The following is a 144,179-nucleotide window of genomic DNA, read 5'->3' on the forward strand; positions in this document are numbered from 1 at the left end:
GATGAAACAATGGAACTTAAAATGCTTTGCAAACTGAAAGACACCCCGGAATGGGGAGAGGGGAACAGGAGAGTCAAGTCACGTAGAAGGCGGTGAGTCAGAAGGACAGTGCAGAGCCAACATGTTTCTTGGGCTGTCTGCATCATTTAACTTGTCAAGATGGCTGTTGGCTTTGCCCTTGGCTTGGATCACCCTGATTAACAGGTGCCTGGCCAGCTGGAAGTTTGACTCTGACTAAGCTGACTGGACGACTGAGTTGGGAGGAGCTCCTTAACTTGGCCAGTGATGGAAGACAGCTAAGACAGCAGCCAAAAGAAAAAGCAACCTTCCCCATCCAGCCCAAGGATGACTGGATTATCTGTGAAACTCATCCGACAATCTGTCTCCAAGGGTACACATGAAACAGTCCTTCCAGGGCCTCATTGTTAGTGAAGAGGGTGCACCGACAAACAAGCTCATTCAGGGTGTGAATTATTTATGTTCATAGGATGCAAGTTTACACAGCTCCATTAACAAAAATTACATCTGGCAATCACTTCTAAACAAATGCAGTGACTGTGGTTTTAAGTAGTGAGCTAGACAATAAAATGGAGCAGCTTCCTCAAGCCTGCTAAGTAATTCTCTCCTTGACCTCAGCAGCTGGAAGCTCGATAAATGGTTAAGAATGTGGGCTCTGGAGACAGATAAACCTGGTTCAAATCCTAGCTCTGTCACCTTGGGCCACTTAACCTCTCTGAGTCTCAGTTTCCTCAACTCTAAAATGGGAATAATAATAGTAGCTACTTTCAAGAAAAGTTGTTAGGATTAAATGAGATGACCTTTTCAAGAAGCTAAACACAGTGCTTTTCTCAAAGAAAGCAGTCCAAAAATGATAGATAACACATTTGCTCCTATGGTCACTCCAGAATTTCATTGTAGATCTAGTCTCTTACTTGCTGGGATTTGGAGGATTCTAGACTGTTAAAGATGTGAACACCATTGAATTAAGACTATTTAGTACAAAGAGTTTATTTTCTTGGGGCCTGAGGGCATCTTGAAGGCCCATAAGAAGCTTTTTGGGAAGACATAGAGGACCCCAAATTTAAAAAGCTCTAGGCAACCTGTGAGCTCTTCAACTAGAAAGGCTCCACTTTGACCTGTTTTTTTTATACAGGAGCTGTATGTACCATTTTGTTTAATGAATCGTTTTTTACTAGTAAAAATAAGTCAACCTCTTCATTGTACAAAGAGAGAAGCTGAGGCCCAGAGAGAAGCTGAGGCCCAGAGAGAAGCTGAGTCCCAGAGAGAAGTGACTTGACCAAAAACACATTGTGAATACGTACCAGACACAGGACTGGGTTTTATATCTCCAAATGTTTGTTAAGCATAAAAAAATTAGTTTAAATTATTAACTATTAGATAATTAATATTCTCAATACAACCATTCTATCTTTAATTAGATCAATGTTACACTCCTTCCAACATGCTTCTTCTCCTTTGAGACATAGACTAAAAAGATCTATCTTACATCCAGACATACGGAGAGCCTCACTTAGGCACACATATACCTTGTACCTAGGAGCTGCTGTACAACCCAAGAACTTTCACATTCTATTATTTTGCTTTTGCTTTTATTGTCAAAATGGTTCATAGAAGAGCAAACCAAGACAAATTAAAAGAGATCAGGACAAAATAAAGAAGGAGGGAGAAAAGAGAATCCATGAAATCCCAAATTAGGTGAGTTCTGTATATATACAATGTCTAGTTCCCAGGAAAACCATTAAATTATCATCCTCACATCCTCACATGCAACCTCAGAGCTCGCAGCTATTGAGTGTTTATCTGAACCAGGTTCTGTGCTTAACATATCACACCTGTTTGTTTTTTCATCTAGATCTCTCAAGAACTCTATAAGGCAGGTATTACTATTCCCATTTTACAGATGAGGAAAGAAGAATAGAATTAAGTAAGTAGCACAAGATCACAAGGCAGGGACAGAGCCAAAATTTGAATTCAAATCAGCGTAACTCCAGAGCTCTTGCCTTTAACCATGGATTCACCTACAGCCACATGTAACTTACATGAATTGAACTAGATATATTCAAATAAACAATCAAAACAAGTAGAGAGAGAAAAACAAGTGAACAGTGTACATGATCCCACCTGTCCTTCCTCCCTCTGACCATGGACCTTAAGATGAGTGCCAGACTGAATATGTACTTTGATGGTCCATACACAGCCACACACGCACATCATCACCACCACATGCAGAGAGTGACTCTACGGTTTAAAGACATACTTTAAACATTTTACTAAGTGTGAGCCAGCTACATCATCTGAGGCTCCAAGAAGCCGTAGTGATCTGGTCCAAGGTTGGGAGAAAAATGACTGCATTCTATCAGTCTCCGACAAGAGCAAGGAAGCCCTTCAGAGGGACATTCAAGGGAAATTTTGACCACACCGTTTTTCTCCTTAGGTGTTCACTTGAGACCTCCCTTAGGAGTTGTGTATTCTGTCTCCGGACTGAAAAGGAGCCTAATGGGGAGGCAGGAAAGCCAGCTTCTGGCCCTCACTCTGCCACCACACTAGAGTGAGATATCTTCTGTCTGCCAAAAGAGGATCACTTAGGGAGCCAAATGATTAAGAAGCCCTCACTTGGTATTTGGGTTTCGTCTCCGAGGGCTGCGGGAACTGGGTTACACCAAGTTGATCTCTACGAGGGGACTGTCCAGACACTCAGGAGATTCCACATCTCACACGGAGGACATCTACCAGTACCTCCCCCATTTCCAACAACTCCATGTTGTTATAGTGCTTGAGGCAATCCTTTCCCTGGGTCTATGGGGGAATAAAAAGGGACAGCCTCTTGGCCTGGAGGCACAATTGCAGCTGGCCTGGGGCTCAGACCTAGACTTGGAAACAAGGACAGGCTGCAGCCCCTCTCCATCCCAATCAGCAACCCCTGCCCATTCCCAGCAGCTGGCCACTTGATCATTCACAATATCAATGACAGAAGAAGGTGGCAGGAGCCAAGAGAAAAAAGGAAATCCTTTCCAGCCAACTGCAATCTGAGCTGTCCAATCCAGAAGTTTATATTATTAAAAATAAAAAGGGAAATGAAAAAATTGACCAAATGTAGTTATAGGGAGGCTGAGACGGCATATTGTAGGGCCTCTTGGTTAAAGAGGCCAGTGGGTTTTGTCTTTATCACGTCAAACAACCATTCTCAATGGCTTTGTTTTCTTTAAAGGAATTGACCCATTTTATTCGAACGAATAGACCAGTTGTTTGAGTGCCAGGCAATATAGCCTTCATATTCTTCTGCAGCTTAGCAAAGTTTCTCAAATAACAGCTTTGCACGCCTGTCTGGGCTGAAGAAACATGCAACTTAATCATCTAGGGCCAAGAGCCAATGTGACTGTTGGAGGAGAGAATCAAACGTAACTGTGTGGAATGAAGGTCCACGCTCTGTGGAACTCAGTGGACAGCAATGCCCTTTGGAGCTGGACCCAACTACAGTAGTTAGACCCTCGCCCAATGAAATTTCACCTGCAAATACTGAAAGGACCTAGAAACAAACACTCCTAGACCTAACTGTACTGCTGCTTGCATTGCACTTTGTAGCACAATAGCCCCTGACTTCTGTGGTCTGCTCGTTGGAGAGGGCCCTCTCTCTCTAACTAGAGGGCTGCTCTGTAGGTCAACCTGTTTAGCTAGGGCTCAGGAAACCAAGCCCCATCCTGACTCCAAGGCTAAGATAGATAGCCATTTGCTACTAGTACCTTTATTCTCCAGTTTTAGGGAGGGATGGATAGGTGTGTGTGTGTGTGCGTGTGTGCGCATTTAATATTACTATTGTGTATATGTATGTATATCATATGCATACTTCACTGTTATATAACCCAAGAACCTTCCTCTGCTATAACTCACTTTTATTCTCAAATTGGATTGTAGGTAAGTCTTTTCTTCTCTTTCCAGGTTATAATTTACTAGGCCAGAATTTTCTCTTGTATCCCTACATTGAGAGAATGCCAACGGATCTTAAAAGAAGAATCATAGAGATCCATTTTCCAGTCCAATGCTTGGCTCCCCACCCAGAGCCCAGTACAAGACTGGCTCACAGTGGCACTCGGTAAATGTCTGGCAACTCAATCAAGAGGTCGGTCAAAAGGCTGACTGGGGTTTGCCCCACTCAAAGGCAGCTTCAGGTTCTTGGCTTTATGTCCTTGATTAGGCTAGAGCTAGAGAAGACCCCAGCCATTATCTAATAAACACATGCACACACAAAACTGTAAGCTCTACAGGACAGGTTAGCATGTCCCAGTCCCTTCAAGGGCCAGCCCCTGAGCCAAGGATACAAGCACCAGTAGTTCATTTGGGAGGTGATCCCAGAAAGCACCAGTAGGAGATTTGGAAAGTAGGATGGAAAGGAAGGCAGCCAAAACCTGATGTGTTAATGAGCAACTGAGTCATATTCCCAGTGGGGACCTCTGGGTGACAATGTAGCACATGCTTCAGAGTTGCCCCTACCAAGGAATATTTTCTACCAACTCCCATCTGTTAACTGAAGGCTTCTCCTGCAGATCTCAGTCCCTAGCACCCCCAGACTGCCCTGAGCATTGGCCAAGCATGCTGAGAAAGCCCTGTGGCAGAGTCCTGGGTGCATGCTGCAAGAAGCTGGGGAGTAAAGGAAAGTTGAGTCCCTGTGGGTAGGAGCAGGGCTATAAGAGCAGCTGACACAGCTGGAATCCCTGGTGCCTATAGCAGTGCCTGGAACATTGCTGGTGTCAAAAAAACAAGTTACATAAATGAATGCATTCATTCCATTTGTTTTACAAAACTTTTTAAAATTATTTTTTTAAAGGGGGACGCTTTCTTCAAAGGAAATATTATGAACAAAGTTCAAAATGTAGAAGAGATTAAAGAATAGTTGCCTGATCTAAGGACCAAAGCCCCGTCTCCTCCTTCCACTATCTACAGACACAGGTGAGGAACATCCAGGGTGCCTCAGAGCACAGGGTGGAAAGTCCTGGTCTAATTCATTGGCTTCATTTTACAAACAGGACTATTGAGTGCTCTGTCTCTGGTTCACCAGTGTGAACCCCAGTGGATATTAGCATGCTGTCTCAGTCTATTCTCCAAAGCTGAAAACCACGAGTTAGTGCTGAAAATCAAAGGTAGCCCGGGAGAGCTGGCCAACGAGGGTGGGCACCACCCCTGGGCTTTGGCTCAGACTGAGTAAGAACCTCCCCTGGAAGCACCTGGGAAGCCCTGGCTGAGGACTGGGACGTTCTTCCCCAAGACTGGAGGAAAGGAAGAAGCATTATTGCAAAATCATGACACCTCAACTGTCTCCAGGAACACAAGCCGTTAAGTCCGATGTCACTTGCGTCCCATTGCTCCAGAAGCAAACTTAGTAGCCGAGGGGGTTGTCAGTACCATCCGTTGTCACTCTCACAGAAGCTGCTTTTCACAGCTGCCAGAGGGACTGTCATCTTGGACACACATGTGTGGAATTGAGTCCCCTTGTCCCTGGGAAGATTTGCTGGGTAAACACATCCTGAGGGGGTGGCTGGGAACAAAAATCCTGAAGAAATTAGAAACACAAGTTTGTGCTAGAAAGCCAAGTTTGAGGTCACTAAATTAGAATGTACACTCATGGACAGGGAGAGAGAGGTGGAAAGAAAGATGTGTGTTCACCTCCAGGAGCTGGACATCTTGGGCTTCCTGTGGCAATGTTTGGATCACACACATGGTATTCACTCCCCTGGGTCTAGGTTTCTTGCTGCGAACACTGAAAACCCCAGGCCAACTACCTTCCCTCTGGTCTTGACATTATCTGGACATCAGGTGAGGCAGCCAAAGTTCACCTCCTAGTTCTATGGATGCAAGGGGAAACATATCCCTTCTTCGGTCTCTTTGGAGCACCCGGCATTCCCTCTGCTGACAAGAAAAAGAAAAGAAATAATAAAAATGGTTTGGTGTGAACCCCAGTGGATATTAGCGTGCCATCTCAGTCTATTCTCCAAAGTCGAGAACTAATGGATCATTCCACCTAGGACAACTTGCCCCCTCTCCTCATCTTACAGATGAAAATGTGAGGCCCAAAAAAGAAGTGACTTGCCTAAGATTGCAGTTATTTAATAAAAGATCTGGAACTAAAATGCCAGTTTTTTCTAATTCCTGGTCCATCACCTCTTTTTCTAAACTAATTTTAAATAAAATCTACCTTTTGTTGTTTTAGCTCTGCTTTTCTCCCCCTTTTCCTTTCTTTGTTCCTTTAAAATTTTTTTAAATTTTTTAGCTCTGTGCCTGACACATAGACTTTCATTTAATATTTGTTGAATAAAGTATTGTATGAATATATAAATGAATCTCCCTTCTGAGGGAAAGTTGGGGCTTCTTAATTTATTATATTTTATTTATATGAGATGGCATTTCACTGTGTTGTCCAGGCTGGTTTCAAACACCTAGGCTCAAAGGATTCTCCACCTCAGCCTCCCAAATAACTGGGATTACAGGTGCACACCACTGTGCCTAGCAGGACTTTTCTTTTTAATCCACTTGTCAGTCATCATAGATCTTTCAAACGGTACACACATAAGCATGTTGGATAAGCTGTGTTCTTTATAGAAAGTTGAGATTGCTAGATGCAGTTCAGGGTTCAGAATAAGAAGGGGTGATAAAAAGTGAGCAGCATTTGGTTGCAATTGAGAAGACTGTTGCAGTAACACCTCCTTGGAGCATTCTCAGATCCTTGTCCACGGCCCAAGGCAAAAAGAAGTTCAAGAGCTTGCCTAGTGGTGGGCTGAAATTACTTCCAATTCCAAAATTCTGTAATTCATCACATCAATTGACCTAAAATCAGGATATCCCTGCTGCTGGCTATAATCGTATCTATACCCTCAAAACACTCAGCCTGATAAGGTGATTTATGAAATCTTGTTATTTCTGTCCAAAACAGCCACAGTGATTTCCACCTAAGAGAGAAGCCTCTGGACATTAGAATGTCTCTGGCGCAGCCTGAGCTTGTCTCTTTCAGCTTTATCTACTTATCCTTAGCACTTAAACATTGCAAACCCAGCAATAGGTTTCATCTTTGTTTGTTTGGATTTTGCTATTTACTAACCACTCCTTTTTCCCCCAATAAAACATGCTGACTGCAAACACAATTTTTTTTCAAACAGCACAGACACTAACAATGAAGAAAATTAAAATAGCTTCTAGCTTTTTTACGAGCACCCTTCCTTTCACTTCCCTGACTCCATCACCCAATGTTTGAACCTCATCCTGGTGCTCTCAGCGCTGAGCACCACCTTTCTCTTTTTTTTTTTTTTTTTTTTGAGATGGAGTCTCGCTCTGTCATTCAGGCTGGAGTGCAGTGGCGCAATCTCAGCTCACTGCAACCTCCGCCTCCCAGGTTCAAGCGATTCTCCTGCCTCAGCCTCCACAGTAGCTGGAATTATAAGCGCCCACCACCTGGCTAATTTTTGTATATTTAGTGGAGATGGGGTTTCACCATGTTGGCCAGACTGGTCTCGAACTCCTGACCTTAGGTGATCCGCCTGCCTTGGCCTCCCAAAATGCTAGGATTACAGGCGTTAGCCACCACGCCCAGCTGCACCACCTTTCTTTAAGTACACTGGGTGAAGCCCTTTACACTGCCTCCTTTCATTCTCACAACATCCCACAATGTGATTACTGGTTCCATTTTACAGATTGGAAACTGAGTCTCAGAGAGGTTGCAACCTGCCCAAAAGCACACAGCCAGTAAAGTGACAGAAATGCGTTTCAAATCCAGTTTTCATTTCCAAAGGTCAAGTCTAAAAATAAAAATAGCTACTAAGTTTTTATACCTTTACTATGTGCCAGGCACTATGCTAAGTGCCTTATGTACATTATCTCAAATATTTACAGCAAATCAATAAAGTGGGCTTTATTCTACAATCGAGAAACCAAAGGCAAAGAAGGGTTAAGTGACTTGCCCAGCATTATACAGCTAGAAAAATGCAGCCAAGAAGCAAATTCAGAATTTCTAACTCCTAAGTCTGTGCTCTTAACCTGGAAACTATGTGATTCCCTCCACTCTGTAGTCTGAGACAGATTTATGCATAAATGGAGTCATATTCTGTACTCTATCTTGTAATTTGTTTATTTTTCTCGTCAGTAAAGGTGGTGAGTTTTCTTTTTTTTTTTTTTTTTTTGACAGAGTCTCACTGTGTTGCCCAGACGGGGCTCTCACTCTTTTGCCCAGATCTCGGCTCACTGCAGTCTCCCCGATTCTCCTTCCTCAGCCTCCCGAGTAGCTGGGATTACAGGCGCGTGCCACCACACCTGGCTAATTTTTGTATTTTTAGTAGAGACAAAGTTTCACCATGTTGGCCAGGCTGGTCTTGGAACTCCTAACTTCAAGTGATCCACCCTCCTTGGCCTTCTAAGTAGCTGGGATTACAGGCAAGAACCACCACACCTGGCCTGGTGGGTTTTCCATTCTTATCTGTAAACTTGAAATAATGTGACCCAATCCTGCTCCCTTAAACCAACAATTGGTGCTTCCTCTATCTGGTGGTCCCTCTATCTGATCACAGCCCCACACCCTGGCCACTGATCTCAGCCATCTTGCCCTCTGTGACTCCTTGACTCCTTACCTTTCACTCACCTTCAGTTTGCCGTCTCACACCAACCCCTCAAACCTGGAACTTCATAGAGGCCACTGACCCAGACCTCGGGTTTCAGACGAACCCTCATTACCCCAATTTGGCCACTTCTGACCAAGACTCTGGAAAGACACATCAACCCTTGCAGCCAGCAACCCAGTACTGTAGCCTTCAACACAGCCCTTGCCTCGCAAGCAGTTGTCCTCCTCCCCCACGTGGATTTTCTCTGACTTCATAAACAAGTCAACGACAGAAAGTCCATCAGATAAGCCCTAAAATTCCTATAGTTAAAAAATAATATCTAATGCTGTCACTTCACTTAAGTAAGGAGATGAAAGTTTATTAATAAATATGCACAGATGACACCACTCTGAGGTTGAATTATGTCCATTACTCTGCTTAATCTAGCTGTGTGACTTTGGGCAAGTTACCTCACCTCTCTGGTTATCAGCTTCTTTATCTGTCAAATAACGGGTAGAACTAGGGAATCCCAGGCCCCTGCAAACTCTGAAATCCTATTATTCTATGATTAAAAGAAATGACAAGCCTGGTAGCTATTACTCCTATCAATGTTTTTGTCCAATCATTAACCAAACTAATGAGGCTGTTTCTGTAATCCAACTGCAATGTTCACTTTCAGAGAAAAGGGGAGGATTCGGGAAAATTGGACATTCCTGGACATTGCTGGGAGCCAAACACTGAGTTGATCATACTGTGCTGTCAACAGTGAAAGAAAATCTGAGGGATCCTCACAGAAACGGGGCACACTTTGGAATGAAGGAGCACTTTTGGTGAGTCGAAAACTATTAGCTGACTGCAGTCAAGATGAAATCCACTTTGGAAATGTTTGGGTGTTTTTTTAAGTTTGGCTCAATCACTTGTTTTTCACTGTTCCTTATGTAATCTTGTGGGATGTGGCGTCAGAAAGTCATAAATCATTCATGGTGCTTTGGGGGAAAAAAAAACACTGTGCAAAGCAGATGCAACTTAAAATGAAATGAGAGAAGTTTTTGGGTGAAACCAAAAAGAAAAGCGTAACTCGCATGGTTTTAGCCAATGCTGATCACTAATTCTCATAATCTCTATATGGCTTGGTCATTTATTTCCAGTTTCTTGTGCTTCATTGTAAATGGAGAGTGAGTGAAAGATATAGCCTATCACAACTGCATTGCATTTTTCCAACAGTCTTAGAAAAGATGCTGTAGTAGCGGCATTTTTGGAAATGATTCAAACTGGCAGATTTTTATTTCCTGCTTGAAGAAATCCAGAAAGCCCCGTTTTGTTCAAAAAATCCCTTTTATGACATGCTTGTCACTGCTGTTCGTAATACCTATGGATCAATTAAACTCTCTTTGTAAAATATACGCTTCCTCAAAACCTCCATACAAAAACACAAGTAGCCCCTGGCAGACATAACCCATAAAGCTAACTCTAAAACATCAACACCTTAATAAAAGTGGTTTAGCTGAATTATTTCTGATGTGGCAGCTAGCTACAATGAGGTTTCTAATAAACAGATAAATTATGTTTTTTAAATACTCTTTCATATTCATTAACTCATTTCAGCTTTACATAAGTAACAAGGAGAGTTGGGTGTTCATTCCTTAATTCATTGCTAGAACAAACTTCATTGACTGCCAAGCACTATGTAAGAGTTCTAAAGATACGGACAAGATAATGATGCCCAGCCTGGGCAGCATAGTGAAACCTCATATCTACAAATATATATCTTTTTCATTAGCCACCCATGGTGGTTTATGCCTGTAGTCCCAGCTACTCAGGAGGCTGTGGCAAGAGAATCACTTGAGCCCGGGAGGTCGATGCTGCAGTGAGCAATGATCATGCCACTGCACTTCAGCCTGGGCAACATAGTGAGAAAAAAAAAAAAAAGATGCACCGGGCACAGTGGCTCACACCTGTAATGAGGCCAAGGCTAGTGGATCACCTGACGTCAGGAGTTCGAGACGAGCCTGGCCAAAATAGTGAAACCCCGTCTCCACTAAAAATACAAAAATTAGCCAGGCGTGGTAGCACATGCCTGTAATCCCAGCTACCTGGAGGCTGAGGCAGGAGAATCACTGGAACCCGGGAGGCGGAGGTTGGGGTGAGCTGAGATCGCACCACTGCATTCCAGCCTGGGCAACAGAGTGAGACTCCATCTCAAAAAAGGAAAAAAAAAAAAAAAAGACAGTAATGGTACTTGCCCTTATGCCACTCACAGTGTAGTGGGGGACAAACACATAAAAACCATTATGTGTTTTTATGGGAGAATGTCTCCCAAAAGTTAAGTGTTTTTTCCCACGTCAAACAGCTAGAAACTTCTGGGGCAAGAATTTTCTGCAAAGTCTAAGGTCTCCAAAGTCTAAGTTCAGAACACTCTTAACAGCACTCTACAGCATTTTATAAATGAACAAATTTTGATGAAAAAAATGAGGAAAAGAAAGCTCCCAAACTGCGGTTCTGATATTGGAGGGATAAGTCGGGTTAGTTATCTCAGGAACCAGTGAGCAGCCAGCAGAACTGAGAGAGATTTCTCAGCAGAACAAAACAGGGAAGTATTCCCATAGATCTACTTCATAATTTCTCCCCAGCAGCCTTGAAGTGATGTCCAACCTGGCACAGCATCTGGCATTAGATTGGTGCTCAAGAAACATCTACTTACTCTCTGTTCAACTGAATTTAAATTAGTTATATGACCTCTTTTGGGTACGTTACCAAATGTCAAACAGTTGCCCACTGGCCCCCTCAAAATCCTTGAAATCTCAATGATGTTGCCTTGAACCCTGAATTCTACAGCATGGGAAAGCCTTAAGCCATCCTCAAGACATTTGCATTTTTCTGGTGTTGAGAATCTTTTTGTTGGCTCACTAATTCCATTCTACCCCGTGTCCCAAGGCATAGTGCTTTCTCTATTTTCCATGAGAAATCTATTTGTGTCTGCCCTTTGCTAAGCTTTCAAGAATTCACTGAAGATCACACAGTTCTGGGGAGTGATTATATCATGTACAATGCAGTACAACTGATTCACCATCTTGCTGGTTCTACCACCCTCTCCCTCGCCCTCTCTCATATTTTCCTCTCCCTTTCTTCCCCTTCACTCAGGTACAGCTATACTTGCTGTAAGTATTTTACAGCAAGTGTGCTTGTCAAGGGGTTTTTCCACATCAGGGTGGATGTCTCCTCAGAAAGAATTCTCAAACCAACTGCTAAGACAATAAAAGTTTTCCATCTCTTATTCCACCCAAGACTGAAATCAAAGATGGAGACCACTGTTCTTTACTTTCCATTATTTCCTTTGACCACATGATGAAAGATGTCAGAGAGTCCCTGTCATAATAGAGCTCCTGAGTGCTTGCCTAACTCAATGGAAGAACTGCTTTCACCTTGATCCAATTGCCAGCTTATCTACCTGGCTTTGATTCTCTGGAACCACAGGCTTTCTTCACCACAAGTGTGGTCTGACGTGTTCTGGATCAGTGTCTATAAGCAACAGAAAAAAAAGCTATTAAACACCCATTGCAAACAAAGTAAAATTCTAGGGACTGAGAGAGAAGAATCATGGCCTCTGTTCTATAAGAACTTGTGAGCCCAGCTCTGGCACCAACTTACCATTTAATTTTAGGAAGATGACTAACTTCCAAGCCTCAGTTTCCTCATATGTAAAATGGTGATGTTGTAAACACCTACCACATAGGGTCATTGCAAAGAATAAATAAGGTAAAGACAAAACAAAAAGGCAAAACAAGTAAAGTACTTGGCTTGGTACATGGTTAATAATGATAATAAATTATATACAAATAGATCAGTGCTGATTGCTCAATGAAATGGGAAAAGATGCATAATATAAGGCAGACTTTGATAAGTTTTATAGGAGAGTTACAATTTCCTATGGGGAAATATGGGAGGGAAGGATTCATTCTAATTTAGAGGATTGAGAAAGGATACTCAGAGTAGATAAGAGTTGAGCTAGATGTGAAGAATAAATAGGATTGGGACAAAAGGTCTTGGGAAGTTTCCACAAGGTATTGAGAATCAGTGTTGAAAATCTGTATATTTTTGGTAGTGTTTCCGTCTTGAAGGATGATGATCTTGGCTCCTACCAGTTATGGTGAGAAACTAGGTTGCTATATTCAGAAACGATTTGGTTGATAGAAGTCTTGAAAGCTTTGTGGCTAAAACTCTACCTGATCCCTATGCAGTCTATGGGTGGCATAGTTTTTGTAAGGCCAGAGGTTACATTACCTGAAAGATCATCTAGACCAATACTCATTAGATGTCTCAGCTGTTGTTGTAGGTACAACATCCTTATTCAAAAGCCAACTCATTATCAGTTCATACACCTCCAATGATAGAAAGTTCATTGCCAACACTATTTTGACCACAGTCAATATACTGAAAAGAACCAGAGGGCAGGAAACCCATCAGGTTCATGGGAGATCATACGAAGAAGGACATAGTTTCGAGAAATTATCAGTTTTAAAAGGAAACTTAACTTGACTGTAAGCAAACCAACCATTCAACCTCTCCGGACCTCAGAGCATCTCTCATGTTGCTTATAGCTCTAATATCCTGAAGCCTCAAATCAAAAAGGTAGCAGAGATTAAACAACATATTGTAGAGAAAAACCAACTGAAGTCGGGCATGCATACATATTTTGTAATTTTCAACTACAAAGTAAAGAGATTATTATTACCACTATGAAAGCATTTCATTTCAATTCAACAAGCATCATGTCAGTCCCCAGGGTTACAGAGCTGAATACTCCTACTCTATTCCACCCTGGACAAACCATGCCTGGAAAGCCTTCTATCCAGGTGTGGATGCCTCAGTTTAACAGGTATAGCAGTACACTATGGTTTGGCCAGAAGCTGGAGATATAGCTGGAACATAGGATGTCATCTAAGTGAAAACTCTTATCAGAGCTATATGAGAGGAACTAAAGTTCTTTTAAACTACTGAGAGCAGAACAGGTGTCCACAGGTAAAATTACCACAGAAGTGGATTTCAGTTTTATGTAATGAAGATCATCCTAGTTATTAGAGTTACCCACTGGAAAAGCTAATGAATCCCATTGCAAGAAGTATTTCAGAACGATCTGGAGAACTAACTCTTAGAATAGTTGTAGAAGACATTTTTGCACTGGCTAGGCAATTAGTCCAGAAGATATACAGTAATATTGATCATGATTCATTCATTTATTCAGCATACACTAGTGAACACTTCCTGACTTTGGGGCTGGCATCCCTGGGTTTAAATCTCCACTGTGCTACTTCCTAGCTGTGATACCTTGAACCAGTTAGTGTCCCTGTATCTCAGTCTCCTCATCTACAAAATGGGAATAATAATCGCTCCTGCTTCAGAGAGTTATTGTGAAGATAAAAGGAGATGATTTACGTAAAGCAGTTTTGAACAGTGTCTGGCACATAATACATAGTCAATTAATATTAGACATTAGTAGCAGTAATATGTGATATGTTACTGCTGTAATATATTGCAGCCAATGGCAGGCACTGAGCTAGACACTGGATTACCATGGTTAAGAAAACAGACATCAATCCTACCTTTCTTGAGTTTAAAGTCAGCCAAGAGGTTGGAGGGTGTAAAAGACAGTAAACAAAAAGTCACAGAAACAAATAGAGTTTCAAAATGTGACAATGCTATGAAGGGAAAAAAGAGAACGCCATGATAGCATATAACAGAGAGGAAGGAGACTCATCTAGACTCGGAGGTACAGGGAAGAGTTCTTTGAGGAACTGACACTTAGGCTGAGTTGCAGTATAGACGCATCCCTGTACCAGTGATTTAGAGGAGTGCCCTCACGCTTGACTTATTTTAAGTCCACAGAGAAAGCAAGCCGTCTATCTGCAAGAGTGTGGCATCATCTGGCAATCTGATTCCCAGTTTGTGCATCAAGACTCACGCTGGCAGTGTAAATGTAGACAAGCTCTCTTTGCTTTAGCTATTAGATTCCATTTGATTTTTCTCTGAAATCTATAAACTCATCAATAAATCCATCCATCCATCCAACCATTCATTCAATGATCCACTGGCCTATGGGAGATTCAAAGATATGTAGCCCCCAATGTCAAAAAATTCTGTAAGGGAAGCTGATGTGTGTATAAATTCCTGTAAGTGAAGATACATGGGAGTGATGGAGGGAAATGCTATGGAATTTTGAAGAAGTTAGAAATTCAGCACCAATCTGGGTATGAAGGGAGAAGTTGTTGGAAAAAGTGGCATGTTGAAGTATGCTGGGGGATTCTAAGCAAAGTGAACGCAAAGGAATCAAATCTTACTCAGCATTTGTGTTCTAAAATCAATGTATAAAGCCAAAAAAAGTCATAGAGGATAGTCAAAAGTTCCCTTGAAAATCCCTTATGAGAGACTGTGTTGGAAAATGACACTGTCTCTCAAGAAATCCAATACAGTCACTGTGTCCTGTAGTCCCAAAATCAATTGTTGTTGCTTCAGCTGAATTCGTGAGCTTGCTTTAAGGGGCCAAGTTGTATGAAAACCATGAAATCTTCCACATTGGACTCACACATGTTGTGATGAGATGCTCATCCTGTGGGAAGACCATAGGAGAGGTGAGGAGGAGTAGTTGTGGCCATGTTTCCTGCATCCTGCAGGGCAGCACTCACCATTCAGCATGGAAAAGCAGACAGAGCTGTCCCTAGCAGTTTAGCCATCAATTTGCTCTGCTCTCAGCCTCCCTCAGTCTATTCATGTTATTTTTTGCCAACTAAATAGTTAACAGTGCATGCATTAAATATAAATATTATAATGTGTCCAATGCAACATGGTTAAAAACCCGAGGTCAGCAAACAGCTGGGCTATTCAGGAAACTGCTCAGTGGCCCAATATAACTGGAAGTTGGGATCCATATTGGTCTCCTAAGGCTCCCATAACAAAGCACCACAAACTCGATGACTTAATGCAACAGAAGTTTATTCTCTCATGGTTCCTTTTGGAGAGCAGAAGTCTAAAAATCAAGGGGTCAGCAGGGCCACACTTCCTGTGGAGGCTCTACAAGAGATTCCATCCTTTGCCTCTTCCAGCCTCTAGTGATTCTAATTCCTTGGCTTGCAGCTCCTCCCCTGTGTCCTTATGTCCCAACTCTGCCTCTCTTTTATTTTATAAGGACAACAGTCCTTGAGCTTAGGGCCCACCCTAAATCTAGAATCATCTCATCTCAAGATTCTTAACATCTTCAAAAACCCCATTTCCATTAAAGTCACATTCACAGGTACTGGGGTGGTGGCGGGGGGGTTAGGACTTAGACATATCTTTTGGAGATCTGCTATTCAACCCAATGCAAAGTCTAAGAAAGAGAATTTTTAAAGTAGATTGAAGCCCTGTTTTGACAGGCTTTGAATGCCAATTTTGAATGACTTTGAGGTTATAGTTCTCTTTAGAGTTGTGATGGTGGCAACTTTTACTTACATGCTATTTAAACATCTCTCTGCAGGGTCTCCTCCTCTGCCTTACTGTTCCTCTCTGACACCCTGGAGCCCTTCCCCACTACTTTATGTACTCATGAGGGATCCTGCAGGACAATAAGCTTTGATAAACTTGATAAACTCCAACATTGCTTTTTCATGTCCTAATCAAAATTCCCAACTTGTATCGTATCCTCTACATGAGTGATGATTAATCAACTAAAATAATCTTATAAGATTAAAATACTCTCATGATTAATCAAATAAAATAACCTTATTTTAAAATAATAAAATAATTAAGGCACTGGCTCGTCAACATTGTTAGAAATTGCACATGTGGCCTTTTGAGTGTGTCTATGCGAATGAGTGCTCTTGCTTGCAGAGATGCAGCTGCTGCTGGGGACACCACCTGAAGCAGGGAGGGAGAAATGCCCTAACTAGCTGCTTCTTCTTGTCCCCAAAATATCATTGGCCAAACTCAGCTAGAAGCCAGCTGACACAGGAGCCTGGGAGCTGCAGCTTGCAGAGATAAGGTCCCTGTGATACAGAACAGAGGTGGGAAGGGAAAGACACTATGGGAAAACAAGTGGGCCCTGGACCAGCAAACTAATATTTTCCCCATTTTACAGAAAGGGACATGGAGCTCAGAGAAGGTGATGTAATTGCCTAGAGTCAAGCAACTGGTGAGTATGAGTATGGACTTTGAATCCAGGTCTGTCTGAATCATAAGCCTGAGGTCTTGCCAGTCTTGCCTGGCTCTCACTACCATCATAGAAATTTCACTTGCTTTGTCTGACTGCTTGGTCAGGAGATAGACCAAGGTCCTGAGAGGCAGTTGCATGGCTCTGAAATCTGCAATAAAACTTTCCCTGGATTCAAGATCTGGGCTTTTATAAAAAAAAAATTCTGGGATACATGTGCAGAACATGCAGTTTTGTTACATAGGTATACATGTGCCATGGTGGTTTGCTGCACCTATCAACCCATCATCTAGGTTTTAAGCCCCTCATGCATTAGGTATTTGTCCTAATGCTCTCCCTCCCCTTGCTCCCCACCCCCAAACAGGCCCCAGTGTGTGATGTTCCCCTCCCTGTGTCCATGTGTTCTCATTGTTCAACTCCCACCTATGAGTGAGAACATGCGGTGTTTGGTTTTCTGTTCCTGTGTTAGTTTGTGGAGAATGATGATTTCCAGCTTCATCCATGTCCCTGCAATGGACATGAATTCATTCTTTTTTATGGCTGCATAGTATTCCATAGTGTATATGTGCCACATTTTCTTTATCCAGTCTATCATTGATAGTCATTTAGGTTGGTTCCAAGTCCTTGCTATTGTAAATAGTGCTACAATAAACATAAGTGTGCATGTGTCTTTATAGCAGAATGATTTATAATCCTTTGGGTTTATACCCGAGATCTGGGCTTTTTGAAGGGCACAGAGTTGCAATGCTCCAGCCTCCTTCAGGAAAGAACCCACTGAGTCCGCTGCTGCAAGTGCCATCAGCAGACACTCCAGCTGTCAGCTTGAGCTTGGCAGCCTCAGCTGCAGAGAGCCACCTTGCCCAGGAGAGTACTCTTCCCTGACAGCACATATCCAATCACTGATAAAGGCTCAGTCTTTTCAGCTCACTGAGGACAACTCTAATAAACATCACAGTTCAACTTCTGCCTCTGTTCAATCCTGTTTCCTCTCCCTTCCCCAAGTGCCGATCCCTAACAACAAACCCTGACTATGACAGCTTATGACAGGCCTTGTTGTTGTTACTGTGCTCGTCTCAGAGCCCCCTCAGTCTACACATACACTGGATGATGGTGGCAGCAGGAGTGAAAGCCATGGCAATGACCATCGTGGAGGTGGTTTCACCTCCTTCCATCTCTAGACAGTGTGCAGGCCTGTCCCCAGTGGAATTTTTCTGGTTAATTTAGACAGAAAAACAAATGGAGATACCATGAAATGATGAGGCACTCCATCATTTTTTTGATGATGATCCATTGCTTCATTCCCCCAGAATGAATCACCAAAATAGTATTTGATTGGAAGGTCAGTGGAAGCACAACCATCAGCTTTTTAACCCCACCTCTTTGATTTTTTATGCAGAGGGCAGAAAATGTCTTCTGAACTACTTACTGTCTTGATAGTGTCTTCATACTGGAACAGAAACACAACCTAACATTCTGTAGCCCTTCTGGGCTATTGGGGTCTTCTCTCTAGAGGTAACTAGATTGGTTTCTGCCTTTCCGTAAAATATTCCCTCTGAAGATTCCCAGGATGCTTGGAGAAGTGCTCAGACCCACTGATTTCTAATACCAGCCCCTAGAGCCACAATAAAGGCCTGAAGCTTGGTGGGGCTTCCAAAAGCCATCAAGTCCACCTCTCTTCCCTTGGGAAGAACCTCCCACCACCAACAACATACACATATTTTCTTTCTTCAAAATGAAATAAATTCCTTATTTCCTTGGCTATCCCAGCTCACCACTATCCAATCAGATGACACAAGCTACTGAAGCTCTGTAGAGCTGTGGGTGGCCTCCTTCACAATTTTCTTCCCTGCCAACTAATTCCCGACCTTAACCTTCTTAGGTGTCAGTGCAGCACCTATTATTCATGACTTCATTGACATTTCTTCCAAATCACTGAAGCTGGTGGTGACTCATCCCCTCTTGTCATCAAGGGGCATCATTGGGCTGTATACAGTACACGGCATGAAGTTCATGTTAGCTGTTCTCTGAAGCCTTGCAACAAAGGAGCTCTGAAAATTTTTAATTTGATGACCTGGAGGCAAACATGAAGATTTCCAATTTAACAGCCTGAAGAATTAAATTAAACAACCTGTGTGGGTCATGCAGGGACAAGGAGCCTGGACTTGCCCCCTTGGGGGTCAGAGTCCTCAGGTCCATGGAAAGTTGGTTTAACAAAGGTCTAAAATGTCCACAGCAGTCCAGGCCTTCCGTAGAGGGCCCCGTTTGGATTTATTCACGTACCCAAATGCAGTTTGCACGAAAAGGGTATGTCCTTGTATTTTCCATGGGATATTTTCTTTAGCTGAAAAGAACTGAACATTTATTGGGCTAAATGAGAACTGAGAATTCGTGCTCCTAGACAAAACTGGTGTCTTCACAGCACTAATTAAGTCAAACAGGATGGCGATTTCCTGGGAAATTGCATCAAAACTCCTAGCTTCATGGTCGTTTGGTGGTATAGGTCCCCTCCACCCTGATTCTTAGAGCCTGAGCCACACTGGCATTTAGATAAGAGAAGGGGGCTTTGGTAACATAATTCATGGTGGAGAAAACAATAGTGGCCTTTTCAGTAAAATCATGCACAGGACTTATACTAAGAGAAGGTTTATCCTGCAGGATAAAAGCTTGTTGGCTTGCAGATGTCCTACCTTAATGTCAGGACACAGTTATATCCTTTTATTCTCTTTTCTCCCCTCCTCTATTCCCCACTCCCATAAAATTCAAGCCCACAACCGCAGCTCCTACCCAAGAGCAAAATCTGAAATAAGTCACCAACAGCCTTAAGGGCCAAGCTCAAGGAAAAATGAAACTCTGGAGTTAAACCCAAGTCACAAATATATGACCCTGAGACCATACCTAGTGCACAGATACATCAGTTTGGTTCATATACAGTATCTTACTTTAAAATTTCAACATGCATTTCTAAATTGAGAGAGTCCACTAAAAATCCAGTTTTCCAGTTTCTCCTGAAAAATAAAAATATCCAGCCACAGCTGGATAGGATTCCTGCACAGCCAGAACCAGCTGGAGCTCAATAACCAGCATCAGCCCCTTCACAAGGGGCACACCCTCTCTAATTCGCCTTCCTTGTGCCACACAAGTTCCAGTTTTGCATAGTTCTGCTCTGGTCCCTGCAGGCATCCAGGTTTGAGTACCCTGAATTAAAGCAGGGAAAGGAGAAGAAAAAGGGAGTGTCAACTGAGAAGAGGTTTCCCTGATAGATTTGTTCAGATGCTTTGGTATAGATGGAACAGCATACGTGACTAAAAGTTGCTTAAACAACAAGGGCCCGGGCACGGTGGCTCATGTCTGTAATCCCAACACTTTGGGAGGCTGAGGTGGGCGGATCACTTGAGGTCAGGAGTTCGTGACCAGCCTGGCCAACATGGTAAAACCCCGTCTCTACTAAAAATACAAAAATTAAGCAGACATGGTGATGCATACCTGTAATCCCAGCTACTCACGAGGCTGAGGCAGGAGAATCGCTTGAACTCAGGAGACAGAGGTTACAGTGAACTGAGATCACGCCACTGCACCCCAGCTGGGGGACAGAGCAAGACTCCGTCTCAAAAACAAAACAAAACAAAACAATAAGGACTTTTATTACTTCATTTAAAAGAAGTCTACAAGTTGGCATGGTTAGATTGTGGCTCAACAATGTCAAGGCTCTGAATCGGCTTCTGTGCCACGTTTTTCGCTTTCTCCTCACAGTGGCAGGATGGCTGCCAAGCACCACATCCTCATGACATGCAAAAGAAGAAAGAGAGAGAATGGGATTTCTCCTCCTAAGTCTCTTTCTTATCCAGGAGCAAAATATTTTCAGAAGATTCCAGAAGACTTTGACTCGGATCCCATTTGCCAGAACTAAACCACATGACCATCCCTAACCCAATCACTGGTGAATGGGAATGAAATTGTCATTTCTGAGTGAGACCAAACACGGCTCATTCCCTAGATTCAGCAGAGGGGGGTCCATCTTAGCATACTGCTGCAGATACAGTTCTGTGAAAAAGAAGATGGGGAGAATGGTAAGTATGGGTGACACATACCATTTGTGAAAGGTGGCATCCTGAGATTCTGTTAGAGTGGCTCTGGGTTGGAATGCTGGGGAAGAACTGAACATGTGGCTGAGTGGAATCCGCCTCTGTGGGGTCTGTTGGTGCTATAAGTAAAAAGTAAAGGACGATTTGTCCCTTCTTCCGGACTCTATGTATGACCAGCTGACAGTAAAATCATTTTGTTATGAACTCTACCACTCCTCCCTTTCACTGTTAGGGGCCTGGCGCTTGTGTTTCAGGTACTTGCCTGGCCATCAGAGAGCAGGTTCCCATCCCTACCAAGGGCCTAGAATTTGTTCTCCAGATTTTCTTCCCCTAAGGGGTGCATAAAAAGGAGTTGCCTTTGAGAGCAGTACTGGGACTCAGGCCTGCAGTCAGAAGGGCAGCCCCTCTGGTTGAAGCTCTTTACTAAAACGACTGATGATGTGTTTTCTGGAATGGGAGCCTCAGTTCATAAATCAAGGCTTGTTGCCTGCCCCTTGTCACCTTCTCAGAGCCGTGCACTCTGAAAAACACTTAGCAAATAAAGTTTCAGCTCCCGGTCCCCTGTGTCTCCCCTTCACCCTTTGTAAACCACTCCGCTAAGCTAGAACTGAGCAAAGCTGATGACCTCAGAAGACCCGGGGACAATAAGAGAACTCTGTCCAAGCCTCTTCCCTCCCACTGCACCAGATGGGAAGGTCATGCCGGGAGCCAGCTCTGGAGAAGTCCTTCATGCCCTCTGGCTGCCGTGCACCCATGGGTGCAAGAGCACATCAGTTGGCAAATGTCAAAAACTGAGAAAATAATAATTTCAGTACTCCATGTTGGTGTCATGCTCTCCAGCCTCCTTCTAAACACTTTCAAATCTCATATCTCATTGGGTCCTTCTGATGACTCTGAGCAGCCACTAGGGCAGTGGTCACAAAAATCATTAAATCACAGTCATCATAGCCACTATTTTATGGACTCCCTACTGTGCACCAGGCATTGTGCTCAGCACTTTGCACCCATTATGTCTCTCAATGCTCTCAGCCCCATAAGGTGGTACTGTCCCTAACCCTACTTTATAAGTAAGGAATCCAAAGCTCAGAAAGAAGGTGCAGCGCTCCCAGGGCTGCTCAGTTCACAAACGACAGAGGCAGGCTTTAAGCTCAGATCTCTTTAGTTGAAAAGCCTGGGCTTTTAATAACTACTACTTTATTATCTCAGTCTAGGAAGTGATGTTTTGATGGCAGCTGGAGTGAATGCTCTTGAAATCCACTTCCTGATTCTTCCTTCTCTCCCAAGCCTTACTTCCTGTTTTCTGACCTCTTCTGGGAACAACCTGAGTTTCAAGTGCCGGATTAGGTGCTCTGTAACCTAGAAAAGCAGGTTCAGGTCTCTTCAGCTTGGTCTTGTCAGGACTCCAGGGCTGAACGAGGCCCAAGAATCAGAGGACCAAATGCCGAGGCAGTCTCAGGCAGCTCCGACAGTCCGGGATGCCAGGCCCAGCAGTCCTACAGTTGCCCTCTTGAATCAGTCGGGTCCAGAGATGAGCAGCAGCTGTTACCTAAGCTATGTCAGGGCCAGGAGCCAAGGTAAGGGTCAAGGACTAAGAGGAAGAGCACATGAGGGCTGAGCACAGGGTTTGCACTGGGCAGCTGGGATCCAGTTCAAGGGGCCTCCTGCCCCAGATGGGAACAAAGTTCCAGGAACACACTTGAGCCAACTGAGAAGAGAACTCCCACTCAGAGTAGGGCTCCAGTCCAAGGAGGGAGGCTGGGAAATAAGGAGCCAATAAACCAGACCATCTCAGGCAGTTCTGGATTCCCTGTTTTCCACGTGCAATCTGTCTGATTAATTCAGCTAATGTGTTATTGGCTGATAACAATACCTCATTTCCCCCAGGTAGCACATATAATAAGGTGAAGTAACCTATTTCACCATCTTTAATTCTTACCATGATTCCCAAAACATAGCAGGTGTTAGGGAGTCTCCATTTTACAAGTAAGCAAACTGAGGCTTGGAGAGATTAGGTGACCTGTGCAAGGTCTTCTACATGAAGTGACAGGATTGGAGTCCTAGTCTGCTTAGCTCCCTAAAAAATATTCTTTCTTTTCTATCATGTATCACGTATCACACTCAAGAACCAGAATTGTTGGGTCTTCACACACTGCGATATTGCATAGATCATGCATGTATCCATTTATCAACTAACATCTTCTCTGTGCTTGGTGCCAGGAGTGCCAGAGTGGATAAGACAGACAGCCTGTATCCAAGGAACTTACTGCTCATGCCCCCTAGACTTTTCTGATGTCCCTCAAAACCCAGCAAAGAGCCAGCTGCCTCCTTACGTCCTCACCCCGGCCCTGGGTGAGGCAGGTCGGGTCTGCTATTGCATATTCCTCATGCCACTTTCTCTGCTTGTTACAGAAACCACACTGTTGACAGAGGCAGGGCTGTGGGACCAACAGATTAGACTGTATCATTTTGAATCTAAGCTGCATCCTCTGCAATCAGTGGCCTCTGCTGTCCCAGAGGTTTCTGTTTGTTTGGGGTTGGGAGGATTTGCTCGGATTAGCGTAGAGATTGTCTGTTCACCGGGGAAAGGGGCCCAGTGACTGATGATGGACCAGCTGGAATGCAGTCAGCTCGGCTCCTCCCATGAACCACAGCTCTGGAGTGACACAGCGCTTCTGCTGGCTCCAGCAGCAACAGGCGCCTGCCTGCAAGCACAACGGTGGGAATGACATCTTTTGGTTATCACTCCATCACTGAAACTCTTTAGGAATAATTCCAGCCCCCTCTCCAGCAGCCAGGACTATAAATAAAGATTCCCTGGGGATGCTGAATCCTGCCCTTCATCCTGGCTGCCTCTGTGACTCATTCCACAAGCCAATTCTTCTTCTATCTTCTTAATTATGGGGAGGGGGGAGTGAAAGTCTGTGCATATCTACCTGCATGCTGTGTGCATTGTCTTAGTTGCAGTCCATATGCATACGCGTGCGTGTGTGTGTACATGTGTGTTTATCTGTGACTCGGTGTTTAAGCTTAAAATGTAGACAAGTGGCTGGGTGTAGTGGCTCACGCATATAATCCCAGCACTTTGGGAGGCCGAGGCGGGCGGCCTCACTTGAGCTCAGAAGGTCAAGACCAACCTGGCCAACATGGTGAGACCCTGTCTCTACTAAAAATACAAAAATTAGCTGGGCTTGGTGGCAGGCGCCTGTAATCCCACCTACTCATGAGGCTGAGGCAGAAGAATCGCATGAACCTGGGAGGCAGAGGTTGCAGTGAACTGAGATCGCACCACTGCACTCCAGCTTGAGATACAGAGCGAGACCCTGTCTCAAAAATAAATAAATAAAATTAAAATTAAAAAATTTAAAAAGTAAAGGGTAGAGAAGAGATGCATTCCTCATACATATTTCAGTGTGGCAATTGTTAGCTAAGGCTCCATAGTAAATCATATCTCCATTTATGAAGGCCCTTTTTGGGCACTACCCTATGCTAAGTAAAGTGAATAAGACACAAACTCTATCACCTTCATAGACTACAATTGCTTAAAGCAAATAAAATCCCTGAAGCGGTGGCAGCAGTTGAGAGCAGCATTTCATAAAAAGAAAACCCTCACCTATAACAGAGAAGAGTAAAGGAAACATTCATTTACTGAATTTCTTCTTCCCCACGCCAGACACTTACTAAGTGCCACATAATTCATTCCTTAAAACAGTGCAAGAGTTTCCCATCCCACTTTTCAAAGGTGATAAAACAGGCCTAGAGAAGTTAAATAACTGGCCTAAAATTACAAAGACCATGTGGACCCAAGATGAAATGTGAATTCAAGGGTTTGGGGCAGAATCTTAAAGGTCATCCCATCTAAACCTTCATCTAATGCTTGCATCTACCCTACAAAGCTCATGAAAACTGGTCATTCAGCCCCGTGGTAGGAGAAACTCAACTCTCAAGTCAAGTGGTTCCATCTTCAGACAGTGTCAAACTGCTAGCAAGCTGTCTTCTATGTTGAGGCCAAATCTGCCCCCGTTTTATTTCTACCCACCCAAGTTTTCCTATGCCCTCTGGGGCTAACAAAGCAGGTCTAATTCCTCCTCCTTATCACTGCCTTTCAAATAAGTCATCTTCCATTTCCTTACCCAGCCAGGCCATTCCACACTTGAAATTATTTCAAATCCCTAAATATTTGTTCATCACTGTATCCTTCATGCTGGTACCCACAGTGCTGCCACATCTAGGTTAGGTAAATATCAGTTGAGTGAATGAGGAGATACATGAGCTCTTTTAGGGTAGATGGTGCCATGACTTGTTTCATTAAATCTTTGGTCTTAATTAAAGATTGCCTGGTTGCCAGGAACAGTCTATTCTGGCTATACTTTAATAAAAATTCTGGCATGATGGAGGGATTCAGGTGACTCTAAAGACAGGTAAATGTAGAAGATTACAGGGTCTTATGGAATGAGGACAATATCAGAAAGTTCTCTCTGTCTCTCTCTCTCTCTCTCTCTCTCTGCCCTTTTCTCCTCTGCCCCTACCCACTCCCATGTTCTCTATATCTACCTTCATTTTATGTATCTACTACATTCTCTTCTTGGCATGCCAATTTTCTCTATTGCACATGGCTCAACATGGCAGCTGTCCCAAAGACATACCCCCTCAAAGCTTCATGTCTGTCAGCATCTAAATGACAGAGGCTCTGTGTCCCAATAGAGAGGAATTGATTGGTCAAGTGGTCACTCCTAGACCTATCAGCAGTGGCTGTCAGGCAGTGGGGAGGAATCTACTAGTACAAAATGTGGCTGCATTAGGCATCTCTTTAGCAAGGATTCAAAGGCTGTCTTAGAGAGGAGGGAAGAATCTTTGGGAAGGAGTATGAGTGAATAGAGTAGAAATGCTGACATCTCTTGTACACCTTTAAATACCAATATTATAAATAGATCTGAGAGGTCAGGATGCTCTCAGAGAAGTATACTATCCTAGGATTTCCGGACATGGGCTGTAGGGACTGGAGGCTTTCAGAACTTCTTGCACCTCTGAAATTCTGATTCAGAGCCATGAAGTCCTGGAAAGCCTGACTAGTGGCATGGGTGGCCCGAAAAGGGCTCAGGCTTCGCTTTTGCAGAAGAACATTGCACTGGACCTATTTGTGGCTCCTTAGCATCTTGTCAATGATCCTGGCCATCTCTGGAAACACAGAAGGTCCCATCCGCAAGCGCTGAACACAAAAACAGCTCATTTTCTTCCTCCCTGTGTGCATAAAGTTTGTATTGTGCAGTGCTGAGGCTTATGCAGTAGGGAGGGGATGAAGAGGAGGAACTATGGAAATGCGACTGTTTTGTAAAATAAATGAATAGACTCATAGGCTAGAAAGTCCCTTACAGATCATCTAGCCATGTGGTCATCAAAGGGTGTGCCTCAGACCTTGAGGGCTCTCCAGAAGAACCTCAAGGACCAAAAGAGGAGGTAGCAGGAAAGTGTACAGGAATCCTTCCTGAGTAGACAGGATTCCACCCACCAGCATCCTCTGGCAGCAGTGCAATCCTGCTATTCTTAGCTTTATATGTCGGGTTGTTATGTATTGTTTCACTGGTTTATAGGTGAGGAAACTGACTGCAGAGAGGTAGAGCAACTTGCCCATGATCAGATAGTACTGGTTCCCAGCTGTGCTGACTCCCAGAGCCCTCCTTCTGCTGGAATGGGTCATATTGAGACAAAAAAGAGAACAATGATTTCTGACAAGGAAAACTGTCATAAGAGCTAACCATCTGTGTCTTCTACCTGCAGCAAAGCATCAGGCATTCACTATTGACATGTTTCCATCACCCAATAGCTTGATCATACAGCTGTGCTTGGTAGTATCCAAGCTGCAGAACAGGGATGAACTTGTGGCTTCAGGGCTCAAGCTCTCTAAATTGCCAAACTTGCTCCTTGGGTGTCTGTTCATTTTGCAATTAGTTAATTGGCAAAGGGACCCTGGAACTGTTAGGGCAATTTAAACGCAATCAACAGAACTCAACTCTAACCAAAGAGAGAGAGAGGGAGAGAGAGAGAATGTTGAGAAGCTCTTCAAACTGACAATATCAAGACGCCATGGCTGGAATAAATGAAGGCCAACCAATCTTCCCAAAATTCAAGGTCCTAGGAGAGGGAGACAGATTGGATAAGCTCAGTTCACATGATCACCTCTTTACTGGCCACTGACATTCTCTTGTGCCAGTTGCTGGTTCTAGGCTTTCCAAGCCACCATGTTTACTGTTACTCTTGAGGCAAGTCTTAACTTGTCACTCAAGCAAGCTCTCTATCTCACAAGTGGCCCTTGCTCCTTCTTTTTTCCCCCCTTCCAACTTGGTTTTTGTCATGCCTCCACTTCTACGATCAAAAAAACCCACCTCTTTTCAAATTCCCAAGAAGAGTTTCCCTGTGTTCTCAATGTCTTGCAGTCTGGCACGATGATTCTTTTATTTGACTCACACATGTAATTTTTTACCATGTTCTCTCTTCTAGGAACTTCAGAGAGATTTCTTTGGGATTGAAGCAGAGGGCAAGATGCTGAAAGTGTTGAATCCAAAATTACCCCTTCTCTAACAGACTATCCAAGAATTAGACTCAAACTTAGAGTCAGTTCAGTACAAGACTTAAAGGGCAACTCTTGTTGTCCACCTTGGTTGAAGAAATTTAGCCTAGAGCAACAGTCAGTGCCAACATGTTCCCCACTGGTTCTCCTAGAAGGCCTACAGGGACTTCATATAAACAGAATTTCTGTGTCAGAGTCCCTGCAGCAGGACACAAATTAGGCCTTCCCCATGGACTTGGCTGCAAAAATATTTAAACACATAATGTCCAAAGTTACTTCGAGCTCTAAGAGTCTATGACTCTCTGATGATGCAAATGGAATTTATTTCTAAGAAGAGGGTGATGAACATCTTACTCAATGAACCATAATTCACTTTGCCAGATTCCAGAGACTTCCTGACTGGTTCTTGAGAGAACTCCCATGGTGCTGAATATCTGCCACTTGCCTGGGAGTTTATGACATCAGACAGCAGGGTCTAACCTGACTGTTGGAAGAAATTGTTATCTACACTATGAGGCAATAGGCTCATATATACCCTCAATACCAAACACATCACTTTTTAGTTGACCCAGGCCAATTGACCAGTGGATGAGGGGTTGCCAGTGGTTGAATGAGCTGACTACTTGCAACAGAGAGAAGTGGTCTGTGGCATCTTCTCCACAAGCAGCCTTTGTTATGGCCTAAAGCCAAAAATAAATTAAAAAGAAAAAAATCAAATCAATTATGGATGTAGATTAAGCTATGCTTCAGGATTGGGATGCAAAAAATAATTGATTGTCCCATGTAAGTGAGGAATATTTTCCCAATCCCTAAATGGCACGCTATTATGTTTGGGGTTGTGTTATGGCTTGAAAGTTCATATGCTGGAAATTTGAAAACTTAATTCCTCATGCAACAGTGTTGAGAGGTGGGACTTTTAAGAGGTGATTAGGTCATGTGGGCTCTGCCCTCATGCAAGGATTAATGCCATTATCCAGAAAGTGGGTTTGTTATTATGGAAGCAGGTTCCTGATAATTGGATGAGTTTGTCCCCTTTCCCCTCTCTTGTGTATGTTCTCTTGCCCTTTCCACTTCCACCATGGGATAATACAACAAGGAGGGCCTCACCAGATTCAGGCCCCTTGATCTTGGACTTCCCAGCCTCCAAAACCGTAAAAAATAAATCGTTGTTCTTTATAAATTACCCAGTCTGTGATATTCTGTTATAGCAGTGCAAAACAGACTAAGACAGGTTGTTTCTCCAAAAATGGGAGTGGTTTTTCACCAATCTATCCACACTGGTTCTTCTTTGAAAAAAATGTATCAACTATGTAATCTGTAACCATAAAACACAAAGGAGTTAGCCAAATGAACTAGAAATGTTCAGATCTACCACCCTGCAATGCAAAACACTATTTGAGATGGACTTGCCATCTTGAATAGAGAAAGGCTTCCCATATGTATAACTGAAAAGGCAGATACTTTGGCACATAATCAACTGTATCCTCCGCTCAGTTACACAACTCACTGTTGTGAGTGACAGGCTGGAATCTTGAAATTAATTTCCTTTGGCTGGTTCTTAGTAGCTCAGCACACCTGGGAATGTTTGGCTCTTCCACCTGAAGTGTTTGTAAGAGGGAAAAGAAAGTTGGAAGCAGAAATGGTACATTTCAGCTGCCCTCTCATCAGAAGATGCAGGGACCAAATTAGCCCAGCCCACACTGAGAATGCTGAGTAAGATCAGAGTCACAGACTATCAGAACAGGAAAGAGACTGGGAGAGCAAGCAGTCCAAACAAGAAAGTGATGAGAATAACAGTAATAATAAAAATAATAATAGTGAAATTTATTTATTTTTCTGGAGATTTTTGTCAGATGCCTAGCCAGCATCCATATCAGCCTTCTTATTTCCTAATAGAACCTCAATCAACTTCCCTCCATGTAGCCTCAGGTGAAACTTACTGCAGCCCCCAACTCCAGGGTGAGTTCCATTGGTCAAATGCTGCCTACCAGTGATTGGTCACAACAGGCATGTGACCCAATTCTGGCCAATGAGACATAAGCAGGTATTTGCTAATGGGATTCTACAAAAAAAGTTTCATTTCAAATAGAAAGTCTCAGGAGAGATATCATTCTTCTTCCTCTGGACACTAACACTAACACTTCTAGATGTGATGCCTGGAAGTGATGTAGTCATCCTGCTATCAGCCTAAGGTTGGAGCCAATGCACAGGATCACAAAACAGAAATATGGGGAATCCCAGGTCCTTGATGACACCACTGAGGCACTTATTTAACCAACCTTGAAGACATCCTCTTCCAGAACTTCTTTCTAAATAAAGCTATTACACGTTCTTTTTTATGCCACTTTGAGCTGGAGGTTTGATGAGATGCAACGAAAAACATCCCAAGTTAGACAGTGTTTACCATGAGCCAGCGTTTGTACTTGTAACTCTACAAGCATTGTTGCACTTAACCCTTGTGACAACCCTCTGAGAACAATATTATTATTATCCCCATTATACAGTTGAAAAAGACTAAGTCTTAGAGAAATTAAATGACTTTCTCAGAATCAATTCATAGATGGTAGAGACTAGGTTCAAAATTTAAGCAGTCTGACTCCAGGGTCTGCGCATTTAATCTCCATGCTATGCAATCCAGAAAAGAGAAAAACTTGCTCCAAAAAGCACGGTAAGTTAGTATCATTCAGGGATTAAAAACTGACATCCAGTTGTCTTTCAATGCTTAAGTAATGGTGATGATTTTGGAGAGCAGGAGCTAGTGTAGCCAGTGCCATCACCTTTAACCAAGGCATCCTTTCTCAAGGGACCCATAGTCTGCCTTAAATGTCTGGCTCTTTTTTCTAATCGTTGACCACATTCTCTGGCTGTCTATGCTCATCTCCCTTCCACCTTCTTCTTCATTTCTGCCTTTTCAGCTCATTAATTGACTTTTTGTAGCCATTAAAGAGAGACATGTGAATCTCCTGGAAAATCCCCCATGACAGGAGCAAGATCCTTGCCAATGAGGAGTTCTCACCAGCAAGGAAATTAAGCTGTCTGCTGGGGGCATGGAGGATGAGTTGGCAGGTCTCCCATGCTAATTGCTTTCATCTTGATTCAGTGAGTCTCCCAAGCCAGGTGACAACTCAGCAGTGCCCAGCAGTTCCAGGCCTAGAAAGAAAGCAAATACTTGAAGCTGCCTCTTGCTAAGGATGAGTCACAGGGGGCTCTGCCATAGGGACCTCATAGGCCTTGGATTGTCCATGAGCAAGGGGACATATTGATGATGGCAATGTCATCACACTAATATAACAAACAGGAATGGGAAGCCCATTCTTACATTGTGGAGTGTTGTGGTTATGAGCATGGTCTTATAATTAAGCAGATATGGATCTGACTCTCAGTTCAGTTACTCGCCAGCTGATGAAAAAAAAGAGAGTAATGGAACTTTCCCTGAATTTAGTTTCTTCCTCTGTAAATATATATATACATACATATACATATATATACATGGTTGTGGGGATTAGATATGATGAGTATAGTATCTAGCACCTAGTAATGCTCAGTGCCTTCAAAGACAATGATATTGACTTCAAAGATGATGATGATGATCATGATCATGATGAAAAATTGAGTGGATAGATAACGTGTTAATTCTCATGGTCAAAGATTCTCCTTAGTAACAACTCAAGACAGGTGTCAGACTCATTCAAAGAAACTCTCTGCCTCAATTTTGCCACATGTTACCATGTTTCTTCCCTCCTAACAAAGACTAGACTACATACAATTCAGTACACTTGAGCTTTAACCAAACTATCAAGTGGCTCTTCTGTGGTTGGCTACAAAGATGATTTCCCATTATATCAAGCTATGTTAATGGCAAACATCCAGCTCAACTAAATAGAGCCAATTAGTCAGGCTACATGTGGAGTTGGAAAATATAAACCAACACAGATATGGTTAATTTCAATAGGGAATGTCAGTTACGGGACAACTAAGCTTCAGTGTTCAAAGCTATTATAATCATCTTATCAGATTGATGTTGAAAAGACTTCAACTATCCTTATTCAAATATCTCCCCAGGATTTCATCTCTATCTACCATTAAGTGTGGTGTGGCTATCCAGTTGACCAAAATATACATGCCTTGTTTGACATGATTTTGAGGAAGATTAGCACCCAGACTTCTAAATCAAGTGGTATAAGTAAGGCCATGTTTAGACTACTGTTTGAGCAATGCATCGGCATCATATTTGGTTGGTTTTGGAAACCTACTTGTTTACCTGAACTTCGGTTTACATGAAGCTATTACACTTCCTTTTTAAAGCCACTTTGAGCTGGAAGTTTTATTAGTTGCAGCCAAAAACATCCCACATCCCATCATGTGCCAGCCTCTCTGTGTAGAGGTGGAATATATAGACGTCATCTAATGCAGAGTTATAACTATGCTCCATGGAGCCCTAGCATTTCAGTGGAAGTGCTAACAAGGGTTTGGGGATGAGAGAGGAGCAGAGTACACAGAATTCTAGAATGCCCACCCCTCACTTCAAGCAGTGTACCTATTTCTGTTTTCCATATTGGGCTTTCAAATAATATTATCATAACATTTAAGGAGGTTTGTAAATCACACTCCTGATTGAACCCATTTATTTTTCAGGAGAAAAGCATGCAGCCCAGAGAAGTCAAGACTTGCCCAAGGTTGCACAGCTAGCTACTAATAAAATCTGGACTAGAATTCCAGGCTTAGCGATCAGCACACTTGCCTAAAAAGAGCTATTGGAAACATTTTTTTTGCAAACATACACTTCAAATATTCATGACCGTCACTGTAAACATCAACAAACACTACTGTCATATACCTACTATGAGTATGTGGTGCTGTATTTGGCACCTTAGAGCTTGGGAGGGCAGAGTGTGGGGGTTGATATCAGAGAAGACGTCATGGAAGAACTAATGCCTGAACAAAGTTTTGAATAGTGCATACGAGTTCCCCAGATGAAAAGGGGAAGTAATGGAGCCTATTTGGAATAGGCTCCTTCAAACATGAAACCTATTTGGAATTGAAAACTATGTTATAAATGTAAAGTATTTTATTCTTACCAAATTACCATGTATATCAATAGAGTCTAGTCAGGAAGCAAGAAGCATATTAGGTATTTCAAATAGAGGGAATTTAATCCTAAAACCTAGTTATACACTGCTGGAAATAGTAGAAGAACAAAAAAAACATGGGAAAGGAGAGGAAACCCAGAGAGTAGGAACTGCAGAAAGCACCTACCCCTCCTAGGGCTGGAACAAAGATGAGACTATGTTATTATCTAAGCCCAGGAATGCACTTGTGACTGCACCACTGGGGGTGCCAGGAAGGGTGATGGAACCACCAAGGAGAGGCCACCAAGCCAGTACTAGTGGAAACCTACTTGTTTACCTGAACTTCAGTTTACATGAAGCTATTACACTTACTTTTGGAAACCTACTTGTTTACCTGAACTTCGGCTTACATGAAGCTATTACACTTCCTTTTTTAAGCCACTTTGAGCTGGAAGTTTGATTAGTCGCAGCCAAAAACATCCCACATCCCAACACGGACGGCTCATCCAAGCTCCAAGCTAGTACTGAGCTTTTATGACTGAAGACGAAATTGTAAGATATACAGTCACTCCCAAAGATCACATGAGAAACAGTGAAAGAGAAAGAACATTGCTTCCTGCCTTCTCTCAACTTCCAACCTCCTACCAGTGCTTCACACTGACTGAACCTACCAAGGGAGCCTGGGGTCGGTGGTTTGCAGTGGTCCAGGACCTGTGATGCACCGCATGGAAGGGCAAGAATGGTGCTGAGAATAAACAGGGAAGTAGCCGCCACACTGTATTTTCTAAATGTAATATTCCTTCTAGCAATTTCTCCATAGTTCTCCAATTCAAGGTCTATCCTCCCTCTCCCCATCACAAATACACATCTACACACTGATATACGCATATAGCAACAAGTCCCCAACAGCACAGTAGTGGGCATTTGTAATTTTTTTCTGTCCGGTACTTGAAGCCTCTTCCTATTTGGAGGGAATTCCCCATTGTCCAAAGACGAAACTCTAGATCCCTGACTTGCCAGTTTCCCTTGTAGCTAGGAAGTAGCACATGACCTAGACTCCATCAATCAGAGGAGCTAGTGATATGAAGAAGTAGAGACAGAGAGGTTTCATCCTGATGGCGAAGTAGCCACGTACATCCAGGTTCGAAGGACCATAATGGGGGTCATGCCAGTGGCTGCATCTGGGGTTCAATGACATTCAGGTTCCAATGGCTGTGGCATCCATGTCCTTACTAAACAGGTTCTGTCATGTGAATTGGCCCTTATCCTCTAGACTTCCCAGTGATTTTGAGATCTACCCAAATCTTTTCAATAATCTCATTTTCTGGTTAAATCATCTAGAATAACTGTCTGTTGCTTGCAACCAAGAACATGGCTACTATAAATTCCTTCCTTGTTTTATAACCAGAGATCTTCCTTCTTGAACCTAACACTTATGATTGTCTAAAGGCTTTAGGGAACTTCATCTCCTATGATATCCAAAAGAAATGAACAATGGCAGATAAATAGACTCTGGCACAGAAGCCTCCAGAAGGTGCTAAGATATGCTGCCAGCCTCCAGCATCCAGAGGTGTAAGAGCATGCAATCTCCAGACATGACCTTGGGCAAGGGATGCTTGCCTTGAGGGTCAGGCTCCAAACCTAGTAGTAGACGCCGAGTTGTTTTTCTGCCTCTCCCTCAAGGATTCACCCTGTCCAGGAAGCTCTTGGTTCTGTTGCATTTCCTGCCATCTCCCAGACCATAGATGGCCCCAGGAAGCACTGTCAGAAGTTACTGATCTCTACATCCTTGCAAATTCAGAACCCCCAACCTCCTTCCAATAGCAGCCAAGAATTTTCCCAGGTGTAGGATACTTGCCCTGCTCCTCCTATTCTAAATCATCATCTATTAAATTAGTCATCTATTGATGCATAATAAATCACCTCAAAACGTAAAGGCTTAAAACAACAATAGTCATTTATTACCTCTCATCGTTTCTGGGGATCAGCATTCAGACAGGGTAGGGTCCAGATAAGTTGTTTCCATGATCCACAATGTTCAGGCATCTCAGTAAGAAAATTCAAAGGCTGAAGGCTGCACTCACTTACAGGCTCATTCATTCATATGTCTGGCTGTTGATGCTTGCTCTTGGCTGGGGGCCTAGCACGGACCATCAAGTCAAACCCCCGCACATGTGCCTGGTCTTCCTTACACATGACACCTGGGCTCTAAGAGCCAGGCAGAAGCTGTATTGCCTTCTACAATCTAACCTGGGAATCCACGTGGCATCACTTCTACCACATTCTATTGGTCAAGGCAGCTACAGAGACTTGCCCCATTTCAAGGGAAGGGAACAGAAACAATCCTCCACCACCACCCTAAAGGTGATGTGTCAATTTCTTATTGTAAAACAAACCTGTGAGATGGGAAATACATTGATGTGGCTATCTTGGGGAAATATTTCCTGCCACAGTCACCTTCAATAATTCCCAGGTTTAAAAGACTTCCTTGGACTCATTCCTCCTTGGATCATATGGCAACACATGCTGCACCTGCCATTCTAACTATATCCCCTCAGTGAGTCCAGCATATCCTACACCTACCCCCCCTCTAAGAGGGTAGCTATGCTCAGTGAGTTCCAGATGGTCTTCTGGCTCCTTCTTCTGAAGAAAAACAAATAAACAAATGCAAATGTCAACTCAAAAGGGCTCCCCGCTACAAACGTTAACCCAACGATACTAATTTCAAGAACCCCTCAGAGCTATGCACTGCCTTATAGTACTTTTGCTTGCACAGGCTTATTAAATCAATAAACTCCAAGATGACTTTTCTGATGAAAAACGTAAATAAATAAAACTACACTGTATTAAGTACAAACATGGCTTGAAAATCCCTTACACCACTCTTCCCCATCTCAATTTCCACCTACTTCAATGCCATTGGTTAAGACCCAGCCCCTCAGGGACTGACACCTCAGCAAGAAGTAGGGTTCCGCATGAGCAATCTGGTTGATGGCGGAGGGAAAAGCAGGTAAGAATGTGGCTTACAGAGTAGGAAGGGGAGGCTCTGGCACACTTGAGTTAATGTTCCCAAGCTAAGGGTCCTGCAGGAGCTGGATGACTTGGAGGTGGAAAGGCACAAAATAAATTGACTATGCTTTTAACCCTCAGGCAAAGCATCAGTGATTCATTGTTGAGAATTTTCATAACACCCTCCTGCAGCCCTCCTCCCTCAGGTCTTCAGCTGCAGGCCAGGACTGACTCTGCATGCAACAAGGGCAAAGTGGTAGCGGAGAAACCAGAATTGGGCACAAACTTTAGACTGCTCAATCTAGGCCTGATTTTGGTAGGGGAGAGCCGCCTTAGGATTCAACCATGGCTACAGAAGAGGAGTAACTTGCACCTGTCAAAAAGCTTGAGTTATCAATGCTGAAATTTGAAAGGAGTTCCTCGTGATAAATGAAAGTAACAGCTATCTGGCCAGGTGTGCTGGCTCACGCCTGTAATCCCAGCACTCTGGGAGGCCAAGGCGGGCAGATCACGAGGTCAGGAGTTGGACACCAGCCTGGCCAACATGGTGAAACCCCATCTCTACTAAAAATACAAAAGTTAGCTGGGCGTGGTGGCGCACACCTGAAATCCTAGCTACTCAGGAGGCTGAGGCAAAAGAATTGCTTGAACCCGGGAGGTGGAGGTTGCAGTGAGCTGAGATCACGCCACTGCACTCCAGCCTCAGCAACAGAGCAAGACTCTCCTTCAGAAAAAGACAACAGCTATCCTTTGAAGATACTTCGTTTGTGCAAGTCACTGAACATTTTTATGAGCATTATATAACAGCTTTATGAGCATTACATATTTTTTTAAGGTTCCGGGGTACATGTGCAAGATGTGCAGGTTTGTTACATAGGTAAACATGTGCCATGGTGGTTTGCTGCACAGATCATCCCATCACCTAGGTATTAAGCCCAGCATCCACTAGCTATTCTTCCTGATGCTCTCCCTTCTCCCCGCTCAACACTCTGACAGGCCCCAGTGTGTGTTGTTACCCACCATGTGTCCATGTGTTCTCATCATTCAGCTCCCACTTGTAAGTGAGAACATGTGGTATTCGGCTTTCTGTTCCTGTGTTTGTTTGCTGAGGATAATGGCCTCCAGCTCCATCCATGTCCCTGCAAAAGACATGATCTCATTCCCTTTTACGGCTGCATAGTATTCCATGGTGAATATGTACCATATTTTCTTTATTCAGTCTATCATTGATGGGCATTTAGGTTGGCTCCACGTCTTTGCTACTGTGAATAGTGTTTCAGTGAACATATGCATGCATGTATGTTTATAATAGAATGATTTCTATTCCTTTGGGCAGATACCCAGTAATGGGATTGTTGGGTCAAATGGTATTTCTACCTTTAGGTCGCCGAGGATTCGCCACACTGTCTTGCGCAATAGTTGAACTAATTTACACTCCCACCAACTGTGTAAAATCATTCCTTTTTCTCCACAACCTCGCCAGCATCTGTTGTTTTTTGACTTTTTAATAATAGACATTCTGACTGGTATGAGATGGTGTTTCATTGTGATTTTGATTTGTATTTTACGAGCATTATTTAACTTAATTAATTAATGGAATTAATTAAACATGTGTCATTGACTATCTATCATGGTTTCCTGGAACTTATATTCTTTGAAGCAGATGCTGTTAGAACTGGGACTGAAAAACATCTCTGTGGAATTTCAGAGCCTGACACATTAGCCACAAAGCTGTAGAATCCATTTCTAGTAACTCTCATTCCTTTGGTGACTTGAGCAGTTGATGCCAGGCGTCCAAGGGTTTGCCTCGGGCTGCAGTGCTAAGCAAGCTGAACTAAAAGTTGAGTATATCTTGATAATCTGTGGAGACAACTCAAAGGAGGAAAGTGGAGAGGCTCTAACAGACCCAGGCTATGTAGAAAGATTGTCAGAAGAAGCAGTCAAGCCTGGGGTTGAATCCCAGCTCTGCCAGACGTTGGGTGAGTTACTTCACCTCTCTGTAAAGCGGGAATAAAACAATTAAATGAGATAATGAGCTTATGCCCAGCGCCTTATCCATAGGAAGTGATGGAGCAATGCTTAATAGAGATGAATATGAGAATGGAGAGGCAGCTTGGAAGGAGGGGCTCCAAGTGGCAACCACAGCCTGGGAGCCAAGACTGATAGCTGAGTATGTTGCAAAACAAAGTGGAAAACAAGACATACATGCAGGGACCTCAAAGGCAAAGACTAGGGGTTGTACTAAGCCAGGAAGAAGGGAAAAGGTCAAATGTCAAGAAAGATGCAATTCTTTCTTTCTTTCATTTGTTCGGTCATTCAGTAAGTATTTCCTAGCTTCCTGCTACGTGCAAGATGCTCTGTTATGCCAAAAGGAGCAGAGAACTGGGTGCTGTCTGTGCAAGGTGGGCAGACAGGCAGTCGGCGGCTCAACTGTCATCAAAAGGCTTTTGAAAATACCAGTCCAGAGATTTAGGGGCTGCCCTGATGGGTCAGGAAGCAAGCGGAAACTTGCAAGTTTTTCCCACAGTTCAAATAGCTTCACAGGCCCTGAATCTGCACCAGTCTCTGGGAGTTTAAGAGGCCACAGGGGCCTGGATTGGAACGGCCTCTCTGGATAGTGTGTCCAGTCTGGACCATCCCAAGTAAACCTAATCACTCTTGGAACCAAACACTAAGATAGACCCAGTTTCACAGGACTCAGGCTGGCCCCTCACATGGCCAGAATATCCACCTACCTGGCAAGGGGCCAGGTGGTCAACAGCTACACCTTGCTGAAGTGTTAGAAACCCCCTCCCCACAGACAGGCTGTGGTGCCCCGCAGCAGACGCCCATTCAGTGCCTTCCTTCACATCTACTAAGTGCCTACTATGTGCCAGTTCTGGTCTAGGCCTGAGGCTATGGCCTTAAATAAAACAAACGTGATCCCTGCCCTCTTGGGATTTATGTGCTGGTTGGGAAAACAAACAACTAAGAGTCTGCAATCCTTTAACTAAAACGCTTGTCACCAGATGTTTTAGGGGATAGAGAATTTTTCACATTTTAGAGAGGTTATGCACTTCAAATACCATATAATACGCTCTACTCCGTAGAATCCAGGCCAGCACATCAGAGTCAAGCATATTCACAGTTCTGTCTCCACACATGTAAATATTTACACTTGGAGGGATAAATTAAGGAGGCAGATAGCTTCCCATCGGTTTAGGTCAAATTTTGCTACAAAAACTGTAAATTTGTATCAAAAATAAACTGATGTGTGCCGAACTTGTTTTTTTTTTAACATTCAGTTTTCAGAATGTTTGGAATTTCAGTGTTATGGAGAGGAATTGTAAACAAATTAATTTTAGTTCGTGATACAATGAAAGAGGGTAATATAGTCATGCATGAGGTAGGGATAGAGCAACATCAGGGGAGAGGGCCACTCACTATGCAGGGCCCCTCATACTCATTCTCTCGTGTCAGCTCTCTAGCCCCAGGAAGGTGATGTTGTCACTGTCATTTTACAGACAAGGAAAAGGAGAACTACTACCATTAAGAACCTCATTCTAAGCCAGCATTCCCTATGCTCCTTTTAGCACAACAGAGCATCAGACAAGCACCATCACGATTTTGCCATGTTCACATACCTCCGCTAGTTCTTAAGTTTCTCCTTTAAATCAAATCATGTTTTAATGTATATAAATTTATCTTTAAAGGAAGCATTATAGAACTACTGTAAATGGAAAGATGATATCTTTGTAATATACAGAAAAATACACAGCTCTTCAATTTGTTCAGCACTTGCCTCTGTACCACTTCAGCGCTATCTATGCAGCCCACACACTCTGAGAAAGGTTGACCTAGGCCGACAAGTGGAGCCGGCTGGAGCCTGATGCTCTTCCTCTCACAAGACACTGCCCTTCTAGACCAAGATGGCAGCAAGGATCACATGGACCCATTTCGCCAGCTTACCACATCCCAGGCCCAGTGGAATCTTCACCTTCCAAGGATCTTGTCTTTATCAGAATTAACTCTGAAAGCAGAAGAAAAGCCACCAGGAACTGCGCTACATGCTTTCTTTACAAACAATGCCTCACTGAAGCTTCACCACCTGGAACCAGATGCTACTGCTACCTTCTTAGAAAACAGGAAATTAAGAGAAGGCGACACCAAAGTCACACAGCTACTAGAGACAGAGCCAGAATTCAAACACAGGTTTCAGGTTTACAAGCTTGTGCTCAGTATTTACAATCCCACACTTTCTTAAGATCATTCCCATCCTCCCTTTAGCATTCCAAAGCTCTCTGCAGTCCAAATGTATTCAAGGCCTTACATACTGTTTTGCATTTCTTGTGCTATGTCTGCCCCATACACCAAGCTGTGAGCTCCTGGAAGGCATGGTCCAATTTCAGTGCTCCCGGGCCAGGTGAGGTGGCTCATGCCTGTAATCCCAGCACTTTGGGATGCCGAGGTGAGTGGATCACCTGAAGTCAGGAGTTCAATGCTCCCAGCGGACTATAGGGGCTATGAAAGCAAGGATCTCTTCTGTTTCATTCACCTGTGTCCCCTTCACATAGTGCTGTGCCTGACAACTATCGTAGGTGCTCAATAAATACCTGCTGGTGAATGGATGGATGAAAAGCTATATTGGTATCTACCCAGAAATCTGGTATTCCCAGTACCTAGCACAGTGCCTGGCACATAGAAGGATCTCAGTAAATATTTGTTGAATCAATAAATGACAGTCCTGTTACTTGAAGATGAAGCAGAACTAAGATTTTGAAATTCTAGTTTCTAGAATTCAAAAGAATATGACTTTTAAATGGGATCTCCTTCTGTTAAAAATAAATAAACAAGCTAAAGGAAGGAAGGTAAAGGAAGAAGTTACTCAAGATCAATTTAGATAAACTTAAATTTTTAAAAGCTTTGGATGTGAAGTCACACCTGAGCCCAAATGGAGCCATCTTCTGGGGAACATGCTTCCATGAGTGTGCTTGCTATAATTCCCAGTTCTTGTGTCAATTCTCCTGAGACTGATGGCACAACTAATTTTAAGTGATTAAATGTGTTCCTGGAATTCTCATGTTCCTCCTGAGTCAGATGAAAGGTGTGTGCTCAGAGAAGAAACATTTAAAAAGCTATTGTTTAGTGAATGTGGGCACAGGTATCCCATATTTCTCAGGGTTTGGAAACAAAATATGATGTGAAATGAATTGCATGTGAAGAGCATATTAGGTCCTCTGTCAAATCCATCCTTGTTTTATGACGTGATCATCTCAGGGTAACATACTCATCGGCCGCGCTCCACTGAAATCACAAATGTAACAACCCCCTTGACAAAATTCTCAAGGACAGAGAGTACTGCCCAGCACAGGGGAAAACAAATCCTATTTCTCCAAGTCACCAAGTCAGAAAGATGCAGGATTGTTGCATATTATTTAATGAATTCCCATGGAAAAGCACCTAACTCTATGCTCATCAAACAAGTAAAACAGCTCCATGTAACCAAATTCTGCCCAGGTCTCAAATAATTATTCATATAATATGAGACAATGGAAAAATAGCCTGCATATCTTTTATTCTTTTCTCCCAGCAATCCTTTGGGGCCTATTGGCAATGGCTAGAAAGTCAAGGCTCAGACCACCAAGCAACTGATCCAAAGTCACACAGCAAGAAGATGACAGAGCTGGGAGGAAAATGCAGCTTTTTAAACTCCAGCAACTATTTTCCTCATTTCCTCTGCTTCTCTCACTAACTGACCTGGCTATGCTTAGGACTGGTCCCGGTCAGGCGCGGTGGCTCACGCCTGTAATCCCAGCACTTTGGGAGGCCGAGGTGGGTGGATCATGAGGTCACGAGTTCAAGACCGGCCTGACTAATATGGTGAAACCCCGTCTCTACTACAAATACAAAAATTAGCCGGGCGTGGTGGCATGCACCTGTAATCCCAGCTACTCGGGAGGCTGAGGCAGGAGAATCGCTTGAACCTGGGCAGCAGAGGTTGCAGTGAGCCGAGATCACGCCACCGCATGCAAGCCTGGGTGACAGAGTGAGACTCTGTCTAAAAAAAAAAGGACTGATCCCTCAAAGCAGGTCGCCATTTAGGTGGAGTGATTTTTAAAATTTCCCCACTGCCAAAAATGTTTCCTCCAATGGCCTTCCAAGGTTCCTAAAATCCCTGCCTGTTTCTCCTCAAGATTAGGCGCAACTACTAACCTCCCACAGAGTTGTCCTGTATGGGTCTTTAAAAGAGCCCAGGCCTGTCCTCGTTGGTAAACATGTGAGTCAAGATGGTGCTTCCAGAATCCCAGTGCCCTCATCTGTAAAATGAGTCTGGGTCACATGATCCTGAAAGTCCCTTCCTGCTGGGACATTCTCTGTCATTCTGACCTAAGGGGACATCTAAGGGGTTTGGCCACCTTTTCCTTGTCCACTTATAAAAGGCCCAATGGCAGAGTAAGGACAAGGGCACTGGCGCCTGAACAGAAATGTTCCTGCCAGAGGCTGGAATGACAGAGGGCTCGGGGCTGGCACAGCTCCCGCATCTTATGCCATAGCTAATAGGGCTCCCTGCCACTTCCCGCTCCCATCCCCTTCCCTTTCTTCCTCTCTCCTCACCCTGCCCAGCCAGGCAGGCAAACCACAGGCAGAGCAGCCCTGGCAAGCCTGATCTGTGGTGTCTCTGCTGGCTCTGTTGATGATTCCACTTAAAGGAACCAGTTGTGTTGGCATCTGGGTCCAGCAAATGTGTTTGGTTGCTTCTAGAATGCCAAAGGGAGCCACTGAAGCTGCTCTTAACCCCTGCTGCCCCCACAACCCGGCATATCACTGGTTCCCTGTGAACACAGAGAGCAGGAAGAGTAGGAGAGAGACTGACTCAGGAGACAGCTGTAAGACAGGAGGGCAGAGAGAACTATCGCCCATAGATTTTAGCAGCTTCTGGATCACAGAAACTGATTCCCAGAAGTGGGTTGTGTGTGTGTGTTTGATGACTGAAACTCTGATAAACATGTGATTCTCGACAATACTCAGCAGTTTATATCTCTAATGTATGTTTGGAAACTAGGGGTTAGACTGAGAATACATTAGAGGCTGTTAGCAAAACAAACACATGTTTATAGATTTCAACAAGGTGATTTTTAAATAGTTCATTGTTATTTGAAAATACTAATTATTGGCAGTCACTATCTAAAGATTTTATCTGCATTTTTGCATTTAATCCTTAAAGCATCCTATAATGTTACCATGGCCGTATTGATTGTTTTGTTTGGCAGTTTCATCACATCTATGTTGGTATCAATGAATAGAAGCTGAGAAGAGACTTGGAAGGGGGATCCTTCTGAGGACAAATTTGAGCTACTCACTTAAAACAGTTAAAGCAAATGGATTTTATTTAGTTCAAGGGCCAGGCACAATTGAAAACTAGTGGAGGCCAGGAGCAATGGTTCATGCCTGTAATCCCACATTTGAGAGGCGGAGGCAGGAGGATAACTTGAGCCTAGAAATTGAAGACCTGCCTGAACAACATAGTGGGACCCCATCTCTACAAAAAAAAGTTTTGTTTTTTTTTTTTTTTTTTTTTTGAGATGGAGTCTTGCTTTGTCACCCAGGCTGGAGTGCAGTGGCGCGATCTTGGCTCACTGCAAGCTCCACCTCCCGGGTTCACGCCATTCTCCTGCCTCAGCCTCCCGAGTAGCTGGGACTACAGGCACCCACTACCACGCCCGGCTAATTTTTTGTATTTTTAGTAGAGACGGGGTTTCGCCGTGTTAGCCAGGATGGTCTCGATCTCCTGACCTCGTGATCCGCCCGCCTCGGCCTCCCAAAGTGCTGGGATTACAGGCGTGAGCCACCGCGCCCGGCCAAAAAAAAGTTTTTTAATTAGCCGAGTGTGGTGGTGCACACCTGTAGTCCCAGCTACGTGGGAGGCTGAAGCAGTAAGATTGCTTGAGTCTGGGAGGTTGAGGTTGCAGTGAGCCTTGATCATGCCACTGCACTCCAGCCTGGGTGACAAAGTGAGACCCTGTCAGGAAGGAAGGAAGGAAGAAAGAAAAGAAAAGAAAAAAAGAAAAGAAAAGAAAGAATGGAAGAAAGAAATAAAAGAAGGAAGGGACAGAGAGAGGGAGGAAGGAAGGAAGGAAGGAAGAAAGGAAGGAAGGAAGGAAGGAAAGAAGGAAAGGCAACTAGTGGAAGAACTGGGTTGAGATATCTTAGAGGATTGGGTTGGGAAAGATTCTGAGATTAAGTCTGGGCTCAGTGGGAAAGACTAACATGATTGACAGCCAATGCCTGGAGAATTGATTGACAGCCATGTGTACTGGAGAAAGAAGCTTCACCGCATGTCATAAGTATTTATCATCCTTGCTGAAGAATGAATTCCAGATCCATCCTCCTGAGCAGGACTCCTAAGTATGCCCATACTGACAGTGCTCTGCACAGCTCCAAAAGGGTACCACTCATATAGATTTTGATGTAAATGGACCCCCCTGAAATGGTACAGTCATAACCTGCACAATGGCACCCGGCAGCCCTGCTCCTGTGATGCCTTATGGAAATGAAAACTGTGGTAGGAGGCAATGAACTGGACTGTAAAGATGGGTCCTTAAAGGGTAGACAGCTCCAAATCGGAAGTAAAGAGTCCTTGGCCCTGCTATTAATGTGTTGTGTGTCCTCAGGCAAGATCTTTCTCCTTTCTGTATCTGTTTTATAGCCTGTGAAATGACTGTTTTAGACCACAGGATCCCCAAAATCTCTGCCAAGAGATTTATCTGGAATGTACAGTGGATGTAAGATGAGAAATAAGGCTGTAACTTTATTTTTTCCAAATACCCAATTAATATATTGATAAAGGTGATATTTCCTTTCCTCACAAATGCCTTTATCAACACAGTAATTCTCATACGTGCTGAATCTAGTTTAAATAGTCTATTCTAGTCCAATAATCTGCCAGCCTGACCTGCCAGTAGCACTGTTTCAACTACAGTTACATTATCAAGCCTTTTAATCTGGCAGGGAAATTCCCTCCACCTAACCTTTTTTTCTGAAAGTTTTTGGTTATTCTTAAGCATTTATTCTACCAGAAGCACTTTGGAATCATTTTATTAAATTCCCTCCAAATTCCAGTGATATTTTCAATGGAACGACATTAAATTAATAGGTTAAATTGAGAAGCATTGACATCCTTACAGTACTCCCAGAAGTGGAATACATCTTTCCGTTTATTCAAGGCCTCTTTTATTCCCCTCAGTAAAGTTTTGTCACTTTCTTCATATAGGTCTTCTACGTTCCTTGTTAAAGTTATTCCTGGGCATTGCATATTTGGTTGTTATGGTGAGTAGAATCTGTTTTCTTTTATATTTTATAGCAAGTTCATGCTGGTATGTAGCAAGCCATTGATTTTATTTTTATAGATGTATTTGTACTACTAGATCTGTCTGGTGTAGTGAGAGCCATGAAAGTGACGAACCTTAATCAGAAATAGCCTCTGAGGGAGAGAGAGAGTCAGCAAAGGGGAGCAATGTCCTTACTTCTCTTGTCTCTCTCCCTTCTGCCATCCCCCCCACTGACCAAGCCCAGCTGGCAGCCACATGACAGGGAGCCTGGTTGGGGGGTGGGCAGCCCCCCAGCCATGCAGAGCAGTGCAAGACAGGCCATGGAATGGACTTGGGACAGACAGGTTAAGGACCAGCTCAGAGTGTCTTCATAAGGACTGTGGATTGCTTCTGAAAATTACATCTGCTCTCAAAGAATGGGTACTTAATTCCACCATGATGGTCACAAGAATGTGCAAACTGGTTTGAGAAGAATAATGAAAGAGGAGAGAAAATAGTTTTAATTGGACTATGAAAACAAGCTCATGGCCTCCTGAGGTGACTACTCCGAAGGGGAAAACCTGCCTATGGATATACTTATTATTATATATTCATTATATTATGTATTACTATTATACATGTTATAGATATTAGACATATAATATATATGTACTATTTTTAAGTAGGTACATTAACTTATAATTATTTATTATGTAAATTCCAACAAGCTCCCAAAGAGTCAGAGATCAAAGATAATTCATTCTCTTGAAGAACCCAGAGAAATCTCATTTTCCTCCCTCCTACCTTTCTCAGAGGATAAAGGCAGAGGGAGAAGTGAGGGGTCTTCTCAGCAGGTGCACCCTTCACCCTTTGCTCTTCCAGCACAGCCAAATAAGTCAAATAGAACCCCACTAGGATCACTACAAGAAGAGGAAGGAAGAGAAGGGGGGAGGGAAGGGGAAGGGGAGGGGGAGGGGAGGGGGAGGGGAGGCAGAGGGGAGGGGGACGGGAAGGAGAATTTCTGAATACCAGTATAAACTGATGAACCTGTGATAAGTTATAATTTTAATTTCTATATAGTTCAAATTTCTTATAATTAACCAGATATGTTGCTTTGAGAAAAATCTCAAAAGCCTTCCTGAAAGCTTCTTGAGGGGCTTCTTGTTCATCTCAGCTCTTCTCGGCATGTAGAAGTAGATGCTCAAAGAATGTTTGCAGTGACAAATAACCCAATTCAAAAGTAGACAAAGAATAGACATTTCTCCAGAGGAGATATGCAAATGGCCAACAAGCATAAGAAAAGATACTCAACATTAATAATCATCAGAAAAACTCAAATCAAAACCACAAGATATCACATCACACCCATTAGGATGGTCACTATTAAAAAACAATAACAATTGTTAGTGAGGTTGGGGAGAAATTGGAAGCCTTGCACACTGTTGGTGGGATTGTAAAGTGGAACAGCTGCTATGGAAAATAGTATAAAGTTTTCACAAAAAATTAAAAATGGAACTACCATATGATGCAATAATCCCACTTCTCAGTATATATTAAAGGAATTGAAAACAGTATCTCCAAAAGATATTTATGCACCCATGTTTGCTGCAGCATTATCCTCAATGTTGTGGAAGCAACCTAAATGTCAGATGAGTGAATAAAGAAAATGTGATATATACACAATATATACACAATGGAATATTAGCCTTAAAAAGGAAGGAAATTCTGATGCATGCTACAACATGGATGAACCTTGAGGACATTATGCTAAGTTAAATAAGTCAGTCACAAAAAGGCAAATACAATATGATTTCACTTACATGAGATAAGTAGTTGAATTCATAGAAACAGAGAGTAGAATGGGGCTGGGGGAGGCGGAATGGGGAGTTGTTGTTCAATGGGTCTGCAGTTTCAGTCATGTAAGATGAACAAGTTCTAGAGATCTGCTGTACAAAGAAGTCCATAGAGTTAACAATGCTGTAATGTATACTTAAAAACTGTTAAAGGGATAAATAGATGTTATGTATTTTTTAACCACCATTTAAAATAAAAAAAGGAATGTTTGAAATGAGGTGAAGTTGAACCTATTCAAAGACAAATGACTGACACGCTAACTCCTGGGACCCTCCCACTCTTCAAGGCCCCACCCTGGGTGACATTTCCTGTTGCCACATCTTAGTCAACAGCCCAGTTGATGGTAGAGTCAGTGTTTTTCCCAAGTTTGTGTCTCCCACACAATCCGACATGATGCCTGGCACAAAGCCCTTGCTCAACCGATGTCCATGGAACAAATGAAAGAGTGGATGTAATGGATCCTCACTTTCCCCATCTATAAAATGTGGAAAACACCTGCCTTTTAAGCAGTGTGTGCAGTGGAGAAATTCCTCTTCATCCCTTTGCTGGTGGGAGTGAGAATGTGGGGGTTTTCCTTCCTCCTATGCCTCTGGCGTGTGTCTATTCCCCTCCTGATGAGTCATACAGGAATCAGACACTGTCGCTCTCGGACAGAACACGTCAGGTACTTGCTTGGGAGCAGCAGGCCCATGAATCTGTGCTGCATCCCCCGCGGTTACCTAGGGAACTCTGGGGCACAGCCAGGAAGGGGGACTCTGCAGACAGAGAGGGCTCTGGCCAGTGTCCCCACCTCTGCCTCAACAGCCCAGCAGGACCTTACCATTCTCTAGTATGGAACAAGCATCCTGTCCCTCTAGAGGACCCAGGGAGTCCCCAGCCAAGAGGCCCTGAAAAGCATCAAGGTTCCCACCCCAAATGTTCAAACAGGCAGAAGCAATCAGTTAGCAAATGACTGCACCAGGAATCAGGGCATCTGGGACCTGCCCCTGCGTCTTAGTCCTTCCCCGTACACAGGCAACAATAAGTAAATCCCTCTTCCTTCCACTCTGTGTCCATGTGAAGCCTAAATGACGCAATATACTAAACTGCTTAGCATAGCCCTGATATCTAGCAAACAATTAATAAAAGCAGCTGTAAATTTAACTGCTATTTTTGTTATTAGTAGGAGTAGTGGTATATTATCCTCACTATGATCCTCCAAGTGTTATCCCATTTTACAGATGAGGAAACTGGACTCAGTGGTTAAGTGACTTGCTCAAAGTCCTTTAGCTAAGAATTGGATCCACTGGTAATGGCCAAGTAGCTACTTTAAAGGGTAGAAATTATTCTGGCAACTCCCGTGGGAGTATGTGGGAAGGGCGGCCACATTCACTCAGCTCCATTCACACCCAGACAGGCTCTCTTACTGTGGCTGCATAGCAACCACAACACCTCCAGACCTGGCTCCAAACCTCACATCCCCTCATCTTCAAATCCCATGTCTTAAGAGCACCTGGGTACTCCTTGGCTCTGATTGGGTCAGGAGTCCTCCCCTAGAGCTGGAGGGGAGGGTCCGCCTGGGCCCGACAGGTGGAAGACTCAGGGCACAGCTTCCGTTACAAAGGGAGGCTAAAAGTAGGCTGGGGTCCAAACAAAAGTCACCTGACCTGTACACACATACACATGTGTATGTGTGTGTGCACATGCATGTATGCGTGTGTGTGTGTAAATACTAGAAAGCATTTGCCGAAATGTTAACAATGATGTTCTCTTGATAGTGAAATGAGGCTGATTTTCTTTTCATTTTGTATGTCTTTCCATAGTTTTGTAATGAGCACAATTTACTTTAATAATTTTTAAAAAGCTGCTTGCATTTGTTTAGTATTTAAACAATGAAAATAGCATACAGTTATTTTTAAGACTATGGGGCTGGACATTAGAGACCTCAGTTCTCGTTCCGGCTCTGAGTGACCATGGTCAAGTAACTTGCCTGGCCTCAGTTTCCCCACCTGGGAAATGAGGAAAGGGCTACACAACTTCTACAGTCCCTTCCAGCTCTGATTCTAAATGCCTCTCTCCTATGAAGGCACAGCACATGAAAAAGTGTGGATAAGCTAGGTTCTAGGAGACCTGCTTTAATGCAAGGAAAGTAGTTGTTCCCAAAAAGAAATTAATCCTGAATGCAAATGGGTACATTTGTGGAACTGAAAAAGTTTCCTCACAAATCGTGTGTGCTTCCCAGAACCTTAATGGAAGGCGCCTCCTCAATGGAGACCAGGTGACCTACTCCAGCCCAGAAAAATCTCTCCCTCCCTTAGACGGAAGAAGGATTACCATTACTGAGTGAGCCTACTATGTGTCAGGCCCACTCCAAAGTGCATTATACACACTGTCTAATTTAAATTCATAGCACTTGTGATCATCAGTTGTTTGGCAAGTAACAAGATACTGAAGTCTCCTGAAGTGTTGTTTAACTGCCACACCATTATTGAATGTGAGTCCATGACTCTCTTCCCATAAAGAGCCTTGGGAGAAAGAAATACTTTTAATTCATCCTTGTATGAACTTCAGACCCTAACACAGTGCTCAATAAATATTTGCTAATCACTAGAATCTTCCTCCTATCATCAGTGTTTGATGGGCTCCATAGAGTCAAGAATTTGACCAGCTCATTGGAGCACACAGCTTTAGTTAAGAAAGTGATGATCTTAGTTAAAACTGAAAGGAGAGAAAGAGGTGCCAACAGATCAAGTCACTATCCAGTGTTAGCAGGAACCTATCTCTTTGAAGAGTTCATAACATGCACCAGGCCTGTAGGAAACAGGATATTGGTAGACTTTGAGAACAAAAGGTTAGAAAAGGTCAGATTTGGGGGTTGCTGGAAGCAACAGGAGACCATTGGGATCTTGGGGAGGGGTTATAGTTGAAAGGAAGAGACGGTTGCAGAGAGGAGAATAGGTTTCTAACACAAAATTCACTACAGAAATAGAAAAATTGTGATAGACACATAGACAATCAAACAAAGCAAGCCTCCTCCTACACAATTTTGCATGCCGGAAGCTGAGGTTTCAGGAATGCAATGGGCATTTGGAATCAAAAAGGCTGGGCCAGAAACAAGAATGATAACTTTAAAATGTCTAAAAAGAGAATGCCATTGAAAGACAAAAGTTTCACAAATACTGCTTTATTTTGACTTTCAGTTAAGGCTGAGATCAAACTGTCCTTTTCATTCATTCATTAATTCATTCACTCACTCATCTAATAAATATTTACTGAGCACTTACTAACCATTAGACAATGCACTAGTCCCTTGGAGGAACAAAAAGAAACACTGCCCTGCTCTCATTGAGCCTGAAGCCTAGGGAGAGAGACAGAGTGTGATCAAAGAGTCATATGCAGAAGTATGTAACCACAAACGATGGCAAATGCTATAAAAGAGAGGTGATTTCCTGGGCGTGGAAAACAAAGGAACCTTGCCTAGACTGAGTGGGGAGGGGCAGGACAGTCTTCCCTGAGGAAACGACCCTGAGCTGAGGTGTGATGAATGGAGACACTAGGCAAGAACAAACTACAGCAAGTGAAAGTCAATGCCATTTTTTTTTTTTTTTTTTTTTGAGTCAGAGTCTTGCTCTGTCACCCAGCCTGGAGTGCAGAGGTGCAATCTTGGCTCACTGCAACTTCCGCCTCCCAGGTTCAAGCAGTTCTCCTGTCAGCCTCCCAAATAGCTGGGATTACAGGCACACAGCACCACACCAGGCTAATTTTTGTATTTTTAGTAGAGATAGGGTTTCGCCACATTGGCTAGGCTGGTCTTGAACTCCTGACCTCAGGTGATCTGCCAGCCTCAGCCTTACAAAGTGCTGAGATTACAGGAGTAAGCCACTGCACCAACCACAATGCCATTTTTAATGAGCCCAGTGGAGGCAAGACTGGCCAGACTGGCAATCAGAAAACCTGGGTTTAAGACCTGCATCCTATAAGAATCCTCTCTATGAGACATTCAACCAAGTTAAGAACCCTCTCTATAGACATTCAACCAAATTATGTGTATAAGAACCCTCTCTATGAGACATTCAACCAAGTTATGTGTATAAGAACCCTCTCTATGAGACATTCAACCAAGTTATGTGTGTAAGAACCCTCTATATGAAACATTCAACCATTTTACAGATGACCTCCATTGGATCATCTGTAAAAGTGGGGATGTTGGACCAAAATAATGTTTCTCAAAATGTAGTCTTCTGCAATCAAATCATTGGGTTACTTACAAAAATATAAATTCCTGAACCCCATTTCAAACCTGCTGAATCAGGATATCTAAGGCTGAAGCCCAGGAATCTGCATCTTAAGGCTTGCTCTAGATGACTTTTATTCCCTGTAAAGTTTGAGCATAGCTGGCTATGCAGACAAACCTTTGCCTACTCAACACTCTACATTCCTTCCTTTCTAAATTCCAGGCTCTTGATGGAGCAGGACCAAGAAGGGGAAAAGTGAGCAGTTCCCTAGACTGAACAAAGGAAAATTCTAAAGTTTTTGAGTGGCAACAAAGGGCCAAACTTTCACACCTGGAGATCATCCAACTGTTTTAAGAGAAGTTCCCCAGCTTGACTTGAGAGCTCCAGACTGAATACTTATTTTTTCTTTTCCACTTAGTCCCTGGGATTTAATTGAAAATACAAATTCCCTGGCATTCGCTCCCTGCCCTTTGCTTCCTTCTCTTCATCCCCTTCCCGGAGGACCTGGAAGATGGAGGTTCACATGAGTCCCCCTGCCTTCCCTGCCCTTCTAGGGTATGAATGGCCAGCCTCCAATGAGATGATTTATAGCCTTCGAGCCTCTTTGGTCTGATACACAAGGAAAATTCCTGTTGACACTAATTGTACCAATGGCCATGAATTATAGTCCAAGGACCTGCCACTCCGCCTGCTGAACTGAGCTGGGTTTCTCTCCCAATGCACAGCAAGTTCACTGGCCAACTGCCTGCCACACCCCATTCCCCAAGCTCACCAACATCCACACCGGCTTGATCTCCAACCTCACTGTGGATAGAAATATTTCCAACAATCCCTGGCTCTCTGGATATGGCAATTTCAGAAGTTGCTTCTCAAAGGCCAGATATATTATTTCTGCCTACCTGATAAGATTCTTGTATTAGAATGAGATAATTCATGTAAAGTATATAACAGATGCCTAGTACATAGAAGTTCTCGACAAATGTTAGCTGTTATTATTTGTATTGTTGTTCTTTTACCAGCCGCTGTTTGTTCAGGGCAATTTATGTCAGAAAAAAAAATGCATCAGTGACATCATTTGGCAAGTAAAGCTCTGTAAGGATAGCTGAGAGATTAACAGAGAAAATCTGTACCTAAATACTCCAGATACTGAGAAATCTTTTGTGTGTTTTTAACATTATACAAAAATATCCATAATAACTAACATTTATTGAGAGCTTTCTAGGTGCCAGGCACAGTTCCATTTAATCTTCCCAACAACTCCATGTGGTAAATACTATTAAAATCCCCATTTTACAGATAAACAGGTGGAAGCTTAAATAAATAAAGTAACTTGCCCAAGGTCACAAAGCCAGGAAGTGGCAGGAGCTAGAATTTTATCTGTCTGGATGAAGCCAGTTTGGTGTTTAATAAGCTACTTCCTTAGGGCTAACTGGCATTTCTCATGCTGTCTTTGTCTTTGGCATCTATAGCTGTGTGTTCTCTCTCTCTCTCTCTCTGTCACACACACACACACACACACACACACACACACACACACACAGAGTTGGTTGCCATCATGGGACCAATAATTTTTGCCCTCCTTAAAGACAATTATTGAACAGGTCTCCCACCCTTCTTGGAAGAGTTAAGGCAGGATCCTGACATAAACTCACTTAAGGTTCCCCACGAAGTGTTAGGAGGAGAGATTCAATCCTCAGACCTCAGCATGGAGACGGGCACATATTTGTGTTGTGCACACAGCCCAGCACAAGTTCTGCCTCTCTGGACTGCCTGTGCTCTAATCCCATTTCTGAGTAATTTTGGACAAGTTAATGAATCTCTCTTATCTTCAGTTTTCTCACCTGTAAATTGGAGCTAACGGTATCAACCACTCTATGGTTTGAATATGGTTTATTTGGCCCCATCAAGTCTCATGTTGAAATTCGATCCCCCGGTGTTGAAAGGGGGGCCTGGTGGGAGGTGTTCGGATTGTGAGGGAGGATCCCTTATGAATGGCTTGGTGCCATTCTTGCAGGAGTGAGTGAGAGCTTGTTGTTCAAAAGAGCCTGGCACGTCCTCCCCTTTCTTCCTCTTTCCCCACGTGATGCCAGCTTCCCTTCCCCTTCCACTATGGAGTGGAAGTAGCCTGAGTCCCTCACCAGAAGCAGATGCCTGTACCATGCTTCTTGTACAGCCCCCATAAACCTTTCTTCTTTATAGATTATCCAGCTTCAGGTACTCCTTTACAGCAGTGCAAGCGATTAAGACATACCACGGAAGTGTTGTTCGGAGAATTAAATGAGATGACGCATATGGATTCACTTGGCACAATGCTGCATGCATAACTGCACTCAGTAAGTCATAGTTAATTCAAATGGGGCCAAAGAAAGCAGGCAATGCTTACCTGTAAGTGGGTAGCACTCCAAAGGGCAGGGGAAATATTTGGGGCCCTCCCAGGCACTTGCAATTCACACCTCAAAGCTAATTGCCATTATACCAGGCTGCTCCTGTCTAAAAGTCTCCACAAAATCTCCCCCATTTCCCGAGCACTCACTCAAGAAATGCCACAAGAAGCCAAAAAACAAAAATACTGCCTCTTTCTCCCCTCATCTTTTCAGGACTCCCAAGGCAACCTTCCAAATCTTTTGGTTTGGTGTCCAGTAAACAGCAGAGACACACTGGGCATTTCCTGTCCCAGCATTCCTCAATGCACGATGAAGATGGGCAAAGGAAACTGCCTCTTTCTCACCCTGCTCCCCCCTTCACTATGCTCCCCGTTCCCAAGTCATGCCACATGCTATTTTCCAAGCAAGCCCACACTCATTCCAAGACCCTACACTGCCACCTCTGCCAGAAAATGGAGATGAGAAGGCAGAAACCGCCTTCTGACATCACTTCCTTGCCTTGCTCCCCTGGGGCCTGGTCTGTCCTCTCCAAAGCTGGGCTCTAACACTTTGTTCAGATACAATTTTTAGATGACCCCAAGGAAAAGGTTCCCACCACTTCCTTTAGACTTTTCTGAACTTGGTAGCTACAAGTGAAAATCCCCCAAAAGGGTTGAATGGTTTTGTTCAGAGAGCACAAAAAAAGGAAGAAGAGAAAGGATGGAGAAATTTGAGATTTGTGTCATGTATTTATTTCCTTATTTAACTCACATCCCTGTTCAATGTCAGACACAATTCTCTACGCATCCTCCATTGCACATTCCCGTTATTTATCTTAGACTGTAAACTACGGGAGGATGAGGAAGGCCGGCATCAATTCACTATATTCAGTTCAAGTTCTGTTCCATAATAAATGGTGAAACACTTAATTAGTTCTATTGCCCAAAAGTGAAAGAGGTTATGCCTAGACAAAGAGAGTTACAACAGAGAGGCTCCTCAAACAAAAATAAAAGCAACGAAATGGAAATCAATTGATCAAGGGGCCCTGCCAAGGACTTGGCACTTAGGAAGCCCCTATAAGGAATTCAGGAAAAGTGTAGGGTAAAGAACGTATCCACAGCTGCATCCACAGCTTGCAGCAAATTCTCAATAAGGTCTAGAATCCAAAAAGTTTTAAGAACCACAGGTAAAAGCCTTTTCCCTTAAGAAATTTGGAGTGGGAGAGATACATCTTATATATACATACATACATACATACACACACACACATATATATCCTACATACATACAAACACGTTTAAATTATAGAGAACATCAATATAATAATAGTAGAGTTCTTTTGTTGAGTGTTTTTACGAGCCAGCTCCCAGCCTGAGCTACACAGACTATATACAGTTCATTTAATTTTCACAACCACCTAGAATGTGCATTATCTCAAGAAATAGAAAGCATTATCCTCTGGGCACAGATGAAAATAAAGAGGCTGAAAGAGTTTATGTAGCTTGCCCAAGGTCACATCTGGGTCAACTAAAGCCGGGATTCAAACTCAGAATCTGTGCCATGCTGCAGAAACAGATGAAAGTGGTGGCAAAAACAAGTTGTGGGCATGGAGTCAAATCTCCTGGCTAGTGACCCTGGCTCTACCTCAGACAAATTTCTCCCTCTTTCTGGGCCTTCTGTGTTCTCATATGCAAATTAAGAGCATTAGACTAGATGAAAGGTTAACAAATTTTTTCTGCAAAGGTCGAGGGAGTAAATATTTTAGGCTTTACAGGACAGACGGTCTCTGTTGCAGCTACTCAACTCTGCCATTATAACCTGAAAGCAGCCATAGACAACACGCAAACAAATCGGCAAGCTGTGTTCCAGTAAAACTTTATTTGCAAAAATAGGCACAAGGCTGGATTTGATCCATGAATTGTAGTTTGCAGACTCTGAACTAGATGATCTCTAGAGTTTTCTAGTTCTGACACTTCTGTAGTCTCTGATCCTGGCTTGTGGCAGTGCAGCCCAGAGGGTCCAAGGCCCTGAAATGTCAGCTGTAGGGAACCTATTGCCATAGGTATTTTTTGCTGTTTTTTTGTTTTGTTTTGTCTTTTGTTTTTTGCAGTTTTTTTTGTTTGTTTGTTTTTTGCCTTTGATGACTTTAGGACGTGTGGTTGGGAAATAGATCCTGGCAGTAGCAATACCAAGGAAGCTTGGGAGGACTTTTGCCCCGGTAAAATCTCTATCAGCTCCCTGCCCTGGATCTGTGAGGTGAACAATGACATCTATCTTGAGAAGGTCATGGGGCAAATGGCTGCATGCCCACCTTCAAACCAGACTGCAACTTAAAGATCTTTTCCAGAGAAATTCTGGAGGCACCATAGATTTTTGGGCAAAGTAATAGTGGCAAGCCCATGGCCAGCAAGGGTCAGCCAGAGCCATTCAAGAAGGCAGCACACACTCCCCTTCAGCCTAGATTCTGTAGCAGCATGGGTGGGTTTTGGCAGCCTGTTTACACTGTCCCACCAGAATAGCACGAAGGCATAAGAGAGAATGGATCTGCTCTCTAGTTCAGAGACAGCAGGTCTTTCGGATTCTCCCTCCGGCACACTGTGCCTTCATACCCCAGCCCCCGCCTCACTCCCCAGCTCCCAGGCTCTCCCCAAACATGTGATGTGCATTCAGCCCCTGGGTGACTTTCAACCCCTGGGTGACTTGCCAGTTAATCTTTACCAGCCTGCTGCAAAGGGCTGCCACTGAGCTCTCTCTGCCTTACCAGGGAGTGCTGTATGACTGGCAGTTCTGGGTTGGGGGAATGCATGCTCACCAGAGAGTGACAAATTGTAATTACCAGAGAGAAAACGCAGTCCTGCCCAGAGGGAGCTGAAATTCCTCACTCTTGGGAGCCTCTGACCTGCTGCCTTTGGAGGTAGAAGAGAAGGCTTTGCTGTAGTTAGTGTACCCCACCCAGAAGAAAGAATGCATCTCATCCTCCCACCAGGGTACAGGTGGGGCAAAAATTCTTCTTCAAGTCCCCACAGACCCTAGTGTACCTCCTAAAGCAGATGCCTCACTCCTCCAATTCCTTTTTTGTGTTTAGCCTCATTTACTGGGTGTTGTGTATTTCAGCTGTGCCACTTGTTAGCCCTGTGGCCTCAGGCAAATCGTTTAACCACTCTGAGCCTCAGATTCCTCATCTATCAAATGTCAATAATAATAGTACCTACCTCATAATGTTATCATTAGGATTAAATGAGATAATGTACAGAAGGCACTTTGGGCCCAACGCCTGGCACCTAGTAAGTGCTAACTCCTAACAGATAGTATTACTATTACTCTGTGCTGAGCAGTTTACACACATTTTCACATGTCATCCTCACCATAGCCCTGTAGAGCTAGGAACTATTCTGATCTTCATTTCACAGGTGAGGAAACTGGGCCCAAAGTGGTTAAGTGACTTGCCCAAGAACACACAGCTAATAAAGTAGTGGAACTGGGACATAAACCCAGGTGTGTCTGATCCAGGCTCTTCATCACTTCACTCTCCTGACCAGGGTCATAGTAAACATTAAATGACAGAAGTGCAATTAGAATCCAAGTTAGCTCTCAACTCCCTCAGCAGATCAAGTGCTGACCTGGAAGGCAAGGAAGACTAACCTAAGGTGCTCCGCTGGGGAACCTTTTCTCTCAGACAGCTCTCCCTTTCCCTCCCCTCCCTGACCTCTGCCTTGCTCAGGACCCTGGTCACATTCTGTTCTCTGCTGTTATTTCCTTCAGGCTAACATTGAACCTTCTGCTGCCTTTTTCTTTTTTTAATCTCAGTCTGATGCAGAGAGAAGGATGCAAGCTTTGGAGCCAGACAACAATGCTTTGAATACCAATGCTACTTACTCACTGAATGGCCTTGGCCATGTCACAGAACCTCTCTGAACGTCAGTTTCCTCATTTGTAAAATGGAGAGAATTCCTCCCTTGCATTGTTGTGAATTTGAGTAAATGCACATAGATTGCCTAACACAGTGCCTGGCACATAGTAGGTACTCTCTGAAAGGTGCTTTAGCGTTATCATCATCTCCCACAGCACCTAGCTCAGTGTTAGGTTATTGTTTGCTTGGTTTCATTCATCTTTGGTTCACCCACGGTACTTAGCATGGTGCTTACACAGAGTACATGCATCTCTATATGCCTGGTCGAATTGAAAGCTAGAGAGAGCACCATGAAAAATTGCATGATCACAGGTGACAGATCTCCTCCCATAGACGTCTTAAGCAGATCCTTGAATCTCCCATAGCTTCAGTTTCTCTACAGGTCAACTTCAGTGGCAGCTTCCCCTGGAGGGTTCGCAGAAATGGGAGTTCTGCAACATCAGAGGTTTCTAATGCAATAAGATGGATAATGAAAAGATTCTTCTTCCACAAGCGTCGAGTGAGTCAGAGCTCTGTGCTTGGCTTTGCCCCAGGGAGTACCGAGAAAATGAAATATCGTCTGTATTCTCATGACACCTAAACAAATGGTCAAGTCCATGGGTCAAAAATCAGCCAGAGGGGTTAAGAGGCATCTCTAGCAAAGGAAGGGGAGGAGCAGCAAGGAAAGCACCATTAGCAAAGGTTGCTGTGTGGGGTCCTGCTACACGGCTGTTATTAAGGCTAATACCTGTTCCCCTTACAGTGAGATCTTTGTTTTGCCTTCACGAAACACACTGGTAAATGACAACAAGTCTGAAATCTGCAAGGATTTTGAACTTGTCAATCTGGCTCAATAATTTCTTCCACATCCTGACACCTGAATCAAGACGTAAGTTCTCATCTAGGTAACAAACTATTTTCTTTCACAATGAGGATAAACCATCTCTGAATCTCAGATTTGCTCTTTTTTTTTCGTCCTGGCCTTTTGCCACCACAGAAAAATGTCTGATAGGCTGAGTTTTCACATTGCAGCTGGTTACTGTGATTATGTAGACACAGCCTCAGTAAATTCAATGGTGTGTTGCTGGCTGTTCAATAGCTGGTGAAATTAATGCCCAGGGAAGTGGGAAATGGGCCACCACAATCAAAATGTGGATTTGGAACTTGCTCTTTATTCTATCCCACCCTTACCCTCCCCTACACCCCTGTCTTTGTGCTAATGCCAGCTACGTGCCAGGTTACTGGTATTCTCTTCCTCCTCCCTCTCCCCTTATAAGTAAACCAGCTCAAGAGAAGCCCCATTATCTTAGACTTAAAGATACATTGGGAATGGTGGGAACTGAGTTCATGATACCTCACTCTCACCCCTACCCTGGAAGATGCACGAGAGAAAGGATAGCAGGTGCCTTCGGGGGCCACTTTATCCAGCAAGAGAAGCTGACCACCTGGAGCTACAGGATCTCAAAGATCATCTAAGCCAGGTCCTATCTGCAGACAGACTAGTCTGAGCCACCCAGGACCAATGACAGCCTCTCCTTTTAATAAAGACCCCTGACAGAGGGCTGCCAAGTTCTTCCAGTCTCACACCCCACTGTGTAGGTCATGAGTGGCTGCAGGAGCAGAAGGAGCACTGTCCTGTAGGCCAGGGAAACAGAGTTTCCTAACCAGCTCTGCACCTGACCATCATGCCAAGTCTCTTTCCCTAGTGCACTACCTCCAACACAGGAAGATAAGCAAACCAAGGTTCTGAGAGCTTCTGAAGATCTAAATCACTACAAACTTGTGAATCTCTTATTATCAAATCTTCAAATACAGCTTAGGGCAATTTAATTATAATAGAAAATAATCCATTTTCAGGGCTGTCTCTACCACAGATTTCTTAACCCGAGGGAAACCCCCTGAAATTGTGTATTTTGCACATGTGTGTAGTCTGTGCACTTTGCTGGGAGTAAATTAAAACCTTCGATACGTGTATGATAACCACCTGCCTCCCTTCTCAAAAAATAAAAATAAAAAGAGGTTAAGAACTTACCTCTAGGTTGAGAAGCTTAGATGTAAGTCATCCTGAGTGACTTCTGTTTTCCCCACCCGTGAATATCAAGTTATAACAAGTATCAAGAGCAGAAGGTGAGAAACCCAAGATGCAGGCTTGTGAACTGGAGTAAAAGAAGGTATCAGGCTTTACTTTTCAATCTCCACCTGCCACTGCCCATTGCTCTGCCATATATCTGCTAGCCTATGACCTCAGGAATCAACTGACTTTCTCTGAACCACTGTTTCTCATCTCTCAATGAACAATGGTTATGCTTCTCTCAAAGAACTGTAAAGTCTCAAAGAAAATGAGTAAATGCATGGCTATCAGTAAGCGCTCAATTCGTGGGAGTCCCTGCCCAGCACCAGTGGCTCAGGCCCCAAAACCAACTACTCAAAAGGCAGCTCCATCTATAACAGTGGTTCCATCCCCTACCTTGCCCCAGAGGGAAAAGTATGACACAGTAGCTGAGTACCCAACTTTGGGAGAGACCCCACAGTTGAGTTCAGTTCCCAGCAGCTCTCCTCCATGCCTTTGTGAACTTGGGCAAACAGCTAAACTTCCCCATAATTTGGTGTCTCATCCATGAAATAGAAATGGTGAAGAGTGTATTCTTTCTCTCATGAGAGTCATGAGAAAATGCAAAAAGAACTCAGCACACTGTCTAGGACAAAATAAATGTTGGATAAATGTGAACTAACATAAAGTTCTTTGGCTTTTTCTTTCTTTCTTTCTTTCTTGGCCCATACTTTCTCTTCTAAGTACCATTCACCCACCTTTGGGAGTGCGTCCCTGTGACTGAATGTCCAACATGGATATCAGACAGAAAGGAAAAAACTCAACAAATAACCAAGATCCTCTACGTCCCTTCCCCAGGTCTCTGACCTCCCTCACCCCCCCTCCCAGATAGCCAGCTAGCTTCCTCCCTCAGTTCCCTTCATGTTTCCTCAAATATCACTTCAGTGACATCCCAAGCACCCACTTAACATTTCAAATCCACCCCACGAACACCCCACTGCATTTCCCCCTCCTTACTTTATTTTCAGCCTAACACCTGTCATCACATTACACACCTCATCATTTGCTTATTTAGTATACTGTCTGTCTTCTGTCGGGAGAAGCTACGCTCCTAGAGGGCAGGAGTCCGTCTATTTTGTTCAGTTGCTATGTTCACAGCGCCCAGAGCCAGGGCAGAGAGTGGAGACTCAGTAACAATCGGCTGAATAAATGAGTGAATGCCTGAGCGAATGAAAGGATGAAGAGAAGCCAGATTTTACTGGGGCCAAAGAGTTTGCACGGGGCGAGGGGAGCCAGATGAAGGATGAGGGCTGGCCTCAGATCCGACTCAAGTCCCTCCCACCTGCCCAATCCTAGAATTCTCCTTCCCTCCTTTAGGTGCTGGACAAGTTGCATATCCCGTTAAATCCGGGGCCCACTCCGGGAGCCCCCTATTAAAGGTAAGCAGCCCCCAACCCACCTTTGACACGGAAGAGTGACTAGCGGGGAAAATAACGCCGGCGGGCCGCCTAGGGGTGGGTGACCCGCGATCTCCACGCCCAGGTCCCGCCCTCGCGGCCCCTGCCCCCGCCCCGCCCCCCGCAGAGGGCGCGCCCTGGGAGCGGCGGGGGACGCGGCTGGCTTCCCGGCTTGCCGGGGTGGCGGCGTCGGGGCTGCGGGCGCCTTGGCTGGACCCGCATTGCCCCCTAGTGCCGCGCGGAGTCAGGGCGCCGGGCTCCCCCGCCTGATGTCACCGCCGTGCAGTCAGCCCAGAGGCGGCTCATTGAAAGCAGACCCTCCTCGGCGCTCGCTGGGCGGAGGACGCGCCGCGGTCCGCAGACCCGCGCGAGCTGGGCACCGCCGGACGCCCCCGGCCCTGCCGCCCCCTCCTCCCCGCTGCTCCCCCGCGAGCCCGGCCAGGCGCGCCTGACGTGGACCATTAAACTTGGAGCTGCCGCCTCGTCCCCTCTCCTCCTCCTCCTCCCTCTGACAGGCGAGCGAGCGGCTCGGTGCAGGCAGGAGACGTGCTGCCGGGCTGGGCTGCCCGGGGGAGATGACTCCTCGCCAGGAGGGCGCCTCTGGGAAGAAGACCACGGGGGAAGCAAAGTTTCAGGGCAGCTGAGGAGCCTTCGCCGCAGCCCTTCCGAGCCCAATCATCCCCCTGGCTATGGAGGGCGGACTCTAAGATGAATCCCGACCTGGACACCGGCCACAACACATCAACACCTGCCCACTGGGGAGAGTTGAAAAATGCCAACTTCACTGGCCCCAACCAGACCTCGAGTAACTCCACACTGCCCCAGCTGGACATCACCAGGGCCATCTCTGTGGGCCTGGTGCTGGGCGCCTTCATCCTCTTTGCCATCGTGGGCAACATCCTAGTCATCTTGTCTGTGGCCTGCAACCGGCACCTGCGGACGCCCACCAACTACTTCATCGTCAACCTGGCCATGGCCGACCTGCTGTTGAGCTTCACCGTCCTGCCCTTCTCAGCGGCCCTAGAGGTGCTCGGCTACTGGGTGCTGGGGCGGATCTTCTGTGACATCTGGGCAGCCGTGGATGTCCTGTGCTGCACAGCGTCCATTCTGAGCCTGTGCGCCATCTCCATCGATCGCTACATCGGGGTGCGCTACTCTCTGCAGTATCCCACGCTGGTCACCCGGAGGAAGGCCATCTTGGCGCTGCTCAGTGTCTGGGTCTTGTCCACTGTCATCTCCATCGGGCCTCTCCTTGGGTGGAAGGAGCCCGCACCCAACGATGACAAGGAGTGCGGGGTCACCGAAGAACCCTTCTATGCCCTCTTCTCCTCTCTGGGCTCCTTCTACATCCCTCTGGCGGTCATTCTAGTCATGTACTGCCGTGTCTATATAGTGGCCAAGAGAACCACCAAGAACCTAGAGGCAGGAGTCATGAAGGAGATGTCCAACTCCAAGGAGCTGACCCTGAGGATCCACTCCAAGAACTTTCACGAGGACACCCTTAGCAGTACCAAGGCCAAGGGCCACAACCCCAGGAGTTCCATAGCTGTCAAACTTTTTAAGTTCTCCAGGGAAAAGAAAGCAGCTAAGACATTGGGCATTGTGGTCGGTATGTTCATCTTGTGCTGGCTACCCTTCTTCATCGCTCTACCGCTTGGTAAGTTGGGGACTAGCAGGAGGGGGACTGGGCATTTTTGGACCTTGGGTTTACTGATGAGCTTACTGTAAAGTTTTTTGTGGGTTTTGTTTCTTATGCAGTCTGTGCGTGTTTGGAGATTGAATAATATTGTTTGTTCTGCAAAGGGTTTGCAGATTGGGGAGCTGGCTAAAAACCAACTCAGGTGTTAGTAGAACACGCTAAGGTACTAGCTTCTGGAAATAGAACCAGGGAAGGAAAATCTGGTATGGGGAATGACTCACTCAACAGCCTCGGTTTAATAATTAAAAAGGATATTCACTGGGCTTGAATATCACACCGGCGTTATTTCAGTAGTAATGATGTGTCGGCTAAGGCAGCGTCACTAATGCAGCATACAAAATAGTTTGTAGTTACTGCAGACGCGGCATTTGGGAAGCAGGGAGGCAGCTCGTACACAGAAAGGCAGCATTCATTCAGCATTTCCAGGGCTAGAGCAGAAGCCACGCTTCTCAAGAGCTTTGCAGAGGCTGCATTCTCTCCCTCCACTCTTCACTGACAGCTATCACCCACATATACTACGTTCATTATCCGTTAATAAGAGCATTTTACAGCCACACAGCCCCAACCAGGCTTTAAGTTATTGAAAGCTTGAGATATGAAAGAGAAGATGACTAGAGGGTCACACATTTTTAGTTTTTACCCAAAAATGTTTCTAACTCTGGTGATTTATGGAATGCCCAGAATCAAATTATAGTTGTCCCTCATCTCAGCTGACAGACACCAAATCCTGGTAAGATGGAATTCAGTGCGTCCTCCCCCTCTTATGAAAACATGTTCGTCTTCTTTTTGTTTGGTGGTCCTACTAACTGAATTGTTCAAAAGGCTACCTGATGTTTTCTAAGGAAGAAGCCAAGGTCTGGTTAGCAGGTAAACCTAAAGGGGGGCATCTGTCACATGCTGTCCACATGGCCTGGGGATCCCTTGTCCTTCCTCTGAGGCACTGATCTGCTTTGATTCCTTCTATCCCTGGGGGACACTACAGAAAATGAATGGAGGGAGGTTATCATGACACAGTCATGTGCCATGATATCAGGAGAGGTAACAGCTGCTATATGCCTCGGACCACATATGCCTGCAATCACACCGGAGTCTCAGGTCAGACCCAAATATAACCAAATCCCTCAAACAGCTATAAATTCTGAAGGCACACTGCTTTCAAGAGAAAAATGCAAACGGAAAGGAAGCAAACAGATATCGAGTTTCTGTTTAAAAAGAAAGAAAAGATTTTCAAAAGCCATCTAACCTTTTCTCCATGTCATCTTTTCTAAAGCAGGCCTGCAGGCTAGTGCCTTTCAGAAATATTTTCAATGGTTAGTGTTAAGCAGAAAGGGTTTGAAAAAGTTCTACTTCTCAGGCGTGATCACATACCATTGCAGGGAAGCTTGCTTTTCTTTCCCAAGGTCTCAGGGTTCTTTTGCAGGCTTGTTCGGTTTACAATGGATGACAGTTCACACTGCACTGGGTCATTACAAAGATCATGGTTGTACATGGAGCTGATGGAGGTGATTTGACCTCTTATTAGCCATATGACCTTGGCCAAATGACCACTCCTGTATGAGCCTCAGTTTCTTCATCTACAAAACAGGGCTGATTAATATTTGCTCCATGGAGTTTGCATTAATGTATAGGAAGGACTTAACACAGTATCTGGTATATAGCAGATGCTCAATGAAAGTTAGCTATGAGCAGTACAAACCAAACCCCAATCTCCCCTTCGGTATAACTGTGTCTTTTCTCCTTCTCTACACGTTTGCCAATCCCACACCTGTTACTAAAGTCTTGGAAGAGAATTGGAGTCTTTCTTCCTTTGCCCCTGCCCTCCAGCCTGCAGAGGCTGTGACCAGAGCATGCTCAGGAAGGAGAAGGCCTCAGCAGGATGCAGGAATGGATCAAAGGTGCAGGCTTTGGCTTTTAGGGGCAGGGGAAATAGCTCCAAACAGGTAAGGAGGCTTCCAGCATATTGAAATGGGAAGAACACGGCTCTGGTGATCAGGAGCAACAGAGTTCCCATTTGAGCTTTGCCATCAATTAGCTGTGTGGCTCTAGGCTTGCTGCTTTGCTTCTCTAGGCTTCAGGCCTCACACCTGGAGAACGAGGAGGTTGAATTAGATTAAGGGATCTCAAACTTTGAGAACTATGAGAATCACTTGTGAAACTTAATAAACAATGGTAGCTGCCTGGGCCAAACCCCCAGCAAATAGGATTCAGTAAGTCAGAAGGATCCCAGGAATCTGTGGGTATAATCAGCCCACCAGGTGATTCTGAAGAGGTAGTCCACAGACCAGGCTTTGAGAATCACTAGCCAGAAAATTTCTCAGTTTCCTTCAGGCCCAGCACCCTGGAAGCCAGGGTTTTAAATGCTGCCAATCTCAGACCTTTCCCAGACACATCATAGTGTGAGATGATGTGGCTTCTCTCTGGGTCTTGCTCTTCAAGTCATCAAGCCCACCCTCAGTTTCTTCTTACTCACATTACCCCCATCGTCTCTCTCCTTTCTGTCTGTGCCTTTCTGAGACTTTGTCCCCCTAGCATCTCAGGTCCTGAGCTTCCACACAATAAAAAGTGAGAGGTTCTTGCCACCTTGATGCTATCTTGTTTCTCTTCTCCTTGCAATGAAAAGTTTCCGACTATCATGTGACGATCTCCCAGAGATCTTCCAGTGATTTGTCCCTGAGCCGACCCCATCAACATCCTTCTTCCCTGAAAACCAAACAGATAATGTGGGGAATCTGGACTCTAGGACTTGAGTTTGAGATGGGCTTCAAAAAGTACTCAAGAGCTTCAAACAAAGAAGGTACTTAATTACTGTTTTCTTAATGATTCAGGAAGAGCATTCCAGCAAAATAGAGATGTGAGTTTCTACTTCCTCTGAGTTGAAATAACACCCAAGCAAAAGCAGCATGATATAGAACAATAACTTCTTTGGAATCTGAAGAAGGTTCCAAATTCTAAATTTTCTGTGAAAACATTTTCACTCATAAGGGGAGGAAGCAGATGTGGGGGAGGACTGTGTTTGGCAAAGGGAGAAGTGCAGGTAGGAGCAACTTCCAATTGGTGATAGACTTTCAGGTGCCAGGATGGCACAAGATTTCCATAGCTGTGTTTGTTTTCTCCGTGGGAGAGAAGGGTTGGGATCTCTCCTGGGAAAGAGGGAAAATAGCTGTGCCCCCTACAGGATCCTGTTCAGGGGCCCCATTTGTTTTACTTCATCTCTTATTTTTATTTCTGGGAGCAGGGTTGGGCTGCCTGCAGAGCAGGGCCTCTTGTCTCCTCCTGAGCTCTCCCCACCTGGGACATCCTCTCCAACGTCCTCCCCACCCTTTCCCTGTGGCCTCAGACCAAGTTGGACCAGGGACCAGTGCTCACTTACTCAGGAGCAGGAATGGACTCCACCAAACAAGGACCTCTTTATTTGGCCCCTGGAATCAGGCCAGGGAGGGACAGGAAATAATTGGAATAGAATATAGCAGTATTTCTTACTCCATGAGCCATTTGCAAGATGTCAGAGAATCTTCAGCTGCCCAGCATTATTATGAAGACTAACTTCCAGCCCACCTAGGGAAGGCCTGGTCAGGGTCTCAAGAAGTGGCTGAGCTATTGAGGATGTGCATTGCAGCAGTGGGGGAAATTGGGGGATGCAGGGCCGGTAGCAGGAAGTGCTCAGCAGCCAACCAGTAGCTGGGCTTAGTGAGTTGTTTAGAAAACACTGGAACCTTGCCTTGCTCCAAATCTTTCTTCTGTCTTTTAAAATGCTGGAAGGCACCAGGAAGCCATTATTGAACTAACTGCTTTCCCCTCCAAATAAATGAAGGTCAATTTCAAAGAAACGGTTTTGTTCTCTATAGTATTGGAACAAAATAGAAATCCCTCTCTCCATTGATTTGATCCTCCAGCCCTTTCATTCAAATGGGGGCTGACAAGTTTCTACCTTCCACAAGCACAAGGGTCTCAGAGATGACTCAAGACAGAGCCACCCCCACAAACACACATTAATCTTCCAGCTCTGAGATTTCAAAACACACGGATTTGAGTTGCCCACAAATAAATCAATTGGTTTGAGTACTTGGCAAGGGGGAAGTTTTTACACACGGGAATCCTTCCTGGAAGAGGGAAATCCTACTAAAGTAAAACCCATTTGACCATGTATTAAATCACTAATAAGGACTTCCTAAAGCATCTACTACATGCCAGGCACTGTACCAGACACTGAGTTATCAAGCCAAAAACAAACATGGCCCCTGATTGAAGAAGGCTTACAGCCTGGTGAGATTGTATTTATTATTGGATACATACCATGTACCAGACATTCTGCTAGGCCTCCTACAGACATTATCTCATTAATCCTCACAGCTACTCTAACAGGCAAAAGTAACTGCTCCCTTTTTATGGATGAATATACTGAAGCTCAGAGAGGTAAAACTTCTTGTCCAAGGTCACACATCAAGTAAGTGATAGGGCCAAAAGTTGAATCCAAGTCTGTCAGAACAGACCCATACCTGTTCCAGCACACCAAGGAAATGTCTGGCCCTTTTGCTGTCTGATAGCAACCTGTTTTCATAGCACATGTACTCCAGGAAACCCAGAACCACCCTGTCAAGAACTAGTAATGATGCTTTTCTTGCAAAATCTGCCTTTCTTCCACTGCCTGCTCACTTCTGAAAAAATAACCAACCTATGACATATCAGGGCAGGTCATCCATGTTCTAGCTCAGGGCTCGATGTTCTCCTGTACTGTGTATGACAAGGGTCTCTCAGGATTGGGCATTTTGTCAGCCACCCCAACCAAAAGAAAAAGTGGGAAGGACCTTGCCCTTCTAGTGATGTGGGTTCACATCTTTAATCATTCATCCATTCACTGAATAATTATGTATCTATTCAGTGGGTACTGTGTCCAGGCATTATACTGACGATATAATGGTGAGCAAAATAGTTATATTTCATAGAATTTGGCTCTAGTAGGGAACACAGATATGTTGAAAAACACACATGCACAAACAAACATGAACATAAACTGCAACAAGTGACTTGAAGAAAAGGAGTGTGATGCTGCTAGAATTCTAAAACAGGGGTTAGTACATCACAGGTCCCTGAGGCAGTGACATTCTCCATACCCTCAACGGTATGGAGAAGCTAATTCAGTGAAGGGGGCTGATAGAGGAAGAAAAGTGTGGGCAGGAGGAGGGGCACACTTGAAAGTCCTGAGGCCAGAGAGAGTGGAGGACTAACAGAGCCCAGAGAATTAGAAGGGAGGCAGGTGGGTGTCAAGGCCAGAGGCGTGGGCAGAGGCCGGGCCGTGCAAGGGCTTTTCGGCCACATTAAGGACTTTAGATTTTTATCTTAAGTGCGTTGGCCACTACAGCAGGGTTCGAAGGAGATGAAAGATACTGTCTGAATCATGTCTTTTAAAAGTGACTGCAGCCACTGTGTGGAGCATACACTTCAGACGAGACAGGTAGGAGGCTTTGCAGTGGCAGTGAGAGATGATGATGACCTAGACTAAGCAGGGGCAGTGGAGGTGGAGAAGCAGACAGCTTCAAGACCTGGGGATGGGTTGGTGACGGCATAAGAGAGTCCACAAGAGAGGAAATGTGTTCAGAATAACCCTGGGGTTTCTAAGTAGATGGAGGTACCATTTGTTGAGAAGGGGAACAGAGTGGGAAGGGGAAGCCTGAACACAGCAAACAAGATACCTCCCAAGATTTTCCTCTGAATACATCATGCTAGGAACAATCTGCCAGACACTCTTATAAGTCAAGTAGACAGAATGTCCAACCCAAAAGCCAGGGGCTGTGAGCAACAGCAAATCTAGCTGCTCATCAGAAACATCTGGAGGAGGGGGCTGTTTTTAAAAGAATAGATCCTTGGACCCCATTGTAGATCTCTTGCATCAGATTCTCTCCTTGTAGTGCCAAGAATCTTAATTTTAACAAGTTTCCCAGGCGACTCTTATGCAGCCAGCACCGCACAAGTCCTCCCCATGCCTAGAAACCCCTGGAAAGCTTTGCAGAGCAAGCATCGTCATCCCTGTCTTTACAGTGAGGGAACTAGAGTTCAGAGAGGTTCAGTACCTTGCCCAAGATCACACAGTTAGTAAATGGTAGAGTCTATCAAACACCACATTTGGCACTCAATAAACATTCATTATATTATTCCTATTGTTAGTACACTTCTTCTCCAACATTTATCTGAGATCTGGCACCCAGAGATTTTACTGGCTTATGACGAATCAGAAAGTTAGGAAAATGCTGTGTTCTTTTAAAAACTAAATGTATTTCATGTAAATGATTGTCTTTTTCTTCTAAAGACTGTCTTTTCTATTTGGGGACACTGAAATAGCACTTCTTTGATGGAACGGTGGTAATTAGTGGCAATAGTGTGTGAATGTCTCTGTGTGTGTGTATGTGTATGTTGATAGCCTACTTGGCAAAATTAAAAGTTAGTACCCTATGTCAGTCCCTTTCAGAAATTTTTTTCAAACTTTACTGAGTCTCCTAAAGTCTTGGAATCACAGAAGACACCATCGCGGCTAGACACAACAAATATTTGTGAGGAAAACGGGAGGGAGGAAGGAAAGAAGTGAGGGCAAGAAAGAAGGAAGGAGGGCTGGGTGAATGAGTTAGCCTCAGCTTTGATGTGAGATTCAGAGATCTGGGGCAGAGGGGCAGGGAGGGGAAGAATGATGTGTGAAGAGCTATGCCTGTCAGGTCTGACAGGATGACGGGGCCAGTCGTGGTGGCACCCACCCCTGCTGGAGCAAAACGGCTCACAGAAATGCCAGCAGGTGCATGTGTAGCTGCAGTGCCATCACGGATGCATCTATTAAGATATGTTATGCAGGAAATGCCTTTACCTGAGTGTGTGTGTGGCTAGTAAAAATAACTGATGTCTGCCGGGCAGCACGGGAAATTGCTTTCTGCCATATCTGCAGAATGTTTCTGCAGTCACTGTGCTTCCTAACCACATTTGATAATAGTAATACTAATAGCTACCATTTATTAGGTCTCATCGAGTGCCAGGCTTACTGTGCTCTCCATGCTGGCTAGGGGTTCTTTCTCTGTATTCCCTCATTTATACCTGTCCACAGGATTGTGAAGTGGGCACTGGTATTGTCCTCATTTTACAGATGAGGAAACAGAAGCTCAGAGAGATTGAGTGATTTGCCTCAGGTTACCCAGCTGATCAATGACAGAACATGGATTCTAATGCAGGCAGTCAGATGGGTTCATCATTGGAGCTCTCCTAGAGGTGGGGCTCTGAGCCAGATTTAAGAAAGTGCAGGAAGGAAACTGGGGAAGCCAGAGTTTATTCTAGAAGGAGGAAAGAAAAAGCATGTGGCTGCTCGTCATTCAGCAACCAAGAGGCACCATATCCTGGTGAGACCATAAAGAAGATAAAAATAATTGGGTCGTTCCTCTAGGAAGATAAGTCAAAATTTCTCTTGTATTATTGATGCTTTAGAAGACTTTTTTCAGCTTCACAACTTATTATTGGTAATGTCACATACATTTTTCAGATTTTTATCAAATTTGGAGAAACACATAAAATTTAGAGGACTTTTTTACAGTTTAGTTTCTGGCTGCATACATTTCAGACCCGGATTCACCACCACCCACCCACCTACGTGTGGTGCCAGCACCATGGGGACACTCTTCCATCATGAATCTGCCTCTGGTCCTGCCTCTTGATGCCACAAGATCAGGTGAGTTGGCATCGTGGGCAAGAGAGTATTTCTAGAAGCCTTTTTTTCACTTTGGAGTTACTGTGGCTAGTGGTGACCTAGCTATACAGAAAGAAAAGACTGTAAACCACATACGTATATTCAACAGAACCCAAACAAAATCTGTCTTAACTCAACTCTTAGCTGGTTCCCAAAAATGTCCATGGCCCCTATATTACCACCTGCATAAGGAGAAATAGGAATAATATTTAAATAAGGGGAATAACCAATTGCATTAATAAACCTTACTTCTGAAAACTTTGTGTGGCCATGGTGGGGGCATTGCAGGGCCCCTGCTCAGGTCGTGTAGGGTCCCATGAAGAGGGAAGCCCTAAGGCTACTCTCCTCAGGGCTCTCTCCAGCAACCTCGTGACTGCTCTTTCTCCTCTACCTACTGTGGACGTCTAAGCAGTGACCAACTCTCTGCCGAACACAGGTGCTCACACAAGCTGAATGAATGAATGAATAAGTAGTACAGAGCCTAGCAGAAGAATTAAGAGTGCACTCAATTGAAGTAAAATTATTTGCCACTTCCCAAATACACTTTGCATTTTCTTTTTTTGTGCATTTGTTCCCTCTCCCACCAGTGTGTTTCTCATACCCTCTGAATATCCAGTTCCTGCTTGTCTGTAAACATGCAGTTCTGCTGACACCTTTCTCGCGAAGTCTTCCTGGATCCCACCCTTTTCCCCGTCAGTAATCACTCCCTTTATCCCTGGTTTATGGTGCTTGTCATGTTTCACTCTGGGGATAAAGATGGATGTGCACAACTTTTGCAGCACTGCCAGGCTGCAAACCTTTGCAGGGTCCAAGTTCGAATTGTCTTCTTGTCCTTCGTGCCCAGGGATGTGTACATAGTAAACTCAATAAAAATAGCAATGACCAATAGGATTCATACAGCGTGTACCAGACTTCTTCTAGTATTTGAACCTCCCATGGCCCACCAGATAGGTATTCATGCTCTGCCCATTTTATAAATAAGGAAATGGGGCCGGCCATGGTGGCTCAAACCTGTAATCCCAGCACTTTGGGAGGCCGAGGCGGGCGGATCACTTGAGGTCAGGAGTTCGAGACCAGGTTGGCCAACATGGTGAAACCCTGTCTCTACTAAAAACACAAAAATTAGCCAGGCGTGGTAGCGGGCACCTGTAATCCCAGCTACTTGGGAGGCTGAGGGAGGAGAATCACTTGAACCTGGGAGGTGGAGGTTACAGTGAGCCAAGATTGCACCACTGCACTTCAGCCTGGCAGACAGAGCAAAACTCTGTCTCAAAAATATTAAATTAAATTAAATTAATAAGTAAACAAATAAGGAAATGGGCTCAGGGGGGTTAAGTGGCTTGTCTCATTCCTCAAAACTACCACAAGTTCATTAAAAAGAGACTGTCATAGACTGGTATTCTAAAACCAAAATGCCAATCTGGGCCTGGTCATGAAGCCAGTGAAGCGAGATTGGCTAGGTCAAGACCCGTGTGGACACAAGGTAGGATCTTGAAAATGGATGGCCTCTTCATTCTTTATCAAAAGGCTGCCGTTCCACCTGCCTCTGGGGGAGATTGTCCCATTGCCAATTGGCCCTTACATTCCCTCACCCTCTAGCCATGGTCACCTGCCTCTCACCTCTGAGAGGGATATGGTCAGAGTTGATCCCTGCAGAAGCAGGAAAAGAGGAAACTATTCCAGTGACTTTATAGCAGAGCCAGATAGAGACCTCTAAAGGCCTAAGGTATTGAAAAGGGAATAATAAAATTATAAATTAAAACATGCACACACACACACACACACACACACACACACACACACGTATGCCTAGAGCCCTAAAAAAAATGTAAGGAAGGCCAACAATATTCTGATTCTTTCCATGGAGGTAACTTTGATTTCTTTAATATCAGACTATTTCACCAAAAATACAGGTGCCCCAGCTTTGCGAATGCTCTGAAGACACACTGGGTCTTTCTGTTGGGTAATATATCACTGTTTTCTAATAGGGTGACCATATGTCCCATTTCACTGAGATGGTCTCCTTTTATGCCTATTATCAAAGCATAATTATAATTATTATAATAACCCTTTCTTATTTTCAAAAGTGTCTCAATTTGAACAATAAAAATGTCTCCCTGTTTTAAAACCTGGAATAAGGGTGTTTATAGTGCAGACATCCAATAGTACACCAGTTTCACACCAGAGCCTGAGATGGGGAGGAAAGAGAAACTGGCACTAACAGCCTCAACAGTCCAGGGAAAGATTCATGATGAGAGAGCAAAGCCATCATCCGTTTAAAAAGGAAAAATGTGACTTACTATGTGTGTATTTTGTGGGAAGCAGGAGTTTTGCAAATGTGGGCTTGAAATTTTTAAATAAAGTGTTCATTTATTTTACTTGCCGCAATGACATGAGTGAGTGGCTGAGCTGAGATTTGAATCTATGGCTGGCCAGCCCTAAATACTTAGGGAATAAATGATTAAATGAAGGAATGGATCAATTTCAGCACAAGCTAAAAGGTGCCATCTGAATGATGGGTGTCTCCAGAATGCAGAGGAGACAGAAAGAAGAGTGGGCTGAAATAAGATTTGGGGGAGAAAAAGGAAAGTGAGCTGTGTTTTAAGGACTTGTAAGGCTGGAATCAGTGCAAGGGGAGGGCCATCTTCACCCCACCCATCATCACCCCTCCTGGCATGACAGCACCATGAGTCAGCTCAGGATACAGTAGAATCTGTCCACATTGGCAGGCTCTGCTCTTACGACTCTACTGACAGCACACTCCTGGCCACACTCACCCGCAGCTCATCTGACCACCCTTTGAACACTCAAGTGCCCCTCTCTGGTGCGAGCACAGGAATTGTGCTATAAAAGTTGCACCAATGAGCAGTTCAGTTTAAAATGTTCAGAAACAGAATGTTCTAGCACATGTAAGTGACCCATTCCTCCTAGAGCCCCATTTAACTTTTTCCAAGTGTGTCTGCCTACAGTGTCTTGCTCCCCGCTAAGCTTTCTCTCTCCTGTTGGGATGAATTTGGGGCTTGGTTTTGCACAAGAATTTTTTGAAATTCTTCAAGACAGAGTTTCCTGCCAGGCTAATGTGCATTGCTTAGAGGCTGAGCTTAGCACCCTGGCCGTGCCCCAAAAGGAGGTTAAAGTGGGACCAAGGGCAAGCCGGGCTCACTGTCATTCGCAGGCGTCAGCCCCAGGGCTCACACCACCAGCACTGGGCCGGGCGGAGATCCAGGGAGGCAGCTGGTTGGGGAGGAGGAGGATCCACCAACTGGAACAGCAACAAAAAATTGCATCTCCGATTCATATATTCAGGCCATTAATCAGCCCCCGGCATCAAGAGGAAGCAGTAGGGTCCCTTCTCCCAGCTTCTAGGGACACTCCCCACAGCGCCCATTTGTGATTCCTTGTCCCCAACCCTTTAGCATTTACCTTAACACCAAGGTTCCTTGGCTCCATTGTTTCGCGGACCCCTTTGGCAATCTGATGAAGCCCCTTCTCACAGTCGACACATCAAATAAAAGACACAGGATTTCAAAGAAAACCAACTATATTGAAATACAGTTATAATGTTGAAAAAACAAATTTATTATAGAGTAAAAAAAGTCCTTTAACATATTAAATAAACAAGATCTAGCAGCAAGTCAAATAAATAACTACTATAATTTTGAAGTACTGACAAGTGGAAATATTTCAAGATATCTGCAACAAATGTAATGTTATATCACAGATCTGATTTCTATTGGTGACAAATCCTGCTGACTCTAGTGTGGCTGCTTGCCCACTTTCCTATCAAAGGAAATGCAAACTTTCAGCCAAAGTTTAGTTTGGGGTTTTTTTGTTTTTTGTATTTTTTTTTTTTTAAAAAAGAGGGTTTTTTTCTCACCCAAGTTTATGGACCCTCTAACTCCAGAATAAAAACCCTGCCTCGGGACATTACAAAGATGTACTTCAGGATATGAGATTTTCTATATTTTTTTTCTTTACAATGTTTTGTAAAGAATGCCTGTTTTTAGACTTAGGACCACAGGGAACTTGGACCGTGCCATCACGCCTTGTAACTATTTTGCATGATTACTTGTAGCAATTTTTAAAAATCAACTAGTTTATTTTTTAATGATGCATAGATTCTTATTTGAATCAGAAAAAAAAATGAAAAAATTATTCTGCTCTTACCTACCCCACGTTCACACCCAACACTCTCAGTATTTCTTCTCCTGAAGTAAACATTGTTACCAGATTGTGTATGCTTTCCAAAATAGTCTATTTATTTGTAAGCATACATATCCACATGCGTATATGTATGTTTGAGTGTTTTTGCATGCAGAATGTGTGTGTTTTCACTCTGTTTATTTTGATTCATGGTGTCATTTTAGAAACACTTCAGTGAAAGTTTCATTTTTCACTCAACAGTGTAGCATATCTTAGACATAGTTCTGTGTCAGAATGCATAGAGTTACTGCTGGTTTTCATGGCTGCATAATAATCCATTTTACAAAGTGTCCTATTTTACTTACCAATTTCCCAGTTGATTGACATTTAGGTTATTTTTGGTCTTTTACTACAAACAATGTTGGATGAATACTCTTGTATATATGTCTGTGCCCACATATTCAGGATAAATTCCTAAAAATGTAGTTGCTGGGGCAAGGAAGATTTGGTATTTTAGGTTTAACCTGATTATGCGTAATAAGAAATTTAAACTATAGTAAAATGTAAAGTGGTGTTAAAACAAATAGGTTAGGCCGGGCACAGTGGCTCATGCCTGTAATTTCAACACTTTGGGAGGCTGAGGCAGGCGGATCACCTGAGGTCAGGAGTTCAAGACAAGCCTTCCAACATGGCAAAACCCCTTCTCTACTAAAAATATAAAAATTAGCCAGAGAATCGCTTGTACCCAGGAGGCAGAGGTTGCAGTGAGCTGAGATCACACCACTGCACTCCAGCCTGGGTGACAGGGTGAGGCTCCATCTCAAAAACAAACAAACTAACAAACAAACAAACAAAACAAATAGGTTAGATCTACATCTACTAATCTGTTAGGAGGATTGCTCATAATATCTAAGTAAAAAAGGCAAGTTATAGAGTAATGTCTAACCCAACTTTTAAAAGCTATTTATTAGTTTAGTTACCTCAAGGGATAGGATGGAGTGAGGAGGAGTAGATTATTAGCTTTTTTTATAACCTCTGTATTATTTCACATGGTGCAATAAGCAAATACTCTGTTTGTGATTAAGAACATCAAATTAAGAAAATGTGATAGAATACAAATTGGGTTTCAATAGAATTATAGTGGGAACTATTAAACATTTTTATAATTTTGGAAGAAAAACTATCAATGGCCAAAAAAGAAGATTGTTGTTCTTAGTCATTTTCAATCTAATTTAACATATATATAATATATATTTTATAATATTTATTATATATATTTTATTATATAAATATTATATATTATATATATTTAATATATCTCCCGCTCTGTGATTACCAGCCCCGGAACACTTAGAAATTGCTTTGGCCCATGCTGGGAGCAGTGACTCATGCCTGTAATCCCAGCAATTTGAGAGGCTGAAGCAGGAGGATCACTTGAGCCCAGGAGTTCGAGACCAATCTGGGCAACATAGGGAGACCCCCATCTCTACAAATAAAAAATAAAAATTAGCCTCATGTGGTAGCACGGGCCTGTAGTCCCAGCTACTAGGGAGGCTGAGTGGGGAGGATCCCTTGAGCCCAGGAGGTCAAGGGTACAATGAGCCATAACCACACCACTGCCCTCAAGCCTGGGCAACAGAGTAAGACCCTATCTCAAAAAAAAAAAAAAAATGAAGAAATGACTTCAGCCCTTTCCTCTGCTGGTTACAGCCCTGCTCATTCCCCCAGTTCAAAATCATGCTGTCAAGTTGTTGATTTTTTATTCGTTTCAAAATGAGAAGAATTTTCTCTTTCTTGGTAGCAAAAGCTAATTTATACGTAACAGCAAAATATAAAAAAGAAAGGAAAAATCATCCATAATCATATCACCTGCCTCAGTCCATTCAGGCTGCTGTAACCAAATACCTTAGACTAGGTAATTTATAATAAATGACAGAATTTATTGCTCACAGTTCTGGAGGCTCGGAAGTCCAAGATCAAGGAGCAGGAACATTCAGTGTCTGGTGAGGACCTGCCCATAGATGGTGACTTCTATGTGTCCTCACATAGCAGAAGGGGCAAACAGGCTCTCGAATGCCTCTTTTATAAGTACACTGATCCCATTTATCAAAGTTCTGCCCTGGTGACCTACTCGCCTTTCACATGACGCACTTACCAACACCACTGCACTGGGGATTAAGTTTCAACATATTAATTTTGGGAGACACAAACATTCAGACCATAGCACCATCGATATAACCATGTTTAGTATTTGCCTATGCAACTTTGCAGAATTTTCTGTGTGTGTTGTTGCATGTATTAACACAAGTTGGATCACCCAGTGCTTTTTTCACTGATCAGCAAGTCATCCTGACTGACTTCTTATCATATCAATGAAACTGAGTCTTTTCATTTTTTTGTTTTTCCTTTTTTTCTTTTCTTTTTTGTTTTTAAAGACGGAGTATCACTCTGTCACCCAGGCTGGAGTGCAGTGGCACAATCATAGCTCACTGCAGTCTTGAACTCTTGGACCCAAGCGATCCTCCCCTTACTTCATCCTCCCAAGTAGCAGGGACCACAGGTGTGCACCACCACACCCAGCTAATTTGTAAATTTTTCTGTCGAGATGGGGTCTCCTCATGTTGCCCAGGCTGGTCTCAAACTCCTGGCTTCAAGCGATCATCCTGCCTCAGTCTTCCAAAGTGCTGGGATTACAAGCATGAGCCACCCCGCTCAGCCTTTCCCATCTTTTTAATGCTGCACTGAATTCCATAATAGAAGGTATCGTAATATACTTAACCAATCCAGTTATGTAAACAAGCCATTTACACCAATAGATAAGACACACACAGGGTATCACTTTACAAGGTACAAATGTGGAGTGAAAAGTCTGTCTCTCTCACTTCCTTGGCCCCAGTCATCCAATTCCCCTCCATGGAGGCAACCACTATTAACAGTTTCTTATATATCCTTCCAGATATGTTCTATGCATATATAAATATATTTATATGATATTTTTAATGGAAATAACATAAACACTATTCCTCATTTTGCTTTTTTCACTGAACAATGTATCTTGAAGGCCTTTCAATTTCAGTGGAAATTCCATTTCCAAATAGAGTAGCTTCATTCTTAGTAGCTCCATAGTATTTCTTTTTTTCAGATAGATCTCCATGGAAAGACATTGTAGGTTATTTTAAATTTTTGTTACTACAAAACAATATTTTTATACATCACCAATTTCCACATGAGTAAATATATCTGTAAAATTTTGTAAGTGGACCATTCTGAGTAAATGTTTTCATGTTTATAAATATTACCAGATTGTCTTATGTAGAGATTATATCAATTTGCATTTCAATAACTGACATTTGAGGGCGCCCACACATTCACTAAGAGCTGTTATCAAACTTTTGGGTCTTTGCCAACTTAACAGGTGGAATTTTTGTGAATGAGGTTAAGCATCTTTTCATATGTTTAAAATAATCCATTCCCTCTTGATGTGCAATTTGTTTTCAGTTTTTAGCTGTGATAAATACTCTGTTACACACATTCTTTTCCTTAATATCTTTAGGGCACTTGCTCTTTAGGATTTCATTGGGATAAAGTCCACTTTGAATGGTAAGATCAAAAGGCAGACTCCCGGGAAAGGCCTCAGATGTATATTGTCAAATTACTCTCTGGGAAGGGTGTAGCAATTTGCACATCCACAAAGTCTGTTTCAACATTGATGAAGAAGCCAGTTTTTATGCTGATAGCTTCTCACTGCCTGAGGCACAAGAAGTTTCAGGCATCTACGTTGACTTCCTCCTGAGGTGATAAGATGTCTTGAAAGCTTCAAATCCTTGCAGCTAATTTGGTGTCAGTTTTCCAGAGTTCAGGGCTAGCTAGCTGCCCTCTTGGGATGCAACACCCATCCATCAGAGGAGCCAGAGGAGACAACAGCCTCAGAATGTGTGTATTTTATCCAGGAGCTAAGAAAAAAAAGCAGGCAGCCACAGCGTATAAACAGATTTGATCTTTCACAGGTGGTGGGCTGCCAGGCCCACCACGGTCCACATCAGTGGTTCGAGGCTCCAGGACTGACATCCCAATTTAAAACCATAACAAAATAAAAGAAAACACTGTTGCCATCCCCAGGAAAACAATCCAGTTGGAGGCACTCAAAGGATGAGTTAATAAGGAAGGATTCCTCTAGGCATCCAAGCTCACCCCTACCCCACCGTGGGGGCCTGTGTGGATTGAGGGAATGCAGTAGACAGCCTATATTTAGATCAGGGCATGGCAAATGCACCACATTTTAGTTGCAAAATTCGGATTGGCCCTGGAAGATGCCAGATTCACAAACTGAAAATTCAATTGAGCACCACTCAAGAAGCAAGGAGCTGGCTGCTTGAGCAGATTCTGCCAGGGAAGGAGCCCTTTTGAGAGGGAGCCAATGGGCCCTGGTCAGTCAGAGGCATAATTTAATCCTACCCTTGAACTACTGATCTAGAGGGAGAAGCTGGGTTATCTTTAAACTGTACTAAATCTAGAGGTGTTGGAACCAGCAACTAGGACAAGGCAGGGGCTGGGTGAACTTTGACCCACTTGCCAAAGGGTTGGGAATGGCACTAAGCCAGAGGCCTGGGCTCACCAAGTGATTCCCAGAATCTGACCAGGAAAGCCCTTCCTGTCTCCTGCCTCTGTCACCGCCTTCCCACCCCCTCGTCTTGAGGAAGACGGCTGGCACCTTCTCTTCTCTGAGACACCCTTGTTAGCTCTTCAAGACTCCTGCTTGAGTTGCTGTACTAGAAGGAATAGGGACTTGAAGGCCAGGTGGTGGCTCACTCCTATACTCCCAGCAAGCACTTTGGGAGTCCCAGGCGGGCGGATCACTTGAGGTCAGGAGTCTGAGACCAGCCTGGCCAACATGGTGAAACCCCATCTGTACTAAAAATACAAAAATTAGCCGGGTGTGGTGGCAGGCACCTGTAATCCCAGCCACTCAGGAGACTGAAGTAGGAGAATCCATCGCCTGAACCCAGGAGGTGGAGGTTGCAGTAAGCGCCGAGATTGCACCACTGCACTCCAGTCTGGGAGACAGAGCCAGACTCCATCTCAAAAAAAAAAAAAAAAACAGGGATGTTGAAATCTGACATATCTGTCTGGCTCTGCTGCTCAGCTTGCTAAGCCTCAGTTAACTCATCTGTAAAACGAGACCAAAATCATCAACCTCAAAGAACCGTAGTGAGGAATAAACAAGAAACAGATGAAAGGGACTCAGCTGGGTGCAAAACACTAGTAAATATTTCATAAACGTCAGCTATTAATATACACAAAGCCTCTAATCTGGCATCCACTTCAGAGGAGATATTTAAGTACCTGTTAATATTATGATCATGACAAATTCGACGAATGGGCTATGTGTTTTGAGGAAACAAAAATGAGATGGGTTCCTTCTCACTGAATAGTTGGGAAAATCCTCTGTTAAAAAAGGGCAAAAGAGTAAAAAGCTAAAGTTTTTTTAGAGTGCCAGGTATGACGTTCACATGGTCAAAAATATCAGATGACTTTACCTAACATTTACGGTCATGTTTCTCTCTTTTTAAAATTGTTTCAATATTTAGATTTGTGATATTTCAGTCATTCCAAAAAGTACAAAAGTAATTTGGGACACCCATGAGTCTTCCATCCAAATTTAACACATTGCTGAATTTGCTATACATCTTCTTTTAAGAAATAAAAATGTTACAAATATATATAAAAGGCGCCCCACTCCTCATCTCATTCACCTCTCTCCTTCCCAAAGGCAGTTACCACAATGTCTGTGATTGAATGGACTTCCTTCTATACAATTTTTTTTTTCTTTTGAGATAGGGTCTCGCTCTGTCACCCAGGCTGGAGAACCGTGGCGCAATCTCGGCTCACTGCAATCTCCACCTCCTGGGTTCAAGCCATTCTCAGGCCTCGGCCTCCCTAGCAGCTGGGATTACAGGCATGCACCACCACACCTAGCTAATTTTTGTATTTTTAGTAGAGACAGGGCTTCGCCATGTTGGCCAGGCTGGTCTCCAACTCCTGATCTCAAGTGATCCGCTCGCCTCAGCCTCCCACAGTGCTGGGATTACAGGCGTGAGCCACCGCACCTAGCCTCTTCTATACATTCTTAAATGTATACTCTTAAGAAGCAAGAATAGTGGTCGAGACTGAGGCTCTGGATTGTCAGTCCTGGGTTCAAACTCCACTCCTGCTTCTTTACTACCTGTGTGGCCTGCAGCAAATTGCTCAACTCTCTGATCCTCTTTTCTCCCATCTCTAAAATAAACAAATAACAGCTAATTTTGTTGGGTGTTGCAAAGATGAAATAAGACTATTCATGTAAATCAGTAGTTCTCAACCAACAGCAATTTTTCCCCAGGGGACGTTTAGCAATGTCAGGAGACGTTTTTTATCGTCACACTGGGGGTGCTACTGGCTATTAACTGGGAGAGGCCAGGTATGCTGCTAAACATCCTACAATGCAAAGGAGAGCTCCCACAACAATTACCCAACCCAACATGTCAATCATTGTTGAAGTGGAGAAAACCTGACATCAAGCATTCTGTCACTTTATAAGGGCTCAATGAACATTTGTTCAGTAAACACAATAACATAAATTATTATAATTTGTTCTTTGAAAGACATTGTGTTAAACAATTTTACATAAACTATCTCACTGGTATCCAGTGAGTTGCACCTTCTTGATGAAAAGAATGATGGACAGCAAGCACTGTTTTTGCTGCATGTCTGAGGATGTCTATGCCATTTGTTAAATCAAAATGATAAGCCTATTAAAAATGTAAACTTTCAGACTGATAGATTAATTGGAAGTTGTTACTTGGAGCCTAACTTCTCTTTGCTTTCAGTGAAAAACAAATTGTATCAGTGCTTTTAGCCAAAAAATTAGTTTATTCAAACCACAAAAAAAAAATCCCTTCAACCTAAGCAGGCCCAGGAACCGGCGTGGCTGTAAATAAATAAATAAGGCATCAAAATTAAGAGAATATTTTTGGCCCCTGTTCACAAGGACTGGCTCTCAAGGACTCAGGAAGCCACAGAGGCAGGGTAGAAAATGGGAAAGAGGAAAACAGCCAGAGCTCTGCTTCTCTGACTCACCCCAGGCTCAGGTGGACTTGGAACACTCTGTCCTGGAGCTGCTGACTGTGTTGTCAGAGAGCATCCACTGTGAGTGGCCTTATCCAGCAGGTCTTCAAGTGGGGTCCTCAGCGCAGCAGCACTGACATCACCCAGAAACTTGTTATAGATGACAAATCCTAGATCCCACCGCAGAACAACTGAATCAGAAACTGGAGGTGCACCCCAAGCAGTCTGGGTTTTCCCAAGCCCTCTGGGTACTACTGATGCATACTTAAGTTTAAGAACCACCAGCCTAATAAGAACAGACCCGAAGTTCCCTGTATGTGTATTTCCTGTTTTCCCACTATAGCCATGAAGCACTCCAACACCAGCTCAGATGTGGAGGAATCCCTGCTCGCTGGCACTTGCCTGGTGTCAGATGCTTGGCACATATTCCATAACTCCCAGCAGATTATGAGGAAGTTGCTATTATCTCCTTTCCCAATGAGAAAACCACAGCTTAGGGAGTTTAAACAACTTGCCCAGGGTCATACCTGCACAAAAAGGCTGGAACCAGGATATGTGAATCTCAGTCGGCCTCATGCCAGATCCTAGCCTCTCTTTTGTTTTTTTGTTTTTTTTGAGACGGAGTCTCAGGAGTCTCGCCATGTCGCTCAGGCTGGAGTGCAATGGTGCGATCTCGGTTCACTGCAACTTCTGCCTGCCAGGTTCAAGCAATTCTCCTGACTCAGCCTCCCGAGTACCTGGGACTACAGGCGCGCACCACGTGCCTGGCTAATTTTTTGCATTTTAGTAGAGACGGGGTCTCACCGTGTTGGCCAAGCTAGTCTTGAACTCCTGACCTCGTGATCCTCCCACGTCGGCCTCCCAAAATGCTGGGATTACAGGTTTGAGCCACCATGCCTGGCCCAGATCCTAGTCTCTTAATGATGACATCATACTATGACATCACACTGCCCATTGAGGATGAAAAGAAACAGAACAAAAGAGATCAGCACTGCTCAGGCCAAGTTGTGAGCCCTGTCAAGTTTGTCTTTAGTGACCCACAGTCACTGGTCCTGGGGTTCGCCTGGCCTCAGGCAATCCTCTGAAGTTGTTAACCCCCCAGGTCATGACACTGCCCCACTGGAGGCCAAAGCTTCCCACACCTCAGTGCTCTCCTAGGCTTTTCCTCTTACTAGCTGTGTGATTTTGAAGCTGACTCTTCTCTTCTTATTATCACTGATAATAATACATTCATATCAAGGTTGTTAAAAGAATTAAATGAGATAATATATGTGAACATATCTAGCCCAGTGACTGTTGCACAGCAGAAATGAATTAACTCTTGGTTTTCTTTCATCCTCCTCTAAACATTAGCAACTATCAAAACTCCATCCAGAATCCATTCTGTTGAAGTATCTTGTATTGACCAATTAGCTAATATGATGAGCTAATCCTCAGGTGTTAATTCGTAATAATGGTTTTCTGCATTTGCCTCCAAAATGACATCTGCATTTCAACCAGGCGCCCTTATCCTCAAAGTCTTCCAACCATGGAGTGATTAATGATGGAAACGTTAGGGAATATGGAAGACCACTGGGGAGAGATTTCCCAGCCTTTCTCCACCCCACATATCACTCCAGTATATCATATCATTAGCGTAAGTGGATGGGGAATCCCAGAGAATGGGTAATGAGACTAGAACAGAAAATATGCCTTCAAGGCTGCACCTGGCTTCAAAGAGGAAAAATGAACTACAGGCATCTGAATCTCAGGATAGATGTGAACAATGCAAAAAAAGAAGTGAAATCAAAGACTAATGGGTCATTTGCCAGCATTTAATACAATTGCTTAGGATTTGCGTAGTTGAATGTAATAAAGCTTCATTAAAAAGTAGTTATAACAACTAATAAGACCCTAATTAAATTAGCTTTCACTGGGCAAGCTGCTTGTGAGGTCCTAATTAGGTTATTTGCGGCCATTGGCCTAGCCTGAAAACCAAAGAAGACTCTTAAGTCCTCAGCGATGCCTAGAAAATCAAGTCTCTGGCCTTATGCAGGAAATGCTAAGAGACTCTATCTAAATTTGGGGGCAGCTGGTCCGAAACTATCTTAGCTTTCCAAAAGTCACAGTATGTGGCCAGAGTGAAATCCCTTAATAGGTCCCACCACTCTTAGGAATCAGACAATTTTAAAGATGGAAAGGGCATGTAAAGGTGGAAATGCCAAGAATTTCATTTTACAGGTAAGAAAACTGGAGCCATGTGAGAAGCGATTAGTCCAAGGTCCCTCAGCAAGGGGCAGTGTCCCCAGCCCCTCTAGTCTTCTTCCACTGTGATCTGGAATAAACATAGAACTCAGAGCTGCTGGTTTTCATTTGAGAAAGAAGAGGGAAACAAAGAGTGCTGGATTCTCAGAGGCTCCTTTCTTTGAAGGAGAGAGAGAGAGAGAGAATGTGTGTGTGTGTGTGTGTGTGTGTGTGTGTGTGTGTGTGTGTGTGTGTGCGCGCGCGCACGCGCACGCAATGCACTGAGGGTAGTTCAGCCCAAGGTAAATTGCTGACCTGCTTACAAACTGTCTTTGCTTTGCTACCACAAAGATCTTCCTAGAGCACAGATCCGCTCAAGCTGGTACCCTGCTGAATTACCCCAGGGTGACTTCTGAACTTCTGAGTATGACAGAAAAGACTCTTCACAATTGGAATCTAACCTACCCCATCTCCCAAGATAGGGCTTTGTGCTCAAACAGATCAGAATCTCAGCCCTGTCCCTCACTAGCTGTGCAACCTCAGGCAAGTTACTTAACTTCTCTCAGCTCTCATTTTTTCTGCCTGTAAGACAGAGATGACATTTTACTTACCTCATTGGGGTGATAAGAGAATTAATAGACAGTAAGGCAGGCAATCACACGTGGCCCCTGCTATTGCTCCTCCAGCCACACAGGAGCAGTCTCCCTTCCCTGAACACACCTGGCTCTATCATGCCCCAAGCCTTTGCCAGTGCAATTCCCTCTGCCTGTAACACCCTTCCTTCTCTCCTGTGCTCTGTGAATTCCTCCAGCTCGAATGTAACGTCTCCTTTGCTGTCCTCCACGATTCCCCAGGCAGTGGCTACTGTCTCTCCTGTGCGATCTCTGTCCTCACTCCATGCCCATCAGAGCCTTGTCACACTGGGCTTTTTGATGTCCATCTCTCCCAGGAGACTGGGTCTCACCTAGCATGGGCCTGGCACAGGGACAACTCAGTAAGTGAATGAAATCTGATCAGAGCTGTGAAGAGGAACTGTGAGGATGGAAAAAGATTGATTCCAATGTCACTTCTGCTCTTCTACCAAAGCTGAAATATAGTTGAATTCTGTGTGTACTGGCAAAGACTTTGCTTGACCAAACTTTAGTCTAGCTCCTGAATCTTCTTCTAGACTTATCTGTGCACTTCTTTGTAAAACCCAGTTTTAGGAAGAACCATGGTGAGTCAGTTCAGAAAGAACCACCCACGTCGATATCTAATCAACCTCAATATCTAATCACTCTCAATATCTGATCAGGCCTCTTATCCTCCAGTGCCCCCCACCAAGTGACATGTGATTACCCTGGCCTGCCTTCAGCAAGAACCCTGTTAGTTCGGTTTAGCCAGAATCACCCTTACTCCTGATGTTTTCTCTTAGTAATTTTCCATCCACTGCCCCCAACCCTGCTCCTTGGCCATAAATTCCCTCTTGCTTATTCTATATTCACAGTTGAGCCCAGTTTGTCTCCCCCACTGCAAAGCCCATTGCAGTAGTTCCTATACCTATCTCAATGGTTCTAAATAAAGTCTTCTTTACTGTGCTTTAAGAAGAATCATTAAATAACATTTTCTTTAACAGCATGTATACACACACACAAATGTGTACACACACACATGCATATACACACACTTACACATACACACACTCCCCCTCAAGATTTTAGCAGCAATTATCTGTGGTAGTTTTTACTTTCTTTTCCTGCTTCTCTGTAGTGGGCATGAATTGCTCTTGTACAAAGAAACAAAACAATATAAAGACAGTTCTTTAAACTGGTGAGCTAAAAGGAGATACATGAAATGCCAGCTTTCCAAGCATAACTCTGCAAAAGTTGGGAGTTACCTGAATTTCAATGTGGTACAATTCTGATTTAACGCATCACAATCTCTGAATTTCTTCTCTGTGTTGTCTGTGACAAGAGCTAACTTGGAGTTGCAAGGTGCGTACTAGAAGGTGGATCACTTCTCCGATATCTTTATGGGGACCTCTTGGGTACTGTCAGTCTTTACATACAGGAGAGAATAAGTACTGTGCTATCCGATACAGTAGCCACTGGACACATGAGTGTAATCATATTTAAATTAATTAAAATTAAAAATGCAGTTCCTTGGCCTCAGGAGTCACCTTGCAAGTGCTAAACAGCTACATGTGGCTAGTGACTGCCATATTGGACAGCACAGATTTAGAACGTTTTCGTCATCACAGAAAGTTCTGCTGGACAGTGCTGAGGTGTTTTTCAGCTTGCTCCAAATATGGCTGAGATGTCTCAAGAATAAACACATCCATTTGGCCCATGAACATGTTCTTCCTTGTTCTTGTTCTAAAAACTCACATTTATGGCAATGTAGAAGGGCACAGCCACTTTGAAAAACAGTTTGGTAGTTCCTCAAAAGTTAAACAAAGGGTTGCCTAATGACCCAGCAGTCCCACTCCTAGTATACGCAGGAGAGAATTGGAAACATGTCATCACACAAAAACTTGCACACAGATGTTTACAGCAGCATTATTCATAATGGCCGAAAGAAGGAAATAACTCAAATGTCCATCTGCTGAAGAACAGATATGCAAAATGTGGTGTATCCATACAACGGAATATTATTTGGCCAAAGAAAAGAGAACAAAGTATGGACACATGCTACCACACAGATGAACCTTGAAACCGATACGCTAAGGGAAAGAAGCCAAACACAAAAGTTCACATTTGTCATATAATTCTATTAAAACAAAATGTCCAAAATAGGCAAATGCACAGAGAGAGAAAGTAGATGAGTGTTCGCAGAGACTGAGGAGAAGGGGAAATGAGATGACTGCTAATGGGTACTGGGTTTCTTTTTTTTTTTTTTTTTTTGAGACAGAGTCTCACTCTGTCGCCCAGGCTAGAGTGCAGTGGCGCAATCTTGGCTCACTGCAAGCTCCAACTCCCAGGTTGACATCATTCTACTGCCTCAGCCTCCCGAGTAGTTGGGACTACAGGCGCCCGCCACCACGCCCGGCTAATTTTTTGTATTTTTAGTGGAGACGGGGTTTCACCATGTTAGCCAGGATGGTCTTGATCTCCTGACCTCATGATCCGCCTGCCTCGGCCTCCCAAAGTGCTGGGATTACAGGCATGAGCCACCGTGGCTGGCCGGGTACTGGGTTTTTTTAGGGGGTGATGAAAATGTTCTGTAATTAGATAGTGGGGTTGGTGTACAACTTTGTGAATTACTAAAAACCGCTAAATTGTACACTTAAAGGGGTAAATTTATGGTATGGGAATTATATAGCTCAATATGACTTTTTGTAAAAAAAGTACTGTTCTAATTGGGAAACAACCTAAAAGTCTATCCATAAGCAGGTAAGGAAATAAACTCTCACACATTCACACAGTGGACTGTGATACAGCAGTTAGAAGGAATGAATTAGATCTGGATACTAATTAAGAAAGATCTTTAAGATAAATTGTTGGCTGGCCACACCTGTAATCCCACCACTCTGGGAGGCTAAGGCGGGAGGAACACTTGAGCCCAGGAGTTCCAGAGCAGCCTGGGCAACACAGTGAGACCCTCATCTCTACAAACACACAAAAAAGACAAATTGTTGGGGGGAGAAACAAGTTTCAGAGCATTGCATATAGTATGAAATGTTACATTTTTTAAATCCCAAATATTCTATTTTCTATGAGTATGTGTATGGAAATACATAGAAAAAAACTGGAAGGTAATACACCAAAAAGATGAAAATAGTTCCCCATAAAGGAGGGATACGAAATTAGGGATGGTAGTCAAAAAAATTGTTCTTAATTTTTAAAAGAAAAAGTATTCATTTATTACATGTGTAATTAATAATTTGTAATGCTTTCTTTATTAAAATAAAAACATAAATTAGATCATCTTTGGGAGGCCAAGGTGGGCAGATCACCTGAGGTCAGGAGTTCGAGACCAGTCTGGCCAACATGGTGAAACCCCGTCTCTACTAAAAATACAAAAATTAGCTGGGCATGGTGGCGTGCACTTGTATTCTCAGCTACTCAGGAGGCTGAGGCAGGAGAATCACTTGAACTCAAGAGGCGGAGGTTGCAGTGAGGCGAGATTGCGCCACTGCACTCCCGCCTGGGTGACAGAGCAAGACTCTGTCTCAGAAAAAAAAAAAATGAAAAATGAAAAATAAAAATAAATAAATTAGATCATCTCAGTGGAGGATAAAGAGAAATATAATACAGAACAAGTTTCAATATTATAAACTACCTAAATATAATGAGGTACTTTTTCTGTTTGTAAATCGAGCTCTCATATTCTCCCAGAGAAACAAACTTACCTCTTAAACTTTGCTTAGCTCTGAACTCTCTAGGGCTGAAAGTAAACCCACGGGGCCAGTTCCTCTAGTTTAAGACCCTGATGAAAGAATGCCACACATGAATGTCCCTAACTCCACAGCTCCAACCTGATTAAAGATCGTTAGTCTAATGACTTCCACCCTGTGTAACCCGTCAGCATCTCTCCCTAACCAGATCTATCTAGGTAAAGCCTCGAAATTCTTTTATGCTTGCTGTAGGCTGAGCCTCCACTGAGACAATTGAGGATACCGTGTGTGACCTACTTAGGGGATTTCAGGGGTTGGGGAGAGAAAGAGATTTGCTTTTCATTTGATTTTTTCCCAATCTTTTCTTCCTCAGATCATAGGAAGAAAAGATAAAATTTTAAAGGAACACGATGAAACATTTTCTCATTTTGTAACTAAAATTTTGTGATGATTTCCTTCCAATCAGTATATTGTTACCTGGGTGACTGACTGACTACCACAATTGGCTCTCATTCTCTCTCTCTCTCCCTCTGTCTCACACACACACACACACACACACATACACACACACACACACACACACACATTCTCACTCCCCAGTTTTATTCTTCTTGGTTCTCTCTTTAAAACCAATACCTCTTTACCATTCAATGAGGTACCTTACCCAAGATTTGCTCATTTATTTATATCACATCTTACAGAGACCACTTTCACCTTTACGAACTCAGATTCTTAAAGTGGCAGGCCCTGTTTCCTTCTGAACCTTTCATGCAGAGTTTTTTTGTTTTTTAACAAAACTCTTCTAAAGATACCAATTTACTCAGGATGCCCCAGGAACAAATGGCCCCATTTGTCACAGTGGAGAGCCGTGGCTATCAGCTTTCTCGCTGGCCACTGGCTCCTGGCCAGAGTGTCGTGCTCCTGTGCTTTCGTTTATTACCTGTCTGACCATGGTGCAGTGTCCTGCAGGCTACTCATTATTCTAGATACAAATTCCATCTGCAGTGCCTTTTAAAGAATGATCTGAAGTAGCACAAGGTCTCTGTTAATCAGTTAATTATTGTACATCACACAGAGAAAGGCTAACACTTAGCCAAAGAAACATCAGAATGATGCTGTGAAACCTGGTCTCTCGACAGGCTGTGTTACCATTTTGTCAAACGGCCACTAATAAAAGATGATTGCTTGCTCATGATGAATGAATGAGAGAAACTAACAATGCCTTACAATTAGCACCCAGGGAACACAGCCACCATTTACCATGTGCCAGGCACTGTGCTAAGTGACTCATATATGTTACCTCCTTCAATCTTTACAACAACCCTGGGGGAGATGGGGGGTGGGGGGAGAAGCTTGTTATTAGCCTACATTTACAGATATGGAAATTGAAATTCAGACAGTGAGAGGCTTGTAAAGATCACACAGCCAGATATCTATTAAGTACCTTCTCTGTCTTGAGTACTCTTCAAGGCGCTGCAGATACAAGAGTGAAAAAAACAGGCAAAGCCACTGCCTCCATGAAGCTTACAGTCCTGAGGGGTGGGCATGGACAAATCGTACATATAAATAAGCATGTGATATCAGATAATTGCAGGTACTATAGAGGAAATATGATGGAGTGGTGTGCTAGAGAGGAGCAGGGTGGTGATGATCAAGAAAAAGCATGAGCTCAACCTGAGGAAGCTGATTGAAAAAGAAAATAATTAATTTTAAGAAAAAAGAGGGCCGGGTGCGGTGGCTCACGCCTATAATCCCTGCACTTTGGGAGGCCAAGACGATCACTTGAGGTCAGGAATTTGAGAGCAGTCTGGCCAACGTGGTGAAACCCTGTCTCTACCAAAAATACAATAATTAACCAGGCACGGTGGCACGAAGGCTGAGGTGGGACAATTGCTTCAACCCGGGAGGTGGAGGTTGCAGTGAGCCCAGATTGCACCATTGCACTCCAGCCTGGGCAACAGAGTGAGACTCTGTCTAAAAAATTAATAAATAAATAAAAATAAGGAAAGAAAAAAGAGAGAAAGCTGCTCGTTGAGATCATGGGCTGAAACTTGAGTGTCTAGAAGGAGCCAGCCCTGCAGGAATCTGGGGGAAAGCATTCCAGGCAGCAAGGACAGTAAATGCAAAGACCCTGAGATAGGAATGCATTTGACATGAGTGACATGGAAAATGGCAGCCAGAGTGCTGGACTGCACAGAAGGAGGAGGAGAGAGGTGGCAGATGATGTCAGACAGGAAGGAAGCATGGATATCCTGTGAGGCCTTGTAGGTCATGATAGAAAGGTTAGCATTTTCTCTAAATGCTATTGAAAATCATGGGAGGGTTTTGGAAAGGGAAATAATGTAATCCGACTTCTGGTGGGGTTTTTTTTGTTTGTTTTTTATTTTGAGACGGAGTCTTGCTCTATTGCCCAGGCTGTGCAGTGCAGTGGCGCGATCTCGGCTCACTGCAAGCTCCGCCTCCCGAGTTCACGCCATTCTCCTGCCTCAGCCTCCCAAGTAGCTGGGACTACAGGCGCCCGCCACCATGCCTGGCTAATTTTTTGTATTTTTAGTAGAGATGGGGTTTCACCATGTTAGCCAGGATGGTCTTGATCTTCTGACCTCCTGATCCGCCCACCTCGGCCTCCCAAAGTGCTGGGATTACAGGCGTGAGCCACCGCGCCTGGCCCGATTTCTGTTTTTAAAGACTTCATTGGGTAAGTGGAGGATGGATTGTAGAGGCTTAAAGGTAGAGACAGGGAGGTCAGTTGTGAGGCTGAGGCCGTGGTCCAGAAGAGATGATGGTAACTTTGGATTGCATTCTGTTCTTACCTATAAAAATCTAGACCATCCAGGAAAAAGCCTGATCCGGGATTTACAGAGAATTCCCTGGTAAACTGACATGAGGCTTCTCCAGGATTTATCCCACCTCATGCTGAATGCATACAAACTGTGTGACACTTATTTCTCTTTAAATAAACTTTTTATTGAAGTATGACATGCATACAGAAAAGAGCACCAATCAGAAGCGATGGCAGTGTCAATATTCACAAAATGAACACATCCCGGTAAGCAGCACCAAAATAAGAAAGAAAAGATTACCAGTACCCGCAAAGCCTCCCCATTTCTCCTTCCAGTCCATCTCTGGCATTCCAAGTGTGTGTCTGTCACATGTTTTGCCAGAATGACGTGCTGTAAATCCATATTCTCAGTCTTGCTTATCTCATGACCTCTTTTTCTAAACCAAAAGTTGCATGCCTTCTGCAATCAGAGATTTCTGATACCACCAGCCACGATGATTTGAATTTTGTATTCTGTGATGTATATTATGAAAACAATTAAAATTATAGTATAATATTGAATATGCTTAGATTCTATTGTTCCCTCTCTTAAGAATCAGAGCTCATACATAAACACGGCATAGATTCTGGAAAGCCTGCAGGTTACCTTGTCTAGAATCATCTGGAATCCAATGGCACAGAGTGTAGGACCATGACACATGAGTTTGTAGCATAGAACAAAGACATGATTTCCAGGCTTTGTCCAGAAGACAAGACACTGGTGGAGAACTAATATTTACTGAGCACTTATGATGTCCCTAGCAGTGAGCTAGGTGTTTCAGTATGTTATCTTATTTAATCTTCACAACCCTTTGAGGATGGCATAATTGTTTCCATTGTACAAATAAGAGAACCATAGTTAGCTGGGTGCGGTGGCTCACATCTGTAATCCCAGCACTTTGGGAGGCCGAGGTGGGCAGATCACCTGAGGTCAGGAGTTCAAGACCAGCCTGGCCAACATGGCGAAACCCTATCTCTACTAAATAATAGAAAAATTAGCCAGGTGTGGTGTGGATGCCTGTAATCCCAGCTAGTCTGGAGGCTGAGGCAGGGAGAATTGCTTGAACCTGAGAGGCAGAGGTTGCAATGATACGAGATCGCACCACCGCACTCTAGCCTGGGCAACAGAGCAAAACTCCATCTTAAAAAAAAAAGAAAAGAAAAGAAAACCATGGCTCAGAAAGGTAAAATAATTGACCCAAGTTCTCAGGGCTCATAAGTAGCATAGCTGAGCTTGCAACTAGCTCTGTCTGCCACCAAATCCCATGCTTATTTCACTCAACCAATGCAGCCTCTATAGCATTTTTTTTTCATTTGATCTGCATGAAATAGATTGAAGTATTGGCCTCAATACTTGGTTGTTGCAATAAGCCTCATTTCTTTTAATGATTTCCCTTTTACATTCTTTTTTTCAATACACTGGCTTTCAAATTAATGCTAAAGCTATTCATAAATGAAATGGGGGACCTGGCTATGACTTTGCTTCTTTCCAGAAAGCAAAGGCTCTTTAAGCTTGAAGACGTTGAATGCTTGCTGTAAATCCAGGAAAGAAATGAATGAGCACAATTTAAATCTCTCCAGCCTAGAGTCTGGCCATGTGAGGGACACGGGAGCTACATTGCATCCCCATATTATCCGTTATTGAGAAAGGAGCCAACAATTAGCACAAAAATTTAGATTAACCACGTTAGCATCTCCGGGAGAGGGATTCACATTCTCTGGCTTTCTGCAAGCTCTTCCAAGCTCAAGCTGTCCCTGGATTCTTTGGCTTTGCGTCATGAAGGGAATTGATTTGATCAATTACATTGCTGCTGTCTAATTAGTAAGCATGGCCACACTGGCCCATCGGTTTCACAGAGATTAAACTTGGAATCCTGACTGCAGACCGATTTTCATAGCTGAAAGTCTCTGTACCTTCATCCTCAATCCATACCAGTTCCCTGGAGTTAATCATAACAGGACTTTGACCCAGGGCTGGAGGCATGTTCTCCAAGTCCGGACAACAGGGCTTCCGGAGTCCTCCTGCATTACAGCACAGATTATTTTGCGAAAGCTCCACAGGTTAAGAAGCTGGGCCTTTTCACACATGCTATGCACTGCCCTTCACAAAGCACTTTATGCTCACCCTTTCATTTGAGTTTCCTGGTATCTCAACAAGGAAAGAAAATATAACTCTCATTTCAACATGAAGAAAGGAACCTTCACAGAAATGATGATTCAAAGCCACAAAGCGTTTTTCAACAGAAATCAGTCGTCATGTTTTCAAAAAGTAACTTTTATTGGGTTAGTTATGTTTTATTACAAGAAGTTATATGCGTGTTTTCATTGTAGAAAATTTAAAAGAATCAGAAAAACAAAAAAAGATAATAAAAAGCCACCCCTTAAACATAACCACTGAAATGTTGAAAACATATTTATTCAGCCATTTTTCTATGGCATATCAAATGTACTATTTTGTAACCTGTTCTTTGTCTCTTGACGTATTATGAACACGTTTCTAATCATATTCACTGAGTTAATTTTTACTGGTTGAATTGTATGTGTCATTAAGCCAGTCACTTATGTTGAATATTTGGGGTTGTTTCCAAGTTTTAGTTATGATAAATAATGTGCCAATAAAATCCTTGTATCTAAATAATAATAACATTTATTGAGTATTTATTTTGTCTCAGATACTGTACTGTTTTACATGTATTATCTCATTTAACCCTTCCAAGAACCCTATGGATAAATAATATTATCTCCATTTTATAGATGAGGGAACTGAGTCCTAGAGAGAGGTTAAGTAACTTACCCACAGTGACATAGATAATAAGCAGTGATGTTAAAATTTAATTCAAGTCAGCCTGACTGCAGAGCTAGCACACTTAACCACTAAGACAAATTCTTAAAATTGTAATTTCAGGGAAACTAAATACATAAAACTGTAAGGCTTTTGAATCACCTTACTCAATTACCCTCCAGAAAGCATATTCCAATTTATACTCCCACCCTCAATGTATGAATGCCCATTCATTCACATCATCATCAACATGGGGTACTACTCAATTTGTATTGTTCATTAGGGAAAAATGAAGCCCAATCTTCTGATAGCTCATTCACGCTTTTAGAGCATGCATGCAACATGGTTCCTGATCAAAACAGTGATTTTCTCTAAATCAATGGCTCTTATCCTTTTTTTGGTACATGGGCGCTTTTAAAAATCTGAGGGAAGCTATGAAACAGCTATGCAGAAAATGTACATATGCACATCAAATAACCTCTTATTTTTCAGTGGCTCACAAACACCATTAAGAACTTCTGGGCTTGCCAGAGGATTGATGCATCAACAACATGAAAACTAAAACTAAAAGCAGGACTAATACACTCATTCTTCAAACGCTGGTCTTGCCAGATTGTTCTTTTAAACAATCCTGAAGCATAAGAAACCAGATCAGGAGACACTGGAATGAAATGCCCAGGCACTATAACAGTGTATTTGCCATGTGGTAGGAGGTACTAGGTCAAGACTCTCTCCTGAGGTCATGCTGTCCTCCACTAAGATCAGCAAGATCTCAGAGCAGATGGACCGGCCGGCACCAGCCTGCCTCCATTTGTGCACTTCAGCAGCCTCAGAAGAGTAAGTGTTGGATTCTCTTGCCAAATGCACTTCTTCACACGCTGGCGTTTTTCATTATGTCCTCTTGCATCCTGCTCCTTTATGGCTTGCAAAGCCTCGTCCCAGATAAGTCAAACCTCCACCAACCCTACCCACTCCCCTCCTGTCACAAGCAGTGGATCAGGGCAAGCAGGGAAGAGAGAGTGAGGTCCAGGGCCTCGCCTGTCCATCTGCTCTGAATGCTGTTGTGCCAGGCAGATCTTTCTGTGAGCCCTCCTTGACCAGAGCACGTGCTCCCTGGGAGGAATGGGGCAGTTTTTTGTAATGATCCATCAGGGAAGTTTTCTGTAATAATCCATTGAGGCTCAGTGACATTTCAGGATTAGGGGTGAAACATCTGGTTCCAGCTTGCAAGGAAGGAGGTGGACAGAGGAATTAGCAAGCTTAAGTGATCTGCCCTTTTGGGTGACCCTAGTGGAGAATTTTTTCTTTTTTTGGCTGAGCACAGGGGACTTTATTGATAGTACATGACAAGGTGGGGCTCCCTAGGCCCCTCCCTCTTCAGGGGGTCTGTATGGAAACTGTGAGGAGGGGAGAGTCTCAGTGTCATGGGGGACTGAGTGTGGCAGGGACTCCCCATCAGTGAGGGCTTCTCTCTTCCTCTCATGCTCTCGCTGGGGCTGGTGGTCCAGGGGTGTTACTCCTTGGAGGCTATGTGGGCCATGAGGTCCACCACCCTGTTGCTGTAGCCAAATTCGTTGTCATACCAGGAAATGAGCTTGACAAAATGGTCTTTGAGGGCAATGCCGGCCCCAGCATCAAAGGTGGAGGAGTGGGTGTCTCTGTTGAAGTCGGAGGAGACAACCTGGTGCTCAGTGTCGCCCCAGATGCCCTTGGGGGGACACTCCAATGCTCACTTCACCACCTTCTTAATGTCATCATATTTGGCAGGTTTTTCCAGACGGCAGGTGAGGTCCATGACTGACACATTGGTGATGGGGACACAGAAGCCCATGTCAGTGAGCTGCTTGTTCAGCTTAGAGATGACCCCTACCCACAGCCTTGGCAGTGCCAGTAGAGGCAGGGGTGATGTTCTGGAGAGCCCCGCAGCCGTCGCACCACAGTTTCCCAGAGAGGCCATCCACAATCTTCTGGGTGGCAGTGATGGCGTGGACTGTGTTCTGGAATCTTTCCACAATACCAAAGTTGTCAGGGATGACCTCGCCCAGGGGCACTAAGCAGTTGGTGGTGCAGGAGGCATAGCTGACGATATTGAGTCTGTTGTCATACTTCTTGTGGTTCATGTCCATCACGAACATGGGGGCATCAGCAGAGGGGGCAGAGATGATGACCCTTTTAGCTCCTCCCTGCAAGTCAGCCCCAGCCTTCTCCATGGTGAAAGACGCTGGTGGACTTCACAACATATTCAGCGCCAGCATCGCCCCACTTGATTTTGGAGGGATCTTGCTCCTGGAAGATGGTGATGGGATTTCCATTGATGACAAGCTTCCCTTTCTCAGCCTTGACAGTGCCATGGAATTTTCCATGGGTGGAATCATACTCGAACATGTAAACCATGTAGTTGAGGTCAATAAAGGGTCATTAATGGCAACAATATCCACTTTACTAGAGTTAAAAGCTGCCCTGGTGAGCAGGTGCCCAATACATCCAAATCCGTTGACTCCAGCCTTCACCTTCACCACGGTGTCTTGGGGATGCAGCTGGCAATGCACGAGAAGATGCAGCTGTCTGTCGAACGGGAGGAGCAGAGAGCCCCTAGCGGAGAATTTAGCACGGTCTGGATGGATAGACCAGACCACTGTGAGACAGGGGCAAAGAATGCAGTCTGCTCCTCGGGCCGGAACCTGAGCTGCCCTGGCCTGGCTACCCACCCATAGCCACCTTTGGGGTCTCACCGTGCACAAAACCACCTCATCCTAGTCAGAAATACGGAGCAGAGTGGTGAGGGGAACAAGGGCTGTTGTGCCCTTTTATTGTCTGGCTTAGTTCTATCTTTTCATCCCTGCTTATATTTTCCATCCTTTGAAAACTCACTCTTTGCTCTGTCCTCTCACTTTTGTTGCTGGCATTGCTCGTCCACAGATCATGGAAGGATTTGTGAGTTAGGCATCTATTCTCCCTCCACCTTCTTGGAGGCCCAGAACTTACTTTCACAAGGCCTGGAGATGGCAAAAGGATGACTTTTCAATTCTAAATTATTACAGTTTCTCTGGATTTGGCTGGGAAAATGAGTCATCTGAAAACTAGTGTATTCACAGTCAAACGCTTATCCCCTACACTTTTCAGTCCCCTGTGTAATCTGCTACACTTTCTTAAATTGCCTTTTGGTACAGGAGGCCCTTCTTATTCTTGGGGGATATGTTTCAAGAACCCCAGTGGATGCCTAAAACCGTAGATAGTACCTAACCCTATATACGCTATGTTTTTCCTATGCATACATATCTACAATAAAGCTTAATTTATAAATTAGGCACAGTATGAGATTAAGAATAATAATAATAAAATAGAATGATTGTAATAATATACTGTAATAAAAGCTATCTGAACGTGGTCTCACTCACTCTCTCAAAACATCTTATTGTATGTAATATAATATTTTTGGACTGCAGTTGACCTCAGGTAACTGAAAGCATGGATGGCGAAACTGTGGATAAGGGGGAAACTACTGTCCTTGGCTTCCTAGTGGCCTGCCTCACCAGCTTAAAACAGCAGCACATGGGAGAGCAGGAGCTCATGGGTTGTACTGAGATAGCTCCATGACTGAGTAAATTACTTCTCTTATAAGTGTTGATTTCAACATCTGTAAAATGGGGGCAGTTAATTGCATCTCCCACCTAGAATTGTTTTGGGTATGAATGACAGGTGCATGTTAGGGGTTATTACAGTGCTTGCCACCTATAAGCTCTCTGTACATGATAACTACTCTTATTGTCATTGTTATTGTTATAAAATTCAGATCCCCACTATCTTCTGTATTTTTCTTTGAATTTTGTCATAAAGACAGAGTCCATTTCTAATTATTGTGAGAATCAGCCACATTCTCCACCTTCTCTATAATCAGGACACTGCGTAAGAAGCCAGGCCTCCCCTCTCAAGAGCTGAATAACCTTCTTACGTTATAGGCTTTCTGAAACACACTTGCCCTGTTGCAGTTACACAGGGGGGATGCTATTTCCTGCCCTTCCAGCTCCTATGTCCTCAAAACATGTGAATATGGAATCACTTTTATAGGAACGTTCTTTGAAAGTGACAATGTCAAGAGCTGGATGTGGTGGCTCACATCTGTAATCCCAGCACTTTGGGAGGCCAAGGCAGATGGATCACCTGAGGTCGGAAATTCGAGACTAGCCTGGCCAAGATGGCAAAACCCCATCTCTACTAAAAATACAAAATTAGCTGGGAGTGATAGCACACACCTGTAATCCCAGCTACTCAGCAGACTGAGGCAGGAGAATCACTTGGACCTGGGAGGCAGAGGTTGCAGTGAGCCGATCGTGCCGCTGCACTCTAGCCTGGGCAACAGAATAAGACTGTGTCTCAGAAAATAAAAAATAAAAAAAAAGATAGTGGCAATGTCAAATAATGCCTCCTTTCCAAACTATCCCCACCACACATCTCTCCATTCCTGCATGTAACCAGCACCTCCCCATCTTCTTCTAGACACCCCCACACTGAGTGTTCCAAGGGAGTCACAAGTCTCCAGTCTGTGGCAATCAGCATTGGGGTGTGGAAGGGCCAGTAGCTCTGGGTCAGGCCTCAAATTGAAGCCTGTCTCTACCACTGTGTAATCTTGAGCAAATTCCTTAATCAGGCTGAGCTGGCATTGTTTCATCTATAAAATGGGCTAATCATTATACCCACCTCAGAGGCTTGTGAGGACTGAATAATTAGTGAAATCTCCTTGCTTCCTGAATCAGTGTTAATCTCCTTGCTCAGATGCAGGCATCTAAGAGATGTTCAATACAGACTTGCTGTGAAGGGGAGCAAAGCTCGGGGACCTCCTGCTGAGGGCGATAATCCAAAACCTGTGCCAAATTGAGAATGGAGCATTTATCTATGTGAAAAGAGCTGGTGAAAAAAAAAAGAAAGAAAATGAAAGCCATTTTCTACCATCACCATTCCCAACTCTCTCTCCCCGGCTGCCTCTCAACAAGGCTGACACCAAAGCTGCCAGAAGACAGGATAGTAATGCTCGCCTGAAAAGAAACATAAGAAAAGTGACAAAAGACATTTATATGAATTTGGAACTCCTGGAGCAAACTGGGAGGGAAATGGAGAGGAACAGAGATGGGAATGGACAAGGAGGGGGTCAGCGAGATCCGCATCAATAGTTCTCCTCCATGCTTGGTGTCTGAATCAGCTCCGGCTGCTGTAACAAGGTACCTTAGACCAGGTGGCTTATCAACAACAGAAATTTATTCCTCACAGTTCTGGAGGCTGGAAGTCCGAGATCAGGGTGCTGGTATGGTCAGGTTCTGGTGAGGGCTGTCTTCCAAGTTGCAGACAGATGCCTTCCTGTTGTGGCCTTACATGGGATAAAGATGGGGAGGAAGCTCTCTGGGATCTCTTTTATAAGGGTATGAAACCCATTCATGAGGGCTCCACCCTCGTGACCTAATTACCTCCCAAAGGCTCCCCCTCCTGATACCATCACGTGGCAGGATAGAACTTCAACAAATGGATTTTAGGAGGACAATCACTCCATTGCACTTGGTATGAGTGATTTTTCTCTTATGGAATCATTGCCTCTGTGTGGTGCAAATAGAGGAGGCCACCAAGGGAAATGGAGCCCATGAGTCAGGAGAGGCCACAAGGAAGGTAGTGTCCCTGCCCTATGACAGGAATCGGGGGACTCCAAGGGAGAATTTTGAACTTCCAGGGTTATGGGAAAGGGATACAGGAGATAATCTCACCTAACTTTCAAGGAGTAGGAAGGCCTCCTCCACCTGGCACCCAAGCTACCGTATGTAGCCAGCACAGGCAATAACACTGAACACATTCAGACCTTTTATCATTGAGATTCTCAGAAAACATTCTTGTATGGCCACAGTAAGCCCACCCAGCTGGGTGTCCTACAGGACATCTGCAAGTTGTACTGCTACCTGGAAGGTTTCCCCCCTGTAAGGAGACTTTGAGGGCTGGAATTTCAGGGTCATTTATGGCATGCCGGTAGACCTAGACTGAGAAGCAAGATAAGGGTTCATCTTGCTGGAACCTGGAGAATGGCATGCATTCAGCAGCAAAGACTAATCATTTCATTATACAATATTTATGATGCCAGGCAATGTGCTTAGCCTTCAGGATACAGAAAGACAAGAAAGGGCTCTGGTGAGAAGACAAGACACCCTGGAGATGGTGTACCAGTGTCATTCACTCTGTATTGGAGAAGTCCTGAGGGCTGCGGGTGTCAAGGAAGGTATGAGTCCCATATGTGGCCTCCTCAGGGAGGAATGTGTGCCAGACTGAGCCAAACAAGCGAGAGGTGACACAGAGCCATCCAGGGGTCCAGACATAACCTTAACCTGTCATATCAGTTTGGATGCAGGAAAAGTTTTGATGCACACCAGCCAAAGGACAGAACAAAGGGATGAGTCAGAAAGAAGAGGGCAGGGAAATCAGCGAACAGCTGCTGAGAGGAGAGATGAAAGGGACTGCATGGAGCCTAATGGTCTAAGTGGCCCAATCTCAGTGTTTTACCATCTGATTCCCCAAGGCTGGAAATTGTCCCTGTTCTCTTGTAGAGCCTTTCATCCTGACACCTGTGCCTCTCTGCCAGCCGGCAGGTTCATCTACTGCTTAGGAAGGAAGGATCCAGTGTTGTGTGGCCTGTTTGTCCTAGGCTCAAAGAAACTCTGGCTGGAGAAATATCTGCACCTTTTTCCCTAATTTCCATTCTACCTCTAAAAGCTGAACACAAGGCTAAGAGTCAGAGAAGGAGGGGGCCCTGGTAGCTAATGCGACCCCCTTGTTTTGTACATGGAGAAGCTGGAGCCCAGAAAGGCCATGACCCAGCTTGAAGGTCTACCAGCTACTAGCCCTCTTCTAGCTCTTTTCCCATCCCTATATTTTTGACCTTTGTCTCTCCCTCAATCTTTCTCTTTGTCTCTCTCTCTCTCCCTGATTACCAAAGAAATATTTGAGGCCAGGCATAATGGCTCCTGCGTGTAATCCCAGCATTTTGGGAGGCTGAGGCAGGAGGATCACTTGAGCCCAAGGTTTTGAGACCAGCCTGGGCAACTTAGGGGAGATCCCATCTCTACAAAAAAGTTTTCAATTGGCCAGGCCTGGTGACACTGAGTAGTCCCAGCTACTCAGAAGACTGAGGCAGGAGAATCTCTTGAGCCCAGGAGTTTGAGGCTGCAGCAAGCTATGATCACATCACTGCACGCCAGCCTGGATGACAGGGGGAGACCCGTTTAAAGTAAACAAACAACAAAAATGTTCATTGCAAAAAGAATTTTAAATACAAAGTGAAAATGTTCACATAAACACATTCCAGAGATAACAGCTATGAACAGTTTGGTGTATACTCACCCAGATTTCCAAATTTTATTTTTTTGTTGGCTATAACTATACCAAAACACACACACAGAGGTTTTTTTAATAGAAATCCAAAGCATTCTAAGCATTCTTCCCTGAAATTTGCTTTTTTGCTACTTAATTTTGTTATGGACATCATCCCATTGTTGACAGCTTACCATTTTAATAAATGTATGGTTTTTCATTATGTAAATGCTACATGGTTTATTTCACAATCCCCTATTGTTAAAAATTTAAATTATTTCCTATTTGTGGAAAGCATTACTGCAATTTTTTATACTGTCATCTTTGCTGTCTTTCAAGAATACTTACGTAGGCTAAATTCCTGAATGTCAAATACTTAGATCAAAAGCCATGCTCATTTTAATTTTATTAGATAATGCCAGTTTTCCACCCAAAATTTACATCTCCGCCCAGAATGTATGACAATGTCTGTTTTCCCACACACTTGCCAAATTGAGCATAAGCACTTTTTAAAATATCTTCCACAAAAATATACCTAAAATATTTTAATATTTTGCTTTTTTTTTCCTGAGACAGGGTCTCGCTCTGTCACCCAAGCTGGAGTGCAATGGTGCAATCTCGGCTCACTGCCACCTCCACCTCCCGGGTTCAAGCAATTCTCCTGCTTCAGCCTCTCAGGTAGTTGGGATTACAGGCATGCACCACCACGCCCAGGTAATTTTGTATTTTTAGTAGAGATGGGGTTTCGCCATGTTGGCCAGGCTGGACTCGAACTCCTGACCTCAAGTGATCCGCCCGCCTTGGCCTCCCAAAGTGCTGGAATTACAGGTGTGAGCCACTGTCCCCAGCCTTATTTTGCTGCTTTTTAATTTACATTATTTATTTTGTAAAGAAATTTCAGGCCAGGCATGGTGGCTCACTCCCATAATCCCAGCACTTTGAAAGACTGAAGTGGGCAGATCACTTGAGCCCAGGAGTTTGAGACCAGCTGGGGCAACATGGTGAAACTCTGTCTCTACCAAAAAGATACAAAAATTAGCTGGGTGCCATGGTGCGCACCTTTAGTTCAGCAACTCTGTAAGCTGAGGTGGGAGGATCACTTGAGCCCAGGAGGTGGAGGCTGCAGTGAGCTGAGATCATGCCACTGCACTCCAATCTGGGCAATAGAGTGAGAGACTCTGTCTCAAAAAAAAAAAAAAAAAAAAAAATTTATATTTTTCATTAATTAATTGGGTGTCAATTATACTTACTCTTCTTATTTGTTTATTCATATGATTTAGTTTTCTATTGAGTTTTCTCTTATTTATTTGAAAGAGAGCTTTGTGTGTTAGAAATATCATTCCTTGGCCAGGCTCATGCCTGTAATCCCAGCACTTTGGGAGGCCAATGCAGGTGGATCACCTGAGGTGAGGAGTTCGAGACAAGCCTGGTCAACATGGTGAAACCTTGTCTCTACTACAAATACAAAAAATTAGCTGGGCATGGTGGCAGGTGCCTGGATTCCCAGCAACTTGAGGCCAGAGAATCACTTGAACCCGGGAGGTGAAGGTTGCAGTGAGCCAAGATCACACCATTGCACTCCAGCCTGGGCAACAAGAGCAAAACTCCATCTCAAAAAAAGAAAAGAAAAGAAAAGAAAAGAAATATCATTCCTTTACTGTCATTTGAATTACACATATTTCTCTCAATTCTTCTTTTGCTTTTGAAATTTGCAGCCTTATAAAAATGTCTAGACAAATTCATCAATACATTTATTTACAGATCCTGGACTTTTAGCTGTGCTTAAAGTGGTCTTTCCTATTTCATACTTATAAAAATATGTACCTATATCCTCTTCTAATACTTTAACAATTTTTCTATATTTAAGATATTGGATCTAAGTTTATTTTAATGTAAGAAATAAAGTAGAGATCCAGCCTTATTTCTTTCTTAAATAGCTATCCTGTTGCCCCAACTTACAGTCTGTTTTTTCCCACCACTTACAGTCTGTTTTTTCCCACAAGCATTGAAATGGCACATAAAATTCTCATGGATATTTGGTTCTCTTTCTAAACTACATAATTTCATTGATCTTTCTTCTGCCTTTTTCTGCACTTTGTGCCCTAGGATTTTTTTTAATTATTATGATTCTATGACAGGTTTTAATATTTACAGAGCTCAGTTTACCCATTTTCCTCATACCCACTCTTACCATTCCTCTTTATTTCCATTGATCTGGATATTTTTCTCATGGTTATTCTTCCAAATTCCATATTCTTCCATAAATTTGGTTTTGGATTATTTAGCTCTCCACACAACAAAAACAACAACAACAAAAACCTGTTGGGATTTTAATTAGACTGTTTTGAATTTTCAGATTAATTTGGGGAAAAGTGAAGTTATCTTGGATAGAGACTTCCTATACAAAAGCAATCTATGTGTCTTCATTTATAGATGTCTTATTTTATGACCCTTTATAAAGTTTTATAGCTTCTTCATGGTAAGTCCCACCAATGCTCAGTTTCTAAATGTGTTCTGCAGGGAAATTACTATTTCCAATGAGGTCAAAGCATGGAACAAACTCAGTCTGGCATCAAAGATGGAAGCTTAGTGCTGCAGAAACCATTTCATCCCATCTGCTTTCAACTCTGGGCTTAAGCCAAAAGGTAGCTCCCCTACTGGAAGTTGGATTGGGTCAATCAGTTAATCAGTGGTAATCAATGGGCACTGACTGCATGCCCAGGCCTGTGCTAGAAGGGCAAGACACAGACCTCATCTTTAAGGAGCTTTTACAGTTCCCAAAGAGTTAAGAGGCACACCCCCTAACAATGGCATTTTATATTAACCCATGTACTATGGAATCTCTTTGATGGTAAATAAAAAAGAAGTCTGGAGCAGTCAGGAAGGGTTTTGGGAGGAGATGGAAACTGAGCTGGGTGTTGGCACATGAATGTCATTTAGGTAAGTAAAGAAGAGAAAGGAATTAAATACAGGCAACAACCATTTATTCAGCACCTATCATGAACCCGATACTGAGTTAGGCCCATGAAAAGGAGGTTATGTGCTCAACAAGTATTTTTACACATTCACTGTAACAAGCTCTGTGTTGGGTGCTAGAGAAACCAAGACAAATAAGATTGACCCTAGCCTTAAGGAGCTTGTGAACAAGAAAGACAAACCCTTAAATAAGTTCAACTGTTATGATGGAAATCTGTAGAGAGAAGAGCAGAGACTTTTAATCTGGGGACTGTGTACTTCCTGGACATCCGTGGTTGAGATTCAGCAGGGCTGTGAGCCCCTGAAATTACATGGCACTGAATTATCTGCTTAACCAGTATTGTCAAGTTAAAAGTGACACAAAATTCCTGGCTTCTAGATACTTGCATTTTAATAGCCAGATAAAATATATGTGAAGATATCATTACTTCTAGGAGTTGTCATTTGTAGAAGCAAAATAATATTAATTGTAATAAAAATTTTAAAAATGTAAAAAAAAAAAACCATTACAAAAAAACCTAAGTACCTAGTTCTGGCCTTCCCCACCCCAGAAGTATTCTCAGAGTTTAGAAATAATATTGCATATTATGGAAACTAATTTGAGGCCAGGAAGATTAGCATTTCAATCATAACTCTACCACTTAATATCTGTGTCATATTGGGTGAGTTCCATACACTCACAGCTTCCATTTCCACATTTGTAAATTGGGAGTTACAGAACCCAAGGCATTACACGAGGCACCCTCGTGCCTATTGTGAAGATGAAAACATTAATAGGTCGGGTGTGTAAGTCATCTGGATCTTAGCGGGTCTTCTCAGGCTGTTCATTCCTGCCTTCTGCTTTCACACTTCAGAGGAAAGTGGTTATGAGAAGAAAGAATTTGAGCCAGGCCTGGAAAGGATGGAGAGAAAAGGGCATCTCAGACCAGTGTGGGCAGCGTGAATAAAGGGAAAGGGGCCAGAAAAGTCAATGCTCTTGCAGAGAATCAGTCCATTGCAGCCACGTTGAATAGGTCTTATATTCTAACCTAAGCAGTTTGAACTTTATCCTATAAACTAGAGGAGTCACTGGAGGATTGGGGCCAAGGGGGTCAACCCCATAGTGAAGTGGCTCTCAGCCCAGCCTGTGCTCACCCATGAATCCCAAGATACACACAAAAACAGTTCTTAAAAGTAAAATTGTAATGCGGGCTAAGGCAATACTTCTCACCTCAGGATCTTGTTAAAAAGTAGATTTTGAACTGAACATGGGGACACCTGCCTGTAGTTCCAACTACTCAGGGGGCTGAAGCAGGAGGATCACTTGAACCCAGCAATCAAGGCCAGTCTGGCCTGGGCAACATAGCGAGTTCAGATCCAGCCTGGGCAATACAGCAAGACCTCAGCTCTTAAAAAAAAAAAAAGCAGATTCTGATGCACTGGATCAGAGATTCTGCATTTCTAACCAGCACTCAGGTGCTGCTTATCCATGAACCTCATTTTGCATAGCCAGAGGCTAATGCATTTTGGTTTTATTATTTTTATCACTATTATTCATGCAACACCTGTTGGCTGAGTGCCTTTCACGTGTCAGGCACTGTGCTAGGTAGGCCTTGGGCACAGAGAGAAGAGTCAGACATGAACTCTCTTTTCTAGTCATTCACAGTCTAATCAGAGGAGATGAGATATAGAACCTAAGCAATTGTAATCCAAGGTTGAAAGGGATAAATGCCACATTTTAGTTTCAGAAAAAGTGCTTTGACAATTCAGCGTTCCCAGTTAAGGGAGAAATTCCCTAGTGTTTAAGGAAATGAATAAATGCTCCTTTTCCTTATTATTAAACGAGTAAAAACCCACACTTCAAAATTGGATTTTAATTACAGTCCACCACATACTAGGCATGTGACCTTGTTAACCTCTTAAGCCTTAATTTCCTCCTCTGCAAAATTGAAATACATAGTAGCAGGGCTGCTGGAGAATTACAATAGAGAATGTTTGTAAATGTGGTACCTTAATAACTGGTTTTGGAATGGAGTTGTTGCAAAAGGTGGCTCTGGTTATTATTGTTTTCAGCATTTGTTTTAAAACTTAACATGGCTCTATTGGCCCAAGGATATTGTATTCATCGGACAAGTTTATGATCTCATTCCAGGGTTAAGTGGCAAATAAAAATGGAAAAATCTTGAAGGGAATTTCCAAATCCAAGGAAACCTTCTTTTACAAAGCTGGTGCTGAAAGAAGCAGCATATTATTGTAAATTTTTCCAGTTTTTACTGGACCAAATTGTTTCAGCTGAGGAGATGTGGTTTGGCTGACGGTGTAGCCAAATGCCCCTAATAAGAGCCACACTGCAAAGGAGTTCCACTCCATTTACAAGAGGATCAAAACAGTTTCTCCGCCCACTGACTCCCCTGAGGTCATTGGCTTGTGTGACACTGACTGTGAAATAAATCAAATCAAATTTACAATCCCAGAGTCCCAGAATGTCAGGGCCCAGAGGGATGTTAGAAACCACCCAGCCCATGGCTGGCATTTTGTAGACCAGATAAATGATGCTTTAGGTCCCCACGCCACACTGCAGTCTCTGAGCCTGCTCATTGCCTCATTTCTTCAGCCAATATTGAGTGAAGGCCAATGGATTTAAGAATATGTAAAGTCAGCGCTTTGGAAGGCTGAGGCGAGGTTAGGAGTTCAAGACCAGCCTGGTCAACATGATGAAATCCTGTCTCTATCAAAAAAATACAAAAATTAGCCGGGCGTGGTGGCATGCACTATAGTCCCAGCTACTCGGGAAGCTGAGGCAGGAGAATCACTTGAACCTGGGAGGTAGAAGTTGCAGTGAGCCGAGATTGCACCACTGTGCTCCAGCCTGGGCAACCGAGTGAGACCCTGTCTCAAAGAAAAAAGAATATGTAAAGAATAAAAAGATTCCTCCATTTATGCCCCACAATAAGGAGATAGGGACAGGGGACCACAGGCACATCAGGAACTAACAAGGGGGCTGCTGGGGGCTTAATAACAAAAGATTTCATTTAAAAACTGTCTTTCTCAGGGACCTCAGACTGGTGCTGCCATCTGTCTGAGTGGTGCTGCCATCCATCTGATTTCATTTCAAACCTCTCAAATCATCAGGTTTCATTTTCATTTCAAATCTCTCAAATCATCTCATTTCATTTTAAACCTGTCTCTCACCTGTGAGGGACCTCGCACTGGTGCTGCCGTCTACCCATTTCTTCATCTGTAAAATAGGGATAATCCCACCCTGCTCAGGGAGCTGTTGTCAGGATTAAATGAAACAGGAGCTAAAAAAGTTGGCGGCACATAACAAGGACCCAATACGCACAGCATCTTTTGGCTTGTTTTTCAGCTTTTTTTTTTTTTTTTTTTTTTTGAGACAAGGTCTCGCTCTATTGCCCAGGCTGGAATGCAGTGATGCGATCATAGCTCACTTCAGCCTCAACCTCCTGAGCTCAAGCAATCCTCCCACCTCAGCCTCCCGAGTAGCTGGTCCACAGGTGTGGGGGCCACCACACCTGGCTATTTTTTTTTTTTTTTTTTTTTTTTTACTTTTTAGGTTGTTTGGTTTTTAGCTTTTATTTCTTCTTTTTCTTTTCTTTCTTTTTTTTTTTTTTTTTTCGAAACAACGTCTATGTTGCCCAGGTTGTTCTCAAACTCCTGGACTCGTGCGATCCTCCTGCTTCAGCCTTCCAAAGTCCTAGGATTATAGCCATGAGCCATTGCACCTGGCCTTTTAGCTTTTAGATAACATTCATTGGATTTTCCCCAGTTACAGAAGGAATTTGTGTTCATGGAGAACATTTTGGAAAACACCGAAAAGCACAGAGAAGGAAAAATCACCCATAATTTCCCCACACCCAAAGATAAGCACAGTTGACATTCCAGTACACACCCTCCCAGACCTTTCTATACATGAGCATTATGTTGAGACTTGACAGTCAATAAACAAAAAAAGTATATATATATATATATCCACACACATAAGTATGTATATTTTGTTTTCCTGTGAGCTGCATTGTGGTGATTAAGAGCCTCTGTCACAGCTGCCTATATTTAAATTCTAACTCCATTACCTACTAGCTGTGTGGCCTCGGGCAACTTAGCTATCAAATTTGAGTTTCTGTTCCCCTGTGTGTAAGAATCATGGCCCCCCAGGCCAGCCATGCAGGTTGGACACAGTCATCAAGAATTGTTGTAAATGACAGTATGAATGGTGCCTTCTAGAGCACAGTCATGAGGGACTGCCTTGGGAACAGTGGCTGTTGAAGGAGTAACTGGCCCAACAGTGGTTAAGCACTTAGCCCATCGCCTGGCCCAGAGTCAGAGCTTGTTAAATGGTAGCTACTATTCTACAGACATGCCTTGAGGTTTTGATGAGTGGCCCTCAGGTTCACGGAGGGTTGAGACCTCCACTGTTCATTGTTCACTGTTCAGATTTGTTGAATGGCAACTTAAGGATGACCTGCTGGGGCCATGTCCAGCCAAGAAATGTTTTTCCCTGTGTATATCCTGCTCAATGTGAGCCTTTGATCCTTGCACTTCTCAGTCCCTCTAAATCGCCCTTGGGCACTCAAAGACTAAGTGATGTGGGTGGGCTCATGGCAACATCTGTTCCTCGATTTATCTCTCCTCCCCTCACCATCCCACCCCGGAAAAAAAAGAATAAAATAATAGAAATGCTTCCCACATGTGGTTTCCCAGGGCTGCGCCTACATAGCAGGTGAAATTCACTATGGATTTGGGTGGTGTGCAAGATTGAAATGACATCTAGAGATAGCACAAGAAACCATGAGTCACATATTCAGTCAGTCCATCACTGAGCAAATATCTATTCAGCACCTACTACGTGTGCCAGGGCCTGGGCTCTCCAGAGACAAAGTGGTTCCCTGTTCACTTCTCTTTCAGTCCTTTAGGTTCCTCAGAGAGGAGTGCCTCTCAGTTTAGGGCCAAAATGTCTTCAGGACCTCTCAACCACTGCTAATCTCCCTTTTCGAGAAAGAGGGGGCAGGCCTCATTCACACCACAGTCTGGAGCTATCCAGGAGGTACAAACATTGTTTTGTTTTCATACTATTTTCTCCACCATGATGTTTTATTTATAGTAAATGATGCGAGTTTTAAATTAGTGATAGAAAGCTTCCTTCAAAAGAATTGAGATACCAAAAACTAATTGACGCAAAGAAAAGCGCTGAGTAAATGGTGGTCCAGGTGGCAGAATGATGAATGCTTAGCAAGCTTTAGACCTGGGATGGGGGAGTCTCAACCCTTTGAGGGTTACTGATCCCTTTGAGACCATGATGACAGCTATGGACCCTAACCAAGAAAATATAGGAATGTTGCCCACAATTTTAGCAGGTTCAGGAACCACGTGGAGACTATAATTCAGCTGGTATTGGAAAGAGCAGTAGGGTAAGTCTCAGTGCCCACACAGCACATAGACCTCATCCGCTTCACCACCTTCTTCATCTTGGTAGCAGTGGTACTGGTGGTAACAGCAGTGCTGGCAGTTGTAATAGTAGCAGCGCTCAAAGCAGTCATCATAGCTATACTTATTGCTTTCAGTGTGCCAGGTACTTACCAAGCCTGAGCTCACCTCATCCATACAGAAAATAATTATTACCCTCCCCATTTTCCAGGAAACCAAGCCTCACCAAACTTAAGGATCTTCTCCAAGGTCGCCCAGCTGAGAATGCCAGGGCTAGGGTTTGAACCCAGATCTACCTACCTGTGATGTCTGAGCAGGTCCTTAACCACTAAACTCCACTGCCTCAATAAATATTTGCTGAAGCAAATGAATGGCAACTTGAACGGGCCGTGGTGGCCACTCTGCCATTCACCAGTTGAGTGACCTTGAGCGAGTCACTCCCCTCACCCTCACTGGCCCTCCATTAAGGAAGGAGGCTTCCCAGGCCTGGCAAGCCATGATTCCAAGAGGCAGGGCAAGGAGCATCAGGAACATTCCATGAGCAAGGGAAGCGGAGGCAGGCTCAGGGCCAGGCTCGGGAACATGCACAAGGGGTTAGTGGCATTGTTAAAGAGCCCAGCACAGCCCTGACTTCCAGCACAGAGTGTCCAGGCCTTCCAGGAACCCACACTTCCTGTTGTATTTACTCCCCTCACCCAGCAGCTTCACCCACCACACTCTTCTCCAGTGACAGGTCTGTTTGGCTGCCCAGGGGAAACAATCCCTGTCACACATCCTCTTACATGCCTAACAGGCTTAGCATCTTGTTACTTAACGACAGCTTCTTGGTTTCCACCAAGGCAGGCCAGTGCAGCAAACGGGACCCCCCTAATCCCAGCAGCTACTGTGCTGGCAGAGGCAGAAGGAGGAAGGAGGGGGCTGAAAAATTTGTGGCATCTGTGGCAGCCTGGCGGTCCAGTCCCTGACCCACACTGCCCCGCTGTGGTGAAAGTCTAGGGAAGCAGGCACGCCCCAGCAGGGATGGGCAAGGCTTTGGTCTCTGACTTCATGAGGGATCTGAATTAATTAATTAATTAATTAATTTATTTATTTATTTATTTATTTATTTATTTATTTGACACATACCAGGCTGTAGAGCAATGGAGCGATCTCAGTTCACTGCAACTTCCACCTCCTGGGTTCAAGCGAGCATTTTGGCTAATTTGTGTATGTTTAGTAAAGACAGGGTTTTACCATGTTGGCGAGGCTGGTCTCAAACTCCTGACCTCAGGTAATCCGCCCTCCTCGGCCTCCCAAAGTGCTGGATTACAGGTGTGAGCCACCATACCCAGCCAGAACTCTGAATTTTAAGGCTGAAAAAGACCCAGCTCACACCATTCAATTGAAGAAAGAAAACAGGCATAAAATTGGAAAGCAGTTCACCCAAAATGATACATGTAGTAAAATAGACCCCAAATATGTTTCCTAAAATTAGATTTCCAGCCCAATCAGGGATTTACAGGGACAATAATTATTATTTAGTTAATTACTATTCATGCAGAGTTGACTGAGTGACAGACACCTGGGATCCAGAGTGCTCATAAGGACTCTACATGTTTTTACCTTGCTTAATCCTCACAACAATCAGAGAGGTCAGTACTATTATTAGCCCATCTTACTGATGAGGAACTAAGGCTTAGGGACAGTATGAAACTGGCCCAAGGTCACATGGCCAGAGCCAGGATTCTATTCCAGGGAGTCCCATTCCAATAAAAAAGGGGACTCCCTGTCAGAAGTCACTGAGGACTTGTTCAGGGTGCAAAGGAGGACAAAATAAAATGAAATGCAAATGGAACAAGAGGGCAAGATCAGTGTTCACCTACCAAACAAGTGAGGATTAAAAAGGCTGAAAGAGCCCAGAGGTGGGGAGTTGTAGGGAAAATGTCAGATTCAGGCACAGTTGATAGGTGGGTAAATTAGTACAACCAGTTCAAAAGGCAATTTGGCTGTCAGGGCTTAAATGTGGAAATGACCCAGTGATTCCTCATGTGGAATTTATTGCACAGAAACACCCAAATGTGCATGAAAAAGTGAATGCATGTGGCTTTTCATCACTGCAGTCCGTAATAGCCAAAAACTGGAAATCACCTATAGAGAAGGCATTAAATAAAACTACCATCTATCCAGACAGTAGGATGTAATGCAGCCCTTGTGGGGTGGGGAGAGAAGTGAAATAGCACCACGTACTTTGACAAGGAAATATCTTTTACATACTGTAAGCAAAGAGAGCAATTTGGGGAAAGGTATGTGCAGTATGACCCCATTTTTTTAAATCTGGAAGGATTCCAAATAAAACTGTTAACTCTGATCCCTTCTGCTTAAGTGGAGTATTTTCACTCTAGACTTAACAGATTTTTTGTAATACGTATTTTTTAAATTCAGCATGTATTACTTCTGAAATAAAAAAAAATATACAAATCTGGAGGGGAAAAGAAAAGAAATGAAGATATAGCTCCTTTCCAGAAGGAATTTACAATCTGGGTGATGAACTAGGATTCAGCCAGACCTGGGATGGCTTAACATGAAAAAGCAAACAATAAACTAACAAAATATGATCTGCTTGTATGAATTCTATGGGGTGCAGAATAAATAAGTCCACCTGAGTTGGGTGGGGCTAATCAGAGCTGAGTTCCTGGAAGAGAATGGGTCAGGATATAAAGTATATTTAGAAAATGGTCACTATTTATTATTTTCAAGATGCCAGACTCTGTGTCAAGTATTTTACATGGATATTTTCATGTGCTCACAGTAACTCTATGACATAGATATTGTCCCCATTTTACAGATGGGAAAATTGAGGCTGAGATGGCTAATTAACTCTTCTAAAGCTGAACAGCCAATAACTCAAGAGAGGTTTCAATACGGGTCTGTGTCATCCCAAGTTCTGGGTTCCAGCCACTCGACCACACTGCCTAACCAGCCAAGGGCAAAGAATGGCCCTTGGCTTCTTCTTCTCAGAGGAATAAACAGTGTAATGAGCCCAAACCCAAAATGTGGCAGTAAATGCCCATGAGAAAAGTTGGCATCACCCCCTCACCTTTGGCTGAACACTTCTCAAGGCCATGGTCCTTGGAGGGTACATTGTAAGAAAACAGAGGCAAAAATCTAGCCCATCATTGTCCCTGACAAGGTGCTTCCAGTCTGATGAACGTGAAGAACAACCAAAAAACGTATGCCACGCAGACATAGGGGGAAAGTAAAATTTATGCCCCCTTCCTAATGGTACATTTGTTCTGTTGAATGGCCTCTTAGCGGCCATGGTGCAACACCACACCCCAAACTCATCTCTGCATTCCCACAGCTTGTCCTCATGCCTAGCACTTAGCAGGAGCTTAGTGTTTGTGGAACGGATGAATGAATGAACAAATGAATGGACATGTAAAAATTTAAATAACTATGACTATCATATACTGGTCTCTTGATCCAAAAAAATGGGACCAACAATAGTGCCTTCCTCACTGGTACCTTCCGATTATAATTATTAAATAAGCTAGTGATGTGAAGAGTTAGCACAGGACCTGCAGAGCACACACACAAGATAAATGCTGGCTATGATGAATCTTAGCTATTAGCATTATTGATATTTGTGTAACCTTTAAAAGAGCCAGTTTCTCAGGTTGCATCCCCATTAATCCATTTATCGCCTATTTCACAACCACCTTCAATGGGGTTGGCACCAAACAAAGTTACAATTTTTTCCTCAACAAACATGCTTTCCTGCTCTAGATCCTGTCCATGGTTTTGCCATGTTGGCCAGGATGGTCTCGAACTCCTGGTCTCAAGCGATCTGCCCACCTTAACCTTCCAAAGCGCTGGGATTACAGGATCCCACCTCGGGCCATGGCTCCAGCCTCCATCCTGGGCCCTGTGTGTCCTCATGCAAAGTAATGTGCTGCCTGTATACACACTCATCCCTGTGTAATGCACAAGTCTTCGAAACTTTACCTCCCTCACTCTACTTCTTCCCCAAATTTTCTTTTTTGTAGAGACAGGAATCTCACTATGTTGCCCCGGCTGGTCTCAAACTCCTGGTCTCAAGTTATCCTCCTGCCTTGGCATCCCAAAATGCTGGGATTACGGACTTGAACAACCATGTCTGGCCCTCTCCAAAATTTATTCTCCAGTTTCCCATTTTGTCAAGGCCAGTTTCCTATGTTCTTCAGACTCAGTGACAGAAATAAGCCCATCCCTGTGGACAGAGACAACTCCCCACATCAGGGAATACTAGGTGCTCATACACCATAGTTGCATTTCAGCTGGGGCCTTCTGTACAGAGTCTTAATCCAAAAGAATAGCTCCAATGGTGAGACCCAAATCTAATGGTGTGAGTCTTGTCACAAATCGGGTCACAAGATACTGCCCTCCCTTGTCTCACCTAGACCAAACCTAGAAAGTAGCCCACTTCCTCATTTCCCCCAACCTAAAAAGAGGTCAGTACTTATACTTGGCACTTACATCCAGGTATGGATAACCCTCTTTCTAAGTTGAACTCCTGGCTGACTTACTCCTGCACCAGGAGCCCAGCCATTGCCCCCCAGCAGCCACTACTGAGTTACTGGGCAGAGAATTAGGAGTCAGGCTCCTGTATTTCTTCTTCTTGATTATTTGAGGTTTGAAACAGGCCAAATCTCAAATAATCAAGAAAGTGAAATGCTACAGAGAAGAAATTCAAGAGCAATCCAAAATCAAAGATGGGAATCCTTGTGGCATCTGTGCCAACCACCTCAGAGATTTCCAGCTACTCTCTAGCTCTTGGTGTCTCCACCTGCAAACTAGTTGGACTTGGCAGTTGCTAAGATCCCTCCCATTCAGATATGCTCTAAGAGTGTTGGCTCTTCTTTTAACAAATAGATTCAGTGATGATCCCAAAGACCAGGCCCTTGGGAAGCTCAGTCTGAGAAGTCAGGAATACAAAATATGCCACAAGCCAGGTGGCAGGGACAGAGACATGGTTAGAAGGTACAAAATGTTCTAGAAAGTATTCCATTTTTTAAGATATTTAAATTTGTATATACAAGAGGAAAAATCTGAAAGTATACACACCAAAATATGGTATTTTGGCACTGCAGAGTTATATGTGCTTTTAAAATAGTTTTTCTTTTTGCATTTTTATATTTTCTCATTTTACACAGAGTATTATTAATTGCATCTTTTTTAAAAAAAAACACATTTTTATTCAAATAGAATTTAGTCTAAATCCCAGATATATTACAAGCATGCTGTGTGACCTGGGGCAAGTCATTTAACCTCTCCAAGTTTCAGCTGACTTATATTTAAAATGGAAATTGTTTTTAATTTAATATTGCCATAAAATGTTTCGGGATCTCACATTCAGAGGAGTGAGTTAATCATGTTTCTTATTCATAACATCTCATCATCATGAGTCTATGCCAGGCCTCTCTCTTATTATATTGATTTATTTCCTTTTATTCCCATTCCCATTTCCCTCTGCCTCCACCCCTACGCATTCTGCCTTTAATATGTTTTTGTTAATTTGAATGTGTTTTTGCAAAATGCATGTGGTTGTTGGGTGAGCTACTTAAATGGTATTATGTCATAAATCTCATTCTATTTCCTACTTTTTTCACAAAGAACCATGTATTTCAGATCTTTCCACGTGGTCATGTGGACATGTCACCCTGGGCCTCTAAATGCTGCATAATATCTAAGAATGCATCTACCCCATTCTACTTTTCCCAGGGAGGGACATCCAGGTTGTCTCCCACCTCCTGTCACTACAAACAATATTGCCATAAGCCCCCTCATATATGAACCCTTATGGACTTGTGTGAAAATTCATTGAGATCTGTGTCCTGGAGCAAAATGGCTGGGTCACAAGGTATATGTATACTTAGACCAAGTGCTAGGAGAGTCATCTCCAGGATGTGTGTACAGCCTGTGCCCCCACCAGCCATGCACAAAACTCCTCGTGTCCCCACACCCCACACCCCTGTGTGAACTTGGAACTATGCAGCTTCCTAATTTTTGCCAGCCTATCAGGTATGTCCCTTTGTGGTTTTCGTTTTCGTTGTTGTTTTTGGAGAGACAGGGTCTTGCTCTGACACCCAGGCTGGAGTGCAGTGCCACGATCATAGTTCACTGCAGCCTTGAACTCTTGGGCTCAAGGGATCCTCCTGCCTCAACCTCCCAAGTAGCTAGGACTACAGGCACGCACCAACACGCCTGGTTAATGCTTTCTTTTGTAGAGATGGGGTCCCCCTGTACTGCCCCGGCTGGTCTCAATCCCCTGGGCTCAAGTGATCCTCCTGCCTTGGTCTCCCAAAGTGCTGGGATTACAGGCATGAGCCACTGCACTCTTTGCGGTTTTTATTTGATTGCCTAATATTTTGATTATCTTTTCATATGTTCATTAGCCCTTGCGCTTCCTATTTTGTAAATTTCCTGCTACTTTCCATTGCCCACGTTTCTACTGGGAACACTTTTTCTTGCTGATTTGTAAGAGTTCCTTACATATTCTAAATATCAATCCCTTGACTGTTTTGGTCATTGTAAATATCTTCTCAGATTCTTGCCTCATGATTCGTCCTTTTGAATTATTGTTTTTCTTCACCCCTAGATCAAAAAAATAGTCTTTTATGTTGTTCTCTTTTACCTTTAAAACGTTACCTTTCACATTTAGGTCTTTAATACACCTTCTGTTTTCCACGGAAATAAGTCGGCATCTACTTCATGACGTTTTGTGAAGGATAAACTAATATCGGGAAAGCACCTAGCACAGTGCCTGACCCAAAAGAGATGTGCAATTGTGGGCGATTATTGTTATCACTTAGATTGAAGGTGGCAAGTGCTGCCGGAGGAAATTATAGGAGCTTAGATGCTGTTTAACTAGATCAAGAAAGGTTTCATGGACAAAGGCGAAGTTATTGAGGCTGGCCCTAAAAATGAATGTAGGACTCATTCATTTTGAAATGCAAAGGGAAGTATTCCGGGCAGAGGAACTGGCTCGGGGAAAGGCCTGGCGGCAGGAACGCTGCGGGTTGACAATGTTGAGGAGAAGCATATTGGGGCGAGAGCTTGACTACTTACAAATTGCTGTCTTTCTGCCCGTGCCCACCCCCCTCCCCACTGCAGGCTCCTTGTTCTCCACCCTGAAGCCCCCCGACGCCGTGTTCAAGGTGGTGTTCTGGCTGGGCTACTTCAACAGCTGCCTCAACCCCATCATCTACCCATGCTCCAGCAAGGAGTTCAAGCGCGCTTTCATGCGCATCCTCGGGTGCCAGTGCCGCGGCCGCCGCAGACGCCGCCGCCGCCGTCGCCTGGGCGGCTGCGCCTACACCTACCGGCCGTGGACGCGCGGCGGCTCGCTGGAGCGCTCGCAGTCGCGCAAGGACTCTCTGGACGACAGCGGCAGCTGCCTGAGCGGCAGCCAGCGGACCCTGCCCTCGGCCTCGCCGAGCCCGGGCTACCTGGGCCGCGGCGCGCCGCCGCCAGTCGAGCTGTGCGCCTTCCCCGAGTGGAAGGCGCCCGGCGCCCTCCTGAGCCTGCCCGCGCCTGAGCCCCCCGGCCGCCGCGGCCGCCACGACTCGGGCCCGCTCTTCACCTTCAAGCTCCTGACCGAGCCCGAGAGCCCCGGGACCGACGGCGGCGCCAGCAACGGAGGCTGCGAGGCCGCGGCCGACGTGGCCAACGGGCAGCCGGGCTTCAAAAGCAACATGCCCCTGGCGCCCGGGCAGTTTTAGGGCCCCCGTGCGCAGCTTTCTTTCCCTGGGGAGGAAAACATCGTGGGGGGGAGGGGAGGGCGGGGCGGAGGGGGGAGGGGAGCGTCCACGCCGGGTAGACGCGCGCCCCAAGGGGAACCGGGGGGAGGGCCGGGGAGAGGGGCAGCTGCTTTTCTGGCAGGGGCATGGGTGCCAGGTACCACGCGGAAAGCCGGGCCGAGCATGCTGAGAGCCTGGGGGACCCGACGCCGCCGGGATTTACCTCTCTCTCTCCCTCTGTGTATATATAAACGAGTCCCTCTCTACCTGTATTTAACCGTGGGTGCACGTGAGTGTGTCTGTGCGGTGTGCGTGTGTTCCGCTTGTGTGTGTGCGTGGGGCCGCCCTGTGAGGGCACGGCGACTGTGCGCCCAGGAGGCAGCCGGGGGCGTTGTGTGTGTAGTGACTTCGTACCTCTCAAGCCCCTCCTTGTACTTCACTGAAGGATAGCACTTTGGTGGGGTTGGAAACAAAGTCGACATTAAAGGTCATTTCTCCTGTTCGGCTTTGAGTGGTTTGTGGACGAGCGGCAGGCAGAGCCTTGCGTTTCCTCTTCCTTCCGCTTCGGATTTGACCCGGTCCTAGGTCTTAGGGTCCTTCACTTTCCTTTCCCCTGCCCTCCAGTCTCCACCCCAGAAGAGCCGCTCTCACCACGTCCTGAGGACAATTCGTGCTGGCTCCCCTAGGTCCCATTTACGCCTTTGCGGTTACTGACCTACAGGGCTGCACCAATCTGGCCCTGTGGCTGAACGTGACGCCCTGGACTTGCCTAGTAAATCCTGCTTACCTGCTTTTGACCCTTAGCAGAATCTGAATCCTCCTGCGGCTCCTTCCTGCTATGACCAACACTGAGCAATGTCTGGCTTGGTCCTGATCCCTAGACCCAACCCCAGCTGGGGTTCCCCGGCCAGTCCCCTAAATGGGCCTGTTTCCTGAGAGATGATGAAGCTCAGGCAGAGAGAGGGGCTGGTTCTCTTCCCCTCCCCTTTGCATTCCCAGGCCAGCACTCCACTGATTGTTTGCCTGTGCCCACAGAACTTGAAAAGACATCCAAACTGCAGACGTTTCTGGATAAGATATGGATCCTTGGGGCCCAGCAACATACAGGGTCACAAGAACCCTCCCAAGCTCTGCTGACTTGTGACCCTGCCTGGAAAAAAGCACTGAGGAAGGTCACACAGAAAGGTGGAGCATTCTTTGGAGTCGATAACTTGGGTTCTATTCTCAGTCCTACTACTGATTTATTGTATGAAGAGCAGAGACTTACTTCCCTCTCTGGATCTTGGTTCCCCATCTGTGTAATGGTGGGGTTGACTCTAAGGTCTTTGCTGCCTCTGAAAGCCCCTAGTTTGAAAAGAGAATAAAGGACACTGAGCAAAATATGAAACATTTTTCTTCAGAGATTCAGAAAAGCCTAGGAGGAACGCTCTTTCCCCATCCCATCCCTTTTTTTCTTTCTACTTTGCTTTTCTAAGTTGAGCTTCATAATTTTGCAAATGGCAAGAACCTCTTCTTATATTAGCTTCTTATATTAGCACATCGATCATTCATTCTGTAGGTGATTGAGAGAGAAAATACTTAAAGGGGAAAGAGCCAGTGATTGATGTAGTTGAAAAGTATAGGGGTGTCAGGTATGGCTGGATCCAGGGGCACAAACAAGATTGTCAGGTTACTCACAGTCTCTTACTCCTTCCTGTAGCTTCCATCTTTTAGTTCTGCTTATCTTTGTGTATTACCCTAGTTTCCTTATTGCAAATGCCTTCCTCATAACATTCTTACAACTTGATATCCCCAAAAGGAGAAACAAGATTGCCCAGCAGTTCTGTCAAAAAATGAAAAAGAAAAAGAAAACCAGCTGGGTGCAGTGGCTCACGCCTGTATCCCAGCACTTTGGGAGGCTGAGACGGGTGGATCACCTGAGGTCAGGAGTTCAAGACCAGCCTGGCCAACAGGGTGAAACCTCGTCTCTACTAAAAATACAAAAAATTAGCTGGGTGTGATGGTGGGCACCTGTAATCCCAGCTATTCGGGAGGCTGAGGCAGGAGAATCGCTTGAACCCAGGGGGCGGAGGTTGCAGTGGGCCGAAATCACACCATTGCACTCCAGCCTGGGTGACAAGAGCAAGACTCCGTCCAAAAAAAAAAAAAAAAAATCCTAGGAAGCCAGAGATTCTGTATAACAAACCCCCTTAAGACTTTGATGAAGGCTATAAACTCTTGTTTCCATAAAAACGCACATACCCAAAAAAATTACATTTTCATTCAATTTTAGATGCCGTACCCTTGTGTAAGATCTCACTATCCATGGTTTATATGCTCTGAACTGGATTTTAGTAATTTTCTAGGCCAACTCCCTCAATTTTACACATGGGGAGACTGAGGTAGATAACTTGACTGGGTCACACCAAAGCTGTAGAACCCAGGTCTTCTGCCTCTTTGTCCAGTACCTTTTACATTCCCCTGTGCTTTGTCCAGTACCTTTTACACTCCCCTCTGCTACCATCCTGTAGTTAAGTACATCCTCCAACAGAGAGCAGTCCTCTTCTTGCCTGAATAGAGAAAAGGGGGCCCTAGGAAAAGAAAAGGCCCAACTCCATTCCCGGATTACAAGGGATCATTTGGGGAAGTTCTGAAAACATTGTGTTAGGATCACAAATCTTCTAACAAATCTTACACAGAAATCTGATATAAGATCAGCCCATAGTGGAGTGGAGAGAAGACAGAGCCTCCTCAGCCCCCTCCTCTTCCTGAGACACTTGCTCTGGCCTGCCCCAATCACCCTGGGGTTCCACAGAATGATGTTTAAAAATCACTGGTCTAGTGTAAGCAAATGGAATTTGGAGTCAGTAGGGCCTTGGTTCAAGTCTTGGCTCTGCATGACCTTGGGCAGTTCATCTTGCCTCTTCTGGTCTAGCAAATGGACATGATCATCACAGCCCACCAGGACACACAAAGGATTCAACGAGATCATTGTAGTATAAACACCGAAATGCAAATCACTGGGCAGATGCAAGTTATAATTTGGACCTTGGATATTTGAAGCCACAAGGCACCAAAGGCATTTCCTGAGCTGCTCAGTTCTGATGATCTCATTCATTACTGGTGTTTGGAGGTCACCCAGGCAGCATAGACAGGCGGTAGCAGCCTCCTGTTTCTTTCCAGAAGGAAGACTGGCCAAGTAGTGGCTTACATCCCCTAGAGGGTGCTAGGGTCCAGATCTGGCCCTAGCCAGAGTCTACATTTTGCTGGCCTTTCCAAGTCACTTCCTTGTAGCCAGGCCCTAGGAGGACCCAGAGTTCATCAAGAGCCCCTCAGGCAGACAGGTCCTCTCTGTTCTGATCTCCCAACTAGCAGCAAAGCAGCCCTACTTTTTCCTCTCCAGCCACCCAGACTGCTGGGTCATTGTCACCACTGAAGCATGCACAGGAATAAATCTGCCAACCCCAGTCAAGAGGCCAGTGGCTTGGCAAGTGGAATACTAGTTAATTTTCCAGACCTGGACTCAAATTCCACCTCTGCCAGTTAGTAGCTGTGTGACATTGGGCAACTTACATCATGGGTCTAAACCTCCATTTCCTTAACTATAAAATAGAGATAATAATACTAATTACTTCATAGGGACATTGGGGGATCAAATGAGATCATGAGGCTAAAACAGTTGACACCATGCCAGGCACTCGGTGAGCATCCCATGAACAGTAGCTATTAACAGAGGTAGTCATTCTTCAGTTATTTACTTGGATGTATGAAATTTGGAAAATCTGGATATAGAGACAAAACAATTCAGGTTTTTTTGGTCAGGTTCCAGGTTTTAGGACTTAGGGTCCACCGTGAAGAAGAAAGACATAAATTTATCACGGAGTAAAAGAATTTTGTTGGCTGGGTGCGGTGGCTCACACCTGTAATCCCAGCACTTCGGGAGGCTGGGTGGATCATTTGAGGTGGGTGGATCATTTGAGGCCAGCAGTTCGAGAACAGCCTGGCCTACATGTGAAACCCTGTCTCTACTAAAAATATGAAAATTAGCCAGGTGTGGTGGCATGCACCTGTAATCCCAGCTACTCGAGAGGCTAAGGCAGGAGAATCGCCTGAACCTGGGAATCAGAGATTGCAGTGAGCCAAGATAACTCCCAGAACGAGTTATCTCACTGTCTCAAAAAAAAAAAAAAAAAATTGTCCTACAGCATGAAGACGCGTCCTACTTAAAAAGGTCATCAGTCCAAACTAAAAATAACATTTAAACATTTAATAAAAGTTATGGAACATTCCAGGTGACAAAACCAAAATGGGTAAGGGAAGCATACATGTGTTAGGATTAGCACATCCTGTGTCAGAAGAGATGGAGGAGGGGACCAGGACAGTGGCCCTGAGCATGCACCTGGATTCAAGGCCCAGTTCTCCTACCCAAGTCAAGCACTTACCCTCTTGAGGCCAACCACTTTGTCTGTAAATTGGGGATGCAGTTAGCACCTACTTCACAAGGTTGGGATGAATAATAAATGAGACAAAATATGAAAGAGCTTGGCACAGAGTAGACACTATTTTTATTAACTATGGGGGACCTTGTATATCCTCCATTCCAGCAGTTCTCAACTTTTCCTGAATCAGCAGTTCCTTTAAGAATGTAATAAAAGCTAAAGAAAAATGAACATAGCAAGCTCAGACTTCACTATTATTCCCACCCCACTAAATCTCCCAAAGGACACATGGAACCCAAGTTATAAACTTTTCAACAAATATGGCTTCCTCAATATATAGAAGAAGCCAGAGAGAACATACAAGAGTGATGAATCTGGCCCCGTGTTAGACATGTGAACACAACATGGAAGGAGACCAAGACCCAGGCTCAGGGAACTCAGCCTGGGTGAGAGGCAGCAGGTCAGCAAGCAATCCCTTCAAGTACGTCAAAGGTCGAGGGTGGCCCACTGGAGTCCTCACTTGGTGAGACCCCAGTGTCAGGCTCCATCTCCCATTGGAGGGATGGGGGTGATGGTGAGGTGCTCCAGGCTCTTGCAAGGAGGTTGCCCCCCAAGATTGGTTGGATTTGGAAGAATTAGCATCCTTCCACAGTTTTCCCAGCATATACCTGGACCTGCCTTTTGAAAGTTAAGAGCCGAGAATTTAACACTTTTTTCTTCAGCTTCCCGTTGACAGCCATTCCCTTGGGCAATGAGTGGCTGACTTCCAGCCGACTTGGCTGGAGTCAGAGGTTAAGTGTCCAAGCTAATTCACTGAAGTGTGGGTGTTGGGGTGAGGAGGAGGCACACAGGAATGACCTGCCGTTATTCCCTCTCTGATCTTCTTTCCTACCATCCCAGTTTGCTACTCTTCAAATGATAGGAGCAGGGGGAGCCTCACAACTCCCAGCTCAGGGACTTTGCACTTGTTGTCCCCTCTGCCTAGAGCCCCTTCTTTCCATGTGGCTTCCTCCATCACCTCCTTCTCCTCTTTGCTCAAACGTCACCTTCTCGGTGATCATCCAATTTCTCTGACTGTCCAGTTTAAAAGTGACTTCCCTACTGCCAACACTGTCCAGCACTCCCTATTGCCCTTTCCCACTTAATTTTTCTCCATAGTACTTATCACCACCTGACATATGTTTTTTAAATTTATTTACATGTGTATTGTCTGTTTCCCCACACACACACTAGAAATGTATATTCCATGAGAGTGGGGATACTTGTCTGTTTTGCTCACTGTTGTGTATTCTCAGCACTTCATGTAGTACCTGACACATTGCAGGTGTTCATTAAATATTCTTGAGTGAATAAATGTGTACTACCCTGCCATGACTGTGAAAATGCTATAATAGCAGAATAGAGTGCTATGGGAAGCACATGGCAGGGGGTCCTACCTCTAAATTGATGGAGCAGTTCTGGTCAGGGAGGGCTTCCTGTAAGAAGTGGCATCTGATGAATGTCATCTGGGACTCATTGCCTGGCAACCCTGGTGTTTCCATAGTTAGTGCTCTCCCTTGTGCTCCTAAGTGGGGATGGAGTCTGAAGGCCTGCCGTCTGATTCTGGCTCAGCCCCTAAGTCCCTGGCCCTCTCTAGGGCTCTGTCTATTATCTGTACTAAGCCAGAGACAATAGCTAAGCTCTGTGGATCTGTCACTCCAGCTTTTGTTCTCCCCTCCTCATTGCACAGTCCTCAAATAAGCTATCTTTGGAGACAACTTCATTGGGATTAGTAAGACAAACAGCTTTGGCCCTTGCTCATGGCCTTATCCAGAGAAACAGCATCTTCACAAGAGATTTACAAAACTGCTTGGGAGCAGAGGAAAATGCTAAAACCTAGTGAATGCTCTCAAATATTGTGTCAGCCACTACTGTCAGAAGCATGCTATGTCCTCACCAAACAGCACCTGAAACCCAATCAACCACTGACACCTGTACAGTACTTCATTCACTCATTTGTTTTTTCATTCATTCATTCTACAAGCTATTCTTAAACACCTACACAAAGCTTGGAGCCAAGGACTTGAGCAAACCCTGTCTTTGCTCTCATGAAAATTTCATTCTGAAAGGGGAGCTTGTACAGTCATTCAAAATGGCCAGATGTAGTGGCTCACAACTGTAATCTCAGCACTTTGGGAGGCTGAGGCAAGAGGATTGCTTGAGGCCAGTACTTTGAGACCAGCCTGGGCAGCACAGTAAGACCCTATCTCTACAAAAAAAAAATTAATTTAGAAAAACCTTACATACAAGGTAGAAAGACGTTTGTGTAACACACGAGTTAAGTATTAGAACCATAGAATCAGCTAGAACTGGGTGACAATCCTGATTTTCCCATTTATTAGTTGTGTCTTCTTGGGCATGTCACCTATCCTCTGAGAGGGTCAGTTTTCTTATTCTGTAAAATGAGAATAATACTTATCTTAAAAGGTTGTCATGAAGATCAGTTACACTTGGGATGTAGCATGTTTAGTACAGTACCTGGCACATGGTACTCGTTCAGTAGATGGAAGTTATTAAGCACCATTGTAGGCATACCAATAAAGGGCTTTGGGAATCCAAGGGTTCATGTCCATTTGCACAGAATCAGAAAGGCTTCATGGAGGAAGTGGCATCTGAGATGGGTCTAAAAGATGTGGCTGGCTGGGCATGGTGGCTGACGCCTGTAATCCCAACACTTTGGAGGCCGTGGAGGGCGGATCACCGGAGGTCAGGAGTTCGAGACCAGACTGGCCAACATGGTGAAACCCCCATCTCTACTAAAAATACAAAAATTAGCTAGGCGTGGTGGCACATGCCTGTAAACTCAGCTACTCTGGAGGCTGAGGCAGGAGAGTCACTTGAACCTGGGAGAAGAAAGTTGCAGTGAGCCAAGATCATGCCACTGTACTCCAGCCTGGGCAACAGAGCAAGACTCCGTCAAAAAAAAAAACATGTGGCCAAGTAGAGAGGGCAAGAAGGAGAGCAGAGGAGACAAAGCATGATGAGGAAGAGGAGAAGATGGGGCTGGGAAAGGAAGCCAGAGGCAGATCAAGGCAGCAGAAGGAGCCCCACCAATGTAAGCGGACCATCATATGTGGAGAGCCTAAGATTTGCCATAGAAGAGGGAGAGTCGTGTTTCATGGGGTCCACTGGGCAGCAAAAGAGAAAGGTGGAAGGAGGGACTCCAGGCTAGGAGGGTGGTTAGGGGGCCCTGACAACTGGCCAGCAATGAGGATTCAAGCAGGGAGTTTCAAGGTGAGATCTGTGAAAGGTGGCTGGATGGCTGGTCACAGAACTGACCCAAGAGTTTCCATGTCCGTAGAGTTGCCCCATTACGGTTTTCATGTGACAGGCTGAACAGGTACAATAATCTCCACCCGAAAGAGGAGGAAAATGACACTCTAAAAGATTTCTTTCTTAGGTCACATAGCTAGTGTGAGGGAGAGCCCGAACAAGACTCCACACTGCCTGGCCCCAAATGAGAAATGTTTTCTCTTACTAGATCTTTCTATGTGACAGATGTGTTTCAACCCCAGATTATGATGCCCAAAACATAGCTCAGATGAGTAGTAGTACAGCCTGGTCATTAGGACTTGGGCTTGAGGTCAGAAAGAACTGCACTCAAATCCTGGTTCTGCTACTTGCCAGCTATGTGGTCCCAGACAGGTGATTTAACCTCTCTCAGCCTCCGTTTCCTGATTGGTAAGACTGGCAGAATAACAGAATCTTCTTCACAAAGTTGCTATGAGAAATAAATGAGCCAATGCATGGAACTGAGAAGTACTGGGCATATAGGAGATGCTCAACTAATAGCCAACAGTATTAGTGATTAGCATTATCTAGTGTGAGGAAACAGGGAAAATGGAGACTTAGAATTAGCCATCAGGAAAGCGCAAACCTCTCTGAGCCAGGGGTAAGAGGTATTAGAGGACTCTCTCTCGAGGGTACATTATGAGATGCTTCAACTCTCCTGAGATAAGTACTATTTTGGGAGACCTCACAATAAAAAAAAAAAACAGAAGAAAACAAATCATAAATCCAAATCATCTGAGCAAGGATAGATACTAACTGGGGCTAATGAGCAAATGTTGGGGGCAAAACAAGGTCCAGGAGCTGGACTCATGAAGAGACTTCTAGGCCAGGGGCTCTCAAACTTTCCAACTGCAACCCACAGGATGAAATACATTTTACATTACCACCCAGTATACATAGAGAAATACAGATATGCAGATATAGATACAGACATAGATCAAGATTTCTGAATCCCGGCACTATTGAAATTTTGATTTGGAGAATTACTTGTTGGGCAGGGGTGGGCAGTTTTTGCAAAAATTGTTGAATGTTTAGAAGCGTCCCTGACCTCTACCTACTAGATGCTAGCAGCATCTCCCACCATCAGCTGTGACAATCAAAATTGTCTCCAGCCAAATGCCTCCTGGGGGGTAAAATAGCCCCCAATTGAAAACCTCTGATGGATAGAGATGTAAGAAACAAAAGTTTCATGAAGGTTACCCATATTTACAAAATGTACTCTAATAGTTCCCATTTTGTATTATTAGATGTCACTTTTTGTTTGTTTGTTTGTTTGTTTTAAGATGGAGCCTCGCTCTGTCACCCAGGCTGGAGTGCAGTGGCGCGATCTCGGCTCACTGCAGGCTCTGCCTTCCAGGTTCACACCATTCTCCTGCCTCAGCCTCCCGAATAGCTGGGACTACAGGCACCCACCACCACGCCCAGCTAATTTTTTCTATTTTTTAGTAAAGATGGGGTTTCACCACGTTAGCCAGGATGGTCTCGATCTCCTGACCTTGTGATCCACCCGCCTCGGCCTCCCAAAGTGCTGGGATTACAGACGTGAGCCACCGCACCTAGCCTAGATGTCACTTTTTTAAAAGTGCTAATTTGGGGCTGGGCACGGTGACTCACGCCTGTAATCCCCAATGATGCATACTTAGAAAGGTCTGGTGGTTTTAAAATATTTCTGCAGATTCTTTGGCACTCCTCTCATTAAGAGGTGAAGCCTAATCACCCATGCCTTGCATGTAATGCAGCAGAAGTGACCTGTGGGACTTCCAAAGTTACATAAGGTGATTCTGTTTCCACCTGTCTTTCTTTCTCGGAATGCTCACCCTTGGAACCAATCCATCATTCTGTGAGAAAGTTCAAGCCACATGGAGATGTTCCTACCGGCTAAGGTCCCGGCCAACAGTCAGCCTCAACTGTCAGACATGTAAATAAATCCTAAGAGAGAATCAACTAGCTGAGCCCAGCCAATCCCCATAATGGAGATGAAAGTAACAATAATAAATGACTGGACACCTAACAGGTGCCCTAGAAAAGTCCATTCTGTCTTGACAGAGCTAATGAAATGATGGGAAATATTTGAGGTCTGGTATCTTCTGGTCTTGACTTGCAAAGGAGTCAGAGGGCATAAAGCCAGGAAGAGATGTGCTTTCTTGTTTGACTTTTTTCCCATCCAATTTAGGTAGGCAGCTTTGTGTCTCGGGGACCTCCAAAACTTAATATCAACAACCCAGAACATTGGGACTAAAACCACAATGCTAGAACAACACATCAATGAGGTAGGCATTATTACTGTCTCATTTTTAGGCTTAGAAAAGTTAAGGTAATTAGTCCAAGATAACATGGCTTCTAGGTGGCAGAGCCAGGATTTGAGTCATGCAGCCAACCAACCTTGTTCTGTGCACCCCCAGCCTGGACAATCCTCCTTTGTACCTGGGAGGAAGCACCTCTCATCCTCCTGCTCCTCCAAGCTCCCACCTACCTCTATCCTCTTTCTGGTCTCTAGCTTTTAGAAAACAAAAGCCAGGAAAATTGCAAGTTTCTCCTGCTTCCCTCCCTCCCCCATACCTCACTTGAAGGAGGGAGGCACGAAGCCTGCTACCTGATTGAATCCAGGGAAAGGATGGGTGGGGGCAGAAATATGAATGAATATGACAAAATATTATCCAGTCACTCACTACCTAAATGTTTCATCAGTCCCTATCCGAAGGCAGTTACTAAGATGCTCTGAACGTGCGTGCACACACATGCAGGACGTGGCTCTGACTCAATCTGATGTGGATGACGTTCAGTTAATCCTGCTGAAGGCCACTCCTCAAAATCTTATGTAGTGCAGGGATTGATGAGGACGCACCTGCTGCAGAATTCAGGGTTGAAAGTAACCACCTTCCTTCCCCTTCAACCTGACCCAGGATGAGCCCAAAGGTTTCTCATGAAGGGGTTCCAAAGGCAGAGGCTGGTGGCTTCCCCACCAGGACAGAGTGAGCAGGACTTCCCTATCCCAACCAGATCCCTCTGCTGCTTCAGAAAGCCCCAAGGGCCAGCTAGTCCAGGGCTGTGATCTGTCCAAGAGAATACCCTGGACAAGGCTTTCCTCTCCACCATCCCCCATCCCCACCCGGAAAACTCCTGCAGAGAGATGTCAGAGAGCACCAGATGCCTTCTGTTAGGATTCTCCCCATTACAAGCCTTAAACCCCATGTGTTCTGGCACCACCGGTCTCTCACTCTCATTACTAAGGTGACAGAGACAGGTATTCCTTCAACACCCACTCACCGTGTGCCGCTGGGGCCTCTTCTCAGCCAGACACGCTTAAGATACAGTGATGAACAATGATCTTCATCACCGCCTTGGCAGTGGGAATGTGGCAAGGGTGCCAGCCGAACCGAAATTAGGATTTGAAGTTTGATTGTGTCTGCTGCATTAGTGACTCACAGGTCCTCCCAATCATCTGTTTGCATAAAATGGCATGCATTGGTCACAGGATTCTGCAAGAAGTGGAATTTTGCAGGTGGGTCTCTGGGGGCAGAGAGACAAGATTTTTTTTTCTAGCATCACTGATCTCTCCTTTTCTTCCTCTGTTGACCCATGTTGGCTTCCAGTTACCAAACTACTCTGGTATTTCCCCTAATTAAAGCACTCCACATTCATATTCCCTGACTCCACTTTCCCTCCCCGCGTTCTTGCTGCCATCCACTGAAGATGGCTTTCATCCTTACTTCTCCTTGAGAACCCTGCTTGTCAAGGTCATTAAGGGCCTTGATGCTGCCAGAGCCAAGGCCTCACCTTCCTGCACCTCTCAGCAACATTTGGTGTGACTGATACACTGCTTTTTATTTTAGAGCACTTCTTTCATACTGCTTCCAACCTCGCTGACCACTCCTTCTCAGTGGAGAAACTTCTCCTCTTCCCAATCTCTAAATGTTGAGGTTTCTAGGACTCAGTCCTTAGGCCTTTCTCTTCACTCCCTGGTGACCTCCTCCACTCCCATGACTTTAAGTTTATCCACAATGGTGACTCCCAGATTATGTCACCAGCTCAGGCTTTTCATAGGCATCTCAAACTTAACATGTTCCAAACTGACCTTTTGTTTCTTTCCCACAATGGCTGCTCCCCCATCTCAGGAAATGGACCAATGTTCCCCTGATTGCACAAAATAAAAAATCCTAGAGCATTCTTGACTTCTCCCTGACTCTTAAACCCCACATCAAGCATCAGAAGCTACCCAGAATCCATCCGTTTTGCACCACCTCCACTGCCACCACCACTGCATCTTCTCCAGCCTGAACAACTGCAGTTGCCTCCTAAGTAACCTCTGTGCTTCCACCTCAGAAAACTGTCAATTTGCACCTCCTCCCCAGCTACCAGAATGATCTCTTTGAAAAGTAAATGAGGCCGGACGTGGTAGCTCACGCCTGTAATCCTAGCACTTTGAGAGGCCGAGGTGGGTGGATCACCTGAGGTCAGGAGTTCCAGGCCAACCTGGCCAACATGGCGATACCCCATCCCTACTAAAAATACAAAAAAAAAAAAAAATTAACCAGGCGTGGTGGCGAGTGTCTACAATCCCAGCTACTTGGGAGGCTGAGGCAGGAGAATTGCTTGAACCTGGGGGGCGGAGTTTACAGTGAGGATCAGGCCACATCACTCCAGCCTAGGCAAAAGAGCAAAACTCTATCTCAAAAAAAAAAAAAAGAAAGAAAAAGGAAAGTAAATGAGACTATGCCTCTGCTGGAACCCTCCAGTGATTTCCCATCACAATAAAATCCACACTTTGCAATGGTCTGCCCCTCTCTGATTGCTCTTCTGACACTACCCCCTCCCTCACTCCACTTCAGCCACATGGGTCCCCTTAATGAACACATCAGGGACCGTCCCTTCTTAGGGCCTTTGCTCTTGCTGTTTCCTCTGCCTGTGCTCATTCCAGATATTTACAGGTTTCACACCCTTCAGGACTCAATAAGTGACCCCCTAAAAGAGGCCCTGATTACCCATTCTAAAACAGATCATCTGTCACTCTGTAGCTCTTTACCTGGTTTTACCTTTTAATTATCACATGTTATGAACTGATCTATTATTTATTTCTTTATGGGTTATCTCCTCCATTGGAATATGAAATCCACCTTAGCAAGTACTTTAATTACTTTGGTTACTTCTGGATTCCTGTATCAGGGAATAATAACTGGCACATAGCAGGCACTCATTAAATATTTATTGAATGAATGAATGATGTCTTAATATCTGATCTCTGGCCAGGCCCCAAGTAGGAGCATGCTAAAGCTGACTTGTACCGGCTCAGAGCAGTTTATAAGCATCTCTGTTCAACTTTGTGTTCAGTGACATTGTACCGACAGCTTGAAATATGCTGATGGGAATATGTACACCACAGAAATTGACAAACACTACAAATCAGGGCTCCTTTTTCTTTTCTTTTTTGTAGAGCTATTTACCAGCACACCAAAGGGTCTGGAAAAGGACTGGAAATAATCTTGGAAGAAACTCTTTCCTCAAAGGACTCTAGATCACTGAGAGGCCAAGCAGTGCTGCCTCTGGGCCCTGGTGACAAAGCCTGATCCTGCATTGCAAAGAGGAGCATTCTACTTGGAACAAGGCACTGTGGGACCTGAAGGGAAGAGAGTTCCATCTAGCCCTTGAGGCTTTGCAGCTTTGGGAAGGCTGGGACATAGCATAGCTCTGAAGGAGAAGGAGAGCTCACAGAAGCACCAGAAGCATCAGCAGTAGTGACTACTCTTTAATGCAACTTGCTGAAAGCAGTTATTAAGGTGGTGGGAAGAAAGGAACCCACAGGGCCCCTAGAAATATCTAGGGAGCCTTTTTAAGAGGGCCTGAGTTTCACAGGTGAGGACTAATAGACAGATTTTCTTTTAAGAGACAATGCTCACCCAGGCTGGTATGCAGTGACACAGTCATAGCTCACTGCAGCCTCAAACTCCTGGCTCAAGGGATCTTCCCACCTCGGCCTCCCAAGTAGCTGGGACTACAGGTGCATGCCACCATGCTCTTCTAATCTTTAAAATTTGTAGAGACAGAGCCCCACTATGTTGCCCAGGCATATCTCAAACTACTGGCCTCAAGTGATCCTCCTGCCTTGGCCTCCCAAAGCACTGGGATTACAGGTGTAAGCCAGTATATCCAACCTAGACAGAAAATATTGATTATTCACACTCACGTGACCTAATTTGCACCCTCTGACTTGTGAGACTAGAGAGAGTCATCTTGGAAAAGAGGTGTGTGCTCTGAGGCTGGCTCTTTTATTTGAATCGACAGCTTTTAGTACCAAGAGCTGGAGCTGTGATTCTCAAACTCAGAGAGGAGAAGAATCACTCAGTGAGCTGATTAAAAATACCGACTCACAGTCACCTCCAGCCCCGTCTAACGGATTTAGCAGATAGAAATAAGACCCAGTAATCTGCGTTTTAAAGAAATGATACCGTTGTTCCATGGACCAGATATTGAGAAGCATTGCACAGATGGTCAGTGACTCAGGAGGGCTGGATTTACGATCTATCCACTTTACGATGGGTTTTTGGAGACGTAGCCCCATCGTAATTCCAGGAGCATGGGTGATCCAGCTTACATTGCCGAGTAAGGGCTAGGTTTTACTCCCCCCTCAACGGCGCCTACTGTCTTAACGGGGCCCACTTTGCTAAACACCGAGTTGGAAAAGCAGCTTCCTCTCTTTCCCAATCTCTGATGGTGCTGCTTCCAGGTGTAACTTCTACCTGCCCTCTGCCTTAAGGGTCCCTAGAACCCAGGATGGCTCCAGAGGAAGTAAGCTTGTCATCGACCCGTCACTTCCCAGGTGGTTAACGTCCACACCCTGCCCCCAGCGGCGGGGGAGCCGGGCCTACGGGCTAAAGGACGGTGTTGTAAGAAGGTGGACGAGCCCGGTTCCAGAAACCAAACAGCAGTTGTTATCACGCCTTTTAAATCACGCGTAGAGGTTTCAGTTTCTTCCTCTGCAGGCCCGTAAATATTTGCCTTTGGGTTTCTGTGTTTTCTGCCGTTGCCAGGAGCTCTGATCCTCCTCCTGCGGCGGGGGCGCCCAGGTGCGCGGGTCTCTCCTGCGGGCTCAGCGGGCCGGCGCCGCGGCGTCTCCAGCAGAGCGCAGCAAAGAAGACGAAGCCTCCCGGGGCCTCTCCTCGCCGCCTGGAGCGGGGCATCCTTCCTCCGTACGTGCAGAGACTGGGAAGCAGCTCTTTAGACACTGCAGTGACCGAGCCCGTTCCACGCACCTTTCCCCTGAGCAGGTGCTTGACGTGGGGCATGCTCGGCGTTGAGGTGGACCCGCGCGCCACCCGCTGGCCAACGCGCCTAAGCGACAGGAGTGCAAAGAAACGAGGCTTCTTGGCAATTCAGCTGGTGCGGCCCTGCGGCACTTCCCTTATTCCTTCGTAGATGCAGCCAGATATTCTAGAATTCTAGGTTAGGAATGCTTAACCTGGGGTCCGTGCGCTGGCTTCAGGGAATCTGGGAGCTTTCTAAAATGCTATAAACAATGTAATATTTTTCTGGAAAAGGGGTGCACACTTTTCATGAGTCTGACTAATTTTATATGGTCTGTGGACCAAGTGCCAGGCAATGTGCAAGCCATTGGTGGTAAGTGGTGATCAAGCAGACGTGTCACTTCTCCTCGTGGACTTTGTAGTCTTTGTGGTAGGCTGAAGAATGCCCCCCCTCGGCCGGCCGCCCAAAATATGTTCACATCCTAATCCCTGGAACCTGTGAATGTTACCCGTTATGGCAAAGGGGACTTTGCAGATCTAATCAAGTTAAGGATCCTGAGATGGGGGGTTTAGCCTGGATTATCCTGGTGGGCCTGATATCACAAGGGTTCTTATAAGAGGAACACAAAAGGAGACAGACAGAAAATGTGACAACAGAAGCAGGAGAACAAAGGGACAGACATTTTAAGATGCCACACTGCTGACTTTGAAGATGGGAGACTTTGAAGATGGGGAAAGGGGGCCGTGAGCCAAAGGATGTGGGCAGACTCTGAAAGCTTGAAAGGTCAAGGAAACAGCTTCTCCCCCGGAGCCTCGGGAAAGAATCCCACCGCTGACACCTTGACTTTAGCCCAGTAAAACTGACTGTAGACTTCTGACCTCCAGAACTGCAAGAGAATCAATATGTTTGTTGCTTTATGCCACTATTTTGTAATGCTTTGTTACAGCAGCTTTAGGAAGCTAATATGCATCTCAGCAGGTGTCAGACTCTAAAAGTGTTAAGAGACCACAGTCCTTTACAATGCTGAGATTCTCTGTATCACTGGCCCTTCCTCTCTCCAGGAGGAGACAACCAAGAGACAGAAAGTCCAACTGACACTACAGAAGTAGATTTACTGAACTCACCCATGCCATAGAGGTATGTCTACACCTGAGTCCCTTTCCTAGAGAGTTTCAGAACTAGTTAGGGAGATGAAATTCAAATTACATCTGTGGCCGGGCATGGTGGCGCATGCCTGCAATCCCAACAGTTTAGGAGGCTGAATGGGAGGATCACTTGAGCCCAGGAATTTGAGACCAGCCTGGACAACATAGCAAGACCCCATCTCTACAAAAAAAGTTTTAAAAATTAGCCAGGTTTGGTGATATGCACCTATATTCCTAGCTACTCAGGAGACTAAGACAGGAGGATTACTTGAGGCCATACATTGATGACCATTTGGGCTGCTTTCTACCTTTTGGCTATTGTGAATAATGCTGCTATGAGGGTGGGCATATAAATATCTCTTCCAGACACTGCTTTCAATTCTTTTGGATATATGCCTAGAAATGGATTTTTTTGAGGAACTCCAATACTGTTTTCCATAGCGGCTGCACATTTTACATTCCCACCAACAGTGCACAGGGGTTCCAATTGTCACCACCTCTTCACCAACTTTGTTATTTTTCTGGTGTTTGGTTTTTTTGTTTGTTTGTTTGCTTGTTTTTGAGATGGAGTCTCGCTCTGTCGCCCAGGCTGGAGTGCAGTGGTGCGATCTCGGCTCACTGCAACCTCTGCCTCCTGGGTTCACAGCATTCTCCTGCCTCAGCCTCCCGAGTAGCTGGGACTACAGGTGCCCGCCACCACGCCTGGCTAATTTTTTGTTTTTTAGTAGAGACGGGGTTTCACTGTGTTAGCCAGGATGGTCTCAATCTTCTGACCTCGTGATCCACCCGCCTCGGCCTCCCAAAGTGCTGGGATTACAGGCGTGAGCCACCGCACTCTGGTGTTTGTTTTATAGTAAGCACTCTAATGGGTGTGAGATGATACCTCACGGAGATTCTGATTTGCATTTCCCTAATCATTAGTGATGTGGAGCATCTTTTCATATGCTTATTGGACATTTGCATATTTTCTTTGGAAAAACATTTATTCAAGTCTTTTGCTCATTTTTTAAATCAACTTATTTGTGTTTGTTGTTGATTTTCAAGTAAGTCTTTTAAGTCAGTTTTTTTGGGGGGTAGGATTTATATAAAATAAAATTCACTATATAAAATGAATTTCACTATTTTAAGTGTAAGATTTTAAGTGTATGATAGGTTTCGACAAATGTATGCAATCATATAACCAACACCACAATCAAAATACAGAACATTTTCATCACCCCAAAAATCTCTCTCAGGCCCCTGTGCCGTTAAACTCCTCTTCCTTCATCAGCCCTGACAACCACTAATCTCCCCTATAGTTTTACCTTTCCCAAATGTCTTATAAATGAAATCATACCCTATGTATCCTTCTATGTCTGGCTTTCTTCCACTTAAAATAATGCCTTTGAGATTCATCCATGTTGTTGTATGTGTCAGTAATTCATTCATTTTTATCAGTGAGTGGTATTCCAGTGTATGGATATACTACAATTTGTTTATTAATTCACCAGTTTATGGACATTAGATTGTAAATAAAGGTGCCATAAACATTTGCATACAGGTCTTCCTTTCTCTTGAATGAATACCTAGGAGTCGGATTGCTGGGTTGTATGCTAAGTGTATGTTTAATTTTATAAAAGCTGCCAAACTGCCAAGTGCAGTGGCTCACGCCTGTAATCTCAGCACTTTGGGAGGCCGAGGCAGGCGGATCACCTGACGTCAGGAGTTCTAGACCAACCTGGCCAACATGGTGAAACCCCGTCTCTACTAAAAATACAAAAAAAATAGCCAGGCATGGTGGCAGGTGCCTGTAATCCCAGCTACTCGGGATGCTGAGGCAGGAGAATCACTTGAACCTGGGAGGTGGAAGTTGCAGTGAGCCCAGATCATGTCACTGCACTCCAGCCTGGGCAACAGAGCCAGACTCCATCTTAAAAACAAAACAAAACAAAACAAAAACTGCCAAACTGTTTTCCAAAGTTGCTGTGCTATTTCATGTTTCTCCAAACAATGCATGAGATTTCTGGCTGCTCCACATCCTTAGTAACACCTAGTATATTATTCTGTTTCATTTTTAGTCATTCTAATTGGTTTGTAGTGCTCTCTTGTGGCTTTAATTTGTATTTCCCTAAAGCCTAATAATGTTGAACATCTTTTTATGTGCTTATTTGCCCTCTGTACATCTTTGGTGATGTGTCTGTTTAAATCTTTTGCTCATTTTTATTGGCGATTTTGCTCTTCTTATTGAGATGTAAGTTATTTATTTACGTTATGTGTAATTCTTTTAACGTATATATGCTTTGCAAATATTTTCTCCCAGTCTTTTCGTTTCTCCTGTCTTTTCATTTCTTTAATAGTGTCTTCTGAAAAGCAGGCATATTTAATTTCAATGAAGTGCACACTTTTTATTGTCCTATAAGTAATTTTTTTATTTAAAAAGAAAGCAGGCTGGGTGTGGTGGCTCACACCTATAATCCTAACACTTCGGGAGGCCAAGGTGGGAGGATTGCTTGAGTCCAGGAGTTTGAGATTAGCCTAGGCAATGTAGGGAGACTCTGTCTCTATAAAAAATTTAAAAATTAGCCTGGCATATTGGTGCGCACCTGTAGTCCCAGCTACTTGGGAGGCTGAGTCCAGAAAATTGCTTGAGCCCAGGAGTTGGGGGCTGTAGTGAGCCATGATTGTGCCACTGCATTCCAGCCTGGCTGACAGAGCCAGACCCTGTCCAAAAAAAAGGAAAGCAAAAAACCCTGCTTGCTTGATGAAGCTTGTGGGGAGAAACGGTTGGTCTTTCAGTTAAGGAACGCAGAGTAAGGAGAAATTAGAATGAGCCTTCATTGGACCAAACGGAGAGGAGAGGAGACAATTGCTTTAGGTTCAAACAACTTCCAAGCCCTCATTGTCTCTCTCTGCCTCATAAGCGGGGGAAAGTGGAGCTCCCCCACATGATCAGTTAATGGCGTGAATAAATGTATAATTGCAGACAAGAGTAAGTATTACAAAGGAGAGATGCACAGTGCTCTGAGGGCTGATCACCAAGTCCCAGGCCTAGTTGGAGGTGGGGAGGGAGGAGATGTTCAGGGGTGACTTTCCTGAGGGAATGGAGCTTGAGCTGAGCTTTTTTATTTTTATTTTTTTAGAGATGGGGGTCCCACTATGTTGCCCAGGCTGGCTTTGAACTCCTGGGCTCAAGCAGTTCTCCCGCCTCAGCCTCCCAAGTAGCTGCTACTATAGGTGTGCACCATTATGCCTGGATTGAGCTGAGCTTTACAGGTGGGGTGGGAAGGGAGCATTGCAGGCAGAGGAAACAATTCAGGCAGTGGCTTTCGCCGGAAGGTGCTTTCTGAAAGGCCAGTGTGGATGGTACTGATTGAAGGAGAGAGAGAGAGAGTCATAAGGAGGCTGGGAAGGTAGGCAGATCTTGAGGGTTTTGGGTGTATTTTTGTCTTCATCCTAAGAAATTGGGAGGAAAATTTCCAGTTTTGCAGGTGATGTGATCCAGGTGGGCATTTTGGAAAGCTCAATCTGGTTGGGGGTGGAGGGACGATGGATGAGAGAGGGAGTTTGTGCTGCATTAAAGTTAATTTATCCTCCTCACTAGGGTGGGTATAATTTTTTTTTAATGAGAACAAGTCTTGACAATGATGCGGAGAAATTAGAATCCTTGCACACTGCTGATGGGGATGTAAAATGGCAAATCCACTACAAAAAAACATTTTGGCAGTCTTCAATCAGTTAAACATAGAATAAACATTTGACCCAGCAATTCCACTCCTAGGTATATCCCCAAAGGAACTGCAAACAGGTTACTCAAAAACTTACACACAAAAGTTCATAGCATCTGTATTCATAGTAGCCAAAAGGTAGAAACAATTCAAATGTCCATCAACTGATAAAGGGGTTTTTTAAATGAGGTATATCCATACAATGGAATATTATTTAGCCATAAAACAGAAAGAAGTACTGATATATGCTACAACATAAACGAATCTTGAAAGAAGACGCCAAACACAAAAGCCTACATGTTGTAGGATCCCATTTATGTGAAATATCCAGATTAAATCTATAAAAACAGAAAGCAGATGAGTGGTTGCCAGAGCGGGGGAGAGGGAGAAATGAGGAATGACTTAATAGGTACAGAATTTATTTTTGGAGTGATAAAAATGCTCTGGAACTTGGTAATGGTGATGCTTGCACAACATCATGAATGTATTATGTGTTACTAACAGGAAATTTTATGTTATATGTATTTTACTGCAATAAAAAATTTAAGTTATTTTGTCCTCACTTCCTCCTTGGGACCCTACTTCCCTCATCTATGCAAGAAGGAAGTTGAGCTCACTGTGCCCTTCAGGTTCTAACTTTCTAAGACACCATAAACTGCTCAGGTAGTGTACTTTGCACTCTGCCTACCTATAGGATAACTTAAGTAGAGTACCAAATAGGCAACGATAATACTAAACCACAAAATTAAAAAGTTACTCTCTTTTCAGTCTCTTTTACTCTTTCTGATTGCGTCAAGTTGAAAGTCTTGCTTTGGTGCTAGTGCAAAGCAGGTTCACTGTGCACCAATTGCTTGCCAAGTTGAGATAGAAATTCACACACACAACCCATTACATGAAATGGGCTTATTACTCACAGATAGGCAGCAAGGGACAACAGAAGCCCAGGATTCACAATTAGCCAGTCCCTCAAGGCTCAGGAAAAGCTGCCTGGGGCAGATGAAGGCTCTTCTGCACATGCCCCTCTTGCACCACAGCTGAAGGACCTTGGAAAGCAGCTCATCTTGGGTTTTATGCCAGGGGATATGGGACTCGCTGAGCTAAAGCATTGAAGGACATCCTGTTTCTAGGAGGGACTGAAACAAAGCCCAAGCTGTTCCAGTCAGCTCCTCCAAATCTTAGGATATTATATTCCCAGCACATTCTATAGTTATTCTTGAGAACTATAAGTAAGATGAGGGGGAGAACTGGGTCCAAGGCTACCCAGAGAACTGTCTTACTAGTAGACACCTAACACCCCTCTAATACTTGCTAATCTCTTTATGTGTGGGGTTTTATTTTTAATTTTTTACTTTTTTACCTGTTTGTAGAGACAGGGTCTCCCTATGTTCCCTAGACTGGTCTCAAACTCCTGGCCTCAAGGGATCCTCCTACCTTGGCCTCCCAAAGCACTGGATTACAATCCTGAGCCGCTACCCCCAACTTGTTTATTTCTTTAAGTAAAGAGATATCAGACCTCAGCCTCAGAAATTTAGGCAGACAGCCTCAGAGCTCAATTTTAATAACATTATTTTGTTTCTATTTTACTTATTTCTACTAAAAACATCCCTTTAGCACAAGTGACACTAGTATTTCAACTGTACAGATGACATAATATTTTTCTTCTTAAAATAAATTTTACTGAGTCAAAAAGTGATAGAATTATTTTTAAATTTACTTAAATAACAGAAGATTGCAGAAATACAAAAAATCATAATGTAGATATGCTAATCACTGACGTTTGAGAAACAGTACACTATTCAATTACTGATGCTACTACTTGGGAACTGAAAGCAGGACTTACAGCCCATCAATCCTTTAGAAATTATAGGCTGTTGGCTGGACACAGCGGCTCATGCCTGCAATCCCAGCACTTTGGAAGGCTGAGGCCTGCAGATCACTTGAGGTCAGGAGTTCAAGAGCAGCCTGGCCAACATGGCAAAACCCCATCTCTACTAAAAATATAAAATTTAGCCAGGTGTGTTGGCAGGCGCCTGTAATCCCAGCTACTCAGGAGGCTGAGGCAGGAGAATCACTTGAACCCGGGAGAAGGAGGTTGCAGTGAGCCAAGATCATGCCACTGCACTCCAGCCTGGGCAACAGAGCAAGACTCTGTCTCAAAAAAAGAAAAAATAAGAAATTACAGGCTGTGGACAAAGCTTTGGCTAAGAACAGATCATACCCGCTTCATCCACCCCACTGTGTCACTTTATGGAGCAACAGCAATGGGCCAGGGAGGCCTGCAGTTTGGAAAATAAAGCTGAGGAGATAGAAACTGGCTTCAGGTCCAAGACCTTTTGTGTAGGCCCTAGGAGTAACTGGGCACACTGATGTGACTCAATCACAGAAGCCCTCAGCACGGAAAGGGACGGCAGGGAAGAGAATGCCCAGTCACTCTCACTGCCTCCCATATTTCACCTATCCTGCAGGGGTGAGAGAATCTTCTAGAAATAGGCCTTCATAAGTTGTGCTCACACCGCTGGTCATACTCACCCTTCCAAGGGGATGCTACTGGCGGTGTCAGTTCCTGTAAGAAATAAGCATGGTCAAGATGACTCTCAGGGCACCCCCACAAGACTTCATATTCCTTCTCATCATTCATCTTGTGCCAAGAGCCGTCCAGAGCAGTAATTACTAAGGAATCCCAAATGAACATTATTTCTAAATCTAAGATCTAAAGGGCTGTTCATTATAAGGAATAACAAAAGCAACTAACTGTGCCTTAGCCCTTAGGAAAATCTCCCTGGATAAGAAAATGGAAATTTGAGAGTTTTCCTCATGTCCGTCAAGCTGATGCCTTCAGAGCCCCCAAATTTTCGTATAGACAGCTGGATTAAGTAGCAAAACAGAGCTCCCTGGGGTGGTTGTGGGGAGAGGAAAGGAGAGGGAGAATCTAAATAAATGCTAAAACATCGCTGGGATAAATTACAGGAAAAGTTCATTGGTCTCATTCCTGTTAATATCACTTCTGGAGAGTGGTACTGGGGCTCCAAGTTAGTCCTATTTTAACGCTTAGATTTTTTAAATTGTGTTATTTTTATAAAGATGATGATGATAAGGGGATATTAATTAGAAGGGATTCCAAATTTTAGCCTGCCCAGTGTACTTCTGGGGACCCAACCAGCCCCCAGTAGAGAGAGACATGTGCCTCACTTCTAAGCCCGACATCTAAGGAAGCCACTTTGGTAGGCATTAACATCTTCGGTGGTCCCTAACCATCAGTGCTAAGGAAGTAGTGTCAAAGAAAACAAAAGAGCCAGGTAGACAAATGGCACCATCCTTCGACAGAACTGTAGGCCAAGTGTGCCTTCGGGAACCACAGGCCATCCTTGCCCCTTGAACCCTTGTAAGTCCTACGGGCTCACGCATGCCCCGCACGACCCACATGGCCCCAGCTCATATGGAAGAAAGCCTAGCAGAGTGGTCACTGGAACAGGGAAGGCATCTGGAGTCCAAAGCTTCTTCACAGCTCCTACAAACTCTCCACCACTTCTCATCCCACTTTCTTCCTGTAAAGTCAGCACTGCTGGCAGAAGAAATATCTCGGAGGCTTAGGCAAAACATTTCAGGAATGAATGAGAAGTTGCTTTAGTCCTCTCAATTTACACAACCCTCTTAATTGCCTCCATGCCTGTGGTTGTTAGCCACTAATTATTAGGTGTTTCATCTGTGTCAGCATTTTCATAAACTGTTCCTCTCCCTGGGACATGGTAAGTATTTCCTTAGGCTGACTTTGAGGCAGTGGACCAGAGCTGCAGCTGGAGAAAGCGGGCTGGGGTTGGGGAGGGCTTAATGGGATTTTGAGTCTGTGTGAGTGATTTTTAAGCTGTGAGTCAATTTGGTAGAAAGAGCACTGAACTGCAATCCACTGAAACAGTAATAATAATAATAGCTGCTTTTTGCTGTGCCAGGCACTGCCTAAGTCCTCTGTATCTTCTAATCCTCACCAAAAAACCTTAAATGAAGGACATAGGGCTCAGAGAGAGTAAGTCACCCAGCCAGGAAGAGCTGTGTATCAGTTAGGGGAGTGAGTTTGGCTGCACATAACGGAGCACACATAACAGTGGCCTGAACAAATCAAAAACGGCTATTTGTTTATTTTTTCTCTCATATGAGAAGTCTGGAAGTAGGCAGTCTGGGGACAGTGGGGACGGTATGGCAAATCCACACTGTCAGGAGAGGCCCATGGCCCCTCTAGTGTTTCCCTACTCTGTCCTTAAAATGTGGCCATAATGTCCCTCTTCCAGGCAGGAAGAAATATGGCAAAGACAAAAGGCACATACAGGGCCAGGTGTGGTGGCTTATACCTGCAATCCCAGCCACTCAGGAGACCAAGGTGGGAGGGTTGCTTGAGCCCAGGAGTTTGAGACCAGCCTGGACTACATAGCAAGATCCCCTCTACAAAGAAATTTAAAAACAAAAGATTATCCAGGCATGGTGGTACGCCCCTATAGTCCCAGCTACTCAGGAGACTGAGGCAAGAGGATCACTTGAGCCCAGGAGCTGCAGGTTGCTGTGAACTATGATTGCACCACTGCACTGCAGGCTGGGCAACAGAGTGGGACTCTGTCTATAAAAACAAACAAACTGGCCAGGTGTGGTGGCTCATGCCTGTAATCCCAGCACTTTGGGAGGCTGAGGCCAGTGGATCACCTGAGGTCAGAAGTTCGAGAGCAGCCTGGCCAACATGGTGAAACCCTGTCTCTACGAAAAATACAAAAATCAGCCGGGCATGGTAACGGGTGCCTGTAATCCCAGCTACTCGGGACGCTGAGGCAGGAGAATCGCTTGAACCCAGGAGGCGGAGGTTGCAGTGAGCCAAGATCGTGCCACTGCAATCCAGCCTGGGTGACAAAGTGAGACTGTCTAAAAACAAACAAACAAACATTCTCCTCCAGTGTGGCAAAAAGAATTTTTGAAATCAAATAAAAACAAACAAAAAGACACATACAGCTGAGTTTGCCCTCTGTTACAGAGATTTCCAGAAAGTCTCATCTCTCTGCTTCTACTGTGTTGTGTGGCCAGTTTTCTACAAATGCCTATTGTGTCACTGGTACTGTGCTAAGATCTTACATATATTGTTACATTTATTCCTCATAACAGCCTTATAGGGAAGGAATTACCAACCTCTGGGTTCTAGTTTATTCCCTGCTATGTGGCTAAAATGTCTTAGATAAATCACATTCCCTCTCTGGACCTCATTTGTTCATCTGCTTTATGAGGGATTGGACTAGATAAGGAGTTCTTAATTTGAGATCTACAAACCCCTAAAGGGACAATGGATAAAATTTAGAGAGAAGGGTCATGATTTTAGATGGGGGGGAAATTACATTCTTATCTTCACTAACTTTTTTTTTTTTTTGAGACAGAGTCTTGCACTGTCACCCAGGCTGGAGTGCAGTGGCCCAATCTCAGCTCACTGCAACCTCCGCCTCCCAGTTTTAAGCAATTCTCCTGCCTCAGCCTCCCGAGTAGCCAGGATTACAGATGACCACCACCCCGCCTGGCTAATTTTTGTATTTTCAGTAGAGATGGGGTTTCACCATGTTGGCCGGGCTGGCCTCAAACTCCCGACCTCAGGTGATCCTCCTGCCTCGGCCTCCCAAAGTGCTAGGATTACAGGCGTAAGCCACCACGCCTGGCCTCTAACTTTTACCTGAAATTTAGTTTTTCCTTCTTTCATGAACTTAGCCAATAGACCATAGTAATATTAGCAGAGCTTTTGACTTTATCACCAAAAGAATATCAGATATTTCATAGCATATTACAGTTGTTTCAGATGACTTGAAATATTGAATATACTCATCACTACTTCAAAATTGTGGTAGTTATTACACCTGCTATACTTAATGTGTTAATAAAAAGGAGTGTGTATGTAGACAGACAGAATATATAGATACGTAGATATATATATCTTGCTAATTTTATTGTTAGTATTATAGGAACTGTATTTCAATATAATTTATTTCCTTCATATTCCAGTATATTTTGTTTTATGCATTTAAAAAAATTTCTCTGAGAAGGGATCCAGAGGCTCCAGCTGCCCACCAAAGGAGTTCATAGAACAAATGAGATGAAGAACTGGTCAGAGATCTCTTTGTCCCTCCGGCTATAAATATAACTCTGTCATAAGCTATCGTGGTCCTCCTGATCAAGTCCTTTCAGCTCTCAATTTCCTCAGTTTCTCTTCTGTAAAATGGAAGTAATACTTGCTTTGTCTAGCTCAGAGCTGTTAGGGGAACCAAAGTAATCTTCATGTAAGCACACACGAATGCAGAGCTTACGCATTTTCAATTACACAGGATCGGCTTCTGTAGTGCTGAGTGAATGTTGAGTCTTACTATATTCTTCAACTTGAGACCTATTTCCCAGAGACGCTGATGTTTTTCTGTCACTTCCATGTAAGTGTCCTACAACCATATATTATCTTTTTAGTGCCAGTTTAGGACTGAATTCATATAAAATTCAATAATAAAGGGGGAAATGCATCTTAAGTGCACTTGCATGGAACTACTTAAGAAAATAGAAGATAAAATGAGATTTCGCCAATGGGTCTTGTAGCTCCAATTATCTTAGGCTCTTTGAAAAGCTTGAGTCAATGTATTGTTATTTTAAGTTATAGATCAAACACAGTTCATTTTGTCTACAACTTCTAAACCGGGATAAATGGACAAAGGACAGAAAAATAAGGAAAGTTGGTTTGTCTTGTTCATAATCTGTGTCTTTGGATATCTGTGAATACTTATTAAATATTCATCTAAAAGTCAGCTTAGGTGGCCATAATTAATGTTTCAAATAGCCAAGTAAAGATCTACAAATATATTTTGTTTGTTTGTTTGTTTGTTTGTTTGTTTGTTTTTAGGACAGAGTCTTGCTCTGTCGCCCAGGCTGGGGTATAGTGGTGTGAACACAGCTGTATTAATCCGTTCTTGTACTGCTATAAAGAAATACCTTACACCCTCTACCTTTGTAGCAGGGGATCTTGCTATGTTGCCTAGGCTGCTCTCAAACTCCTAGGCTCAAGCAACCCTCCCACCCTGGTCTCCTGAGTGGTTGGGATTACAGGTGTGAGTCACCACACCTGGCCCTGTATATGCCTTTTATCTTTGTCACATTTCTTCCTGCCTGAAAGAGGGACATTATGGTCACATTTTAAGGACAGTGCAGGAAAACACTAGAAAGGCCATGGGCCTTATCTGACAGTGTGGATTTGCCATTAAAAAAAAAAAGTGGGTATGCCACACACTTTTAAACAAGCAGATCTCACGAGAACTTACTATTGTGACCACAACACCAAGGGGGGATGGTGTTAAACCATGAGAAACTGACCCCATGATCCAATCACCTCCTATCAGGACCCACCACCAGCACTGGAGATCACACTTCAACACGA

At 44.1% G+C, this 144,179-nt stretch overlaps 1 protein-coding gene and 1 pseudogene across 1 annotated transcript; one reads left to right on the plus strand and one right to left on the minus strand.

Annotated features, from left to right (window-relative positions):
• The first annotated feature begins 60,812 nt into the window (after positions 1–60,812).
• Positions 60,813–117,416, plus strand: ADRA1B (adrenoceptor alpha 1B). The gene is made up of 2 exons (XM_004042922.5): positions 60,813–62,272; positions 116,289–117,416. The coding sequence occupies exons 1-2, from the start codon at positions 61,324–61,326 to the stop codon at positions 116,894–116,896; spliced, it is 1,557 nt and encodes a 518-aa protein (XP_004042970.4). The 5' UTR covers positions 60,813–61,323; the 3' UTR covers positions 116,897–117,416.
• LOC101142382 (glyceraldehyde-3-phosphate dehydrogenase-like) lies at positions 94,867–95,852 on the minus strand (annotated as a pseudogene).
• Positions 117,417–144,179: the final 26,763 nt, after the last annotated feature.

Source organism: Gorilla gorilla, chromosome 4, assembly GCF_029281585.2.
Source record: "Gorilla gorilla gorilla isolate KB3781 chromosome 4, NHGRI_mGorGor1-v2.1_pri, whole genome shotgun sequence".
Classification (NCBI taxonomy): Eukaryota; Metazoa; Chordata; class Mammalia; order Primates; family Hominidae; genus Gorilla; species Gorilla gorilla.

Excerpts from the sequence above, each read along its gene's own strand:
- ADRA1B (XM_004042922.5), top strand. The coding sequence starts at position 61,324 with ATGAATCCCGACCTGGACACCGGCCACAACACATCAACACCTGCCCAC. Across the intron at positions 62,273-116,288 it reads CTTCATCGCTCTACCGCTTG|GCTCCTTGTTCTCCACCCTG; the intron begins GTAAGTTGGGGA and ends TCCCCACTGCAG.